At 40.7% G+C, this 125,166-nt stretch overlaps 1 protein-coding gene across 1 annotated transcript; it reads right to left on the bottom strand.

Annotated features, from left to right (window-relative positions):
• Positions 1-16,332: 16,332 nt before the first annotated feature.
• CWF19L2 (CWF19 like cell cycle control factor 2) lies at positions 16,333-103,830 on the bottom strand. Its single transcript, XM_063127097.1, has 18 exons — positions 103,740-103,830; positions 89,222-89,332; positions 87,777-87,893; positions 86,972-87,085; positions 82,591-82,710; positions 80,489-80,576; positions 76,941-77,056; positions 75,029-75,705; positions 70,584-70,680; positions 70,103-70,195; positions 54,810-54,935; positions 54,143-54,280; positions 38,648-38,860; positions 32,345-32,461; positions 24,071-24,226; positions 21,983-22,063; positions 19,236-19,337; positions 16,333-16,841 (listed from the first exon to the last, which is right to left on the bottom strand). Exons 1-18 carry the CDS (start codon positions 103,821-103,823, stop codon positions 16,701-16,703), a joined length of 2,691 nt encoding a protein of 896 aa, XP_062983167.1. The 5' UTR covers positions 103,824-103,830; the 3' UTR covers positions 16,333-16,700.
• Positions 103,831-125,166: the final 21,336 nt, after the last annotated feature.

Here is a 125,166-nt window from a genome sequence, read left to right as displayed (position 1 = left end):
GCTGTACAATTTAAAACATAATACAAATATACAAATAAAATCCCAATGAAACAATCAACAATATAAAATTTTAAAAAATGCTAACATAAGATAAAATGTAATATGAATACAAAAATTAAAAGCAACTATCAGGTACAAAAGTTAAAAACACATTGCAGGGGGTAAAATAATAAATCTTAAACATTAACACTTCTGTAATGAGGACTGTCTTAAGAGGGGTGAACTTGCAGGGGCTTTAACAATTACTTCGACTTCAGCTTTCTGAAAGGAGGGCATTGGAAACTTGTGTTTCTTTTATATACCGTCTGAAAGAGGCAGTAGTGAGACCACTCCTGAAGAAATCTTCCCTGGACCTAGAAAATTTTAACAACTATAGACCAGTGGCAAGTGTTGCATTCCTGGGTAAGGTCCTTGAGCAGGTGGTTGCAGGCCAGCTCCAGACACTCTTGGATGAGACCCATTATCTGGATCAATTTCAGTCAGGTTTCAGGCCTAATTTTGGCACAGAAACAGCCTTGGTTGCCCTGTATGATGACCTATGTTGGGAGAAGAACAGGGGGATTCTCCTTGACCTCTCAGTGGCTTTCGATACCATCGACCATGGTATCCTTCTGGAACGACTGGCTGAGTTGGGAGTGGGAGGTACTGCATTGCAGTGGTTCTACTCCTACTTGGTTGGTCGGCTCCAGAAGGTGGTGCTTGGGGAACATTGCTTGGCTCTGTGGATTCTCCAGTATGGTGTTCCGCAGGGGTCAGTCTTCTCCCCCATGCTGTTTAACATGTACATGAAACTGTTGGGTGCGGTCATTCAGAGCTTTGCAGTGTGCTGTCATCAGTATGCTGACGACACACAGCTCTATTTCTCCTTTTCATCTTCAGCAGGAGAGGCTGTGGATGTGTTGAACCAGTGCCTGGCTGCGACAATGGACTGGATGAGGGCTAATAAATTGAAACTCAATCCAGACAAGACTGAGATGCTGTTAGTGGGTGGTTCCTCTGATTGGATAGTGAGTATTCAACCCGTTCTGGATGGGGTTGCACTCCCAGCTATGGGGTGGTATGTATATACTGTGTGTGTGTGTGTGTGTGTGTGTGTGTTTATTTACACTCTGCTCAGGATGAAGGCCTACAACATCACAACCCTGCAGCCTAGGGATCTTCTGCAAAACAAAAGCCGTTCTCCTTTTGTCTTACTCTCTCCCTTTCCCCCAGATTCATTTCCTCCTACCCCCTCAGGCCTTGCAGAACAGAGGTTACCAATTCAAGATAACTAAGATGACCAGATGACCCAGAAAATCCTGGAGACCCCCAGAAAAATGAGGTTCTCTGGGGCTGGCCCTCAATTTACCTGTGAAAAGGCCCAGAGGATGTGTTTCTGGACTTCTGGGAATGCGTCTTCCAGCACCCCAGCATGATCTGGCCTTCTCCTTGGCTGGCACGAGCACTCCAGCCAAGGAGAAGGCCAGGATCAGCGGGGGGGGGGAGGGCCTAGAACAACGCGTTCCCGTGCCTCCCCTCCTATCGCCTCTCCCAAAGAATATTTCTGCATTTAATTTCTGTAAATATTTAATTTCTGTAAACCGCCCAGAGAGCCCTGGCTATGGGAGCGGTATATAAGTGTAATAAATAAATAAATAAATAAATAAAATTTCTCTTTTCTTGCTCATGGTGGTTTTTCTAGATGAACATAATGGGCTTTGCAAAGTCATGCTGTCTTTTACTGATTCAGAAATTTCCTGTCTATTGAACATGTTTTAAGTATGCTGCTTTCTGCATGTTGGCATGCATGTAGTTTGGTAGGCCTAATTTCTGATGGTTTTCTATAAAAAAAAGATGTGATGCTGGTGACTGATGTGACTAACGGGAATAATTGTAACTTTTCCCTATTGCCCTAGTTCTTTAACTTCAATAGCCAGTGGTGTATATTTTTCCTCTCTATTCCTCTTCCTTTTCTGCAACATTTTTGTCATTAGGTATTGCTATGTCAATGAGGTAGGTATGTTTTCTTTGTTGTTTTTGACTGTTATGTCTAGTTGAAGTTGAAACAAGGTAAGAGGTGCTAGCCTTTAGTTTGTTTTGTTCCATGGCTAATGTTTTCAGGGTAATAGTATTTTATACTCTTTCTGAATGCTTGTTTGCTTGTTTGTTGTACCAGATTTTTCTGTACTTGTCAACTGCTTCATTTGTTCAGTGGTAGCAGTATGCTGAGTCTGTGAGTATGGATACGAGAAAGGTGATGGGGAAAGAGTGTTAAATGTTAGGAAAGGTTAGACTATGGTCATCCAGTGAAGGATTTGCACTCAGAAAAGATATTTGAGGGAAGGGGAAACTGTATCACACAGAGTATAGCAAAAGCTTCAAAGTACAGGCAAAGCAATGGTTTGGGCGGGGGAGGATTTTGAAGTATTAGCCCATAAAATTGCAGAGTTCAAACCAAAAAACAAGCTCTATGAAAAAGCAATACAGAGGTCAAATCTAAAGGGAAACCATAGGACAGAAATGTGCAGTTCTCTCTTTATTTTATTTTTCTATGGGTCAACTTTGGTTTTCACCTCCAAAGCCATAATTAAGCCCTGGGGTGTGGGTGGAGGCAGGACATACAGCACTGCAAACCATAGTCAAGCCATATGGTGCCTGGCACTCAAGAGCACAGTTAATCCACAGAATAAAATGTATAGCTGTCAAAACCATAGCTCAGAAACAAAAGCCAGAATGCAACTACAAATCAAGTCATTAAGAAAGTGAAAGAAAAGCAACCACAAATCAAGACATTTTTAAAAAGCTTAAGTGCCCAATTCCATTGCCAGCAAGCAATGGCAAAGAGAACAACCCCCAGCAGATCTTTCTTTAAAAAAGCGAGCAACAGATTGTTGCCAACCCAGCAAGTTTTTACAAAAAGCAAAATAAGAATTGCCAACCCAACAAACAGGTTTTTAAAAATGGAAACAAAAAATTGCCCAAGCAACCATGATAACAAAATAGCAGCAGCAGCAGTAAGGGGATAAAGAATACAATCCTACACAGACACACACCTCTACCTGGGAGTCAGTCCTACAGAACTCACTAGGGCTTACATCTGAGTAGACATGTGTAGGATTGCACTATAAGATAGAAGAAAAAGCAGGGGGGAAATAGCAGCACCCCCCAAAATCGGGAGGTGTTTCTTGCCTTTTAGAGTTCAACTCCTGGGGCTTGTCTACACTGGCACTTTCCCCTGCGGTAGGTTCGGAGTGGTGGCAGGTGATCTACATGATGCAGCCGCCACTCCGAAGCGATCCAGGGACAAAGCTCCTCTCCATGAAAGGTGGGGTGGCCATGCCTGGCTGTTGCACTTCCATACGTCATTGGGTTTTTTATTTTGGTTTTTAAACACTCACTCCAGCCTGTTAGTCCTAAAAAGAGGGGAATAACAACAATAACAACAACAACAACTGTGTTGTGCAGCTGCTGTGCTAAGCTCACAAAATGTGCTCTTCCTGGACTGGTCACTCTCCTTGGTCAGGAAATGGCCACCATTTGTTTGCTAAACATCTGCACAAGATCAGGAGGAAATCTATTCAATTTTTCCAAGCATGAAAATCAGCTGGGGGCATCTGCCTTCCTCCCTGTTCTCCTTTCTCGACTTCCACGGTGCGGTTATGCCTGAAGGCCCCCCAATTTCAATCATATATGGCATCCAGCAAGTTCAACAGTCCCCAGCGCCCTCGCTGCCTGATGCCTCAGCCCTGCAATGTGTGCTGAGAAGGGAAACAGAGCATGCACAAAGCTCTACAGATGTGCAGATCTGTGACCCACCTGAGCAGATCGCTAGTAAGGACTGCAACTCTGTCTTGCTGCAACTCTACTAGGAGGAACGAATAAAACGGCTTATTTTCTTTGGCTTTTTTATGCTTGAAGAGGGATGCAAGCAAGGTCCTACCGTCCCTGCCTGAAAATACAAACCATCCCTGTACTCAACCCCTGTCATTCTTCAGGGACCCAGGGGAGGCTTGGTTAAGCTAACTGAAAATGTGATATTTCAATGAGCTTAAATGAAGCTCACTTGATTCTGACCAACAGAGCTTAAGTCAAGCTGTTTTGCAATCATACTTAAAGAAGCCCTTGTTAAAACAAACTGGATTTGGATAATTATAGGCCAGCCTCCAATATATCATTCTGGGGCAAGGTGTTCCAGAAAGTGAACTTAACTCCAGCCATTTCTGGACTATACTGGTTAATTATCTGGGTCCATTTCAATCTGGTTTCCAGCCTAGCTTTGGAAATGAAATGGCCTTGATGGGTGAATTGCACTGAGATCTGGAGAGAGGACAGTGTACATCCCTGCTGCTTCTGTTGAATCACTCAGTGAACTTCAATGCTGTTGATGTATTTGACTGTTATGTACTTTTTTAAAGAAGGGAAGGAAGAAAGGAGAATGGTGGTCAAAGGAACATTGGGCAAGGATGAGGAAAAGGAATGAGCAGTAAACCGTTCTTTGAAGAAAGGAGTAAAGCAAACGACTAAATGATTCATTATGAAATACCAAATACATTGGAAAAATAGGCTTAGCTTGGGCTGATAACTTTTGGCATCTTCTCAGTTGTCAACTAAATTCTTCCCTGTATGCAAAGCCATAAATGAGATAAGAGAAAGTTTATATGATCCTGTTAATCCAGATAGTCTCTCAGCAGAGAATAAAGTTTCCTTTCTGTAGAAAAGCAATATGTGCATTAAAATTCAGGTTTCTATCTTTTGCATAAACTTTCTCTATGAGATGATCCATTGAAATCGAAGGGATTTAAATTAGTCATGACTAACTTAGGTCCAATCATTTAAAAGAACTTACTCTAAGTATGAGTAAGTCTGGATCCAACCCATTACCTTTATAATAAATAATAATAATAATAATAATAATAATAATAATAATAATAATAATAATAATAATTTCTTTCTTACCCACCTCTTCCTCTGGATCGAGGCAGGGAACAACATTTAACTTTAACCTGAATGCCGCAATTTTTCCTTATATAAGGGAGCTTCATGTGTGTATGTACACACACACACACACACACACGAGACATGGCTTGCTGCATGAGACCAAAGCCTAGATTGGCCTCTCATGTCTACTGCAGGCATTGGGAAACTGTGCCCCCAGATGTTGGACTCCAATTTCCATAAGCCCCAGCCAGTGTTTCAAGGAGGCATAATGTAGTAGTAATGGGGGACTTCAATCACCCCAATATCTGTGGAGAAGCAAATTCTGCCAAATGTGGTTCCTCCAAGAAATTCCTTACATGTGTTGCTGATAACTTTCTCTAACTGGCAATCCTTGACTTATGCGGCAGAGTCTTGCTATTTACTGTTTTACTCTGTACAGCACCATGTACATTGATGGTGCTATATAAATTAATAATAATAATAATAATAATAATAATAATAATAATAATTCTGGCCAACAGAGATGATTTAGTGAATAAAGTGGCAATTATGGGAACTCTGGGGGAAAGTGACCACTTCATTCTTGGAGTTCTTGATTTTAAAGACAGCAAAAGCTGAGAGTAGCCATAAGTGTACTCTGGATTATAGGAAATCCAATTTTAATAAACTCAGAGCACTGATAAGTAAGGTCCCATACCAGGTGACCCTAATGAGAAAAAGAGTCCGAGATGGGTGGGAGTTTCTAAAAAAGGGAATTTTAAAGGCATGAATGCAAACAATTCCAACAAGGAAAAAAGGTAGAAGACAACAGAAGAAGCCAATGTGGCTTCACAAAAAGCTTAGCGATGACCTGAAAACAAAAAAGGACACATAAGAAGTGGAAGGAAAGCCAGGCTACAAAAGAAGAGTACAGACAGGTAGCACAGAAGTGCAGGAATGCCATCAAGAAAACTAAAGCTGGGAATGAGCTGAGGTTAGCGAGGGATGCTAGAAGCAATAAACCTGAAGAAAGCTGCCGGTTTTAAATAAATACATTTCTGCGAGTGGAAATACTCTCAGGGACTTATCACATTACCCAAGCGGTGTGGGTAGATCCATACTCCATGATTCCCGTAGCACAAACGTAACATGAGAAGGGACCTGTGCTATCCTAGGCTTTCTGCCCTGTCCACCAATGCTAACTCAGAATGACCAGCTCTATCAATTTCCTGGCACAAATTATGAAACTGGCACCAAATGATATCAGCACTGCAATTAAATGTCATATTTAACACTCACTGTGCTATGGCATTAGGAATGTAAATGGTAATGACATTAGCAGCTCGTGTATCATATTCAAGCACCAGCTGCCAGCTGTTTTGTGAACACCTGCTTCTTCCGCTGTCTTCTACTGTTGAGAGGGTTGTGGAAAAGCTCTTATCCTGCCTCTCATCACATCCCACCAGAAGAGAAATTGGACATTTCTTCCCTGTTGACATCAACTCAGTTTGTTCTTTGGCCCAGAAACTGGGAGAAACTGCTTATCGCGTGGAGGCTGCGTGACCCATCTCTCTTAGGAAAAGTTAAATAGGAGACTCTGATCTGATTTACTCCATTTATGATTGATTTAAAAGCATTTATATCCCACTCTTTTTCCTTGAGGAGATCAGAGTGGTGTACGCTAAAAAATAAAATAAAAAAGCAGTAGAAGAATATAAACAAGCAATAACAACCAACAAAATTCACAGCAGCCAAAATATCTGGGAGGTCTCCAAAGCATGATTTAAAAAGACCATCTTATCTCTCTCTTAAATGTGAACAGTCATAGGGTTCTTCTGGAGAAGGTTCCAGTGGTGGGATGCCATCCCAGAAAAGGCCCTCTCACCCACTGTTATCGTATTAATACCTGGAGGGAAAGCATAAAGGGCTTTTGTGGAAGATTTTCTTCTGAAGCAGGATTCTTTGGAGGAAGGCGGTAGTCCCAATCCATAAAGTTTAACCCTCAATCAACACTTGTGCAGGTTTGGAAGACACAACAAACCATGGTAACTCCCTGCCAGGGGCTGAATATTTAAAATGGCCACCAGCATGTGCCATAAACGACTATGGCTTTAATAAACCACTGTAGGTTGCAGTGATCATGCGAACCCTGTCAAAGCCTTGTTAGATACTTAAGATATAAAGATATTGGCTAGGTTCGAATGAACAGCAGAGGAAACAATGCAACATCGCTTATTTCCCCTGCCCTATGCATGCTGGTCATGCAACCGGGATTACCCTAATTACACAACCATGTCACGAGTTGCCATGTTGTCTGAACACAGTGCAGGTGTAGTGACTTTTCATCCACTATGGGTTCATGGCTTGCAAGTAAGAGTTGTAGGGTGGGTGAAAAGTCACCATGTCCACACCGTGTCTGGATGGGATGGCAACCCACAACATGGCACGAATAATTAGTAGGATGACCATATGGAAAGGAGGACAGGGCTCCTATATCTTTAACAGTTGCATAGAAATGGGAATTTCAGCAGGTGTCATTTGTATGCATGCAGCACCTGGTGAAATTCCCTCTTCATCACAACAATTAAAGCTGCAGGAGCTAAACCAGAGTGACCAGATACAAAAGAGGGCAGGGCTCCTGCAGCTTTAAGTGTTAAAGATACAGGAGCCCTGACCTCCTTTTCATATGCCCCCCTTATAATTAGGGTCATCCCAGTTGTGTGGCCACTATCTTGCCCCTTCCCCATAGGATGCTAATACAGAATATACAAAGAACAAGAAAAGAAAATTAAAACGACATGACATTACAGCAACTAATAACGTTTTCACCTTTTCAAATCAGAATGATTTTAACACCAGAAATAACCACAGCTTAAAGTCTGATACATTTAATATTAGTGATTTCTATTTGAATCATCCCAGAAAAAAGATGCCATTAAACCCCAACTGATAAACGTGCCAAAGTAATGAAAAAGAAAATCGCTTGGGCTTGGAGCATCTAATCTTGTCCATCTCTTTAGCACAGCATGGCTAGATCTGGATTATGCAAAGCTATTTTTAAAGGGGAGATTTCAGAAATTCATAGGGGGGAAAACGTAATTGCAAAATGGCAGGGTTTTCTTCCTCATACTGATCTGTAGCAGAAACTTACTGGAGGCTGATACTATTCAGGGCAGTTCACCAATGCTTAGCATACATATTTGCTCAAATGTAAGCATAATAGTAAATGTCAGTGTTAATATTCAACTTCAAGGCAATCTAGATGGAAATGTGGCCAATTCTAGTCTGAGTGACAGCAATATGAAAATGTGGGGATAAATGACTTTCACATTAAAGGTTGACAGTGCTATGCATATTTAGTACATGCAAATTGAATCCATTATTATTATTATTATTACTGTTATTATTGAGCATGTTGACTTGTGCTGTGGCGATGATCTCATAACCTTTTGCAAAAGAGCAATTACTGCAGAACACAAAATATCTAGGTGCATTTTTACCTGTTTGCCATGTATGGCTGCTGTCTTTTCCTCCAATTAGGGTTGCTATCCCTTTAACATAAGTAGAAATTCAACAGGTACAATGATTCCACATTATTGCTTGCGATGGCTGTTCTGATGTCACGCAGCTGCTATAAAGGCATAGGAACATAGCTTCGGCTATGGGGCGGTATATAAATGTAACAAATTATTAAATAAATACAAGGTGGAAACCCATATCACCATGGGTGGTCTTCACGCACAGGCAACCCATCTGAAAAGGCGATCGCTATAGAACAGGGGTTAGCAACTCATGGTTCTCCAGATGTTTTGGCCTACAATTCCCATCAACTCTAACTACCCTAGCCAATGGTAAGGGAAGGTGGGAGTTGCAATCCAACATCATCTGGGCAGCCACAAGTTGCCTATCCCTGCTATAGGTTTGGTTTTTAAAAATCTATAGGCCTCACTCTCTAACATTTAAAGCTCATTATGTAAGTATTTATGCCCCGCTCCCAATTCTTCATGAAGGCTTGTCAAAAAAAAGCCCACCCACCCCTCAAGAACGCCTGTCTAGATGTCTGACTCCCTGACTTTTCTAAATGTTGCTTGTCTGTTTTGTACAGATTTGCCTAAATGCAGCTCTGTCATCTGTAATAAGGTAATAGGCCTTAGAATTACCTGTGTGTCATCTTATTGCTTCTACAGAGGTACATCTGATCCTTTACCTAAATTGATGCCATTATCACAGCGTTCTCTCTTTTACAGCCTTTTCCTTGTAGAAATCACTTTCCCAGAATATTTACAAGGCAATTCCTGAAATGACTGGTGAGGAGAGAAGTTTACAATGAGATTGTGAGGCTTCTGATGTTTTCTTTCAACTTCTGGAAAGTTCTAGAAAACTGAAATCGCTGAGAAAAGCAATATTCGTAACACTGATGAAGTCCAGAACTGGACTACAATGGACCATTCAGGAAATACTGATTTGTGCTTTTCATTCCCCAAACAGCAGGTGGTACTAGTCCATTTTCTATTGGAAAAGACCAGGGCCGGCCCTACCAGAGACAGAGTGAAGTGGCACCTTCAGACATCAATTTAGCATGAAAGGGCAGCAAATTGTTTGCTTTTCCATTTATTATTATTGAATTTCTACTGCCGGGGAGAAGAACTTTTGGGACTTTTAGTCACATATGTATTTTCTATTGCCAGAGGAGGAGCGAGGACCATTCTATGTCTTCGTCTGGCCATGAAAGAGCCTGCATTAGAAGCTTACATCGTCCTACTAATAATTTGTCCATTTAGAAATGCACAAGTTGAGCAGGCATTGTGTGGCCTTGTGAGAAACACAACAGCAAAGTGTTTATTAACATCAAACACCCAAAACAGCTTCATTGGACAAAGGCTGCCTCATCTCTCTAGCATGCAACCCCCCGTTCGTTTCTGTTCTAGGCCTCATCTCTTATCCGTAAGGGCTACCTTCTCTTAAAGTGTCAGGCACACTTCACAACGTATCTCTTATATAGGACATTGTAGGGATAAACAATCATACAGGAAGCCAACATGAGTTCACCATCCTAAAGTGCTAAATTGGCTGGCATCCAAGCTACCGCTTCACACCTGTACAAATCAGGACCAATGTCAATATCCAGCATCCTTGGGCAGTCCCGGGACCTTAGCAGGGCCCACCACTGACTGCTCTGTTTTGTCCCATTAAAAAGGACTGTTTCTGGCCCAATGTTCTGAACAGTGCTGGGTGACTGGTTCTAGTCATCACCTTAATTTCCCAAAATTCTCTGGAGCAACACTATGTCACAGGCATTGCAGTAAATCAAAATGGTGCCACCAGATAAGTCTGCCAGGGCCCACCAAAGGAGAAGTGGGGCATTAGAACCCATGACCCCCTCAAATCTAGAGCCAACACCGCTAGAAAGACACACGCATGCAAAACCAGTTTCAGCGCCTAAGGGTGAATGTGAATGGCCTGCCACTTACTAATCACCAATACATCACCTCAGGTCCAAAATTGCTGGAGACTGCTGAGTTTGAGTCTAGTAACATTATCATGCTCGCATGACATTAGTATGACCTTTTGAGACATTTCCTCTTACCTGGTACATTGCAGAGGCTGTAAAAAAAAAGTGAATGTTTCATCTTTATCTCGGAAGTAGGAAATGCCTGTAGCTCAGTGACAGAGCACCAGTTTTGCATACAAAAGGCCCCAGATTCAACCTCAGGTATGTCCAGGTAGGATTGGTTCAGCATCCCTTGGGCTTGTGCATGCTTCTTACCCTGTCCTCTCTGATGCAGTCACAAGGAGATCAGACCTTTGACTACTTCCGATTTCAATTAACCAGAATTTAACTTTGTATCCAAATCATAACCTGTAGTTAATCTTAGCTATGGTGTGTTGGAACAAGCCAGCTTCATAACCCATGGTTTGAAGTTGGCTTGTTTCAAACAAACTGCAGGTTAGATGACACAATTTATCTTAAATCCAGACCAATCCATTGTGAACGTTTTAGAAACATGACAGGACAGACCTGTTTCCGGGGGGAGGGGGGTACATTAAATTATGAGTATTCATTTTTTGTTGATAGATCTCTGCAACCTAATGTTTGTGGGTGGGTGGGTGGACTATTCCATTTATTGTGACTCCACTTTCCCCTATTACCTGCTAGTCCTAAAATCCTAGTGAAAATTCTCAACTGCTAGAAAATGTTCACAGAAAGTCTGGACAAGAGGTTATTCTTGAAGCTGTGCAAACTCTTTTAATTTGGACTAGCTTTATAGAATTAGTTCTTGCTGCCAGTGGACTGAAAATGTCACCATTCATTATGTCATAGTTACTTTAACTTGGTATTTTATATTCATCTTTATACATCTTTCTTGATTTACTGTTACCCACTCAGAAACTTTGGGATGGATTGCCTTTATAAATTTAGAATACTGATTTTTAAATCTATGTGATTAACAGTAATGGAAATTTTCTCCATCCAGACAGAATGCCCAAATGTGACTCTGCAAGACCAGTAATTGGCCAATTCCATGGCTACACTTTTGGGTACCATTTGGGCATTTTTTTCTTTTAGCATTGCTAAAAAGTTACTATACTAGAAATAGGAGAATTAGAACAAGGTTATCAGACCTCTGGCTTCAAAAGTCCCCATTTTCTGTGGGCGAAACAAATGGGAGCTCTGTGTCAACAGAATAATGTGTTACCTTTTCAGAGGAGTTGATGAACAGCGTAGTGTCTAACTACATCTAGGTCATGCGGCCAAAACAACTGCATTGCAGTTGCTTTTCCTTTGTAACCAAAATGGCACTGACAGCCATCACAGCAGGTAAGAATGCAAGATTACCAGAGGCAAAGTATCCCACACAAGGCGAAGGAAGGCCTTCTTCCATTAAGAGCTTTGCTAGAACTGTATAATCAAGAATAGATAACGTTAATGCAACAATGAATAGAACTGGAGAGACCCAGCTGCAGCCAAGAACACTTTCCGGGTCTTACCAGCCAAACGTCTACAGAACAGGACTGGTGTCATGGTTTTGCATTCACTGGCAGATGCCAAGGTCACAGCTTCCTAAAAGGGCCCACTGTTCCCAGGAGACTCCTGCAGCTGCTCCTTGATGGCACTGCCAGGAGCTTGCTTGACCAGCCACCTGCTCAGCTGGCAAGTGACAACTGTGACAAGGAACAGTGGCTTGCACTTTCCCCAATAGGATGGCCATGTATGCAAAGCCAAAGACAATGCATCAGCAGTGGGGGACACTGAGATACGTAACATTTGCATATACTAATCTATAGATATGCTTGATGTTGAGCTACTCAATCCCCTTAGCAATGACAATGCAGGATGTTTCCGATCATAAGATCTGAGATATTGTGTTTGGTGAAGATGCCAAAAGAGATTCTGAATACATATAAAAAAACCTGTAAATTTGCTACTTGGTATACCAAAATCAAAACAGATCATAAAAAGGCTACTTATTTGCGAGAATTAACCTTTTTCCCTGTCAGGCATGCTTTTACCCAGCTCAGATTTCAACTGATGCCCACTGAGTATCGGGCTGGAAGATTTTCTGATAGACCTGTAAAAGAGCGCTTTTGCATATGCGAAGCAGGACATATTGAAGATCTCATACTTTATATCCTGTACTGTCCATTATATAATTCAAGCAGAGCTAAATTTATTCTCCCTTTCCAGACCACTTTAGAAGGCCAATCAGACGATTTTAAAATTAGATGGCTGTTGGCTGATGTGGACAAATTCATCAGCTATAGGATAGCTTTAATGACGCTAGCTGCAAGAAAAACAAGAGTAGTCTTTCTAAACCATACCACTGTCAAATCCTAAGGGGGTTAAACAGAAGGAAAGTTTTAAATCCTGATCATTCTATTGTATTCTTGTTTTATTGTATCAAATGTTTTTCTGTTTTATACTTATGTGCTTTGTGTTTGTACTGTGATGGCCATTGGCTATAAACAATAAAATCTTGAGAGAGAGATAGGTGAAAATTTAAAAATAATAACTATAATTTAAATATAAATACCTCTCACCATAGTAGATAAGGCTGACTAGGTGACCTTGGTGCCTGCTTAGTCTGCTGCCCAGGTGCTAACTGTTGATAGACGTCAGGGCCCCTGCGGCCCTCACTTTCTTATTGTCCTTGGACTTTAAACCATACTTGGACTGGACAGCCCATCAAATAGAGGACACCTTCAAATAGAAGGCTGTGCTACATATCCTCTCCAAAACAGAGAACTATCCTTTGTAAAAGAGGACACTTGGATAGCCTATGACGACCCCAGAGTTAGCAGTGGCTGCTCTGCCTTCTCATTGCTGCCTACTCACTTACTCACATGCACAATGGTTCTCTAGATAGGTAAGATCCACTGTGGAGGCCCTGTTGATAATGCCATCATCTAACCAAGTCTGGACTTCTGGAATTAGTAATAGGGTTTCCGGGTGGGAGGTGTGGATTGGTCTCTTTTTGAAGGTTGGGTTGGCACCAACATTGGTTAGCTTTCAATGCCAGGTGAAGACAATCCTTATCCAACACATCTTTTGATTAGATGGATGAGGACTATGTATTAGAGCAAGATCATATATATATATATATATATATATATATATATATATATATATATATATGGAATTTGAGATACTTACTGTCTAGTCGTTGTGCATTTTTATTGGTCTTAATGATATATTGGGTATTGTGACCAACCCTGGGATCACTTTGTGATGAGGGGCAAGATACAATGTTATAATAAAAAAATAAGAGGCTTGCTGGAGCAGAACAAATGTCCATCTAGACCACCATCTTATTCTCACAGTGGCCAACCAGATGCCTACAAGCAGGATATGAATGCAATAGCACCCTCCTGTTCATGCTTCCCAGCAGCTAGTTTTCAGAGACATGTGGTCTCTGATCCTGTCATCATGACTAGTAGCCACTGATAGCCTCATCCTCCATGAACTTGGATTATCCTCTTTGAAAGCTGTCCACATTAGTGACCGTTAGTACATTTTGTGGTAGCTAATTCCATAGGTTAACTACTGTATGTGCTGTGTAAATAAATACTTCCTTTTCTCTTTCCTGTCCTGAATTTCCCACAATTCAGCTTCATTGGATGACCATGAAGTATTATGAGCGAAGAAGAAACATTCCTCCCTTTCCACTTTCTTCACATAGAATTAAGTCCAGGATTGCCTCCCCTCTGGACGGTTCCATGGTCAGCTGTTCTAGAGCACGGTTGTTTAAGGATCTACTACGTCTTTATCATGACTAAACCATGCATTTATCCAGTCTATGTGTAGTTAATTGAAGTCACCTATTCCTACAACACTTTTTCCTTTAGATGCCACCCATATTTCATTCTCCATCTCAAGATCACCCTCAGCATTCTGGACAGGCAGCAATAGCACATCCCCAGTACTAAATGATCTTTGGGATCTGGTATTGTCAACCACAATGATTATTTGAAGTTCGCCCCTTTTGTGATTTCCAATGTGTTAAATGCTATACCTCTTTTGCATAGTAGAGTGGCCACTCACAATATACCCTTCCCTATCTTTGCCATAGAGATTGTATCCAAAGCTTACTGTATTGATCTGCATCTCTCCATACTACCAGTTTTCTATTATGCCCACTATTTATATATCCTCCAAAATCTTAAGAAATAAAATAAAGATTAGGAGGGACAGGGAACCTAGCAGATATCAAGATAGGTATCTGTGGGCACCACATAGGAGAGCCTACTGTTAGAGCATAGCCTAAATGAGTTGCTTGAATGTTATTGTCGATGTCCAGAATATACACTATAGAGATCTACACTCACAGCTGCCAAGTTTTAAGTGGACATAATAGGAGATCAATTTTTACAGGTTTATATTGTCATGGGAGGAAGCAACTAGCATTCAGCTTACTGAAAACACAGTCATAAGAATATAAGAAGAGCCATGCAGGATCAGACCAAGGTCCATTTAGTTCACCATTCTGTTCCTACAAAGGCCAACTAGATGCTTATGGGAAGCCCAGAGCTGGACACAAGCGCAACAGCACCTTCCCACTAAAGTTCCCCAGAAACTGATCCTCAGAGACATACTGCCTCCAATACTGGAGGTAAAATATAACCACCATGACTAACAGTCATTTACAGCTGCTTAGATGTTACCGTTTAGACAAAAATGGATGTGGCCGCTGAAGGACTGACCCAAGGTCAACAACAGCAAAGCATATTCAGCATTTTAATACTTGCAAAAATACTGCTGATTCAAGTGCACCCACTCATTTACAAACACCCACCTCCCCACACCCGGCATTAAAACCTACTTTTAGCTTTTAATTTTTTTTAATGGGAACAGAGAGCATTTGCTTTTCACATACAACTTTGCAGCCCATTGCAGAGAGGGTCAAGGGCTATTTATTCGTACAGGTGTCGGGTGACAACCTTATGATATGTTTCTTCAATACTGTACAAAATATGGCTCCCCTGAGTAATAACAGATCCAAGGAAAAGGCTAAAGATCAGAAAGCTCTTGAAAACAACTGAGAAAATGGGAAACTTGCTTCCAAAAAAAGATTGCAATCCATATCCCATTACTTCATCCTGACAAGCCTCCTCTCGAACTTGAGCAAATGAAAAAGAAAAAAGAGCCAAGGAGGCCACGCAACTACTCAAAGAAATAAAATTAGATTACATTTTGACAAATTCCAGATATATTGGCATTGCAATCCCACAATTATAAGTAAGCCCCACATAATTCCATTACTCTCAGGCCTGTGTGTACAGATTGCAATGTAAGAGAACATAATTTTTGCAGAAAAGGGGATTCTCAAATTGTAGGAACTGAATTTGTTCTCCCAAGTAACTCCTAATGGCTTCAGGAATTTGGCTGTAGCCAGGGCTGTATGTATTGTAGTCAATGGTGCAGCTAGGGCTAGCCTCAGAGCCAAAGCCCAGGGCACCCTGAAATGACCATTGAGAGAGCGGCAGGTGATGGCTGGCAAGTCCAATTCTCTCTCTACTTGTGTCTAAAAAGGTCGGGCTCAAGATGGCTGGCAAATCCAATTCTCTCTCTACTTTCTCACACTCTTTTCAAAGTGGTATCAAATTTTCACAAGGCTGCTTAGAAAGACATTTGTCTAATAATCTTCTTTAAAAATGCAATTTTAAGCCAGTTATGGAATATTTTCTTCTTTTTATATTGAAAGGCAAATCCTGCCAAATTCAATGCAGCTTATTCCTAGGTAACATGGTACAAAATTCCACCCTTGACCAATTCTCTTTTTAACTGCCATGCTGTACGCCTTTGACAGAATCTCTCTTAAAATAGTCATAACTTCAAACAGAAAAGAGTTTTAAAAAGAAATTACAACTTGAGCAGCAAATTTAACTCATTAAGAAAGAAATGACACTGTCTTAAATGAAAAACCAACTGCACTGTAATCTATGGAAATGGAATAGCATTTTATAGAATGTAAACAGGCGAATATTGAAGGATGGAGGGCAGAAAGAATAGCTTAAGATAATATATATATATATCTCATCCATCAAATTAAGGACTTAAATTTTCACCAAGCATTTCTGTCCATATTGTACTACTGAAATTCATTTGACTTGTAGATAACTCAAGTATCTCAATCTTAAATCCATGAACTGCCTTCCCTTAAAATATAATTTTGCATCTAACATGTTCACTCAGAATGCAGAAAACATCCATATTGTCTTTTGCATGAACTCCTCTATAAGAAGGATGAACTTCTTGGATCTTGGGTAATCCAGCTGTTGCGTATGTCCAGGTATGCTCTACATCTTCACTCTTTGCTTTTGGTGAAGTCATACAGTTTCCACCCCTGAGCAAAATGCAACACCTTCTTCCTCTGATCCTCAAAGTTTTCTCGCAGTCTTTTTCTCCAAAGTCTGGGCTCCAGATCCAACATGCCACCAATTATTTCCTTTCAAAATAGAACAAATGGAGAAGAATATTATTTAACCTGGAAACCCCACACCTGATCAAAACAAGGACTGCAAAGCAGGAGAGGGAGAAAAAAATCATTCTAGCTTTGCATTTTAAGAACAGGTGATTCACCCACTTCGGTAGTACGAAAATGTACTATTCAAACAGCTTCCCTCAAAAGACAGGGACCCAGTTCGCACGTAATGGTGGCAAATTATGGGTTAAAATTGTGAGTTGGTATGTCAGCTATACCATTTCCTGGATAGGGATAGCCTGGCCACTGTAATACATGCATTGGTAACCTCACCATGTGATTAAGGCCACCCTTGTATTTGGCCTAGAACAGTGGTTCCCAATTGGTGGTCTGCAGACTCCAGGGGGTCCGTGGCACCATTCATCTATTAGCTCTGCAAGGTCTGCATTTTAATAAAAGAAAATATGCCATCTCCCACGCTCTGTTTGCTTCGACGGTGACGTCATGCGCGAAAGAACCTGAGTGATTTAGCGAGTAGCTTCAGAGATTACTTCCCTGCACCAAATCCTGAAAACTCATGGATAAGGAATCCTTTTGAATGTGGTGATGTACAACTAACAACTCTGTCTGCGGAAGAGCAAGATGCGCTTGTTGACGTGACTTGTGATGGTTCATTGAAATCATTTTTCAAAGAATATAGACTGGACCAATTCTGGGTGATGGTTTTTCCTGATTATAAGTTAGGTGTAAAAGCTTTGAAACATCTAGTTCCCTTTTGTTCCACATATCTTTGTGAACAAACATTTTTGACATTTTGTTATATGAAGAACAAGCATAGAAATCGGCTCGATGTTGATTCAGATTCGAGATTAAAAGTAGGAAATATTGAACTGGATGTGGAAGGGATGGTTCAGGACAAAAAGAGGCATGATTTCTCCCATCACATTTAGGTTTAGTAGCTGCTAGAGAAGTCATAATTTGTTCAATTGTAAACTAGACATTAGTACAATTAAATTCGTCTTTATATTCCTAACTAAATCATTGTCATTTTTGCGTGGTAATATCACAAATATCAAAAAATTTATGGTCTGTTTTTTTTAGTGTACCTAAAATCCTTTGCTTATTAGAGGCTACCCGTTATTTTCTCCAAAAAAAATTGCTTTGCACAGGTAACTACCATAGAGATAACCAAATTTTCAAAAGTAGGGGGACCATGGCTTGGCATTTGAAAAACAAGGGGTCCGCAGTACTTAGCTAATTGGGAACCACTGGTCTAGAAGCTGCAGCTGGTACAGAATGCAGCAGCTGGGTTGCTAGCCATGCACATATTACACCGGTGTTGAAGCAACTGTACTGACTACCTATTAGCTATTGAGCCAAGTACAAGATCTTGCTGTTGGTATATGAAGTCCTGAACAGCTTGGGACCAGGTTACCTGATCACCTTCCATAATACAGACCTGCAATATCGTTAGGATCCTCGGAGGAGGTCTTGCTGGTTGTACCACAACCTCCAGACTGCCATCTTGCAGCAACCTGGAAGTGGGCTTTCTCAGTGGTGGTGGCCACCTTATGGAATGGCTTCCCTCCTGGTATTCATGAGGCACCCAACTGTAGAATGCTTAAAGACTCATCTGTTCATCCAGGCCTTCCCTGAGTGAGTGTGCTGCCCAATTTGTTAATTATGGTGTTGTATTGGTTTTTAATGTTTTATATAAATGTTTATCGATCATTATATATTTTAATTGTATTTTAATTTATATGACACTGTATTTTAATATATTTAAATTCTTTTGTAAACTGCTTAGAAATATTTTAGTTAACTGTGGGTTATTTAACTCACAATAAACCTATTGCATCTGAGTTCGGAAGTCACCTCAAAATGCCTAACTGGTCCAATCGGGGGACAAATATTCAAAAAGGCTGTGGAACATGTTGAATCGTGGGTTACTTAAACCAAGATTTGCTGCTGTTACATGCAAACAGCCCTATGTGGGTCAAATGGGAACATGAGTTTGAACAAAGGCACCCCCTATTTCCTGCAAGTTTACCCATGAGTTCTTGACTGTATTTGGAAGGGTGGGAGAGAAGATTAAGTTATTCCCAAAATCTATTACTGAGTATCTTTTAGACTCACAATATTGATTTTGCTAATAAAAAAGTTAGCCCTTTACCTTCAAGCAAACCTTTATTGCAACTTTCACTTTGCATGGTGAGATATTAACATCAAAAACAAATAGCTTAACTACACAGCTCAGTCCCTGATATAACAAACATTACTCATGTTCTTGGGATGTTCTAAGTGCACAGTAATAATACTGCTGTGTCTAACTTTGCTAATATATACAGTGAGCTTCTCAGCATAACGCATGAGGAACATCTCTTGTGCCAGACTCATAGAACAGACACTTTTCAATACCTTTCCAAAATAAAAAGGGAACTTGTGTTGATCTTCAACGACATGAGCAAAACCTCCTTGGAGGCCAAAGTCTACAGAGAAGTAGGGCAAACCTTTTGGAACCTAAACACAAAACAAGACAGTGCATTAATTATTTCAGCCGAGGAATCACATTTTAAAATGTTCAACATTGACAGCTAGCTTTTTTAAATTGAGATGTAAAGCCTGTAGGGCAGAAATCTAGAAACACAACATGGCTTTGCTCCCACTAGTTGAAGTTGAGGAGGCAACTGTGGCCAACTCCCTCTTCTCCAAAAATCTGCTCTAGAGGGTAGTATGTGTGGGGGGGCACTGTAGGCTGCAGTAGGAAGGGGGAAGTTGTCAAAGATCCCTTCACCTATTTCACCAGTAGGATCTCTCCACTGAATCAAAACGAAGGGCAAAGTTTGGATCGAGCTCAGCACGTTTAGGCACACATCATACAAAACAAAAAACAGGTGTGTGTATGTGTGTTTTCTTTTTGCAGATTCACCTTAACAGAAGTCTGAACTTGCCTTACATGTTTTAGAGGACGCAGCAAAGAAAGTAGCTCCAGAATAGTATACCTTTTCCATGGCTTGGACATAAAAGTTACTTCACACTCTATTGAAAACAGAGTTTGCTGCATTTATTTTCCACTGCAAACATAACAACTAAACTGTGAAGGACAAATATATGTCCTTTAAATCCTCGAGGCCAGGAGTTGGAGATCCCTAAGGTGTAAACGGTGATTTGCACCTACCATTTACACAGTGCATGTTTAGAAAGGAAGCTTTGCCCACAGAAAATGTAAAGTTTGTAAATGTAAAGTACCAGTGAAGCGCAGGTATTTCCCTCTGCAATCACTCAGATGTAAAATGCTGGGCTTTTTGTGAATAGTTATCATATAAATGTTCATGGATCCCGTTAAGGAAACCGAAGTTAAGAGCAAACCGCCCAGAGAGCTTTGGCTATTGGGCGCTATAAAAATGCAATAAATAAATAAATAAGCATAAAAAGTTTGCCCAGTTCATGGTTTATGTTACCAAAACTTCTGTCTCCAGAAATACAGGAAGCCTTGCTCCAAAGGCATTCTATGCCCTCAAGTGGTGCAAATATCACAACTGCATTTAATCCATTATGCCTCAGAGATGCTCAAAAATAATTCAGCAATATTTCTAAGTACATCTCCACTACTGATGTGCAAAACCAGAACATGTGTTTATATTTCAGAACTTTAACGGTTTAGGAATACGCCTACATGGATAGGTTAGTTAGGCACGTCAATACTGATTCCTGACTTTATTTTTTAAACCTTGATTTTAAATTTGCTTTGCAAAATTCATTTTGGCGCCATATCCAGATTAGTGCTGCAGACTCATGAGAAGGGAATAATCAGAGAGGAAATGGGAATATCAAGTTGGGGTGGTGTGTGGTGGTGTGGAGGGGGGACACACATTATTTTATGTTAGAAGAACTTAGCCCAGAAATTTAGTTTTGCAGCTATAAAATCAAATGATGCTTTGTAACGGTGGTTGATTGTTTTGAAACACAGAGAAATAATGCTCCTTACTAACATTTCCTCATGCTGGTGGGAACACGGAAGAGGGCCTTCTCAGTGGCTGCTCCAGTGCTCTAGAACTCTCTTCCAGGGAAGCTAGACTGGCTCCCTCCTTGATGTGCTTTCGGAGGAAGGCAAAAACTTTTTTGTTCCAGCAAACCTTTGGCGATGAATCTGAGCCTCCGTCTGTGCTAAACACTTTTAAAATTGTCATGTATTTTAAATGTTTAAATATTGGAATATATTTAATATATTGTTACCTTTGTGTATTTCTGTTCATAGGTTTTAAAATGTATATGTTCTTAAATTTTGTAAGGCTGCCTTGAGGCCCAGTATTGGGCAAAAGTCAGGTAACAAATAAATAGAAGGAGGAGGAGGAGGAGGAGGAGGAGGAGGAGGAGGAGGAGGAGGAGAAGAAGAAGAAGAAGAAGAAGAAGAAGAAGAAGAAGAAGAAGAAGAAGAAGAAGAAGAAGAAGAAGTAGTAGTAGTAGTAGTAGTAGTCATCCCATGTAAGCGCACGCCATGCAGTGTAATCCTAAATAGGTTTACTGACCTCTTCCCAGTAAACATGTTTAGGATTCTAGCCTTAGATATTTGGATAAATGACCTAAAACAGGAAGAGATGCCAAAAAAGCCAAAGGGGTAGAACAAAGGATGTTATTTATTAAGATGAAATAAATCCAACGCGTCTCACTGTATGTCACAAAAATCTCACCAGTGTAAGATGAGCTTCGGCTATTGGGCGGTATAAAAATGAAATAAATAAATAAATGAATATAAACATATAAAATTATATTTTATCTTATTAAATAACATCCTTTGTTCGACTCCTTTGCCTTTGCCTTTTGTAGCATCTCTGTTGGGGTTTCCTTTTTTTTGTTGTTGGTTTAGTTTGGCTAAAACAGGATTTCTTTTGCTACAATGGCTTGTGCCTTTGAAAGCCCACAGTGCAGTTTAAAAGGGCTGTGTCACCAGCATCAATTAACTAAGTTTATCTTCCAGAACTCCAAGCAGGAGACCTTTGAAACAACATCTGCATGTTTGGCCCTGAAATTCAAATCTCATATTTTCCAACAACTGTATTTTTACTTTTCACAGTTGGTTCTTTTAAAACATAGCTCACACTCAAAGAACTGGTCACATGCAGAAGACCTGCTTTGCATTACACGTGACAAACTTCAATACATACCGACTTGCGAACATCTTTTGAAGATAGATCAATCAGCTTTTTGTTCATGGACCATTCTTCATCAGATTCCATTATAGCTTTCTGAAAAAATTTCAAAAAAATGAATGAAACACTCTTGGAATGGCGCTATATGCTATAACGTAGAACTTAATTTGTAATTTAAAAAAAAAACACACACACACAAAGAGAAGGAAGACTGTGGAACTTCAATAATGCATATTCATTTTATAAAGTAAGAAATTAACTTGGAGACATTTCTGCGATTTGTAGAATTCAATTTATATAGATTAATGCATAATGAAGTGATTTCATACTAATTTTATTCACTACCTTTCCCCTTTTATTTTTTATAATTTCAGAACTGCCGTCTAACTTTAGCCTGACACAAATTACCTTGAAATGAGAACTTTCAGTTTACAGAATTAAAAAGGCCACAGGCCTTTTAATGGCTCTGAGAATTAATTAGATTCCATTAGCCTTTTTTGTACATAAGGGGGGGGGGGGGAAATCTCAGGAAAGACTCATAATGCCATGTTTCTGTTGTGATTAAATTCTACAATAAGTATATTTCAGTCACTGCTGCCTCTAAATGCTGTGTTAATGGCTCTAAACTAGATTCCTATAATGAGTCAAATATTCATAAGATCTGGAGAGGAGCCAGCAAGGGAATCCATTTTAACTTTAACGTCTACGAAGAAACTTACAAGACTGAGAAAATCAGGCTATTCACACAATAGAGCTCCGGCTATTGGGCGGTATAGAAATGCAATACATAAATAAATGATAACCCAACAGTTTTTTTAAAACCATGGGTTTTAAAAACCATGGGGTGCCTCTCCTCCTTCATCAGTTGTGCAGCTGGACTGTTTAGGGACTAAACATCTCAGCTGTTAACCCAACAACGAACCACAGGTTAACTTCTAGTTGTTTACCCCCTAAACAATGCAGCAGTCCAGATTTGCATGTCACGCTGTACAACCTAAGAACAACCAATTATGGGTTGTGCTGTAAAACAGAAGAGGCAGGCATACTACAGGCAGCACACCTGCATTTCCCCCAACAACCTATCAGTTTTTAAACTGATGGGTTGTCGTTACGTAAGAACCAGGTCACAGCCTCAATGACCGGGTTCAAATGAAACGCTACCGTGTGGTATGGGTTGCTGAATTCTAGATTGTTATTTTATGTGAACCCAGCCATGTTAACAACCCACGGTTTATTAATCACAAACCATCCTGAAAGACAACACATAGTTTCTTGTTGGATTGCAAACTGGGTAGTTTAAACCGTGCTTTGTTGTCACATGTGAACCCAGAATCGTGGGCTGTTCATGGGTCGTTTTGCCAGGCTACAGATGCAGTAGGCAAGAAACACAGCCAGTCTACTTGTCAGTGCTACAGCACCACAAATGCATTTGAGATACAGGGAGGAAACAGGTAGAGGAGGAGGGATTGAGAAAACAAGCCTCATATTGTTCAATAGTCTCCTAGGCAAACTCTGGGTAGGGCAACAAACCATGGGTTAAATAATCCATGGCTTATTGTTATGTGCAAACCAGGTCACTGTAACCATATACCGAGAAAGGGGAGTGTAGAGATGTTCCAAAACAGTCCTGTTAAAAACAATGTACTTGCTCTCAATGTACTGGCTCTCAATTGTCAGACAAAGGACACACCAGCTTAGCCTTTAAGACAGCCCCACATTCCCCTTAGGCAGGCAGCTCCCACCCACGCCAATCCTTGTTTTTCTCTGCCTGTCCACACTGTAAACTGGGAGAGGGAAGCTGTGGGATGACAGTGGGCTATGCAGTCTGCACAGCAGCATTCACGTGATTGAGGGGGCTTTTCCCAAGTACCGTTTCAGCCCCTTGTTGTACTTCAAACTTTGCCTGAACAAATTCTTTAGGAAGCTGCACCTTAGTAGTTTCACTTAGGAGAAGGGAAATAAATTAATATGAGATATCTCATTTTATTAATATGAGATTTTGCATTTTATATGACTTCATTTTAGTTGGGGTGGTGTGTTTTTTTAAGTAAAGTGAACAAAACAGAAAATGGAGAGAACTAGAGAATGTCAAAACATAATTACCTTGAAGTAGATGGGAGCCATATCCCCCACTTCCTTTGGGAGAGGGATACATTCATATACCATGTGATACCGCTTCTTTATGCTTAGGTTTGTCTCGAGAAAGACACAATCCAGCTCTTGTGCTTCAAACATCTTTACCAAGGTTTTTCTGAATAACTGCAAAAGGGATGGGTCAGGGGAGAGAAGCATCAAGAAAACTATAGTTTCCAATAATAAAATAATTAGGTAACACATTTATATAAGTACCTGGTATTAACTGAGAAATCTTAAACTTGCATAGGCTAATGTCATGTTGCATTCAAAATAAGTTATAATGAGCTCAGCACTGGAACATGATGAGTAATTTTAAATATTTATAATATGTGCATAATGCCAAAGCCAGGTGTCGTCTTATCTGTCAAATGAAAGGCATACTAAAGTTCAGAAAATCTGAAGGGACCATAAATGGAAGCAGAAACAACAGGAGGTCTCAGAGTTTCATTTCCCCCAAAAGTTAATACCTTGTCTAGTATTGACTCCAAATGCCACCATTCCTCCACTCTGCCTTCCAATTACACAATTTATCAAAAAGTGACATTTTCATCAGGCATGATTGACCTTTAAGTCAGATACTAATATTCCTTTAAAGAAAAGCAATCTTAGCCCTTTCATCTCCATTGTGCAGGAGTTTACCCAACCTGTTACTGTAACAGACTTGACCTGCATTCACACTCACTCCTTCTCCTCTATAGGATGGAATGTCACAACCAATTATAGAGTGGATCAGTTTGCATTTGGAGTGGTGCCTGGAAGCCGGCATTTTTTTAAAAAACAAACAGATAAGGTGGAAATCATAGTCTAGATTTCCAATGAATGAGAAATGATTTTGGTTCCCAAACTTGAAATGTCGTGATGGCATCCAACAGAGAGGAGGCAGGTGGTAAGAACTTCCTTCAAATTGAGCTCCTTTAAAATTATAGTATGTTGGAAACCACAAGTTTAAGGCACCTTACGTCACTGACCATTTCGAAAGTGCTAGACCCATATATTATAGAATTCACAGTTCATTTTACAGCCCATTAACCTAGTAAAGCTAGCACATTTGTTACACTAGGAATAAAAACCCATATTACATCTTGAAACTGGATATTTGTTTTTAACATGGGAACAATGATTTGTTTTGTCATTCAGAACAAGCATTGCAAAGCAAATAAAGAGACTGGCATTCATTTCTCTGGACAAAACAACAAACACACTCCTATATTGCAAAGCAATACATTAGTTCCCAAACAAACCAAATGACTTACCTAATTCACACATCTGACAATGGCTACCTAACTGCAGAAGGTTGCATTGTCCTCTCCCTAGCAATTTTAAGGAACATAGGATGGTGGCTTACTCTTGAGTCAGACTTTTGGTCCATCCAGCCCAGTGTTTTCTACTCTGATTGGTAGAAATAACAAAAAAATGGTGGCATCTTAAAGACTAACCGTTTTATTATGGCATATGCATTTCATGGGCTGAAGTTCACCTGTGGTTCTCAAAGGTCTCTGGCTACCTTTTCCATTAACTGCAGATATCAGAGATAGACTCCAAGTCTTAAAAGCCCTAATGAGTTAGTTATAGAAAGATTTTCTAAACCAGAAAGGTATTTTCCAACTATATTGTAAGCTACCACTCCATTTTCTTGTGCAGTAGTATATGCAAAGTTTATAGCTCTTGTGATGTCAAGGCAAGTCTGCAACAATTATTTGGAGACTATTTGAGGGCATGCCACCTGAAACTTTCATCTCTGATTTTGCTTTACAGTTCATGCTTCTCCCTGAAAAAGCACAGCTGCATCAAGATTACTATGAAGCCAAGCAGAGACTGTGAAGGCAGGTTAAGGACTGTCAAGCTAAAATACTGGCACCAGGATGTCCGAGTAGCAATGACATTTAAATGCAAATTAAAATGGAAACAACCCCCTGGCCGGCATCTTCAAGAATCATACATCAGTAAGCAGAACTATTCATTATTCTGTTCTAGTTATAGACACTAAGAATTAATTCAGCAGCTGAGACATTACTGCCTGTCACTTCCATTGGCAGCCTATTTTGGAGACTTGCAAGTTCAATTCCACAGAGGGCTGTACTTTTGCCACAACTACTGCAGCTACTAGGACAATTTTAAGGCTGTACGCTCAGTGGTAGAGCACATCCAGGTAGGGGTGGAAAAGACTCTCGCCTGAGATCTGGCAGAGCTACTGCCAGTCAGTGTAGACAAGACTGAGTAGATGGTCCAGGCAGCTTCCTGTTGTTGTTGTTCCTAATTTTCTGAGAATTTGAACATTCCACAATCTACACCTGCTTTTCAAACATCTCCCAGTCATTTCACAATAAATAATTAACTTGCTACACTTAATTCCCTGCCTCGGGGGGTCAGGCAGGCACCAACTTTGTATTCCTTCTGGTGCCTCTTGAAAACGCTGTTGTTCCAGGAAGGCTTCCCTTAGCAACCAGCCGCGGTTTATTTTGCAGCTTGTGCTTTTTTTAATGTACTTTTAATGTGTTTTTATTCTGTTTGTATTCTATTTTATTTTGTCCGCCACACGGAAATTCTGAATGGGGAGGGCGGTATATAAATATTGTAAATAATAATAATAATAATAATAATAATAATAATAATAATAATAATTTGTTACCCGCCTCTCCCTCTGGTACGAGGCAGGGTACAACACAAATACAAACACCATAAAATACATATAACTAATTAAAATGTTTAAAACTAATACATTATTAAATACAGCACATTATTAAAAGGGCATCTTAAAATTCAACTGGGTAGGCCTGCCGGAAGAGATCAGTCTTTATGGCTTTCTTAAATTCCGGAAGACTGTTAAGTTGACGAATCTCTCCCAGCAGGTCATTCCACAAACTGGGAACGGCAGAAGAAAAGGTCCTCTGGGTAATAGTTGTCAGCCTTGTTTTTGTTGGCTGGAGTAAATTCTTCCAAGAGGACCCGAGTGTGCAGGGCGGATTGTACGGGAGAAGGCGATCCTGCAGGTAGCTTGGACCCAAACCATGAAGGGCTTTAAAGGTGATAACCAACACTTTTATACTTCGCCCGGAAACTAATGGGCAGCCAGTGAAGAGATTTTAAAACTGGTGTAATGTGGTCACCCCTAGGTGTACCGGTGAGCAGCCTGGCTGCCATATTTTGAACTAGCTGAAGTTTCTGGACTAGGCACAAAGGTAGCCCTATGTAGAGTGCATTGCAGAAGTCGAGCCTCGAAGTTACCACTACCATCTTTAGGTCTTCCAATACACGGTTTTGTAATAGAAGTACCCTAATCCTGACTGAATTTTGTAACTGAGACACCCCCACCCCCATCCCTACCCTGTGCATCTTCACAACTATGTGAAGAGGCTCTCAGTAGGACTCTTCACAACTATGTGAAGAGGCTCTCAGTAGGACTGGTGCTATGAGCTTTAGTTTTCATAAACACATCTTGGGCCAACCATGAAGTGTCCAGATAAATTGAAATGTTCTTATCAAACTTATTCTCCTGCTTTAAGATCATAAAATGCATCATTTACTACTGAGCATACAAAATGGTACTATTTTGGCCTATTTATGACATCTCCAGAGCAATCCTATGTATGTCTACTCAGAGGTCCAATTAGATGTAGTACTAGTAGTCCACTTGCTTCTTCGGTTTTTGCTTACAACTCGGTTCTCACCCAAACTTTCAGACATTTCCTCTGAGGCTTTGGTATCCACAACAAGTCTTTCCCCATTTCTTCCTCAACTTCCTGACCTTGTTATTCTCCAGCAAGGTAGAGCAGCAAGCTATTTGTTTGCCTGTGCCAGGATATCTGTGTCAGTCATTTGAAGGGCACAATCCTATGCATGTTTAGACAGAAAAAAGTTCTACAACTCTTCAGCATTCCCAAGACAATCATGCTGGCTGGGGCATGCTGGGAGTTGTAGGACTTTTTTTCTGCCTAAGCATGTATAGGATTGTGCCCTAAGTGCATTTTTAAAAACCTGACAACAGCAGAGTGTAAATTGTGATCTTACAACAGCGGTTTGACTGTGAAGTAAGGGCCTTCACTTGTGTTTCACTCGGTGGCAAATTTCAGTTTAACCTTATCCATAGTTTTTAATTCAACAGTTGTGACCAGAGAGCGATAAAAGATGGTCAAGTCATACATTTTCACATCTTTCAGCCGGAAATCAATAAGGGCAATGTTCCAATGGATGTGGCCAACAACCACTTTTTCATATTGACTTTTCTATTTGTTTGTCTCTAAGGTACTAGAATTTATTGTGCTGGCAAAGTACAAAACGGTACTTTAAAATGTATTTTAATTTGTTCTGTAAAAGATAGAACTTCCTCATAAGTTTTGAAACTACTCTGCCACCTCTAAACTAAAGTAGAAAACTGCATTGGTCAAATGAGCCCTGCTTTTAGAGGGGAAATCCTTAAGGGAAACTTCTTAGATAGTTTTGTAAAAAGGCATTTGCCTGATCTCTTCTAGTATATAAAAATAACCCCAAGCCAACTAAAGAAAGTTTTATAGAAGTTCACCTTTTTTTGTGCATGCAGGCAGTGTAGTAGTAACCATTTTTGTGAATTAGTAACATCTGTGAGCTTATTTGTGTATTATTTTTTTACTTCTAAATTTACCCTCTTCCCAACCCCAGGGCACTTTCCTTGACCAAGGAAATAAGGAGAGCTAGACAGGGAGATATGCACAGACATCTCTTCCCCTCTAATGAAAAGCCCAAATGACTTCTGTAGCATGAAGCACGTTTTACCAACTTCCTGAGCAGGGATAGCTTAACCACTGTGTTCCATGCAGTGGTAACCTCGAGAATACAATGCTGTATTGCTCTCTATCTGGGGCTGCTTCTGAGGCTGATTTGGAAGGTCAGTTAATACAGAATGCTGCAGCAAGGCTGTTGAATGTAGTGCCTTGCCATGCACATACCATAACTGTGCTGAAAGAGCTACCCTGCCTACCAGCTTGTAACTCAGCCAGGTTCAAGGTATTATGTTGAGATATACAGCCCTAAAACCAAAATCTAATCTCTCCTTATATAGATCTGTAGACCTCTAACATCTTCCGAGGAGGTCTAACGTTCTATAAAAAGCGACAATTTGCACATACTCTCCAATGTCTCCAGGCTAATTAAAATTCAGTAGGAAATATAATGGAGTCCTATATTTCCTTAGGAATGCAAATAGTATGCATGCAGAAATAAAAGAAAACTAATATGTCATTTTAGTTGTAAGGTCTCTGCCTGAGTTAAGGCAGAGGGAGGAGCTATATAGCTCAGTGGTAGAGAACCTGCTTTGCATGCAGAAGGTCCCAGGTTCGATCCCCAGCATCTGCAAGTAGGGTTGGAAAAACCCTGCCTGAAATCACGGGAAGCCACTGCCAGTCAGTGCCGGCAACACTGAGCTAGATGGACCAGTGGTCTGACTCAGAATATGCAGCTTCCTACATTCCTATGGGCACCCAGGCTAGGCTTTCTATCAACACTACTACCGTTAGGATTTACAGGATATTACTGAAATATTGCGGGAGTTCTACATTTCGTAGATAATTAGGGACTACTTGCTTTTCAAGAGCAACTAAGAGTATTATGGCACCTTAAGACTAACCAATTTATGATGGCATAAGTTTTTGTGGACTATAGTCCACTTAATCAGATGAAGTGGGCTATAATCCACAAAAGCTGATACAATAATACATTTGTTAGTCCTTACAGTGCCATAATACTCTTTGCTGTTTTTGCTGCAATAGACTAGCACATCTGCCACTCTGGAAATTGTTTTTCAAGCTTATGTCTGCATTCTCTTGCTGAAACTGGGATAATGAAGCAATGCACAACCAGGCTTTTGAATCCATGGTGATTGTGGATGACAGTGGAAATAATCCTATGTGACAAGTGTCTACACATGATACAAGGAAAAGGTATCTCCGCAGGACTTTAATTAGGCATGCAAGAAAATAAGTTCACAAAAACACATTTAAAAGAGCTCGGAATCTTCTCAGCGGTTATAAAGGATCTATTTGACTTGTATTGATTCAGCAGGCCACAACTGGCCAAACTGCTCTGGAGATATGCTCTTAGCAGAATGGATGAATTTTCTAAATATTTTTGCAGAACTTCCCAGGCATATTTAATTACATTTTCCCATTATAAAAAGTGTTCCCCCCCACCACAATTTCCCAGAGTTTATATTTAGCTCTTAGCTGAACTTCAGTTGCCTCTACATGAGACCATATCCTAGAAGGCTCTTGGCTTGAATGACTCAATTAATCCTCCTGAATAAACATTACTCTCAAATGTAAACCATCCATGTGGTCTAAAGTCAATAAAAATAATATGCCTAGTTAGACAAGCAAACCTACCACAAATAATTATTAATATCATTATCACTGTTCTGGATTGTTTTGCCAAGGCCTAAACCCAAAGGATTTAAGTTTTGACGTGTTTGAAATCCAGTGATGCCAACATGACATGCAAACAGCTCATATATTTTGTTAGGGATTTGATTTTGCCAGGAAGTCTAAAAAGCTCCAATCAATGCTCTATTTTTTTTAAAAAAATAATTAAAGCATTTTAGCTTTGGGTCAGTGAATAAAATAGGATGGAAGGATGTACAGTATCTTGAGCTCCTTGGAAGAAAGACAGAATATAAATGTAATAAACTGTGTTCAGTTTTTATTTATTGCATTTGCATGTGCTCTTCCACTGAGAAGTTCAGTGTACTTTACATATGGCTCCCGGGTACTCTCCCATCTGCTGCTGAAGCTTAAAACTGCATCAGAGAGAGAGAGACAGACAGACAGACATCAGGGGGTGGGAAACACACACAGGCAGGTGAAGACCTCAGGGCCTGCTGCAGCTGGCTTACCCCTCCCACCCACAACCCCATTGCCCCATGGGAAGGATTCCAGGAGAAACAAGACAGCAGGCAGGCTGGTGGAAGCTGCCTCAGAGGGCCTTCTACCATCAACTGCCCTATTCTTATATTGTTCATAGTAATTTTATGAATGTATCTTTATCTTACTTGGAAGCCACCTTGGAAGGATTTCTATCCCGAAAGGCAGGGTTATTAATAATTGTAATAATAAACATTCTTTCAGATCACTCTTCAATCCTACATAACTACTGACTCAGTTTTTCTTATAAGATACTCGCCTTTAGAACCAAACAACTTTGCAGCCCCTAGGTCATTGCACTGGGACATCCTAGGCACTTGTGGGGCATCAGGAGATAGCCCAACAGCTATACAAGTGAATCACATGACTACAACTTGCATGCTATCGCAACAGTACCCAATCAAGAGACACATGCCTGTTAATACCCAGTTTCTAGAGATGTCTGATCTAGCCACAGTTTGACATGCCTTAGCTACATCCCATATATAAAACACTCTTTAAGGGCTGCCTTCGAAAACTGTTCAGAAAGTTCAGCTCATCCAGACTGCCAACATCAGGGCAAACATGACTTGCAAGTTAAAACAGCTTCACTGCCTACCGGTCTGTTTCTGGGCAGAGTTCCAAGTGCTGGTTATTACCTATAAAGGTTTATACAGCTTTGAACCAGACTATCTGAAAGACTGCCTTCCCCCATCCAAGCCTGCCTGAGTCTTAAAACCTTCAGGGGAGGCCTTCATTTGACACCTCAACCTTCAGAGGTGCGTTTGGTGGCAACCTGAAAAGACAGCATTCTCAGTGCATGCATGTAGATTTAGTAGCCATTTCATGTGCTCTGCACTTGGAATAAACGTGCAAGTGCTATGCGAATTTAAACGAATTCTCTTAAAGTGTCTCCATTTTCAAACCAGGTTATTAGGTGTAGATAAACTGGCATATTAGATGCTACAAGCACTTGGGAGTTACTTTAATACTTCAGAACATTTATTCAAAGTGTTGAATTGTACTACATTAATGATGCCAATTTTATTTTCTAAGTTTTTATCTCCTGAATACATAAAAAAAAGTATAATAATTGTTCATTCAGATGTCACTTTGTGCATAATTCTAATTACGGGGTGGGAGAGGTAGGGGAGAAGAGATGGCTCATCTCTGAACATACTTGGGAAGCAAGCAGCCTGCTAAATAAAATGGTTCCCTCCCCGTCACTCACAGGGCAATCTGTTTGTCTTCCACTGAAATCAATCAAAAAAAGTGCTTAACTTTGGCTGGGTTGAGCCCAATGCATTTAGACATTATAAAAGCAGGTAAGGTTCAAGAAAACTACATAACAAACCACATCAAAGGCTTTACCCACCTGGATTTCCTCCCAGATGTCTTCATCTAGAAGAGTGGCTGCAGTGTAGTGCTGCATAGGAGCTATCAGACAATGACCTTCAGTAAGGGACTGATAGTTTGGCAATGATAAGTATACCTAGAGAAGGGGGGAAATACAAGAATGTTTAAGCTTCTAGTTAGTGTGTATTTCACATTCCCAAAGTTGTAATAAATGAAAGCAGTTTTGCTCAGTTCCTATATCCATCCTAAAAAGAAAGTGATGGCCAAACTAGACATAGTGGCAGCAGATCCAGTGGAATTTTAGGATGCTTTTAGGATTTTTTTAAGGAAGTTTTAACAATGTATACTATGGTTTTAATCAGTATTTTATGTATTTTATACTTACTGTTGTTTCCCGCCTCGATCAAAATAGAGAGGTGGGTAAGAAATAAAATTATTATTATTATTAGATACATCTCTTTGAATATGGATCAGGCCCAATCATATAATAAAAGCTAAAGGGACACGTGCGTGTTTAGCTTCCACACCATTATCTACCCATACCATGACTTCCCTTGGCTGGACTCCAAAGAGGAAGTGGATCTGAATAAGCAAAAAAAACAAAAACCCACAACCAATGGAAGAAGCAGAGAGAGTAGGGAATATTTTAAGCCCTTCTTACTTGTGCTCCCCTTTTGCTCTTGAAGTTGGACATCCCCATCTCTACTTTATGCATATAGATGAGGCAGACCTACATTTAAAGAGACTGGCATACCACCATCATTTCTAGTTTGGGCCACAGTTAGAGGGTTCTTGCCATTAGGAAGAATTTCCATTTATTAAATGGAGGAGAAAGAACGTTTCTATTGGCTGGATTTTTGAACAACTATACCACCACAAACATCGCATATTCTCTTTAGAAAGAATGGCAGCTCAGAACCATATTTCTGAAGCTTATTTCTTTCACAGCGTTTGAAAACAAAACAATGAGCTTCTTCACATGTAATGGCAATGTTTGGTGGCAATTTATGGGTTAATTAACCTACAAAATGTGGCGATGCATGCCACTTCCAGTTTCCACTTATGAATGCTGTATTTGCAAGTTGTTATTGTGACATCCCACCCCAGCCACATGGGGTTGTTCAAGGGTTAAACAACCACAAATTAACCCATGGGTTTGCACATCCCCACAATTCATGGGTTAATTAACCTATGAATTCCCAACCGAACATCACCGTTATGTGTGAACAGCCCCAGTATATATACCAGTACAAAAATGTCAAAAACTTCTCTAGTCCCCAAGCCTCCCTGTCCTAATATCTGAGTTCATAACTCTTCCATAATTTCATCCAGACAACATAACAAATACATACTCTCACATCTGTCTGGTTTCTCCAGTCATTTGTCCATATCCACAAATTTTAAAAAGCGTGTCAGACAGACAGTCTATGGACAGTATCCAACTGTGCCCCAGCACCAGCGCTAATGATGCTGCAATAGTGTGAAACAAAGCTTATGCAATGTAACTAGTGCTTGCTAGCGCAACGGAAAAAAGAGGTGATTTGCTGCCAAAATTTGGCAACACCACCAAACTTTAGCAGCAAATCACTGCTTTTCCCCACTGCCTTAGCAATCAGAAGTTACACTGTGGAAATGGCAGTTTACACCAGCACAGTATCATTACCACTAGCCCTGGAGCAGTTGGATACAACTCAAGGTTCTAGGAAATCATGTTTTTCCAAATCATTTATAATCTGGTGCCTTTTCAGATGTGTTAGACTATAACTCCCATACTTCCCAATGGACATGCTAGCTGGGTATGGCAATCCAACATAACTGGAGAATACTAGCTTGGGGAAGGATGATTTATACTCTGACCCACTATCTCACACAGTGAACCTTGTGCCTTTTTCATGGGAATTGTTAAAGGTTTCGTCTGCTCAGTGAGCTGCAGATGACAGAGATACAAGATGGGAGCTTTTTCTTCAGCAGCAGCTAGATTATTTATTTATTTATTAATTATATTTCTGTATTAGATTATAGAACCCATCGCTCTGGGAGATTCAACACTACTCATCCCTGAGTGTGTTCAAATTACTGGTGAGAACTGTTATTGCTTGAACACACTTCTATGTTATTGCTCGATGCTTCTGTGTTGCTCTGCTGTTTTTCTAGTTGTTGTCTTCACCCTGTTGGATTTGTTTTATTGCTCAAGCGAATAGTTTTTTTCTATTTCATTACATTTTAGATCATTTGTAAGCTGCTCTGAGAAAACCATTCAGGTGTTAGATACAGGGTAGAAATGCTTGTTTTATACCCATTTTGGTAGAAAGAATAAAATCTCTTGTTTTATACCCATTTTGGTAGAAAGAACTAAAAAAATCTCTCTGGTGATGCAGTTCATTCTTATCTCAGTGGATGATACAGGCATACCCCATTTAACCCAGGTTGTTGTTGGAATTATGTATTTCCTTCTCACATCAGCATTGGCTTGTACTCAGGGAGAAAGACTGTGACATTCTTCCTGATCACTCACCAAAGATAATTTACAGACTAGGGCCGTTTCTACAACTGCCTTTTGTCCCGGGATCGTCCCTGTGCATCCAGGCCTGGGATAATCCTTAGGTGTCAAAAGGGCCTAGGTCTTGGGGAAATGGGTTCCATCCCATTGAAGTCATGTCTAGTGTTAATATTATTTATTGTATTTGTATACCACCCCATATCCGAAGCTATGCATTTGTATACCACCCCATAATGGTAATCTAGTGTGATATGCAGGGAAAAAGTCCTTCTCACATGGGTTTATATTTGAGGCCATGTCACAGGAAGGAAAGAAATTTGTCTAGGACCAGTGCTGGCAACAGGAACAAATAATACTATTACTAATTTCCAACTAAGATTGTAGTGCCTGAATTTGCTTTCCTTTTCCCCCTCCTCCTCCTCCCTCCCAATCCCCTTTCCTTTTGTGTCATGTCTTTTAGATTGTAAGCCTGTGGGCAGGGACTGTCAAGAAATACTTTTGTAAGCCGCCATGAGAGCCTTTTTTGGCTGAATGGCGGCATAAAAATACTTAAATAAATAAAAAAATAAAATAAAAATAAATAATTTGCAAGTGTTGGTGTATTATGAAAATTCGGAAGAGCTACATAACTCACTTTTATTACTGTCTCCAAGTCAAATTAAATTTGGAAATAAAAGAATATCTTGTCCTTTTCAACCCCCTATACTGCCCTTCCTTTATTTTATGTAACTTCTCTTTTCATGCTTCCATTAGATACTTTTTATTTATTTCAAACACTTATATTCTGCACAACAGGCTCTCCTTTGTCACATTATTCCTTCTTTTTTCATGTTTATCTGCCTCTTTTCTTTTGCTCCAATAAATCACTTGCTCTCATTTTCTTCCTGTATCATTACCACTTGGTTCATCAGTCACTAATCCCCCTTTCTCCCCACTATTCTTTCTCCTGTTTCCCTACCCTAATGAGATGGGCCCCTATCCTGCCACTGAGCAGGTAAGATTGTGAGTAAGTGTATTTTTTCTCTCCCCACCACCACCTTTGGGTTTATGAAGTAGGCATGGGGTACATATGTCAAGCTCTGTATGAAATCACCACCATCCCAATTTTTAACACATTTTTGGGGAGTCCATTCCAATAGAATTCAATGAAAATGTACCCTCAAGTAAATTTGAGAAGTTGTGCATAGTATGGCAATATTATATTGCCATACTAATGGCAAAACCAAGGCTGGCAAAGCGGGCCTCAGATGATTCAGCAGACTTGGCTGTTAGAAGAAAATAACAGCTCCAAGCTATTTTTCAGAGACAAAGCCTTTCAGTTAATGCTGAGTCACAGTGATCATTTAGACACGGGGGGATGCCGGAGTAGCTTTGCTGAACAGAGAGAGAAAAAGCCATGAAGACCAACCTCTTTCTGACATGTGCTGTACAGAGCAATGTAGTAGCACTCTAATTACTAAGGTAAGAATATGGTCATGTTTTAATTCCTCTTTTCAGAGTATCATCCTGCTAATCAAATATTATTATCCTTCTGGATCATTCAATGCACGGGCAAGCTCAAAGGCTCAGTTGGAAACTAACTGCTCAACTCCAACATTGGACGTGGATTGTTATTTGTTATATTTCCTAGATACCTCATATCCTAAGTATAATGAACGTTAAAATAAAAGAATAAAAATCCATACAATAGCTTTTCTACAAATGCACGATGTTCTTGGAGAAATATGTGACGTCTCCCAGTGTGCAGTTAAAACACCTGCCCATGGGGTGGGCCAAAATGTGTACTTTATCTGTACATCGCCCTGAGATCCTAGTGATATAGGACGGGATACAATTGTTTTAATAAATAAATAAAACACCTCCCAAAATGCCATTGTTGTCATGGACCTCAAACAGTGCTTGTTTCTCTGTCAACCTCTCTCAATTGGTGGAGCAGGAAGCTCATTCGCACAGACACTTAGGGCCTCCTATACCAAACTGTTGCCAAGCTTCAGGAACAAGAAAACTATAACTGAACGAATTCCCCACAACCACTGAGTTTCCAAAGTGCTCCCCCACCTGCCCCTCAGACACGGACCACAGATTCAGAAAACAGCTTCCACCATTTTACAGCCTCAGATTAGTTTCCCCTGAATTTTCTCCCTTTAAGAACTCAAGCCTAAAATAGGGTATGATTACAAGAGCCAGTACACATCAAACAAGGAAACGGCTTCCATGCGACAAGTGTCTTCGCCTGTATATTCCCTCTTAGGGTTTGAGATCCTCAAGGCTCTGCTCCAGATTCCTGAATGCTCAAAGTGAAGCTTATAGCATTGAATAGCAAGGCCTTTCCTGCTGAATAGAGACCCACTCACTAATCCTTCACCTAGAGAAGATTATGGCTATTTAAGGAGTCATTTGGCTATTTTAAAAAAAAAAGAATTATGATTTTGCAACATTTTGAAGAAAAAACTGGGGAGGGGGATAGGAAGGAATGCGGGGGAGGAATCTCTGTATGGGGAGGGTGTTGCATGGTAAAGGATGTGGGGGTGAAAATAATGGATGGAAGCAAAGAAACCAAGCTCTTGTTCTTTTGCTGTATGCTTTGGTCCTGTCAAAGATTATTGGGATTTGAGTTTAGCATGTGGTCTGGTGGTGGGCTTTTTTAAATCTGTTTTAAATATATTTTGTTGAATTTTAAGGGCCTGTTCAGGCAACACGCTAAGCCATGGTTAGGCTGCTAAGCCTTTTGAACAAATGTGTGAATGTGGTTATATAGCCACCATGGCTAGGAATGGTTCACACAACAAGCTAAGTCATGGTTTATATGATACACTAAGCTATAACATTTAGCTCAAACGCTTAACCATTATGGTTTAGCGTGTTGTCTGAACAGAGCCTAAATGCATATTAGGATAGTTTTGGCCACCTCAAGAGTCTTACTTCTCTGAAAGGCAGGTTAATTTGTCTGTAATAAAATAGGTCACAAAGTGCAGTATCCAATGTTAGTCCTATGTAGAGTAGACCTATTGAAATTAATGGGATAAACAGAGTAGACTTATTGAAATGAATGGGATATGCCTGAGTCATTTCAATGGGCCTACTCTACTAACATTGGATACTACCCAAAGAATCTTATTTCCTCTCTAAATATATTGTTGTTGCAATTAACATGTCGATCACTTGGGGTGGGTGGGGCACACTGAAAGGTCTGAAGAAGCAGTGGGCAACTTGTGAGCCTCCAAAAGTTTTGGCCTACAACTCCCATCAGCCCTAGCTGCAGAACCAATGGTGAAGGAAAATGGAAGTGGTAGGCCAAAACATCTGGAGAGCCACAAGTTGCTTACTCCTGGTATAAAGTATAACATTTCCATATGTTCTTTTTCAACTAACCTAAAGTTTGCTTTAAAAAGAGGAGGCTACTGTCCATATTAATGCTTATATCTGAACGACTTTGCTTTGTCTTTGCGGGTCTTATTTTCTTTTACAGTTTCTAATTTCAACATGACCCTTTTCTTCTTACTCCTGAACTCAGCTTTGGCCCCTCAATTATGGAACCTAAATATTCAGCTCTTGTTTATCATTGCTGCAAAGTCATCGGCACAAATCTGAAGTACTGAAGAATATTAACGTGATCATTCAAGACAGAGTCATATCATTTTTGCTGCATCCTTGAGGAAGTGGCTCGCTTCTCTTAATTGAAAGGGCCAGAAACGTTCATTGACAATAACTCATGTCACAAGAAGCAATCTTACTTTAATCTCATAAAACCATGGCGCAGAAAACAGCCCTCTTCTGCTTCTTCCCATGTGCATATCAAAACAAGCCAAGTTGGTTTCTTACCTTGTTACCAATTGCAATAATCAGATGCTTTGGAAGTTCAGGGCTACCAAAGCAGTGAGGGCACTTCTCCATGCGAGCAGCAAGTTGCTGGTGCTCATGGATTGCTTGTTTCCTCTGCCTTCCCTCCTCTTCTCCACTTTGTTCACCCTTTGCTGCTTTGGAAACAAACATGTCGTCCAGAGTGTAATAATCTCTATCAGTTTTTTCTGAAAACTGAAGCAAAAGGAAGGTTTATCAGTGAAGACAGAAAGCTTGATCATGAAGGCCAGAGTTCAAATTCCTGCTCAATTATATTTACTAGGTGACTCTGAACAAGTCATGAACTCTAAACCTAACCTTTCAGGGTGGCTGCGATGATAAAATGGGATAGTCCCACCTACATTGCCTTGAGGTCCTTGAAGGAAGAGAGGGAGACAAATGTATAAAAATCAAGTTGCACTTCATTTCTATTAAAATATCCTGCTACACATTCATTTAGCAACTTATATGCAGGAGGTGGTTCACAACAGAGGGCAGGGTCCATACCAAGTCTGTGTTCTTACAGTCTGCATTAGATGGACACATCAGGGATACAGGCTAAGAAATTGACTAGAGAACAGCATGTATGAGGTAACAGATAATCAGATGGCAGTGGAGGTTCAGAAAAAAGGGAGGGAATCATGCTATGAGAAAATGAAGGAAAAGGGTAGGGGAGGGAGGAAGGGAGGGAGGGGGAGAGAGAGAGAGAGAGAGAGAGAGAGAGAGAGAGAGAGAGAGAGAGAGAGAGAGAGAGAGAGAGCATTCCAGGCATAGAGTGTAACATGCAGGCAACAATAAAATGGCATTCAGAATGGAGGAAAGAAGAAGAGGGATAAAGGAAGAGAAAGCAGAATAACTACCTTTGGAAGAGAGAAATCCCCAAAAGTAAACTAGCACCTATGGCAGAATTCAGGCATTCAAAACCTTCTCTAGGCAATATGCCCCAGCTGTACCAAGGCGGTATCTGTGTGGAGAACATGACCATCCATGGATGCAGGTGCAAGTTCATGGCTGCAATTAAGTTGTCACATTTTTCAGCTACCACAACTGTGAGAATCAGTTTTAATATATATATATATATATATATATATATATATATATATATATATATATGGAAAGCAACTGCGGACAGGACAGGCTCATGTGTTATTCTCTCCATGAAAATGTACCCAGGTGTCACAGCAGATGGTATAAAGTAGGAGTGCAGAACTATTTTTGCATGGGGGCAAAACTGCACCACAATGGGTTCTCCACATGCTGGATGACATTGATGGACATGGTTCCAATCAACAGACTTTGTCCTGCCCATTTTGCCTTTCTCCATGCTGAGACAGACGCAGAGTTCAGTGCCTCTCACAGCATGGAGAAAAGGACTCAGCCAGTGCTAGGAGGGCCCAGCTTTGCCCCTGAAGGAACCCAAAGAGGCTCCGTAGGCTGAATACAGAACCTCTGCAGGTTGGATTGGGCCCAAAAGTCAGAGGTTCCACATCCCTGGCATAAAGAATTGAATGCCTAAATCAGCCTTAAGGGAGATGGAACGAAGCCCAAAAAACAGTCATGAAACCATACCGAAGCAAAAAGAACGCAGGTTAGGAAGCACTAAGTGGTACTGGGCAGGAAAGAACAATTAAGACTGCAAAACTTTCCCAAGTTCTTCCTCCAGGAAAAATGAGCAGAACAAAACAAAAAACCAGGGAGAAAGGGATGTGACATGTAACCGAGGATCGTCTTAACGGCACTGTCTTGCTCTAACCAGGTATGCCCAAAAAGTTAAGTATTAACACTCTTTCACCGAGTTCTTCAACAGATACTACATTGAACTTGGGGGGGGGGTGTTTGTCAGTTTTGTATTGAAGAAGAGGGATGTGATGCAACCTGCAATATAATTCAGGATCTTTAACACATTTTCTTGAGGTTTCTATAGAAACCACATAGCTGCTCCCTTAGAAAGCTTTTAAAAATGTGCAATACAAATCCTCTCAAAGTGTGGGAATTCACAAAACCTTTGTTGCATCCCTTATGAAACTAAGTCTCCTACGTAAGACTATATAACCATAGCAAGAGACTTGTAAATTTTGGGAACAGTATAAAGAAAAGGTTGATGCAATCATCCTCTGCTTTAGAAATCTACAAGCAAAAGGGGAGGGGAGATTCACCAGATAACTGACAGCGCAATATTCAATTTTAGAATTTATATACAACGCAAGAACGACATCAGGAACTATTTTAGAAATACAGTTTTAAAATCCTGACTTACAGAAATGGTATCAGAATATGCCTCACAACTTAGTATCACTTCCTCCAGCTGATTAATTTATTAATAAATCTGCTCTTTTATTCTAATTTAAGTCAGGTTAATATAAAATCTGAAAGTAAAGGACAGCATTTGCCCCTTTGCCAGCTCAGTATTCCCTTGCTGTATAACACTACAGGGCAGCTCATCTAGCTTCATTTTTTAAAAAAGAAAAGGTAACCAAGAAAGTGAGCATAAGCAAAGTATTCAGCTCTAGCAATGCTCCATTATCTAGTGTCTCCCCCTCCCCACGTTGTCTCATATATTCTCCCACTCATGATGCCACGCAGAGGCTGCTGCACTCCCTCCTCCTCTCTCCCTGCACTGGGAAGTAGGTTTTTCAACTTCACTTTGCAATCTAGAGAAACCTTGTCAATTTCAGTTGCCTGCTTTAAAAGTTATAGTGAAACTAGACAAATTAATCAACAGAGGGGAGTTGCTTCAGCCCAATTAAAATGTAATCGCCAAAGGCAAAGAACATATCTGTATAAGTTATGTTTACTAGCGTATGACCAGCTGCTGGAGAACACAAGTGGGAGGTGTTGTGGAACTCGAATCCTGCTCGTGGGCTCACCATGGGCATCTGAGAGGCCACTTTGGGAAACAGTGGCCTATCACTGTACTAGATAGGCCTTTGGCCTGATCCAAAAGAGCTCTTTCGATGTTCTTTTTTAACTGAACATTGGCTTGCACCCCTTAGTAGAAACAAAAAAGTTCCAACAACAAGCTGGATTCTCTCTAGCATGTACCTGTCATGTCTAGCCCTGCTCCCCCTGGGTTGGAAGAAGGTGTTTCAGGTGATCAATCAGAATCAGACTCTGAAGTAGAGGAGTCGGTGCCAGAAACAGGCCAGCCTGTACCAGTGGGGGAGAAAGCTCTCACAGGCTCTTCACAAGCTGGGAGTGAACCCTCTCCAGAGCTTATCTTGTCAAGGGCAAATAATACACAGTCAGTGAGAAGCCAACATTCTTTCGAGGGAGAGACTGCGGAGAAGTTAGCTGATCCTAGAGTACGCCGCAGACTAAAACAGGTGGAGCTAAAAGGCAAGAGAAAGTCGGCTCGGCTCGCATCATGTCAGAAGCTGCCTCGGAACTAGTCTCTCTGAAGTTAACACGTCTTGAGAAAAGGCTTTCCATTCTTCTTGAAAGGACAATTGTCTCACTTAGTTTGCATAGAACTGCCTAGAGGAAAGTTCCTAGAGGTTAGACTCTCTTCAGGTGGGAAGAGATGTTTATTGCTTGAATAAAGCTTTGTAGATTACTTAGCAGGCTTCATTATTGTCTCCCAAGGCAGGAGGTTTTGAAAAACATGACAGTACCGATCACCTTCTTAGGGTTGCAGTATAGAAACACTGGAAAATAAGGACAAAGGAAGTGCTAAAGAAAAAAATTACTATGACAGTAAAATATTTAATTTGATCACTAATTAAGGTCACAATCTGGTCGATTACATCCTCAGAGATCAGAAGTCCATGAACTTGGAGGTGTCCGATCATCCAACGCAGAGTGGGAGGAGTGGTGGAGGTGGTTTTCTCCTCCCGGTGCTCCCGCCCTGCAGATTTCAGTAGATGGGCTTTTCAGCCTGTCTAGTGAGGGTGCTCATATCGGCCTCTCTGGTCTCCTCCCCTTTCACTCACCAGAATGACCTCTTTCTTCCTCAGAGGTTGCCTTTCTGAGTCGGAGGGCAGCCAACATGCTTCTTCCCTCACTGACCTTGGCAGAAGGAACCTGAACAATGCTACGGTCTCTAGGATGTTCCCCCAGGGACCATAGGATTGCTCTCTAAGTAACAAATCATGTGGCCAGGTATATCCTAAAGTTGGAAGGGTATGTAAGACACCTAATTTTAATTCCCAGCTGTAGGCAAGACGATCCTCCACTTACCACCCTCCCACAGAATCATCTCTGACCTCTTATTTCCAGAGCACTTATAAGACCTAGGTGCCACATGCAAAATAAAAAGATTGCATTGGCCCTGCTATCAGATCTGCAATTGAAACAAGGCACAGGGGAAGGTTAGCAGAGGGGGAAGGAAGACATATGAAATGACTTACGCATCAGAGTGAAGAGGCAAGTTTTTATCAGTCATTTAAAAGTGTATTAATGGAAGGTGATAGGTCAATAATGGGGGGACATGTTAGTTTGTTGGCAACAAAAATAACAAAGTCTTGTAGCACCTTAAAGACACTGGTAGGTGAAGGGAATTGGCAGTAAAGAGGTAGAAGAAAGAGAGGCGAGCTCTGGTGCTGTGTGTAAATAAACAATGAACGTTTTATTTTTGTAATGATATAAAAACGCTCGATGTTTGGGATTCAGAAGAATCCTTCCTCAGGAGCTAATTAATATAAAAGAAAAAGAACTAGAAGAACACCCATACAAATATAATTGAAAATTTGTATATCTATAATAATAATAGTTTTTCGTTCTGGCAGCTACAATACTGTACATACAGTATCGCTCTGTCTTGGCTCCTACTGAGCAAATTCTTAACTAAAGAACTTAATTAAAACATGGTTATCTACTGTCATTTATCTAAAAACTACATGTAGTATATTTAAGAAACAAGTAATACACAACAAATTGAAAATCATAAACTGCTCTTTTTCAAACATGCAATACATTTTAGTTTAAAAGTTTTAATTAAGTTCTTTAGTTAAGCATTTGCTCAGTAGGAGCCAAGACAGAGAGATACTGTATGTACAGTATTGTAGCTGCCAGAATGAAAAACTATATTATTATAGATATACAAATTTTCAGTTATATTTGTATGGGTGTTGTTCTAGTTCTTTTTCTTTTATATTAAATAATGCTTTTGTAATCTATTTGTTTTAGCTTCTGAGGAAGGATTCTTCTGAATCCGAAACGTCGAGCGTTTTTATATCATTACAAAAATAAAACGTTCATTGTTTAATTACACACAGCACCAGAGCTCTCCTCACTTTCTTTTAGCACCTTAAAGACAACCAAATTTATTATGACATAGGCCAGCCTTTCCAGATGTGCTGGACTAAAGCACGCATCAACCCTGATCATTAGCCATGCTAGCTTGTGTTGATGGGAGGGGTTTTTCGAAATATCTGGCAGATGCCAGGTTGGAAAGGCACCTGGCCCTGAAAAGTTACGCATTGGATGACAAGCAAAGAAGAAGCAAAGAAGCCTTTCTGTATAGGAAACTGAGGCATTAAACTTACTGCAAGTTTTATTTCCTCCTTCTGTTTTCATAGTTATTGATTATGGCTTTTAGGACAATGGCAACAGAATACTTATGTAACTGCTACAATTAATCCCCTTACAAAAATTATGGTCTTAGAGGGGATCATCAATATACAAAGATGAGGAAAGGAAAACCAATACTAAAATGTCTACTTTGGGTAAGAATGCTATCTCAAAAGACAGTGAAGAAAAGCCAAAAAAAGCCTATTACATAAAATCCTGTAGCAACATGTGCTTGCGTATTTGACTCTATTTATTACTACAGTTTTATAACTAGCTTTCCATTCATCATCTTTTGTCAGCTGATGCATTTCTTCCTTGCACTCACCCACTGAACCTTCAGATTTTTCCCAGTAATAACCCTAACGCAATCGTAATTCAAGTTAGACCCTACATGGAAATGCAAGAAGAGTTACTGCTGCTCTGAAAATCTGCCAGAAAAGGGGGGGGAGAGTGTATAGATTGTGTAAACTGGATCAGGGCAATTTTAAATTGCCATGGCAACACTGACATCATCCATTTTAATTCATAGCATTTTTATTTCAGAAATGTTATACTCCAAATATATTACAGGAAACTGACAAAACAGTACACCGTTGGTATTTGCGAACACAAAAGGTTTCAGCCAAATGGACTGTGAATTCTTAAAATACTGTACATGAACTAAATGTTCCACTACCCTTAAATGCAAAACTAATAAAGAGATTAGAGCCTTTAATCAGATCCTAATTAAATATTGCAGCGATAGGGATTCATTATGCAAATTTCCTTATTACTAGCTTAAATCCTACTATGACTGCTGGCACCTGAGTTTGCCAACTAATTCATATATTTATACAATGTCTGCCAAGAGTTGTTTCCTATTGCTATATAGTTACTTTATTATTAAATAATTATACTGCACTATTGGTGGTATATGGCATGGGACCAAGTTCCAATAGTGGAAGGAAAATGGATGCTAGCACTCTCCCGAAAGTGTCTGGGCAAGAGTTCACACAGTACTGTATCAGATATTAGGTTCTAATCTGTAGCAGCTCTCATGTTTCCTCTCTCACAAACAGAAGAAGATCAATTTACTTGCACTTTTCTCTCACAACACAAACAGAAGACACCTTCTGCATGTAGAAGGGCACCTTTAGATCCAACTGTGGCATCACCAGCCTCTGTAACGTCTAATTAAACCTCTCCTTCGCTGTAACCACCCTAGTCTTTATCTTCTAAAAAGAATGAGGGAACAATAGACCTTCTTTTAAATAATTATGTATGTGAGAGTGTGCTTGCGTATTGTCTAATTGAAGTAACGCATATGACTGAGAAGAAGTGGTTGATATAACAAAATAAGAATGAAGTTTATTCCTAAGTAAACGATTTTAAAAGACACTTTAAGTTTGTTCTAAATTTTATACATAAATCTACCTCCTTCCACCTCCCAGGGAATACTAATCACCTCTAAATCCTATAACCTCACTTTCCTAATCCTATCTTGATGCAAGCCTCTACTAAGCCCAACTCACTCCAACCCTCACTAATTCCTAACCTTGACTAACTCTCCAACTAACTACCAAACTGCCATTTCACACTCCCTCTTACTTTCTCTCTCTCCATTTCAAATCAACCATCCAATCAGACGACACCATTCACACTGCTTGCCATTCTAACTCTTTCCTCCCACTTACTTACCATTTCCTGAAAAGAAAAGAATTGGCCACAACAAATCCAACCCTAAACCAAACACTTAAACATACACATATAAACAATAACATATTTGTCACACCAACCCATAGTAGAACTAATTTTAAAATATGAACCTCAACAAGAGCAGATAGGATAATTACACATATACATCAAAACAATCCACTTTACTTCCTGCACATATTACAGAAATGTAACATTTTATTGCTATTTTATTGTTTTACTCTGTACAGCACCATGTACATTGATGGCGCTATATAAATAAATAAATAAATAAATGACACAACCATTAATTTTGAATTTTTTAAAAAAAGACTATATATTTAAGACCGACTCATTTCAGTGCAGTTTAAGTGTCCATGATTCGGTAATGGATTTCTCCTGACATTTCTAAAGCTAATAAGAATGAAACAGGGCCATTACAGATGCTCGGAAAAGGTTAATTTTAACCATGACATGCAAATAGGATTAACAGCCATCTGTGTATGTCTGCGGTGAAATATTCCTTCCCCACATAACGTAGTGGAAAAGAGTTAACCTGGCTGCTGGGGAGGTATCACCTAAGAACTGTTTATTTGTCTTTTAAACACACCAAGGAATAGATGTACTCAGGTAATATGTAGAAGGCAGTACACCACCTTGGCAGTATTCCCAAGGTGGTGGTTCAAGAGGCCGCTGGACAGCCATCTGTGAGGGATGCTTTAAGGTAGATTCCTGCAATGAGCAGGGGGTTGGACCCAATGGCCTTATAGGCCCCTTCCAACTCTACTATTCTATGATTCTATGAACTGCAAAATAAGAAAAAGAGAAACAACCATGCAATGGAAGAAAATTGCTCTTGTACCGCAATGGCAAGAAATCAGGGGGATGGCTATAATACCAGGGTTTCATAACTTTTTAAAATATTCTTTTTCCTTTTTTTTCCTTTAAAATACCCTTGGAGGGAGCTGCTATACAGAAGGCTCATGCATCCAACAAAAACGTATGAGAAGTCCCCACGAGAAGATCAGTAACGACAGACAACATTTCTTGAGACAGCCTGCCCATCACCACCAATCTTCAACAGCAATATTCAGCAAAGTACTCTTTAATCAGATGGATAGGCAGTGAGGCCCAATAGACATGCCCAATTCCCCTTAATGAACTAAGCCTCTCAAAAAGTTCCATGGCAAAGTTTCTGGAAAGGTAAGTAAATGCAGAAAGTCCCCCCACCCCAGAAAAGAGAAATGTTGAAATAACCATCCCAGAGCAGGCATCTCTGGTAGCATCATCCCTGGAAGAAAGGGATGCTCTCTAGCCAATGACTCTAGATTGTCCTTGACTGCAAAAGAAGTCCAGTTTTCCCAAGGTAAGGAGTGGTCTGGATGAAAGAAGTATCACCTGAAGTTGGGCAGGGAAGGGGAAAAGCTGGTGGGTGGAGGGAGGCAGAAAAAAGTGTAGAGTCCTGCTTCTTACAAGACATGCATCTATTCCACTGCCCAGCTTGTGAAATTGATGGTCCTTCTGCTAGTTCTTATATTTGGAGTATAGAACATAGTAAGCTGTCTTATACCAGATCAGACTATTTGTCAATCTAGCCCATTAAATTGTCTGTTTTGATTGGCAGCAGGTCTCTATGGTCTCAGGTATGCAGAATTCATTTTCATCACCTGACACCTGACCCTTTTAACTGAATATGCCAGAGATTGGCACCTGGGACCTTCAGCATGCAAAGCATGTGCTCGATCACTCAGCTATTTGCAAACAATTCTAAACTTGCCCAACTCCTTCCCCTCCTGATCCCGTTTAATTCCTCTTCCAAATAGTACACGGTTTCTCATTTCCAAGTGTGTCAAAACCTGCCTTTCTAAAATCCAACACCTTTTGTTTTGTGATTCCTACATCTCCCTGTTCTTGGAATTAATTATTTCAAGATTGCTTTATTCCAAGGTGCCTTCTGCCTCCACCATCTCTTATTTCTATTTGTAATTTCTACAGAGCATAATGCTGATTGAAAATCATCTGTTTGGACAGCTTTACATACCAGTGAAATCTAGCTGACTTTCATGTTGAAAGCAAAGACATTGAGATTGGCCTCAGTGTGGTTTTATTACTGAGTTTCCAAGTTTGGGGAAGAACAGAAAACTTTGTAAAATAAATGTTTTCATATATCCCACATTTAAAAACAGAAGATAATCTTACTGTTGTTTCCCTTACAATGTGCATAATATTCAATGCACATTAGAAATCATATTTCATTCTTTTCCTACTTGCAACAAGGCTTATTTCTTGGGAAAAGCCATTGATTTAAAATAATACAGACACACCAAAGCCAGCATTTCAGTCAAAAAGATTAATGAAAGCCGTCTACAGTACTGAAGGGCCACTTTTCTCACATACTAGGCAGAATATCATTTTTAGACCTTCATCAATTCCAAGAAGATGACATTCATTTCAAATGATATATTTTTCATTTCTCTCCCAAATGAAAGCATCAAAGACAGAGTCATTATTTGGGTATCAGTTCTGTGCATTTCATTAATAAAAAATGACAAAATGGCTTCTGATGATGCTCTTACAGGAAAAAATTATGTTAAATTTCTCCCTTTCAATATTAAAGTTTGCCTAAAAAGTTCATACATTTTAAAAAGATTATATAACAATATATACACACAATGAAAGCCAGTATGGTATACTATATGGTATGCTGGAATAGTCTGGCAAACCTGGGTTCAAATCCCCATTCAGCTATGAAGCATATTGCAGGCCTCTGGGCCAGTTGCCTTTTCTCACTGGGCTACTGTTAAGGATAAAATGGGGTTCTTTTAAGGGCGTTTTCAGGGGCCAAAATGTCAAGACAGCTTTCAAATAGCAAGTACTAGAAAGTCAAGTATAAAACTCTATGGGGCTGTCGAGACAACACACTAAGCCATGGTTAGGCCGCTAAGCCTTTTGCAGCAAATGCTTCCTGATACTGGTCTTGGCCAGGCCAGTTCTGGCTGATCCCGTCCTGCGCATGTCTTACTTCCCTGCCTACTTGCTATCTCTCTCCCCATTTCTTCTCCTAATTCCTTTCTCACCATATCTGTTCCCCATGGCTCGCTCCAAGCTCATCTCTCCCAACCTAATTCCTATTCGGTGTCTCCCCCCCTCACAGCTGCCTTTCTCGTGCTCCTTATGGAACTGTCGCTCTATTGCTTCCAAGGCCCCTGTCATCCAGGACTTGTTCTTCTCTAGATCTCTCCACCTCCTTGCTCTTACTGAAACCTGGCTCCCTGCCCATGATACCGCCATCTCTGCTGCCCTCTCTCTTGGAGGACTCTCTTTCTCTCACTCGAGTCGCCCAGAGGGTCGAGGTGGTGGTGTGGGTCTTTTATTATCGAGTTTGTGCCAGTTCCAGCCTCTTCCCATTCCACCTTCACACTGCTTCTCCTCCTTTGAGGCACATGTGGTGAGACTCTTCGCTCCGCTGCGACTGCGGGTTGCAGTTCTCTACCGCCCCCCTGGCTCATCCTCTAAATTTCTCTCTGATCTCGACTCGTGGCTGTCCTTTCTCCTCTCTGACAACTCTCCTACTCTGATTTTAGGTGACTTCAATATCCATGTAGATGACCCTCACGATGCTGCAGCTCTACGACTTCGCTCCTTATCTTCCTCTTACGATCTTAAGCTCTGGTCTGAAGCACCCACACATTCCCTTGGACACTGTCTGGATCTTGTCCTCACTCGGAACTGCTCTGTCCTGGACTTTTCTATCGCTGACTTTCCCCTGTCCGATCATCATCTAGTCTCTTTCAATATTACTCACAATCCCCCTCCTTCACGTCCCGCTTCTCGCCCTTGTCGTGACCTGCATTCTATCAACTACGAGGCTTTTTCTCAGTCTTTAGCCTCCTCTCTTCCTTCTGTCTACACAGCCGTCTCCTTGGACTCAGCCGTCTCCTCCTTTAACTCCTCCTTATCTTCAACTCTTGATAATCTTGCTCCATCTACAACTCGGATAGTTCGCCCCTCTCAACCCCAACCGTGGCTCACCTCTTTCCTCCGCTCTTGTTCCCGGGCAGCCGAACGCCTGTGGCGTAAGACCAAGGACTGGGCGGACTTTGTCCACTACAAATTTGTTCTCTCCTCTTTCTCTTCTGCCATTTCACTGGCCAAACAGCAGCACTACTCAATGTTGATCCAGTCAAATGCTAAGCACCCTCAGCGGCTCTTCGCGTTCTTCAATTCTCTTCTGAAGCCTAATCCGCCATCTCTCCCCGCCTCCCTGTCTGCCAACGACTTTGCCTCTTTCTTCAATGCTAAAATCCAAACTATACGCTCCGATCTAGCCAACTCTGCTCCGCTTCCAGCTCCTGTCCCTCACCTGTCAGTTCCTCCTTCAACTCTCTCGGCATTCCCTTCGGTCTCAGCTGATGAACTGTCTAAAATACTGCGCTCATCGAAGCCTTCCACTTGTTCCCGTGATCCGATTCCCTCTCGCGTCTTTATTAATCTTATCCCTGCTATCCTCCCGTCCTTGCTTCACATCATTAATTTTTCTCTGTCCTCTGGTTCATTTCCTTCTGCTTTTAAACATGCTACAGTCTCTCCCATTCTCAAAAAACCCACTCTTGATCGACTATCCCTGTCTAACTACCGACCTGTCTCCCTCTTGCCCTTTGTCTCAAAGATCCTGGAACGTCTGGTCTACTCTCGTTGTCTTGACTTTCTCTCTAATAACTCTGCTCTGGATCCCTTTCAATCTGGCTTCCGTCCTTTGCATTCCACTGAAACAGCCCTTACCAAGATCACCAATGATCTTCTTACTGCCAAGTCTAAAGGCCATTATTCTGTTCTTATTCTCCTTGATCTAACCGCAGCCTTTGACACGGTTGATCACGATCTTCTCTTAGATTCCCTCCACGACCTTGGACTCTGTGGCTCTGTCTATAACTGGTTCGCCTCCTATCTAGAGGGTCGCTCTTTCAGCGTGTCGGCTAACGGCAGCTCGTCCTCCTCTTTTCCCCTTTCAGTTGGGGTTCCGCAAGGCTCGGTGCTTGGCCCGTTGTTGTTCTCTCTATACATGCTGCCCTTGGGCAAGCTCATTCAATCTCACGGCCTCCAATATCACCTGTATGCCGATGATACACAATTATATCTTTCATCTCCGGAACTTTCTCCAGATGTTCACGATCGTATCTCGGCATGTCTTTCAGATATCTCAGCCTGGCTGCTTCATCGTCGTTTGAAACTTAACATGGCAAAGACTGAATTGCTAGTTTTTCCTCCTAAACCTTCACCTCACCTCTCATTCTCCCTTACTGTCAACGATGTCACGCTTACTCCGGTCAAGGAAGCTCGTAGTCTTGGCTTTATATTTGACTCCTCGCTTTCCTTTACTCCTCACATCGAGGCAGTAGCTAAATCCTGTCGTTTCTTCCTGTATAATATTGCCAGGATTCGACCATTTTTGTCTGTCTCTTCTGCCAAGACTCTCGTTCACGCACTGGTTATCTCTCGGTTGGACTACTGCAACCTTCTTCTCTCTGGCCTTCCTTCGTCTCACATCAGTCCGCTGGTCTCTGTCCACCACTCGGCCGCTAAGATCATCTTCTTGGCCCGCCGCTCTGACCATGTCACTCCACTTCTGAAATCTCTTCATTGGCTTCCAATTCACTTCAGAATCCAATATAAACTTCTCCTACTGACCTTCAAAGCTCTTCACTGCCTAGCTCCTGCCTATCTCTCCTCTCTCATCTCACACTATCGCCCCGCTCGGGCTCTCCGCTCCTCTGATGCCATGCTTCTCGCCTGCCCAAGGACCTCTACTTCCCTTACTCGGCTTCGTCCTTTTTCTTCTGCTGCCCCTTACGCCTGGAACGCCCTTCCAGAACACTTGAGAACTACAAACTCAATCACTGCTTTTAAGACTCAGCTCAAAACTTTTCTTTTCCCTATAGCCTTCAAATATTGAGTTTGCTCTGACTTTACACTGTTGGTTTTGCCCTACCCTGTGCCTGTTTACACTTCCCTGTGCCTGTTTGCATTCTCCTTCCCTCTTTATTGTTTACTACAACTTATTAGATTGTAAGCCTACGCGGCAGGGTCTTGCTATGTACTGTGTTATCTGTACAGCACCATGTACATTGATGGTGCTATATAAATAAATAATAATAATAATAATAAACTGTGGTTATGTAGCCACCATGGTTAGCAATGGTTCATACGACATGTCAGTGTACTTACAGGTTGTGGCTTAGCATTCGTCTCAACAAGGTCCATCTGTTCCTAAATCTTGACACCCACATTCCATATCTCTCTCTCTCTCACTCACACTCACACAGAAAGGGAGGGTGGAAGGGAGGGAGGGGAAAAGAGAGGCAGAGGCAGAAACACCTGCCATCTTATTATCCTGTTTCATATTGATCTAAGGGCAAAGGCTTAGTTTTCTTTATCTTGTCCAGGCTCTTATACACAAGTATCTAAAGGGGGCAATCTGGTGGCGAGGAGGAAGGAATGGGAGTCAACACTCCCCTGCCACTTGCTTCTCTGTACCTTATGACTCCCTCAAGCTGCTCTCTCCCTCCCATACGGGGTTGCATATTGGCCTTCATATCATTTGCTTAGAATTTTTTTTTTTTTATTTATTTATTACATTTTTATACCGCCCAATAGCCGAAGCTCTCTGGGCGGTTCACAAAAATTAAAATCATCATAAAACAACCAACAAGTTAAAAATACAAATACAAAATACAATATAAAAAGAATCACACAAAAGCAAGCAAAAAGTAGCCTGGGGTGATTAAAAGTGGAGAAGCATTGGGTCAAGAATGGGTTAAGCATCCACCGCTTCTCTGCTTCATATCACTTCCTCCTGAAGCTGCTTTTTTCAGGGGGGGGAAGGGGGTGACATTAAGGGTGAGTTCCATGCATTTGTGTGTAATGTCTAACTCAGCCCTTTTTCTGAATCCTTATTTTAGAACAATAAGGTCTCTATATTCCTACTTCCATTTTGTTTAGATTGACTATTCTTTTGATGGGCTTCCAGGCAACGTGAGCCATTAGAGGACACCATTTACCAGTTGCATATAAGAGCTCTAAAAGAATAAGTTAAGCTTTTTCTACATGTTATAAGTTTCCACTGATCTATACTTTAAGTTCAAAGGTTAAGTGTAGCACAAACATAGACTAACTGCTTGTTCAGATAGTTTAATACATTAGCATGAGTTTTCATGGGTTACAACCCACTACATAAGATGCTGTAAGTGGAGTCTGAAAAGGCAGTTAAACAGGTAGATCCAGAAAAGCCAAACAGAAGCCAAACAGAAAGCCATACAGAAGGCTAACATGGCTATACTATCATTCTAATGAGTGCATTTTATAATAACATCAAGATCAAGTTTCCATGGAACAAACTTGAAAAACTACCACTATGGGCAAATTTAGAGCACAATTCTATAGGATGCACCCTCACGGGATGGAAACCTCCAAACTCGGAGACTTCTGTGTATCCAATGAACTGCCGGGCTGAAATCAGCAGGTAGTAGCAGAGGTAATCTTTGCCTTCCCATCTTCCTCCGATAGCTGAGTTTTCACTAGATGGGCTTCTTTGGTCATCCAGTGATGGTGCATCAGAGGAGAGAGGGAAGGAGGCTGGAAGAGGCTTAGGATAGCTCATATTCTGGGCTCTCCGGTCTCCTCCCCTCCCTGCCTACTGGAATACCCCTTTTTCCTCTTTCCAAGGTCAATTTTCTGACCCTGAAGGGCAGCCAGCATGGTTCTTTCCACGCCAGCTCCAAGGGACAGGGAGAGAAACCAGATCTCCAAGTCACCCTTCCAAGGTCAAAGCACTGTCTCTGACCTCAGAGGGGGGATCCCCACTATCCTATGGCCCCTCAGGCAATGTCTAAGGACCATCAGTTTGATCCCTGTCTGTAATTCTATACACATTTAACATGGAGTTAGCTCCATTAAACATAGTAAGACTTATTTCCAAATGAACATGCACAGGATTGCGCTGTAAGGTCATTAAGGACCATGGTCAGAAGAGCATGCTGAATCACAAATACTTACAGGACAAAGGAAGTGATTCATATGCCTGTCCATTCATATTTGTTAAATGAAAACCTATATTTGAACAAGTCACATTTCTTATCTAGATTTGTTCAACTTTTCACTACTTTTCACTAGGTCCTTGGAACATTTTATGCCAAATAGCCTTTTCTTTACTTTTTTGGGAAATTGAAAGTAAGGTGCGTGTTTTAAATATTAGAAATGTTCTCTCCATTTTTATATAAATTCAGACACATCAGGCCTTACCTTTGATGCCATTCTCATGAAAAGCTTATTTTGATCTTCGGCTGTTCTCATTTTTTCATTCCTGACCAAATCCTTCAAGCTAAGATTATCATCATCCTGAAAGTACCGGACCCTCTCCTTATCCACGTGAGTAGTGATCTGAATATGAATGAATATTAATTTGGTGTGATTGCCAACTATTTTAAACAAATCCTATCTAAAAAAATTATAAAATTCAGGTACCCCAAATCAGCCCTTAAATTTTATAAAATGCCCTGATTTCAGCAAAGTAATATATAACAGAATTCATGGAAATGATCTGATTTCAAATTTAACATCATTAACACAATGGGCTTTTGCAAAAGGTTACCTGGGAGCAAAGCCGTGATTATTAGTTTTACAAAATAGACTGCACAAATATAAATCTCATCATGTCAGATGAGAGAAAAAACAGATACCATCTTCATTCCTGCTGTTCGATTAGATGGCATGGATCCTTCCCTTCCACAGTGGCCATCAGAGAAGGATAGCCTTCCGTCTATTTCACAGCATTCTAGCAATAGCGTAGAACTTTCTTACATGGTATTTGAGGTTCAAGGTCAATTTTGCTCTGTCCTCATCACACATGCAGCACATTTAGGGAATACATTCTAATAAGAAGTGAAAGAAGACTTGTGTTTACCCATACCGTTTGCTTCTTCCTTCTTCTGCCTGTGGTCTCCTGCAGTTCTCCTTGAGTATTAACAGGCCATGCTCTGCCAGACTTATCAGTTCTTACCAGGATCACTTCATGGTCTTCTTGGAAGCCTGGTGTCTGTATTCAAGGTTAAAAAAAAAGAAGAAGGCAGAGTACATAAGTAAACAGTTAATAATTGATATTTCTAAATACAGCAGTTAAAACAGAACAAATGAAAATAAGTTTTCCAATGTGCTATTTTCCAGGGAAAACATCTTAGAATTAAAGTTTTTCGTTGCAGATAGCCCCTTTAACAGAGAGCGGATAAAGCTCACCTGCTATGATCGCCTTCACTAAGGACTGGGTACCCTAGGTAGTTAACAGCCCTGAAAACGTTTTAATTGAAGTGAGATATGAAAACCTATTACATAAAAACAACACACATATAATTCTACATACTCTTTAAAGGATAAGCAAGAACAAGACTTGTGGTCCCTTAAAGAAAAATAATTTCATTATTGCATAAACATCTCCACTTCATTGAGATGCACGAAGTATTATCCTGAGCGGCAGGTCTCATACACAAAATTGGAGGATGGGGGAGAGTAAACAGCACAGTAAGAGGGAAAACGAAATGCATAAATGACAGGGACAATTATATTGTTAACAGTGGCCATATTTTGGTGAGGACACAATATCCTGGAATTGGGTAAGCTAATTAACACATGCACTGTGATTAAAATCAACCATTAATCCTGATTCGAGCTGCGGGAAATAGGATTGAATTTCTTTGATAACTCGTAACTCAGCACTTTCCTACTCTAGTCTTCCTTTGAAGTTCCTTTCCTCAAGAATAGCCACTTTAAGGTCAGTTACAGAGTGCTTTGAGAGATTAGAATATTCCCCCACAGGTTTAAGGGGTGTAAAGCATACATCCTATAGGTATATCTGCCCTAGCCTCGCTCGAAAGTACTAAGGGAAGCAGAATAATAGTCACCACGCCCCCCACAGAATTTGAAACCATGGTTTCAAGTGGTTTGCAAACATTGTTAAAATGGAACTCAGTTTGTGTACATGTGTGTTCTAAACCATTGGCAAGTGAAAAGGAGAGGGAATTTGCTCTAGAGAAGGGAGATTCCTGAGGCGGCTTCTCAATTTACAATCCTTGGTTTGCAGGGACCCAGGGTTATATGTCATCACACCTGAGTAGTAGGATATCAAATATTGGGGAAGCCATTTTCAATTTTTTAGGGGCGGGCAGAAAGATGCTAAAAAATTAAGAGGACAGAGTATGAGCTTCTCACTCAGTAATTAGAAAACAGCAGCTTATTGTATGTTAATTGATTAAATTAGCTCCAATAAGAGGAATGTCATCAAAATTGGGCACATTAAAACTGACTTTGTCAGGTTTGATCAATGACAATATAAATCTCTATCCAAGCCATTTTCAGACAAATAAACAATGTGTCTAGCTCACATCTGCTCTACCAATAATGACAGCTTATCCCTGAAAGCTCTGAGAGGGTAAGAAAGTTCTGCGGCTATGAAAGCATCAGGGCTCTAAGGGCTCAATTATATTCTTCAGGAAAAGCTACACAGAAATAATAGATAACAGAGTGGAGACCTCCCCCTGATCTACACAATTCCCTCCCTATTACATTTTTATCAGCAAATAATCTTACTTTTTAAACAGAAGTTTAAGCACAGATTTTTCTTTGACAAACCTTATACAACATATTTTTTCTATATATATTATATTTTCCTTCTGCTCACAAGTGTCCTAAGTAATCCTTTGGGCAATTACCAGCTATTTGACAACTTCCTATTATTAAATACTTCATACAGTAATTCTGCATACTATGGAGTCCAGAAGACATCATCATCACTTTTATTCACATTTAACAGAACTCCCTGGAACATTTGAAAAATGTCATACAACAGGCCTTCTTCTTCTTATTATTATTATTATTATTATTATTATTATTATTATTATTTATTACATTTGTATACCGCCCCATAACCAAAGCCCTCTAGATGTTCCCTGCTGGTGTAAATCAACCACCAAACTCATCTAAACAAAAGCTCTGTGTTGCAATTCGACAGCAATTCTGAAAGTATGCTCTATATAGCCCTGTTTAAAAAAAATTCTCTGTGAAAACTCACTTTAAGTCACCTGTGCAGTCCCATACATGCTGACTCAGATGAAAGACCCACTGTGTTCAATGAGACTTACGCCCAGGTTAGTGTGCACAAGGCTGCACCCTAAGAGTCATAGGTGTGAACTGGGAAGTCCTGGTTCCTTGTTCACTTTTGCTGTGAACTCTTGGGAGGCCTTACACAAGCCACTCTGAGCCTTTTAACTGCAATGACCCAGTTCAGACAACATGCTAAACCATGCTGCTTAACCACAAAACTGACTTATCTGACAGGGTTGCCGGAATTATTATTTAAGTTATATATACAAAGTGGACTGATATAAATCAAAGCTATTTAGATCACATTAAAATATAGGTTTAAATTGTTTTAAATCTAGTTTCCCATTTTGAAATGCACGTATTTCCTAAACAATCATGCCTACTAAACAGCTAACATAACAATGAAAGCATTTAGTTTCCAATAAAACCTAAGAACATAGCCCAAAACCACTGGTCATGCTCCACACACAAATTGAAAAATTGTATCTCTCTAGATCAGCCATACCCAACCTGCTCCACTTGGCTGCTCCCAGTATGGCCCGTGAAGCCAACAGCACCCCCTGCAGCCCAGCTAAACCACCCACCAGCTTTTCCCCCCGGCCTTGCCTCCTCTCCCCAGCAGAGAAACCTTCTTATCTCTAATCAGTAGCTCATGAGAGATAAGAGCTTTTCCCTGCTGAGAACTGCAAAAGACTGTCTTTCTCGGGGCTTAGTAAGAAAAAGCTCTTATCTCCAATCCCATGATCAACAAAGATAAGAGATTTTTTCCTACCTGAAAAAGGAGACAAAGCCTAGGGAGGAAGCAACTGAGTGATTCAGTCCTGCTTACTTCTGAGTTGACATGCAGAGACGTGGTATTTTGAATGCTATTTGAAAGTGCTGCTGAGTAGTGCTGCTTACTTGTGAGTAGAATAAGCTTTCCCAACCAATTAGTGGTGGCTAGTAGTCACATGTGTGTGTAGGCCCCAGCAGACACTAGTACACAGTCTCACTTTGGAATGATGATTGTGTGTGTGTTCTTTCAATGAAATGAACAAACATTTGACTACTTTAGTAATAGTCCTTAGCAGTGCCCCTTCTTAGAAGGATAAAATATCAAACTTCAAATCTTATCACATTAGATGGACTTTTTAATACAGCTTTACACTTCACTAGAGATTTAAAAAAATTAACTTGGAAATGAAAGTGAGACTAAACACAGTGCCTGGGAAGGAAATGAATCCCTGCAAACTGGCAAATCTTTTGTCAAATAGGCTCTGCACAGATTTAGGTTTTGCTTAAGTATATATATTAGCTGCATATGGCTAAACTACAAATGTAAAACCTGGTCCTCGTATCTATACACAAATCTATATGTGAGGGTATAAAGTATCAGAAAGATTGCTGCTTTTAAAGTCACACAAATGAAGGAAATCTATTCCATTAACTTGATGAAGAGCTGGTCCATTTTGCTGAGAAAACAGTCTAAATATTTTTGGGGGGAAAACCATTGCAAGATATTGCTAATTCAAATTAGTACTATATGTTACTACCTTCTCTACTATCAGCCCAGTGGTCAGAAAACCACCCACACCTGATCAGGGCAGATCGAGGTAAGACTTCTCCTTCAATAGTGATAGTTTGTTAACACAGGTACAAAATAATCCTTAAAGAAGCCACAAGGTAAAGTAACTGTGAAGCATATGAAGTACAATAGGCTCTATATGCCAATAATATGAAACTGAATAAAGTACCCTGCAAACAACCTGGGTTGGTGCATATGCAATACTTGAAAATCATCTAAACTGGTTACCAGCTACAGGGATGTGCACTCCTTTCCCCCAACCAATTTTCTTCCTCCCTTCCAAATTTTAGCCAGTGTTTCATACATGTGCATCAGTGCAAACCAGAGACTGAAACCATGGTTACTATGAATCTTGGTTTGGATTTCACCATAGTTTGTAGTGGTATACACATAACATGAAACCATTGTTAATACTAGGGAGGGAAAAAGGCATGGTAAAAGTTCCATTGGAGAGAAGAGCTCACCCACTCCGCCCCCGCCAGGGCAGATCCCAATTTGCAAAAGCATGGTTTACAAGGATCCATTATTATGTCTGAACCTGCTGAAAGTGTACAAGAGCCAGTGTGGTGTAGCGGCTAGAGTGTCGGACTGGGAGTTGGGAGATCCGGGTTCAAGTCCCTACTCAGCCATGGAAACCCACTGGGTGACTTTGGGCCAGTCACAGGCTCTCAGCCCAACCTACCTCACAGGGTTGTTGTTGTAAGGATAACATGGAGAGGAGGAGTGCCTTGGGTTCCTTGGAGGAAAAAAGGCGGAATATAAATGTAATAAATAAATAAATTTTGTAATATACAATTTAAAATTAGTTTAAGTGGGATTTCAGTTCAAAGTAAATAACTTCTAATCCAGTCTTGTCTCAAGCACTGGAATAGATTATCCAAGTGTAGATCATCTACATTCATTGTGTTGCCCACATCAATGAAAACTTATGCAAATAGAGTATTTGATTACCCAAATAGTGTTGTGTATTTCCCACAGGTCAATTGAATTACTGAGATTGTATGGTAGACTCTCTTCCTCTCACCAATTAATGCATTACAATTCAGGAAGACCAAAACTAGAATCTCAAAGGATGGCGTGTTAAGTAAAATACAATCTTAGGGAGTTATTTGCGCAGCCTCAAGAGAGGTAGGCTGTTCCATAATTTAACAGCAGAAAATGAAAGGGCCCCACAATGCACACAGTTTAATTTGAGAAGCATCCAGTTGACTCTGAACAGCAGAGCAAAGGGAGTTGACAGAAGACTGATAACTTGAGGTCACCAACTATTAAACTGGAACTTCTCCTCAATATTTAATGGCTAAAGTAAATTATAAAAATCGCAAGATTCCCTATATCACAGGGATGGGAGGGGGCAATATTGGTGCTCAAAAAGACATTCATTTTTTAAAAAGCTGAGTTAATGAGCAGATGCATATTGCATGAGCTCAATATGATGCAAGGGTAACTCTAGTCCTCCACCAACAGCTAAACAAAATTAATCCAGGCATGATATCATGAAGCCATTACAAATGATAATATCAATGTTTAGATAAAGAAACTTTGCTCCTCTTAACAGCAAGATCATCCCAAATACAACATACAATTCCAATTCAAAGATTTAGCTACATCACCCCCCCCCACCCCTGAATACTGAACCTGGGCGATCCTGTGCCTATTAGACAGGAAGCATAACAGGACAGCCAAAATTAAGGCAACATTTTCTGCATATGCAGAGTGTTCCCTCGGTATGCTGAAGTACGCCTGCTCATGACTTCCAAGACATATAGAATGATGTCTTCACTGGGGGGGAAAGGGGGGGGATGTGTCTGCTTTGAGACTCTAGCAACTAATTGTACCCTGGAGGTGGAGATTAGGTTTGGGGAAATACATGCCATGAGGTTAAAACAAAAACTCCCTTTAACTGAACTATAATGGTAGGTTTTCGAGGGAGAAAGCACACCTTTTCCCTTTCCAACTCTGCAGAACACTCCCTCTCCAAGATAGAAAGCATTCAGATTCTTGAGCCCTGCAGCACTACATGGCAGGGGGTGGGAAAGGGGCTTACTTTTTACCTTTCCTCCCTCCCAACTATGAGTTCCACAAAGGATTCTCTTTCAGGCTAGCTCTGAACTGGAGCACTCCTGTTGATTAAAGACCGCTTCATGACTATAATACAGGTAAAAGCAGGCATGAGGGCAAATGAAATGTGTAGATTGTCAGTTCATTTGTGGCCCGGTGATCTATGCAAATCTGAACAGGATCTCGATACTAGCTTTGGTACTGCAGCTATAGCAACTCTGTTACCACAAGTGAGTAGAATGAAGATTTCCCTATGGATACATTGGGCCGGTTCAGACAACACGCTAAGTCATGGTTAGGCCGCTAACCCTTTTGCTTCAAATGGTTAGTGACCGTGTTTAAACCCTGGTTATGTAGCCACCATGGTTGGGAATGGTTCACATGACATGCTAAGCTATAATGTTTAGCTCAGAATGCTTAACCAACGTCTTACTGCCTTGTCTGCTCAAGCCAATAGATGCCATATACAATAACCTTCCCCAACCTGGCACCTTCTAGATGCGCTTGACTACAACTCTGATTATCCCCAGACAGTACTGGTAATGATGGGAACTGTGACCCAAAACATAAGCAGAGGGAACCGGATTGAAGAAGGTTGACTTATGGTGCTTGAGCTGCTTAGCCAGCAAAGGCCTATACTCTGAAAGGGATGGCACCTATTTCAGACTGACCCAGTTTGCACAATCACTAAAGCTTAAAGCAGCCACCATGGCTGAAACAAGCCATTGACCAGGTTCGCACGATCACCACAACCCACCCTGACTTACTTAAGCCAGGGTGGGCTGCGGTGCGTGCCCGCATCCCCTTTGAATAACTAAGCCACGTGGAGTGGTTATTGCATTGTGCGAACCCGGCAAGGGAGGCTTATGTGAGGGTTGCATGGTAGTCTGCAGCAATCATGCGAACCAACCCATAGTCTTTAAAATATGTTTGCAAACAGCTATTGATTTAGTTGCATTTGGTGAGTACAAATTACCTCTAGGCAAGGAAACTTTTCAAAAAGCTGGTTATTGTTCCTTTCATGCAGCTTACAGAATCCACAAAGGTAATTTTCAAAAAATAGCACAATCCGCTATCTAGCCAGCTAGTAAGAGCAGAAAAAGTCAATAGTAATTGACCATAAGATGGTATAGAAACAAGACATCTATGGACTAAAATGAAAACCAACCAGTTGAACTGTAGTAACACAAAAACTAATCGAATCAAGGGCCATTATGCAGGGAAATGGGAACAGTTTCTGCCCATACAGAGAATTTCAGTGTCCTCAGCTGTCAGACTGCCATCAGCTCAATATACTTAAATATGCACATATTACAAACTGTGCAGTCAATTGAAAGATCATACACACACACACAGATGCATTGGCAGAAAGCCAAACATCTTCATAGGGAACATAACTTAATTACTCATCTTAAACTAAGTAATTACTTTCATAAAAATGTTTTCCTTACATTCTGGAGACCATTGACTAATGAACCTTAGAACACCAATTACACATACTGTTATAGTGATGAGCTTCTTTTATAACGACTTTTCAAAATTTAAGCATTCCTAATTATATCACACTGAATCAGGGGCGTAACAATTCATATTTAATTAATGTATAGTTTAGATTTTGAAACAGGCCACAAATGTTAATTTTATAGCCTACTCCATCTTCACATAGGGTGTGTGCCTCCTGAGATACTAGTAGAGAACAAAAACACAGTACATTTTTGCCCAGAGCGTCCATACAAAGACTGCTTGCAAACCATCTGCTTTAGTAATTTTTAAGACTTTGTAATGGTTTCCAGTGTAGTCTGATATTCTTGGCTGGCTTAAACTCTGGGGGGGGGGGGGGGGATGATGACCCTATTTCAGTGTTACAGAGGTAGTGGCATATATTATCAAAGGTCTCAGAATCACACTGTTGCACTAGCCATTGCCAGTGGTTCATAAGATGGAATACTCCTGGTGATTCCACATAGACCCATCCTCCGATTGGAGTCCACCAGGGGAAGAGCCTTCAGCATGGTAGGCCCCCTCCTATGAAATTCCCTGCCTCTGGAGGTCAGGCAGGCGCCAACTTTGTATTCCTTTCGGCACCTCCTGAAAACGTTGTTGTTCCAGGAAGCCTTCCCTTGATGACCAGCCATGGTTCACTTTGCATTTTGCCTCTTTTAAAAAATCTATTTTTATGTGTTCTCGATTTGTTATTATTTTATATTTTCTTGTGCACTGCTCCAAAATTTGAATGGAGAGCGTTATATAAATATTGGAAATAAATAAATACATGCATACATACTATCCTGCAGGATTCTGCTGCAACACCACCAACCACGCAAAACGATTTGTCATCAAATTCATTATATAAGTCTCCTGTGAGCCCAAAGAGACAAAAGAGATTGCTTGTTGTATCTCGACATAACTCACTGTTCTGGCCTTGCCTCCTTCCCATCAGCCTCCACTTGGATCAGGGAGCTTAGCAGTGGCTTGAATGATATCACATCAGTTGCAGACATGAAGAAAAGATACCAACCTTCAGGTGAGGCTGCCCTTTGCATCTCTACATGAATCTCTGCTCACCTGTGTTTTGCGGATGGACAGATATCCTTTGTTCCATCATCCACTCATTCATGGAATAAACTTTTTAAGGAAATGTATGAGAATTTTGTTCCAGTTGTGTTAATGCACACTTGTGCTAATTCACATATTAGAGCAAGTGCAAATTTGCACAAATCCCCCCAAAAGTAATAAAAAAAATGGTCTGCAAGGCCGCGGAATCCAAACAACTTGGAAAAAGCCAGTCCACTGCAGAATGCGCAGGTCGAATTCATAGACAACTGAACTCATCTGAATCCATTGCAGATTTCTAAGACATCCCTACTCAGAGCAGACTCATGCAGTAATTCGGGTGAGGAGTGTCCTTTGAGGGATCGGATGGGCAATGAGGATTGGAACAGACATCAGGTGGGATGCCAGCCTTTTCCATCTAATCTGGTGCTTACTCTTTCCAGCAAAACCAGTAAGTTTTTACTATTACATCAATTTGCAGCCTGCCCTCCTTCCACCCCCACCCCCCAAAATACAAGATTTATAATCTAACTGTTCAGTCCTATGCATATTTTCTCAGAGGTAAATCGTACTGAATTCAATGGGCTTATTTTCAGGTAAGTTTGCAGAGGCTTTCAATAAATGGGTGTTCTGGCCTCGGTAAATGCTTGGTAAATTGACTTACCTCTAGATAAAATAGAACCCCCAGAGTAAAGATAACCTCCAGAGTAAGCAAAATGCCTTTATCAGAATCCAAGCATTAAAAGATGCCTGTTTCTAACAGCAGGAGAAGGAGCCGAAAACTAAAATGCACATACTGTCTGCTTCCCTCCCCTATTTCTAAAGATCAATGTTCCTGTAATCTTGACTTTTCTTTTCTTTTTTTAAAAAGGGAATTACATTAATTAAATATTAGTATATGTTCATACACATACACTATTGTGTCCATGTCCATGTTGGAGAATTTCTAACTCACAAATTGTAGAGAAACATCTTAAAAGTACAATACAAGTAACCATAAAAGATTAACTAAAACAGGAGAGAGATTAATAATATCAGCAGAATAGGAGCATAGCAGGCACATCAACCCTCTAGAGTGCGCAACATGTAGGCCAAAACATCTGGAGGGCCACAACTCCCATCAGCTCTAGCCAGCATAGCCAATGGTGAGGGATCATGGGAGTTATAGGCTAAAACATATGGAGGGTCACAAATTGCCAACCCCAGCTCTAAAGTGTACAGCACCATGTACATTGATGGTGCTATATAAATAAATAAATAAATAATAATAATAATAATAAAGTCTACCCTATCCAAAATTCCCCTGAACCAAAAGTAAAGGGGGCATTGGAAGGGCAGAAGTCAGAGGACTAAAGAAACTTTACAGGAGAGGGCGCTCCAGAACCAGGGTGTAATGGCCTGGCTCTACTCAACTAACTTCTGAAGGCTCTTTGGATCCCAGCCAAAGTTTTAGAAGGGAAGTTACACTCACAGCCCTGTAGCTTCCATGACTATGTTTAGACAAATATGGTATTGTGCTCATCTCACCTTTCAACCATACTACCTAAGTGAAGTGTTTATATCCTGCCTCTCAACCACAAAGGTCATCAAGGTGGCTAAACAACATAAAGACCAGCAACAGAAAATTGCAACATATCAAACAACAAATTCAGTTCAGCAGCTGCAACAAGCATCAACCCTTATTTTAAAAAGTGCAGCATTGTCAGTGGCCTTCTAAAAATGAAAGACAGAACCTGATGTTGCATAAAGCGAAGGGAATTTAAGACTTAAAGTACAAATTCGAAAAAGGCCCTGTCTTATCACTGCCCACCACACCCCAGAACATGGTGGGATTCTGAAGACGGCCCCTGAAGACGGTCTTACAAGCCAGAAAGACTCACACAGGAACAGGAAGTCCCTGCGACACAAAGGCCTGCAGTTGCGTTCCCCACCACAGAATTCTTCAATGAATACTACAGACTGATGAAAACCAAAGGCAACGTAAGACGTAATCAGGGCAGCAGCCAGTTCTCCCGTACAATCCACCCCACACACTCAGGTCCTCTGGGAAGAATTTACTCCAGTCAACAAAAACAAAGCTGACAACTATTAACCAGAGGACCTTTTCTTCTGCCACTCCCAGATTATGGAATGACCTGCCGGGACAGATTCGTCAATTTAACAGTCTTCCAGATTTTAAGAAAGCTATAAAGACTGATCTCTTCTGGCAGGCCTACCCAGTTGAATTTTAAGATGCCTTTTCATAATGTGCTGCTTTTAATAATGTATTACTTTTAAAAGTTTTCATCAGTTATATGTATTTTATGGCATTTGCGTTGTACCCCGCCTCGATTCAGAGGGAGAGGCTGGTAACAAATAAATAAATATATTATTATTATTATTATTATTATTATTATTATTATTATTATAAGTAGCGACTGAACGAATGGATAATCTAAAAGAAGCTCAAAAATTAGAGACAAGGAGGAAACAAAATTAACTTTTGACTACACCATTAATGATTTAACAATGCTATGGACAAACTGTTCTCAATAGTATTTCTTGTGTGTATATAGCTCAATCTATGAAAGTGATTCAAGATTTATCATTTGCAATAAAAATTCCCGCATAATCTCCTTGCAGGATACAAATAAATATAATAATAATAATAATAATAATAATAATAATAATAACAACAACAACAACAACAACAACAACAACATCTTCTGCAATAAAAACAGCACAGAACCTGAACAACTTTCTTAGCTATCATGCTAGTTACCTGCTGAATCCCTTTCAGTTCAGGACTTCTGCTCCACAAAACAGTCCACTCATTGACCCTTATGCCTGAAACCTTTGTGCAGCCAGCTCTCTTAATTTCTTACTTCTTTCCTCTAAACATACCTTTTCCAGGAACCTTTGGATCATTCCCCTAGTCCTTATACCTTATTATAACTAAGAGTAGTACGACAGTGGAATCAGTTACCGAGGGAGGTTGTGGGCTCTCCCACACTAGAGGCCTTCAAGAGGCAGCTGGACAGCCATCTGTCAGGGATGCTTTAAGGTGGATTTCTGCATTGAGCAGGGGGTTGGACTCGATGGCCTTATAGGACCCTCCCAACTCTACTATTCCATGATTCTATGTGTAATTAACATACAAGTATTCTTCACCTGCTTTCCCATGCTTCCATTTTCCCTTCTTCTGTTGTTTCCTGTGTCTATTTTTGACTGTAAGCCCCTTGAGGGTAGGGGCCATTTATACCTGTTCATTGTAGTGTGCTACGGACCTAGCTTGTGAACAACAACATTTTTCTCAAAATGATTTAGCCCCAGAAACTCTTTGGCAGGCACCCAGCTTCATAAAATAATTTCTATTCTTATCTGTATATCTTTGACAAGTTACTTGTCAAATTTCATAGTTTGCTTACCCAATTATGCATTTTGTTGCCCTAGCAAACATAGAGCTCATATGCTATTGCATCCTTCATTTAAATAGTGCTTTCTTCCCCTATGCCTCTGCTTTACCGCTTACCCTTTTCAACTTGTAGTATATATTTAACTTGAGTCCCTGTTATGGTGCTTAAATAAACTTTGAGCACCTTGTAGGATGTCTAACTTCACAACTGCTCCTGTCATTTCCTTCCAAAAAGAAGAGGTTACTGAACATAAACCACAGTAATTGCTGCATTATTTGAATCAGAACTTGTGTCCCACTTAGCTGGAATAATTGCCTGTCCTACTGTTGGTTCCTGTCGTAGCTCCAAGGAAGTCGTTTATTGTGTCTTGAAATTAAATGTCCACATAATGGTACAAGGTGACATTGTCCTAGTCAACATGAACATAAATGAAAAAGAAAACCTTACCCGTTATTATGTTTGCTGCAGTTGTAGCTTCTAAAAGTAGAAGAGGCAGACGTTTAACTGCTCAGGGTGGCACAGAGGACACAGAGGAGGGCTGGTTCAGATCCATTAGGCCTGATCTTTTAAGAATGTTTAAGAGATTGGGAGTGGGTAGCAAATACCTTCCTCCCACTTTATCCACATGAACTACAGTTGTTCACCACAGTTAAATCTAACCAAGTTCCTTGATTAACCAGGTTTTGAAGCTGGTTATCCAATCAGTCTAATGTATATTTTCAAAGCCCAACTGAGTTCAATGGAATTTACTGTCTTGAAAGTGTGCATAGGATTGCATTTTAAGTAACCTATTTAGCCTTAAACACAATTAAGATTAGTGGAGACTTATTCCTTAACTCAGCCTTCCCCAACCTGGTGCCTTCCAGGTGAGTTGGGACTACAACTCCTACCATCCCCAGGCATCATGACATAGGCACCAGGTTTGTGAAGGTTGCCTTAACTTCCATGGGAGGATGAGAAGGATTCATTCCAGACAGACAATGCAAAACCCCATGGCTAATATATTGGCCCCATTATTTCCATGATGACTCCTACTCTACAGCTTCATTTGGAGAGGGAAAGCTAGCAGAAGTTGTTCTGAAACTACCCTTCAGGCCTGTGGCAAGCATTCTCTGTGTTCATTTGATTTTGTAATTCCTATCAGACAAATTCTGTACCAAGCCGAAGCAACACAAGACAAGTTGTTGCAGTGAAAGGAAAATTTCTGATGCCATTGCACATGCTAGAATCCAGAAAGGAAAGAGGAGGATGCCCTTTTCTTCAAGTCTTTTGATATATAACCATAATATTACCAAAATACTGCCAGTGAAACAATAAGGATCCCAGAGTGAATATGTTCTGAAATGACTGTTAAGTGCATTGAGTATTCTTCTTTCCAAATATGCACCGCTCTATTTTAAACAAATATGCATGCATAAAGACATAAAAATATAAGTATTCTCTTCCAAATATAACTTTTCCCACAAAGAGTTATTGTTCTGTGGTTTTCCATTCAGTGTATTTCCATCTTACAGCTTATATCAGTCCTTCCCAAAATGCCTGGGGCACGCTGGAGGTTGCAGCCCAAAATATCAGGAGGGCACCAGGTTGGGGAAATCTGGCTCATACATACACAGCATTATTACTATTATTTAACTGTCTGGGACAATCACACTGGAGTCAGGAGATCTGTTTTCGTTACTTGCATACTGAGATAGAAATAAAAGATGGGACTGCTTAAAACTACAGCTCACGGAATTCAACCATCCATCTCAAAAAACCACTAGAGAATTGTGAATTAACTAGTAGTTCATCATTGGAATTTCAGCATTAAAATTATGGCGTTTCTTGGGAGATCAAAAGCTTCTTTTGGAATTAATGTATTTAACTGATCTGATTCCCTTCTTTCCTTAAGATTATATATAAAGAATCAGAACTTCTGCATAATGAATGTGGAATGAAAGAATGTGGAATTAAAGAGCACGATTTTGTAATATTGAGAGCCACTGCGGTGTAGCAGTTAGTGTGTTGGACTGGGAGTCGGGAGATCCGGTTCTAGTCCCCACTCAGCCACAGAAGCTCACTAGGTGACTTTGGGAAAGTCACAGATTCTCAGCCCAACCTGCCTCACAGGCTTGTTGTTGTGAGGATAAAATGGAGAGGAGGAGGATTATATAAACTACCCTAGGTTCCTTAAAGAGGGGGGGAAAGGGGATATAAATGTAATACATAAATAAATACATCCCTAGGAACTAGAAGGTTGGGTTCCATTAATAAGGAGATGTATTACTTTAATTGGCAGATATATGTCTGTCTTGTTAGTGCTGTCCACATATTTACATAACTTGACCCCCACCCACCCAATGTTCTATGATCCCCAAAAGTTCTTTCTTTATATTGGAAAGGAGATAAGGAAGCATTTGCCCAGAATAGCTTAACAATTGCGTATATAATACCTTCTATTTCAGAGCCCTTCCCAGACTAAGTTACAGTAAGTATCTTAATGCCAGCCTCAAGTGATCCAGCACCATTGAGAGCAAAATGAATCTTTTCTTACATTAAAGCTCAGAGTTAACAATACTGCAATTAGGATGATTTATAGTTACTTGTCTACACAAAGTTTAAGTGTGATAGAAACACAATAGATATAGATATAATTAGAGGTGTGAATACAGAAAAAATAATACGCATGTCCTAGACTACCAATTATTTTGGTTTCCAAAGCATCTCGTTACTGACTTCCTGTTTACTCACACCCATATCTGTAGTTCACTTGTCTCACATTCTTTATGCATATTCAAAGATCCAGGAGTTTTATAATGTTTAGATTTTACAGCAAACATACTAACAAAGAAGGCTGAAAAATATCACATTCTTAAGCACCTTATCAATAAAGTGAAACATTTAAATGTATAGGTAACGGTCCACCGTAAAACTGCCTGAAAATGTGAAATGCAATTGGGGTTCAAAGATTTCAGGCCAGCTTAACACAACCCAAAAGTCTACACTTTGAAAACGCAGATTGGTGGCAAAGAAAAAGATGCAACCTATTAAATACAGTGGACCAAAAATCACAAAATATTATTTTCTGCAAAGCTTCCTATGCACAGAAGGTATAATACGAACATCATGAACACCCAAACAAAACAGATATTCAACCACACGTTTCAACTTCATTTCATTTATTTAATTTTTCATACCGTCCCATAGCTAAAGTACTCTGGGCAGTTTACAAAAAAAGAAAAAGAAAAAAGTAACAAACAAACAAACATTCCAATCGTTTAAGTAGATATGATGCAACCACTCATGCCAATCGTATAAAGTTATCCAAACATGCTATAATTCTAAGTGAACTGTGTCTTTAAAAAGTTTTCACAGCTTCTCTTCACAGGATAATATCCCAGCATGCAGTGCAAGTCCTAATTGTTTTGTAGGTACTCTCTGCCAACGCTAACAACTATATTTAACAGCGTCACAGCTCTAGGTGCGACACACCTGTCACTGCTGCTTTTTGTCTCAGCATCCAAAACAAAATACAAGGTAATGTTGTTTCCTTACCTCCCTCTCAGACTCTCTAGCTTGAATCTGTGCTCCGCTGTCTTTTAGCCTACGTGCATTGTCAAGCTGAGCCTGAAGTTTTGCAGCTAAATCCTTTGAAGAGAACAAAATATTGCTGAAAGTAGTTGTACTAAGTCCTTCTAAACATCAAATGCATCTCCCGTTACAACATTTTCTCTGTGTATTTTACAACTCAACAATCACCATGCAAACCTATGAAGTCAGTACCATGTTTATTCTATGCATCCAAAGCTCTTGAATTCTGCTGCTGTGTGTGGCAGAGTCCAACCAGTTTTAAGTCAGAAAGACAATTCTAGAGTGGCTTCTAAAGGAAGTAAAGGTACCTTCTGGTAAATGGATTTAATTATCTGAAGGCTTCGGGGCTAGCAGATCATTTGAACAATGATTTCTCTTTGGATTAAAGCACTGAGTTAAATTACAACGCAATAAAATAAATGAATTCAATACTCATTTCACATACCTTATTTCCCATCAATTCCGCTTTTACGATTTTGGCTCCCAGTCTGTTCATTTCCTCATCACTAAGAATACAAGGGTTCTCATCCTTGGCAATAGATCTGGTTGAACACACACAAAGCAATCAGTATGCAAAACAAGAGGAAATGCCATTTATTATCCCCATTTTTCAAGATGGAAGGGGTGGTGACTATGGCCGGGAAAGACTGGCACATGACATCCCCACACTGAATAGAATGCTCAAGTTCTGAATGGTTTACAACAGCCCTGCAGTGTTGTCCATAGGTATTAGATTAAGTAAATTTATTAGGCAGATTTATTTATTCAGGTATTAGCCTAAATAAATCTATTAATCAAGTTTATTTATTTATTTATTCATGCATGCATGCATGCATTTCATAAGGTATGGGGTGGGAGCTGTGCTGAGAGAGAGAGAGAAGACTAGAACAGCTCTGCAATACAGTCCACTCTTAATAGGGCAGATCAGAGATAGGTTTGAGGCTAGTTTAGATTCCAGTCAAAATTCCCCATAGCTCTCAGGTCACAGCAAAGATCAATCTATTCAAATTGTCCCCTCAGACCTCCTCCCAGGCCAAGTTCACCACTCAATCGCCTTACGTTCCATTGACTTGCATGCAGACCAGATATGCAATTAAACACTCCAAAAAAAAAAAAGTTAACAGTGAAGTTGCAAATTAGACTCAAGATTCTTGTCTTTGATGTTACTTTTTCCTTTCTCAACCCACTCACCCACAGTCTCAAATAATACTGCAGGGCACCTCTTGTACTTCCTTAGATCCAAAGTATGTTATTTAGCAAATGTGGAGTACCTGTGACCCTCCAGAGGTTTTTGGACTCCCATCCCATCAAACCCCATCCAGATGTTGTAGCCTAATAACATCTGGAAAGCTACAGCTTCCCCACCCCTGTTATATAGTCATGTAATCTTTCAGTAAATTGGTTTATCTACATTTTGATAGGCGAGATTAATGCATTCAAGGTTCGCATGCATCTGTGATCAAAAATGAAACTTAAGTCCTACTGAATCTAAGTACTGTGCACATAAAAAGAAAAATGAAGATTGCTCCTAAACCCTCTTGCCTTAAGTGCTCCAATCAGCAGATCTCATAGGACAATCTGATGTGGCATCATCATCCATTAAATTAAGGAAAGGGTAATACTTGAAGTGACATCGGTATTTAAAAATACAGGCCATCTTCTCCTGAAAAGCTACTATTACTTTTTAAGATATGTATCTTTATGAGGATTTTATAAACCTTTAACGTAAGAAATAGTCTTGCAATGATTTATATATTAATTAATTATGGAATTTATTATTGCATCAGATTTCTTATATTTACATAGTGTTACAACTATGCATGTATAGTTGATAACTGCCCGTGTAACATCTCATGAGGGTGTGTTGTTGTTGTTGATTTTGTGCTACAGCACTACATAAAGATGAAAAAAGGAAATAAAATAAATACTGGGCTAATAAAGGTCTGAAGCAAGCGTTTTCACTTGTTTTCAGGGTTGCTTTAGGAAGCATTAGTTCTTGTGATAGCAGTGGGGCCCAAGGGTGTAATGGAAGTAGCGGAGGTGCAGCGACAGTATTGGATACTGCCCAATGTAGCAACATCTTTAGTTATTTTCTTCCAAACTTTATTTTTATTTATAATTCTTTTTAGGTTGCCTTTAAAGATGGAGTCCTCCAATCATAGTCAACAGTAAAAATTCAGTTGAGGGAGGGAGGGAGGGAGAGAAAAGAAACTAATTTAATTTGTTTTAAAGTTACCTCAAAGGCCTAGGACTGGCCTACCTTGAAGGGTTGTCGTGAGGGTAAGAGAGGGTTGGAAAATGAATTTGTTTAAAGGTTAACTCACAGGCCTAGCACCGGCCTGCTACTTTAAGATGGTTGCCTCACAGACATATATAGCTTAGGGGACCCAAGCAACACTGGGAAGAAATTTACTAACTCAACCAAACTTAAAAAACCAACCAACTTAAAGATGAATAAGTTGCAAAGAAATTTGTTATTTATCAAATAAATGTTAGAAACATTATTCATGGACCTGAGCAATGCCGGGCATATCAGCTAGTAGTAAATAAATAAATAAGAATCTAGAGAAAATCTCCTGTTGGATGAAGCAGATGGCTCTACTGAAGTATGAAGCAAATAAAAAACCCATACAGTGGCTTGCACTTTTAACCATGCCATATTAGAATCATGTCCCTGTACTAGCCTCAGAATGTATCTCTGCATACAAAAGAGTCTGCTTGACAGTATTTCGAAATGAGCTGTGCAAGATTAAGGAACTTAAAGCAAATTCACACCATTTTTTAAAGCTCCTCAAGGCCAAATCCAAGCTTTCCATCCAAGCACTTATAGTAGGTGTACCTAATACATTTTAAGTCCTCTTCTCAACATTTCCTTATGGACCACACCACAAGGAGAATGCAAATGTTACTTCATGATGGGGTTGGAAAGCGGTTGACTGAATGCCCCATCAATATCGCTTTGTCAAGATGTGCATCGTAAAAGCAGCACAAAAAGCGTTTCAGCCTTCCAAGTAAAGTGGTATCATCAACTTTGCATCTATGTAATGGCATTCACTCAGAAGAATCAGAAACACTTCACTCCACATCCCCTTCTCTTGGGCAGATTTTTTAAAAATATCTATTTAGCAGGATGCAGCCACACACTCTGGCCATTCAGGTTGAAAAGCAAAGCATGTTGTGAGCATACAAATGAAGCAAAATGAAAGGACATGCTACCAAGATGTAACATTTATATCAAAGTTAATAGCTTTTTTAATGGATTTTTTTCCCAAAAGAAGAGGAAGAGCAAAGCTCAGAGTTGGACAGGACCCACTGCCATCATCCTGCACACATTTGTTTTGCGCTGAATTAATCAGCTCCCTAGAACTTTTACAAGTTACTGGCTTGGCTTGCACATCAATGCCAATTCATGGAAAGTTTAACACATGAATTGGCAGGGCTGCACAAGAGCAAGGGACTGCAGTGCCTCCTGTGCATTCGCCACTTCAGCACTGCATCAGCTCTCATAAACAATGCCAGAGTGCTTGCCCCATTCCTGGGTTGTTTGATGAGATGTGTTGAGGAACAAGCAACCCAGAATTTTAACTCAACAACAAACCATGGGTTAAAATTCTAGGTTGTTTGTCTGTCCACAACAAACCTAAGACTGGATTCAGATGAGCCACATGCATACCCTAAAACAGACCATGGGTTATGCAAGGGTTGTTTAACCCTCACGTAGCCCATGCTCACTGGGTTCACATGACAAGACAACCCAAGCAGGGACTGCATATTCAAAACGATGGCCGCGCACACCACAGCCTCATCATGGGTTAAATAATCTACAGTGAGCTTTCATGTTATGCAAGCAGCCCTATAATTAGTCATTACATGTAAACCAGGACATTATTACTCGTGTTCTATCCAAGGAGTAGTGGGGGGAGGGGAGAAAGAAGGCACCCCAATAGTGCACTGTAAAGGATTAATTTAGCATAGTTCACTTCAATTTATTTATTTATTTATTTATTACATTTCTATACCGCCCAATAGCCGGAGCTCTCTGGGCGGTTCAAGTCATGCTACTCTTCTTCAGGGGCAATTGGTTTAATCTATTCAAACTAAAATAATTGTCCTTGAACAAGAGTCATAAGACAAAACAATTTAGACAAAATAAATAACTTCCAGTCTATCTTTGATGTCTCCTCTTTTGCTTTGTTTCTATCCATGAAGTAAATATGCACCTTTACACAGGTAGGTCCAAAAGAAATGTATGGGAACCGGGTACACCAGAAGCAGGGCAAACATGTCTAACTCCACTATGGGAAAAATAAACTGTGCACAGAGCACCCGTATGTTTAGCTTCAATGTGCTTTCAATGCCAGCTCTCAGCTCTTGAAATAAAGAGTAAGAATATGGCCCCATTCAGAAGACACCTTAAACCATGGCTTTAACCATGGTGAATAAAGCATAAAGTGGTTAAAGCCATGGTTTAAGGTGTCTTCTGAACACGGCCCAGCTTTCTGGCTTAACCACTGTGGTAAAAGCTGTGGTTTAAGGAGTCTTCTGAGCGGGGCCAATATGAAAGTTGCTTTGAGCCAATGCAGTCCCTACGCATTAGGGGTTAGAGGAAAGAACTTCAGTGGGAATTTGTTTCCAGGCTGACTTAAGCTCCAGCATATTTTGTGTGTGCGTGTGTGTTAAGAAATTTGTGCATGTGTTAAGAAATTAGGCACTATTTAGCTTACCCATAATTTGTACAACTCTTAGAACACGCAAATAATCCTGGGTGCAGGCTAATAAGTGATTATAAATAAAATAAGTTCACAATCTTAAAAAGCAGATTTCAGGTTTATCCTTCACGCAAATATAACCAAGACCTTCCCAACATCAAAACATTAAATTTCTAAATACCCCAAATATGATGATTTACTGTCCAATGGCTCCTTTATTTCCAAGGCGCCTTCTGGCATCTCTTTCTGTTTCTCTCGTGTATCTTCCTCTCTAACAGGAAGAGCCACTTCAGTCTTGAATGGTTTTTCATCTAGGATTGCTTTTTGGTTTTCTTCCATTGGTTGTGCTTTGCGCCATCTTGGGATAACATCCGGATCACCAGGCTTTCTGAAACCACAACTCAAAGAACTAGGAGTATGTAATCGGGATGAAGTACTCTGCAGCCTGACTTCTTGGTCCCCATCGTCCTTAGGTTTCAAAAATGTAGCTTTCAAAGGGCTCAAAAAAGGTTTCTCATAACTTCTTATTTGGTAAGATCCTTTTGCCGTTCTATAAGAAAAGTCTTTCATTGCAGATTCTTTATTATCATGCCTTGGTTCTTTATCTTCTGTTGGTCTGTCTCTCTTGTAACTTCTCTGTTCTTCGGAATACTCTTTATTATACCTCTCCTTAGATCGCTCTTTATATGCATCCCTTTCTACACTACTGTCATCTTGCTTCTCCTTTTCCTCCCTCTGTCTCATACTACGTTCATTTCCTGAATATTTACATTTTTGCCAACCTCTTCGGTAATCATGTTCTTTTTGGACTGCAGCTTTCTCAGCTTCTTCTAACCTTGATTGAAATAGCTCCACTGACTGCAAGAAAAAAGGAAAAGCACACAGCATTTTACTATTAATCTGCTGTTGGGGACATAAGAACATGAGAGAAAATTTGCAATGCCAGGTTTTAAATGAGCTACATTCGAAATGGTCATGATTTATACAAGTCTGATAACATCTCATGCAAAAGTTGTTAATTACATTGTTTCCTAGCTTTCCTCTAAGGAACTCATGGTTCCCCTCTCCTTCCCCCACCCCTCGGACTCTTTATCTTCAAAACAGTCCTGTTCAGGCACATAGATAGTAATTGACCCTGCATCACTTAGTGCGCAATCCTATGCAAGCTTAGACAAAAACATGCATGGCTGGTTGTGGAATGCTGGGAGTTGTAGGATTTTTCTCTCTCTCTAATCATGCATAGAATTGCGCCTTTCATGAGATTCACAGCTGAGCAGAGATCTGAACCCAAGTCTCCCCCGTCAAAGCTAACATTATATTCATTCACATTGCATACTGCCTGCAAAACCCTTTTTCTCTTTTGTCTGGTGTATATGTTTTCCAGTCCAAAGTGTATTTACTCAGAAGTCCTACCAACTTTAATAGGAGAAACTCAAAAGTGAACTCCCAGAAGATTGCAGCTTTGATCTCACATCTCTCGAGGATACTCGATTAATCTTAGCCAAATGTGTTTTCAATGAAACTAACTAAGCATTCGTTTCCATAGCAATGAACTGATCCATGTAGGAAGCAATTTAGTGATACTACTTGAAATGTATGGCCTGATTACATAGCTTCTCCCACTATCCAGCTGTCTGGGGTTCACATGCATAGCCTCTGTTGGAAAAGTCAGCAATTATCTCATTTAGCTCTTCGAGAAGAGAAGTGTTGCGGAGGGCAGATTGAGTTGCCCTGTATTTTACTCACACCGAACAGCTGATGGTGTAATTGGCAATTTTCTGTTAGGACTAAGTTTGCACAAAGTTGGGTTGTAATCATGAAGTAAACCGTCCCCAATGTAAGCTGTATACTCTAAAAAAAGAGGTGCATGCTCACTTTTAAATCATTGAACTCACACCCATAAGTACCGTTATGAATAGTCTTATATCTACAGCTATACCTATTAGAACTATTATATCAATAAAGTTTTGATTGCATTATTCTTTCCTCTACCTTTTCTTTTGTGTGTGTGCTGATGGTGCTTTGTTGGGAAGCAACATTTTTTCCATCGCACAAGTATTTTCACTAGGGAAATATATTCTTTCAGTGCTTACCCCATATCTTTGAGCTATAATTTCTTCCACATCCCGTTTCTCTCTCTCAGATTGCTCCTTCATCCTTTGGTAGGATTTCTTCAGCCAACTTAACCCACCATCTTCTACTGCTGTCACTGCAAAACAAAATTATTATTATTATTATTATTATTATTATTATTATTATTATTATTATTATTTATATCCCGCCTTTTTCCCAATACTGGGACTCAAGCCAGCTTTACAAATCAAAACATGTACAATTAAAACAGCTAGAGATATACACACAAAATAGACTACAATATTAAAATATTAAAAACATTTGAAATAAACATATACTTTTTTTAAAAATACAATATATAAACCACACATGAACAGAGGTCTAGATTACCCACCAAAGGCCAGCCGAAACAGAAAGGTTTTAGCCTGCCTCCAGAAACACACCATGGAGGGAGCCAGTCTAGCTTTCCTGGGAAGGGAGTTCAAGAGCCCCGGAGCAGCCACCAAGAAGGCCCTCTCCTGCATTCCCACCAGGCGTGCCTGTAATGGTGGTAGGACTGAGAGAAGGGGCTACCCTGAAGATCTCAGAGGACAGGCAGGCTCGTAAGGGAGAATACGGTCTTTCAGATAACCTGGACCCAAGCTGCATAGGGCTTTATAGGTCATAACCAGCACTTGAATTGTACCCAGAAACAGACTTGAAGCCAGTGGAGCTGTTTTAATAAGGGCGTAGTATGCTCCCTGTAACCAGCCCTGGTCAACAATCTGGCTGCAGCTCTTTGAACCAGCTGAAGTTTCCGAACATTCTTCAAAGGCAGCCCCACGTAGAGCACATTACAGTAATCCAAACGGGATGTAACTAAGTAATTAAATGTGTTATTTGCATACTATAAGTTAATAACACAGCCATATTGCTAAGTGCATATGTTGTGCGTCATGCACATAACATATGCTAGCACAGCCAGAAATATACTTAGCACTGGCACAATTCTCCAATTTGAGCTCATGTTCTTACACTTATTTGGAAACACTGCCCACCTCTCTTTTCCTAAAGAGAACACTGGTCCTGAAAGTGTCAAATAGCGATCAGAATTAACAGATTTCACACCAATTATTATTCTAACATATTCAGTGAACCGGCTTAAAAAGAAAATTGTTATGAAGAATTCACTTGACAAACTGCAAACATGCAAAGGGAATATGTAGGAAGACTAATGATCACCATGGAAGGCCGTAAGTCTGAGGGTCATTCCACGCCCTACAGTTTTTTATGTGAACATCTACAAATTGAACTCTCAGATGCAACTATTTCCTTCCTCATACCTCTCCATATCCAGAGCTTGCAGCCGAACATGTTTGGCAATTATAAGACTCTATTCTAACTTATTCCCCTGAATATTATCTTCACAGGCATCCAGGGGAGTTACTGAGCTAGCATTGAGCTAGACGTGATGCCCAACAGAGAGCTGAAAACATCAACCTTATGTTGAGTTCTCCTTTCCCCAGCCCCTTATTATTTAACCATATTTACCACCACCAGCAGCCAATGGGAAAAAGGTGGGGAAAGACATGTGTTGTCACAAAACAAAGCAAGTCTGCCTAAATCTTATTGGGAGAGAGGTGAATGGAAAGTCGGGTCCCTACCATGAAGTTCCATTACAATTTAGTGTGCAGGAGATATACACCATGGGTTAACTCACCCACTGCCCAGGACAGGCAAGGAACATGTGACTAGGCTTTTTACCTTGGCCCTGTGGCTCCTCCCAGCCACCTCTTTTCTAGCCAAGCTTTAGACACAGTGGTGATGGAAGAGCCAGAAACAAAGGAGGAAGAAAATGTAGAGACAACTGAAGAGACAGAACAAAAAGACCCATCTCTTAAGGATCAGCAAACTTCCTTCAGAAAATATAATTAAAGAGAGTGCTCAGTTTGCCATATGGTGTGGTACAGATGTCTCCTGTGCACCAAATTGGGATGGAACTTTATGGTAAGCACCAACTTTCCATTCCAATCCAGCGCAAGGAGACATGTATCATGGAACGGACAGAAGGTACTATTCCCATAGAATGGCCCCCAAAGCAGGCTGAACCTAAGTTTGAGGGAGAACCTGCTTTAATACTCTTATGTCCGAAGACTACTTCAGCTGAAACATATTTGTTCAGTTTATAATGCCTAATGAATGTGTGATGTGAGGATTAACTAGCTGCCCTGTAAATCTCCTCTAAATGAGAGAACAAATGCTGAGGCAGCTGAGGCACTAGTAGAGTTTGCTGTAATGTGTGGGGGTTTAGGAAGGGGTGGGGTTTTTTTTTACCTCATAGGCCCCAGATATACAAGCTTTGAGCCCCCTAATGAAGGTGGTATGGGAGGGCTTCTTTCCCAATACAGTAGGATGGAAAGAAACAAACGGGGAATCAGAAAGTCAAAGTTCCTCAGTTCTTTTAAGGTAGATTTTGATGGCCCTCCTAACATCTAGGGTGTGCCAGACCCGCTCAGAGGGGTGAGGGGGATTAGAGTAGAAAGAAGGGAGAACCAGCACTTGTGTTCTGTGAAAAACAGGGTGAAGTTTGGAAACAAAGGAAGGGTCCAGCCGAAGAGTGACAGAGCCCTTGCTGAATGAACGGAGGTGATACCTGTGACTCCTGATGACGTGGATAAGCTGGTCAGAAGGACAACTCGTCCTTTTGATCCTTGCCCATCCTGGTTTGTAGTCCAGGGAGTGGAGACAGTAAGCGATTCCTACTGAATATTATTAATGCCTCCCTAAGAGAATGTACATTCCCATCATGTTTGAAAGAAGCAATTGTCAGCTCTTGTCTGTCCTAGGCAGTGGGAAGAATTAACCCATGATGCCTCCATGATGGGAAGTCAACACGGAGTAACTATTTTTGGAAGCTTCCCTCTATTGAGCATAACATCTTGCTCTAGCATTAGAGGCTCTCGTTGTTTGTTCTGTTGGAAAATTGGGATTTGCACTTCCTACTCTTTCTAAAGGAGCAGACGGGAGATCCTATAAACTTATGGCAACCTCCACAATTCAACACACAATGAAGTTTGTAAAATTTTATAAATCGGATGCAACATGCTGAAAAATACTTTTTCATTTGCTCTTGCCACAAACAGAAAAAATAACCCTACAGTAGGGAGAAGTGAAGTGAAAAAGGTTACATAAATAATATTCTCTACCAACTGCATCCTTAATGCACTTCATTTAAAATGGGATTCACAGAGTTCAGCAGCTGAATATTTTAAAGCTGTAATTTGTGTAATGGAATGAAAGAGACCAAATGGGATGACAACAATTCATCATGTCCTGGTACAATCAGGTTCTTTTTTTAATTAGTTCACAATGAAGAATTCCGTTGTAGAAACTGAAGGTCAAGCCATGGCAGATTAAAAAAAGGGAAAAGTTAAAAATATTCTGCAAAGCTATGTGCTATGATTTTAATCTACAGAGATCGTATCAGAACTTGCATGCAAATATTAATTTAGTTTTCCTTTAGCATTAATGAGGAGTTACAGGGAAGAGAGACAGTCACGCAGTAACATTTATAGAACGATGATCTTACCTTTTGTTGATGGCGTTACCTCTTGTGGTGGTAAGCCTGTGCCACCATCTTTCCAGTAGGGGTTGAGTTCTCTTTCAGAAATCAGCAACTATTTAAGAGATGGGAAGCAAAGTCAACTGCAACTCCATGAATCCCTCAACAAATTCAGGTTGATATTAATTACATCTTTAATCATTCTAGAGAGTATCAAAGCATTTATTGTGTCCTTTATAAACCTTGTGCTTCAACTTGTAAAAACGCATGGTTGAAGAAAACATCATATTTTAAAGTATAAAATTCCCTAACTTAACTGAAAAAGATGTTTTTCACCCTGTAAATCTATAGTGCTTTAAATAATTAAATAAATAAAAAACACTCCATGGCTTCTTCTCAGTAGCAAGGATTCTGAACCTTTGGCTTCTTTCAAAAGTTCATAATACAGACAACTTTATTAATAGTTCTATCACTCTATTAAATGAATGCTATGTTTTAGGACAAACAATGGAAAGTCAATATTAATGGAACAGGCAAATAATCAATGCTGTGCAACTAACTCGTTTGACGAACAATTTCTTTAAAAATGTAGGGAGTCAAAGGTTGCCTGTGAAAGTTTCCTAACGAAAGTTCAAAATACCAAGCATTTCCTTTGCAGAATGATGTCTGACAGTAAACTGTATAGTCTGTCCCAAGTTTCATGGGTGGTATGTGTGTGTTAAATACATAGATACACATTCATGCCAGGTCCCAAAGAGATGCTTTTAGGAGAATCGAGGAGGGGGGTAATAGTTATCTTGGAACAGCAAGATGTTATTACAACAAATAACTTTTGAAGCCCAGATTATGATGAAGGGGCAGACCTGCAAGGATGAGCAGCCCAAACCCATAATGAACCACCTCACCCTAACCTGAGGCTACAAGAACAGCAAAAGACCAGTGCACGTCTCTTTTAAGGGGCTTTATCATGTACTCCTCTATGCTTCCCCTAGTTCTGTTGTGCTAGCAGAATGGACTGCTAGTACAACAGGAACTAGTATTCGCTGAACTAAGCAGGGAAATGAGCGGAAACACTCATTTCCAGAATAGGGCGGAGCCAAAAGAGCTCCCTTCTGAGAGCTCCATTGATCTGCCCCATACCAGAAACATGTTGGATCCTGGAATGGATTCTGGTTATGTTTCCATGGATTTACTAATTGCTGAGGAGCTGGAGGAATCAGAAGACTCAGCAGAAAACTTAAAGGTCAACGTTGCACCTGGACATTGATGTCATGATTGAATAATTGGTAACTTGATTGTTTCAATTAAGGGATTGCAAGCAGTTGCATCACTGTACAGTTAGCCTATAAAAAGGAATGTATTCCCATGTACATGTATCAGAAATGATCACTCAGTAATGATCACTCTATCAGAGCTGTATTGACTGACCGTATGTAAGTATTTGTGATTGCCATAACTAAATTATATATTTTTATATGCCAGTAAAGGTTTGTTTAAACCAATTGAAAATCTCAGTCTTAATCTGTGTCTGTGCTGACTTTGCTGGAAACCGTTGCAAATACTCTGCTATAAGGTTATTGGCCAGAAGCCCAGTCTGGAAATAACTAAATAAGGTTGTATATAAACCACCATATCGCAATAAAACAAGCATTGCTGCTCATTTTAGGTTGTTTCAGGAACGACTAGTTCCGGTTGCACTAGCAGTCCATACCCCTAGCACAGGGGCAATGTAAGGTACTGTCCAAGAGATCTACTTTTCATCAAGAGGAAGGGCCTGAATCAATCTTCAGGGCCTCTGGTGCAATACAGAGCCCAGTTCTGCTGTGGTACTCTTATGGAAAAACTTGCCTGATATCTGGAAAGTATCCAGAGCCCTGCAGTTCCTGTATCTGGGTGATTTCCTTTGCCTGCTCCCCATTTTCTACTTGTGGCTCCCCACAGGCATTGTTCACCCAAGACAGGACACTCATTAGCAATCAAATTGTGTCTCTTAGGAGTGACCTGGTCCCAAAATGGAAGGCTGCTAATTGAAGAAATTGAAACTTTGGCATAGGCAACTAAGAAACACAGTGCACTTACAACAACTGTTAGCTTCTTTGAGTGATGTGTTCATTAATAACCAAACACACCTGTTCCTTTTCTTGGGCTTTCTGTTGCTCCAGTAATTTTTCCTTCTGCTTTTCAGCCTTCAGTGATGCTGAAGACAGTGTTTTCACAGACATAAAATCTAAGGTCATCCACTCCTCCCTCTGTAAATAAAAACAAATAGGTTTCCCCCCACATCAAAACAAACACACATTCAGACGTAATATATTTTAAGACAAACATTTGGTTGCACAAGTCAAAAGGGCTATTTTAGATACCAAAATAGTAATTTCATTAAAAGCTTTTATGACAATTCATAGACCAAGTTTGTCCATCATTCTTTATATTTTTATACATACATTTTAAACGAAGTGTTCAGAAGTCAGCATGGTGGTACATTTGGTGGTGGTGGTGAGGAATGAGAATGTATGCAAATTCATATCAAGGTTAAGAATATGAATTTTTCATTTTTCTATTAAGGTCTCAAATTTTGTAAGTCATTTCCTTCAGGAGAATTGACATACCCCTCAACCCAAGAGTACTGAAAAATAGATGGTTCTCTTTGCATACAGCTTCAGGATCTGTTGTGTCCAATTTGGCAGGAGTATCATCCATCATGGGTCACAGGTGCACTGCATAGCTCTTATAACATCTAGCCACTTAATCTGTGCCCAGACATCAGATGGACTGTTAAGTGGGTCCAATTAGTGTACATATTTATTTGTGCCTGCATTTAGAAGCTCCAAATTGCATCTACAGTGTCAAGGGCCAGGTTGAAGGCCTTTCAAGAAAAACAATTTCGGAAGCCTAGGACAAATAGAAAATGGATGGAAGGGTGCTGCCCAGCACCTGCTACACATGATAAACAAAATAACACATTCCTGACACAAAGGAAGACAGTATGTAGGCAAGCTTGGGTGTGATGCATAGAGGAGGGCCAGCAAGAACAAATTCTGTTGAAGCTCCAGCATCTGCACTGCCCCCCTATTTATTCCACTTTTCCAAAAGCATAAAGAGGTTGGCAAGAACAATCCACAATGTGTATAAAAGCATTATAACCCAAACAATCCAAAATTAATATAATAGAATTAAATAACATAATATAAGAAGAACCATCTAATCCAGCATTCTGCTCACACAGTGGCCAACCAGCTGATGGGAAACTCACAAGCTGGATATGAGTACATCGCACCTTCCCGCCCCTGTTCCTCAGCAATCGGTGTATATAGCCTTACTACTTCTGATACTGGAGGTAGCACATTGACATCAGGGCTAGTAGCCATTGATAGCCATCTCCTAAAGAAATTTATCTAACCCCCTTTTAAAGCCATCCAAACTGGTGTCCATCACTACATCTTGTGGCAGCGAAATCCACAGTTTAACTATGTCCTGTGTGAAGAAGTACTTCCTTTTATCTGTCCTGAATCACCAACCGATAAGCTTCATGGAATCTAGGATTATGAAAGAGGGAGAAAATCTCTCCCTTTCCACATTCTCCATACCATGCAAAATTACACCTCTGCATAACTAACCTCTAACACATACTAACCTTAACCTGCATAAGTACTTGCCTAAACAAACATTTAAACTTGCCTGCAAGGGCACAGAAGCATGTAGAGAGGTGATCTCAGTAGCTACCCCACAGACCCCTGTAGATTCAAATTCTCAGCCTTAGGACGTTTCCCAAAAACATGGTTAGAATTTCCTCTGGTAGCCAGATTTTAATGGACTGAACTAACAAAATAAAATAATTTTCATTTGGTGTGCAATATATTTTAATGTATGGCATAACCCAGAAATGGTCAACCTCTGGCCTTCCAGATGTTTGTCCTACAACTCCCATCATCCCTCATCATTGACTATGCTGGCTGGGGCTGATGGGAGTTGTAGGACAAAACATTTGGAGGGCTACCAAGTGCCAACCTCCTAGTATAAGTCATTGATTATTTTATAATGCCGATTTCACGAAGGTAATGTTTTGATGGTTGCTAACCCCAAGTCATTCCAGGGAAGGAGTTCGAAATGAAAAACTAAAAATCTCTTTAGGCATTGAGAGAAACGTTGGAGGCCATCCTCCAGCTTCCCTTGCCACCTGGAGGCGAGGTAGGTGACTAGAGAGAGAGATGGCCTTCTCAGGTGCAGCACACAGTTCAGGAATTTTCTCCCCAGAGAAGCTTGCCTCTTGTCTATGTTAATGTCTTTCTGGCATTGGGTGAAGGACTTGTCATTTTCCATTTAAAATCTGAAGAGGTGGGGTGGTTATACTGCTATTTTAATCTGCTGGTTTATCAATTGCAATTGTTTTATTGTGTATTTTCCTGATTTTATTGTTTTACTCTGTTTATGTCAACCACCCTGAAAGTATGTATTGAGAATATATATAAATGTATTAAACAAATAAAATTAAAGGCTAGAAAACATTCAAAATCCATATTTCAAAAGCCTGTCAGATTCATCTTGATTGCTAGCAGGAAGCTCCATGTTTATTATATTTATGCTCTAGAAAAAAAGATAAATGATCATGAATTATCATTAAGTCAGCAGAAAAATTATTTGTTTCCTCTTACCAGGGTTGCATAAGAACAACTGCAGCCCAAACACAGAAAACTTGGCCTACATAGGAAAAGCAGGCGCAGCACAATCTTTCCTGGAGAAAGTTATTTCTAATTAATTGTATATATAACCTTCTCATTTCCAAATGGCTAAGCATTGTGTAGAGAAATAGAAGAAAACGGTCACGCAAACTTCTGATGTACTGCGAAAATTAATTAAAGGAGTACCAACTTGTGAATTTGAAATTCAACAAGTTTTGGGGCAAAGTAGCAAGCAATGCTGTGCTATGTCTGAAGTTATTTGCATAGACCTCATCACATCCTTTACAGCCTGCCTGTATCAGTAAAGTGAATAAGTGTAACTGAAGTCACGGACAGGGAATGCCCAACAGCCAGAGTAATGAAAGTTCCCCTAAAATAGCAAACTTTTCCAGGACACTTCATATGATGAAAAAGGAGAGAAACCTGGAATGCAATGATGCCAAAAACGTCCCTAGGGCAAGAATGAGCAGCAGCTAGTTAGGAGTTTGCAGTGACATGTGACATGAAAGAAAACCAAGACAGCATGACGGCACTTAATGGCAGTGCAGTCACAGTCTACATCACTAGAGAAATACTGCCACATTCATGTTGAAGCAACGTGAATTAAAATGTTTGAAAGCGAAACCCCCTGTTTCCACACGTTGGTGAAGCGCCTGCCTTATAGAGAAGTGTTGTGGTTGATTTTACCACAGGCAAGACTATGTTGCCAGTGGATAAGTAAGTAAGATACATTTATTTCTCTTCCACATTTTTTCTTCCAGTCATAAAGCAATCAGTTAAACAAATATTGCAATATTATAGTAAGGACAAATATGTAGATGAAAATGCAAACTAATAAAACTATAATATAAGTTTTGGAAGACAAAGAATTCAGTTCTTAAAACAATTTTTTTCATAAACAACTGCCATTCCAGAAATATGTAACAGTATTCCATTTGCTTTGTAAAGAAACCAAATTCCATTTTAAATTAGACCAATTTATGGAATTTGCCAACTCTTACCTTCCTGTCTCCACTGGCTTAACATCACTCATATTCCAATTTTCAAGGGTAAGTCAGCAAATGATACAATAGCTAATTTACATTGGAATTAGAAGAACTAGAACAGGAGACAGTATAGTTAAGAGAACCATACTGACATCAAATAACAATGTACCAAAGCCCTTTGTCCCATACTATAGATGCAGTCTAGCAAAAGGGAAATCACTTTAATATACATGTCCCAATACTTTCAAAGTAAGAAAGTTAAGCACATGCTTACTTCTCTCTCACTGACACCAGCAAGACTTTATAAAGTGCTGGACCACAACCTATGCTTCTTTAAAAATGGGACTCTTCTCAAGACTACCAGAATAGTCACTCCTCTGTCTCAAAGGGGATCTTCCTTGAAAATGGCCATTTGCAGAAACCCTCCAGAAATACAAGTAAAGTCTGAGAAAGAGCATAACCAAAATAACTATGAATTCTTTGTGCAACTAAAATTAATTACCGCTAATTGGTTTGATATAGATTTACGGCTTCCTTCCTAGGACACAATTTTTTGCTACAGAAAAATTAGGTTTATTACAGCAACTCAGGTTAGGCTACTAGATACTTTCATGTCATAGAAACAAAAGTGGAAAATATATTTTGTCAAAAAGCAGAAAATCCCCGCACTCTAAAAGAATGAATAGTAAATCAGATTGGTTCAAATCTTGCCACCGCCATGAACTAGTTTGGCCCTATGCATTCCACAAATTCAGAACAAATTACAACCATGGGTAGGAGTGGATTTCCTGCACCAGCAGGGGTTGTGATTAGATGACCTTCTACTTATGATTACAGGTGCTTACTTGAACTGGCACGGGACTTTCGACAGTGTCTGATTGTTCCTTCTTCACCTTCCAAGCCTTTTCTGTGCTAGAAGACTGTGAATCAGAAGCTTCCACCCACTCCTCCGAAGAATCCTATGAACAAGAGTTTGTCTAATCATAAATTTTGTTTCAGAGAACTAAAAAGGCCTTTAAAGTCCAGCTAAACAACTGAAGTGTCATCTAAAAAATAACTCATAACAGTCAGTATTGTCATGCAGGAAAGGAAAAAATAAAGGGGACACTTTAGAAATTTCAAAAGAATAGTATTGGGAGTTGCAACTCTTTACATGTATTTATAGGAACAAGACATTCAGATTAAAAAAGTATCTGAGTTAGGCAAGGCTGCCTCTGAGCTTTTACCCGCAGGAAACAAGGGGAACAATGTTTGTTTGGAAATGTCATTATCAACATCTGATAAAATTGGGAATCGCACTTTAAAAGTAAGAAGAAAGTCACACACACATACTTATCTTGTATCAAAATGACCACTTAAATCGTTACAACGTCTTCTCACAGCTAGAAATATCACATGATTCAGGTCTTGTTATTGGGTTTATAAAACTTCAGCACGGGAATGATGAGAGGGGAAGCAACCATAAAAATGCCTCCAACCTCTCTCTTTTTATTGGGGGTTGGAGAAAAATTAACAAGACATTCAGAAGAGAAACCTAATCCAACTGCAGGCAAATGTATTGTCAAAATCAACCCTTGTTTTGCTATGGAAATATACAATGAAACAAGACAGGCAGAAGTAAGTCCACAGACTAGAGGAAACCGTTCTTACTGAAGTACTATCAGCTGAATCATCCTTTCTTTCAACTTTAGGCTTCTTCTGCTTCTTTTCTTTTTTATGTTTTTTTGAATGCTTCTCCTTTTTCTTCTTTTTCGTAACAGAATGTTCCTGCATAAAGAAACATTTATATCATTGTGTCAGGATGCAAGGCAGGAAGGTACACCTTATTTTGTCATTTTAAACTGCAGAACATCACTTTTGTTGACTGAGCTATTTGATCCCGCAATTGCTGCTAGTATTGCAACAGTCTAGATTAATTTTGTATTCAGGATATTTGTTTTAATGGTTCACTTTATTGTACATCACATTCAGAGTTCCTGGCCCACAAGGCAATAAGTATGTTTTCCAAAGATATGAAACAGAATGATGTTTGTGTTCTAAATCAACAAAAACATGCGCTAGTGGATTTTTTAAAAGTATGAGTCGTATTATGCTTAACCAATTAAAAGATTTTAGTCAATTAATGGGAAACAGCCCTTTCTCGCTAATTCACATCATCAGATTTCTCCTTAAGTGCTGAAAGCACACACAACTTGAGATCAGAGATAGCGAGCTGTATGCTGTGGGGCTTGATTACGTGCATTCTGTTCTCCCTGTTTGTTTCCCTTTTGGGAGGTGTACTGCATCTGGGTGCTGATTTGCACCATATTCTGTGCTCCATGATGATGACGATGTAGACAAAGTGACAGGAAGTGGTGGGACGTTGGGGTTTTTTCTTTCCCCCCCTCCATTGAATTGAATGGAGGAATTTTCCATACACCAAGTTGTTGGTTAGTACAAAGTTTTCAGTGTCTGAAGGGTATAAGATTTGGCAATATTTTTCTGCTGCACTTCTGCTTAAAGAAACGTCTGCCCTCTTCCATATGAACCTGACCGAGTCTTAAAATCTTCTTCAGAGGGCTTTCTCCAGCTGCTTTCAGAGAGTATATCCAGGTGATGACTGGAGTCCCTTTTCACTGATGGAGTCAACATTTGGGACATTTCGGTACAAGATAAGACCTATTTAAGGCAAAATCCTATGCATGTTCAGACAAAAAAAAAAAGCCTACACTTCCCAGCATTGCCCAGCCAGACATGGACCCTCAACCTGTTTTAAATATTAGTTTATATTTTTGATGCTTTAATTCCGGTATTGAAATTGTATTATCTTTTATCTTTAAGCAGCTGTGTATATTCTAGTAAGCACATGTTATATTCTAGATTTGTTGATTAACTATTTGGAATCAAATAGTTAAGCAGAGGTTTGATATTTGTTCTTAAGCTTCTGTTACCTGACCAACCATCTTTGAGTGGAAATAAACTAAAGAGCATTTTACAAAATTCAAAATTAAACATAATTGCAACACCGGCATCTGTATGTTTTACAATGTTGCACGGCCATAGCCATGAATGCAATTCCATCACAAGAATTCATGAGCTGGTGGTAGACGTGTTACCTTTCCCAATTCTTCTAAACGTTCATTCACATCAGAGAGCATCCAGGTATCTTCCCCTCGGAGTCGTTTCAGTTCTTTGCGTCGCTCTCCTTCTTCATAATCAGCTTTTGCCTAAAATGGAGAAAGGAAGACGGATTTTAAAAAATCCACAAAGTGCAAGCATATGACAAATTAATACTTCCTACTTCAGTGAGATGCTCCGGTTTGGGTAAGTATGTAATGCTCTATTATTTTAAGAGTTACTTTATATTGACAGATCAATGATGCACTGGAACAGCAAGGACAGTATAAACAAATAATAAAAAGAAGCGCAATGAGCTTAATTTCTTCACTTCTAGAAAGAACGGAGATTGATCACAAGGATGAAATAGGTGCAGATTTCCTTATTTTTTCTTGCAACATAAGCAAAGTGTTAGACAGTGTTTCCCAAACTGTGTTCTATCGAACCCTAGCATTCCACACAATGTGAATAGGTGTTCCAAGAGAAAAAATTTGATGCTAGCAAAAATTTCCACTCTAAAATATTAAATACGTAATCAGTTATGTATCAGAAATACTTAGCTGAATAGTACGGAGAAGGCAGAGCAACCCCTGCCATTATCGGCCACCTTGAGAATCCACGGCCTTGTCAGAACACAGCACCTGCATCATATGTCTGGTGCATGCAGCCAGAACCAGGATTAAGACTCACAGAGAGCAGCGCCTCAGTCTGTCTCTTCTGTAGGTACCAACAAGTGGCTGGGGTGGTGGTGGTGGTAACTGTTTTATTTTTTGTTCCTGAATTCTGTGTGGGTCTAAGAGAGGAGATAGGGCAGCCTGCAAGACCGGCAACCAACTTGAATCCTCCCAGACCCTAAGCAGTCAGCAACATGTGCCAGAAGGCAAGGAACTTTTATTTAGTATTTGTTTTCTTTCTTTCTTTTTACAACTTGGGTTCTAGGCTTTGTAAATTAATTGTAGTGGTCTTTGTTCTGAAAATTGATTTCTATGGCTTGGGTGCAGCTCTAAATCAATTTTAGGGCTCTGGACTCCACAAATTAATTTGTAGGGCCTGGGTGCAGGTTCTCTAAATTAATCCTTTGTGCTCTAGCCTCGCTAAATGTGGCAAACAGGCAGTTCAGGCCCTCCTTTCTTTTGTTATAACTTACTTACGTGAAACTGGCATTTCATATTACAGTGCAAAAGAAACGAAAGACAGAAATGCAGCTCTCCAGTGTCTTTCCTACTTTTAAGCATCTTTGTGAACAAAAGATGCAAAAACACTCACCGCCTTTTAAAAAATGGTCAAAATATGTATTTTCCATAAAATAACTGACTGAATTTTGTACCTATTTTTATTTTCCACTAGTTTTCTGTAATAAGAACAAATTTATAAAAACATAATAAAAAAAAAATCAGACACACTTTTGAGCATTACATGTGGCATTTTTTCCTGCTATGAAGGTAAGCTTAATTTCCTTTGTTGTTAAGCAACGCTGGAAGTGAGCTCTCTGCTCTAGAGCACATGACAATATATACCTTCCTGCCATTTGACTCCATCAGGTCTTTTCCTAGAATCAATGGTTCTTCCTGACAAGAATTCACACCCAAAATAAACTTTTCTTTGAAACCCCACCAGGTAACCTCCATTTCTGCTATTGGGATCTCAAAAGTAGGCCCTCTCACAGTTATAAATGTGTTTTTTTCTCTAGAAGTTGCTTCTAAGCTCATCTGCCAAAACTCCTTACAAAGGTCAAGGGTGGAAATGACATGGGCAGAGCTTAGTTAGTCCAATAAAGCATCCATTTGAGGCATCGAATATGGATCTATTTCTGTGATTTTATTTATCTTTCTAAAGTTCACACAGAACCTAATAGATCCATCCTGTTTGATGGTACCATTGAACTTTTCCACAAGCCCATTGGTTTGAGGATCAAGGATCAACTGGTTTTTCAAATCCCTCAGGTTATTTTGCTCCAAATTTTCCACCGCCCCAGCCTCCACTTTATTCCCAGGGGTATTCCATACCCCCTAGATCCCCAGACCACCAGCTATACATTCCATCAACATATTCCAAGCCCAAATGTGTCCTATGCCTAAATTAATTTGGAAAATGTTATGTTGGAGAGTAGATGTGGTGGAACAAGCTGGGCACCTCCTGGTTTATGAGCCAAAGCATAATGATGGATTGGATCTTCGCTTCACTCAATCCAGGAATGATAAAATAACACTATCTTACAGAATTACCTCCTCACTCATTTTAGAAAACCTTTCATGAAAGTTAGCTCTCTAGTCCAATGACCCACCGCATTGGAAAATAAATGCACAGGATCACATACAAAGACTGGTACACAGTGCAACATCACAACCTGTAGTGTTGCAGAAGCACAGTGAGCTGATCCAGGTCTTTCTATTTAGCACCCAGTACCAAAACAGCAAATACCATTACCAGGTGTGTAACAGTGATGAAACACATCTTCATTATGAAACACAAGGAATGATTATGAAGTAGATGGTGAGATAAAGGCTAGAAGGAAACCAGACAACACATGTGCCATCCTTTAAACCACCAGCCAATCTTCCAACTGAACTCATGCTCTCCCCATCATAGATATACACATTGTTAAGACTGATGGTTGGAAAGCAATAACAACAGCATGCATTTTATATTACTAAAAGTAGTCACACAGAAGGAAATGTGGGGCTGCTTTTCTCAGTGTTAGCCAAGCATTCTCTGTGATGTCTTTTTTAATTTTATTTATTTATTTATTTTATCGCATTTTTATACTGCCCATCAAGTGAAGCTTTCTGGTCAGGCTGTCTTGTTGCAGCCTTAGTCGCTAAAGAGAAATTAAGAATGTTTCATCAAAACCAACATCAGGCCAAATGGTAGTTCAGCTATTAACCATAGAATTGTATTTCCCCATGTAAATGAAATAGAAATAGTCAGTATAATTCCCGGAGGTAGATTTTCACTGTTGCAACTAAAAATAATTTTTCAGAAATGCAAATATATGAACTGCAGGAACTAAGTGAAATAATTAAATGGAAAAAGAAGAAAGTATTATTGTCTGGTAGCTGGCTACAAAACTCCAAGTAACTGGATGGAGAAATTAAACAATTAGCTTTAATTGAACTGCAACACCCTAAGCCTATTCCTTCTCTCCAGGTCCCCAGTATCATTTATCCACAAGTAACTGAGGCCCAATGCACCAACTTTAAAATCACTTCACTGGCTGCCAATTAGTTTCCAGGCGAAGTATAAAGTGTTGGTTATTACCTTTAAAGCCCTACATAGTTTGGGTCCAAGTTACCTGCAGGATTGCCTTCTCCCGCACAATCCAACCTGCACATTCAGGTCCTCTGGGAAGAATTTACTCCAGTCAGCCAAAACTAGGCTGACAACCATTACCCAGAAGACCTTCTCTTCTGCCTCTCCCAGACTATGGAATGGCCTGCCTGGAGAGATTCACCAACTTAGCAGTCTTTCTGAATTTAAAAAAGCTGTAAAGACTGATTTCTTCCAGCAGGCCTACCCAGTCAAATTTTAAGATGCCTGGCTGTTATTTTAATAATGTATTAGTTTTTGTATGTTTTAATCAGTTTTACGTATTTTACTGTATAGTATTTTTGTATTTAATGTTGTTCCCCGCCTCGATCCAAAGGGAGAAGCGGGTAAGAAATAAATATATTATATTATTATGATTGTTGTTGTTGTTGTTATTAATGTTAATAATAATAATAATAATAATACAGCATGCCAGTGATAGTTCTGTCTCCAAGAACACACAGTCTCCCCATCCCTACACGTTCCATTATTCCCAACTTAGGCCTGTCTCTCTCATTTCAACCGTCCCAATTAATTTTTGTTGTTGTTGCTCAGACTGAAGTAGAAATGAAAACCAGACAGTGACCTCTTGTGCCATTTGCCTAATACAATCACACATAGCTTATTGTCATCAATCTTTTTCTTCTCTCCTGCATTTTATAATTAAATCCCCCGCTAGTTTTGGGTTTCTTTCCTGTGCTATAAAAGCCAAGCCTAATTGTTTCACATTTCTCAACTCTCACCCAGTGCAAGCATTTTATTCTGAGCCAGAGCTCATTAGCGCTCTCCATTGCCACAGAAATACCCGCCAATTTTCCTTTAGCCCTTACAGATTAATTTCTACCTTCCAGTAATTTCACCTCATGTCATGAGCAGAGACTGCATTTAACTTCTATTGTTCCAAGCACATTAGGAAGTTTAATGCTTTAATACACCTAACAGATGTTCACACACAAACCTGCGCATGCACCAACGCAAACCTCTAGGACTCTGCTTTGCTTCTATGTATATGTATGGCCCTTAGAGATTCCTAAAGACTTTCTAAGACAACATCGTAACTCAATCAAAGGCCATCTCAGAAACTGTCAATAGATTCTAGCACAACATAATCTTCAATGTTCATGACAGCACAATATCATACAGCAGTGTGCACAAGGTTTGCTACCAAAATCACATCAGTCTATTCTTTTTTACTTAAACCAGCCATATTCCATATCGTGTAGCTATGTGTCTATATATTTCAGTACCTAAGGTCATATATGCCCCTCAAAAAACAGCTTCTAAATAATTATATATCTACATAGATAAATTAACACTCTTTTCCGGCATTTGAACAAACCCACGTGGGCTTGAAGCATGGAGGAGAAGGAACACATACAACCCCCCACCTTCAATTTCCCTGTGTGCTCCCAAGTGGAGCCAGCAGATGCAGAGACATTGCGGGTGGGGCTTTGTGTGTACATCCCCTCTTCCCTCCCAAGTTTAAGCCCTCACCCATTTGCTCAAAAGCTTGAATAGGACTATAGAGATAATGCCAGCTTTGGAATAATATTTGTTCATGGTGCCCTGTCAATGAGTGGGAGGGGCAGGGCCGCACTGGTGTCCTCAGGTGCCATATTGCCTATCCAAGCTCTAGGTGGTGCATGCAACACAGAACAATAAAATGACAAGTCTATCGCAGCCAATGCTATTCCTCAATGCATGATGGCATTTGAAATAGAGGGAATCTTTGCCCAAGTAGACCATGGTGCAAGCAATGGGTTGGTCTAGTTTAACAGAACAAACAACGGTGACACTGACCCAATTAACTGCAATGGCCTGGCTTAAACCTTCCCACCTTATTCACCTGACACAGAACTTCAAAGTGAAGGGTCTTTTGCTCATCTGAAATGTTTTACATAGCCCAGCAATGCTTAAAGGAGAACCACAGTATTAATTTCAGAGCATAATGTCAGAAGCATAGTACTTAATACAGAGAGAGAGAGAGAGAGAGAGAGAGAGAGAGAGAGAGAGAAGGTAAGTCTTCAAACTGGAACTCCCCAAAAAAATTATTATAGTGCATTGTATGCCAAAACAGCTATGGCAGTTCACTCAAAGCATGCTCTATCATTTGAGCATCACTGATAGAACTTGCTCAAAATGAACTTTTGTAGCTGTCGTTATTGTAGCAAGATAGTGCAAGATTCTTTCTTTTGCCTCTGAAGTTGACTAAGGCTGCAGTTCTATGCAAACTTACTTGAGAGTAAATTTCACTGAACTCACTGGAGCTCCTGAGAAAACATGCAGAGAATCAAGATGTAGATTTCAGAACACACTGGGACATCAAACACTCCATAATAAATTTGCATTACTAGTATTTCTTTGAACACCAGTTTGAATCTGTGCCTCGTTTTTCATTTCTTTTACTCTTTCGTGCTGCCCATGTTTTCTTCCTTCACATTCTTAATATGCAATATTTCCTGACACTGTTGATAAATACATATCTATACTGTAACTAACAAGATGAATGTAGTTGAAGTCGAGAAGGAAAAACAGAGCCCCCTGTAACACAACACATTTCTATGAACTCAATATATAACAAGACACTGCACACATTTGTGGGTTCCCTCTTGTGGAATTTAGGTTGCCCAGTATCAGGGTGCAGTTTGGCTTTTGCTCTCAACACAATTACATCCCCAAATGCAACACTTTCTTTAAATTTTCCAGGGAATGAATGACAGTCTTTTACTGATATAGGAAAAACTAGCACAGGAAAACCATTTGGGATAACCAACACAGTGACCAACTAGCAACCCTGGATTTTATTTATTTTGGGGAGGGACATGGAAGCACCTTTTGTTGATCCTCCAACTGTCTTGCAGATTGCAAGAAGTTCATAAGAGCCTTTGAGAATAGAATTCACTTCGGATTCTGTTTCATGGTCCCATTAGAGCAGACTTCCCCAATCTAGTGTCCTCCAAACGTGTTGGACTTCAACTCTAATCCCAGCAAGCATGTTAGGTGCTCTAGAGGATGAGAACAGCATGTGTGCACTTCCTCTGATATGTTACTTTAAGTAGGAACCAGTTCTAAAAGCCTCATGAATACATGTACCGGACATGCGCCCAGAGAGCTTCAGCTACTAGATGGTACAGAAATGCAATAAATAAATAAATAAATTAAATAAATAAATGCGAGGAAATGTTTTGGGCCTTTTAAACCACCAAATTTATTTTTAAATGTTTTGCACCAAGTTCTAAGAGATAACCTGCACCAAGTTCCATGAAACCTGGTTAGTATATTATTTTTTAAAATTCTAGAGAAGTTTACCTTCCATTATTTGTATGCCAACATTCTAACTATTCAAGCACATCTAACTTGGGGAAAAGGAAAGAAGCCCCTCTAGCACGTTCTTGTGTGAAGATAAGAAAAATACCAGAGAAGGAGACAACAGAATTCTTTTTGTTTTAAAAAAAAAACTCCATTCAAAAACCTGGTCTGTATGAGATTAGTACTAGTTCCCAGTCTTTGACAGAGGAATATCACAGTCCATTTCATCCTGCACAATAGCTTCAATATCTTTATGAAGAAACATTTTTTCATAAAAATTATAGGTCTGCACATTTTTCACAAGCAAGAATAGGGCATAGAACTCATGCTACAATTTCTGTTAGCATACATTAATATTGGCTGGGATACAACAGCCTTCAGCATGACCAGTAACATTTTTAATATAGCATAACATAACAGTGTACCATAAAGTCCATACACTTCCAGAAATGGTCTCATAGCAGTGTTTAAGAAACAGAAGCCAAAAGCGTTTTTTGGGCACACACAACAAATTAAACAGCTCTTCAAATCCAAGGTATTGCCTAATCACATTTCCCAAATTTAGTGCTTATTTTATCATTTTTGATGTACAACATCACTGAAAATTAAGTACAAAGTCTTCACAGACATTCACCTTCAAAATCCTGTGCAATTTCACCCAGGGTAGAAAAAAAATCCCAGGTGCATCAAATAGGGGGTGGCACAAATAAACCTTTGGAAATAAGCAAAATTAAAACGGCAAAAAATGTGCATTCCCTTCACAGCATAAAGTGCGCAATTGTACAGATACGAATTTTTGCAAATGTGAATTTGCACAAAAGTACAATTGCGTGAATTTGCATTATGCAAATTCATATGCGATTGTGCACTTTAAGCTAAGGAGGAAATGCGCATTTTCAACTGTTCTTTGTTTTCGCTTATTTTCCAAAGGTTTATTTGTGCCACCCCCTATTTGGCTCACCGGGGATTCTCTCTCCCCAGGGTAAAATTGCACAGGATTTTGAAAGTGGATTGGATGCCTCCCCACTAGAGGAGGCTGCCTATGATGTGTGGTTGTGATCCTGCAAACCTTCAAGACTCCATAGAGTGCAGCAGCTATATGGTCCATCTTGCTGCAGCTATATGGTCCATCTTGTTGTAGGCCAGCAAATTAACCCACTGGGCCTGGCATAAAGCACAATAACCCTCAGTGAGCTAAATAAACACTACTGCAGACTATAAATGATCAGAGTGGGTTATTTCAGGCAAATAACTCACCTTGGGTTACAAAATTGCCAGCAGACAACCCGATAACCCACAATGGATTAAATAATCCATGATGGGCAATTTAACCCATTGTGAGTTATCGTGTCATCTGAACCCAGTCACTGAAAAGCTTGACAACATAAAAAGAATGAAAAGGGGGAAATACAATGTTTGGGACTGTCAAACAGAAATCTTTTGTAGTATTGGCTAACAGGAATTTAATTCAAATAAATAAATCCCAAATGCATTCAGACTAATGTATTGCTTGTATCTTTAATGCTAATAAATTGTCAAATACTTTAAGGCTGCAGTCCTATGCACATTACTTGGGAATAAGTCCAACTGACCTCCAAGGAGATTACAAACCGACACACACATAAGATCAACAGTAAATTAAATCTTGTGCTTTCTCATCCTATAGGCTAAAGCACACCCCATATAATGAAACATCAATTCAAAATGAAAACTGGTTTTAGTATCTGTTTCCAAAGTAATCTGATAGTGACAGAACAAGTATTTGCTCAGCTCAACTTCCTATAAAGTAAAAAAGAAAAATGAAATACTAGTTCTGGCACTGAAAGGGGCTGACAGCTCCAACAGATGCACCCCTGACATCCCCTCAGGCACCACAACTGTTTTCAAAACATATTCTGGAATCTGCAAGTCTACTAAATTCGTCTGTATTTTGATAACCTGTCACAAACCAGTGAGCAAAACACAACTTAGCCTTGTCACACTCCTTTTCTCACATTCCAGTGTTCTCAATCTAGGGGTAGAGGCTCTGTTCTAAGAAGCCTTTCTGCATGAGAAAAAGCCTGCCAGCACGGAGAGAATTGACAAACCACCAAATATTTTGCAGTGTCTACCTCAATATTTGGCCCAATACCATCTTGCATTTATCAGGCATGACGAAGCTTACCAGTTTAAAAATCTAAGAAGCTTTGGTTTTACATACTTCTGTCCTATTAACAAGCAAAAACAAAGTACTGAACTCTGAGCACAAATATTCGTTACAGGATAAAATACAGAGACCAGAGGTGGGCAACCTCCAGCCTGCAGGGCTCTCTATAATCCAGCCTGAGAAGCCTTTGCCTGTGGACACACCTCTTCTGAAATCCCCATTCAGCTCTTACCTTTCACCTGCTCTCCCACCCATTTTCCCTGGTGTTTTCATGGCAGGGGAGGGGGACATTGAGAATGGAAAAAGTGCTCAACAGGAAACTGTTCTTCTCTGCAATCAGCTGCTCTGATTGGCTGCTCTCCCTGCAGGGGAGAAGGGGTGGGGCCTGGTGAGGAAGCAGCTGACTGATTCAGTCCTACTTACTTCTGAGTTTTGTCCTGCAGAAGCTTCTCCAGCTTACTTCCAAATAGACACACAGAAGCTTATTTGGCTTATTTGTGAGTAGACATGCAGAGGCATGTCCAGCTTATTTTCAAGTAGGATTAAAATCAGTAAAAGTTAAATTTTGGTCCCACCCAATTTGCCTGTAGCCCCGCCCACAGATGAAATGCCCCTTCTTACCTCCACTACCCGGCCATTCCCAGATAGAACTTGAGCCCTTGAACTGAAAAAGGCTTCCTACCACTGGCATAGACAACTACTTACTTATGACGTTCATGTGTATTTTCCTATCTATTATCACGTTTTTCTTGATAACTGGCTCTCTCTACATCCCCAGTGAAAATGGCATGCACCTTTGGTGCTTTTCTGCTGCCACATTCTTTGGAAATACTAATCAGCTATCCAGCCACATTTCCTCACCATACAGCTCTTTTTAATAAATGACCTATACCATCCGCAACTCCTAGTCCATAATCCTTTTCTATGAATGTGAGGCTGATGGAAAGAAAAACTCCACTGCTTATACAGCGATGCCGCTACATCATTTTTCAGCACTGGAATGGCACCACAGTTTAGACAGAGATTCCTTTTACAACTGTCTTACAATCACCTGATTTCTATGTACTCTAAGCTCTGGAGATAGCAACTAGGCATATCAAGTCATCCACCAAAATGTTATAATCTCTTGTGGGCTCCTCCATGCTAGGACCTCTTAATATTTCTTCTCATCATATTCAGAATTATTTTACTCATCCCATTACATTCAATCATCCCTGCTTACACAGAATAATGACTTTCTTAACACTACATTAATACACATTTACATTTCCAGAGGCATTTAGAAATACAAAGCTATTATGCCACATGAATAATTATAAAGTATATTTACAAGTAAGCCTACCGTATCTCAATGCAGAATACTGACTATGGTTGTGTGATTGATGGTCAAATATGGGAGACGGACCACTTTCTGTTGGACTGTGCATGGACCAAGCTCAGAAGAAGCTTATTCCATTACTGAAGCTGCTTTGATTTCATTGTCATATAAAAATGATTTATTTCACTGCCCTGAATTTGGAGAAGATTTTAAAAATAATAAATACAAGTATTACGGCAAGTCAGATCATGAAAACTGTCTTTCTGTACAATGACTTGGAGTATTCTTTGCACTGGTTACATACAGTAACATGAGTTAAATCCAGCTGCTTTCGAAGGGTTCATTACAACCACTCTATTTCTGTTCTAGAGAAGAGGTGAGATTTTTCTCCCAGTTGACTAAAAGAGGGAAATTAATTCCTTTTCCAAGAAATAGTTACATGCTCTTGTTCCAGCAAATAAAGTGTTTCTGCATAAAACTAGAAAATCACATGTAAAACTCTCATTCTCGCATTCTATTAGGCCATATGTGGCGATGCACTGATCATATCTATTTAAATGTGGGTGCAATCTCACAATGAAAGAGATGCAAATTCTCAATTCCTTTATAACAAAACACCATCATATATAGTATAAAGAGCTATCCAGGTCATGACCTACCTTACACAGAAAAAAATAGTCAACAAACCCACCTTATCCTTTCCTCAAAGTCAGAAAAAAACATATACTGCAGTTAAGCACTAGATAAGACATTGTACCTGTGAGTGAAAAAGCTCCTCAGTACCCAAGAGCAGTGAGGAATCTGTGCACCTCTAAATAGGGATTAAGAGTTCAGTGGATTGCCTGACTACCTTCTCTATCAACTGTTTTAGCAGGACTACAACTGGCAGATGAGGAAGACCACAGAATGTAACATATAGACAGACACCATGGCTGTATTTGGATGACACAATAATCAATGGGGGCGGGGAGGCAACAGTTGGTTGAATTGATTGTGTCGTGTGGGGTGGGACACACAACGCACACACATTTTTTTTAATTAAGCTACACAGAAAAACAATGGGCTGTTCCATTGTTTATCCATTAATCAATCAATTAAAATGTAGTGTGGAGAGCTCTCCCCGTCCTTCAAGTGGATTATTCCATTGGCCATAGAGTTCTCTGGCAGGAGTGGATGAAAACACCCCAGCTGCTCCTGTACAGCTGGCAGAACTCACAATGGCTGATGGGATGTGGCTGGGAGGACTGAGGGAGGGTGGAGCACCAGCAGCCCAGAAGGACGCTGCGACTCTCAGCTTCACAACAAGGGAAGGGGCAACATGTCATGTGAGGAGTACAGGAAAATTAATGAACTGTGAGTGCGTTATTACCCCCTCTGTTGCCTAATATGTTGTCCAAACTCAGCCCATGAGTGTGACAAAAAAATTACAACTCCTGAATACTGTATTTTTTAAGGACTCCCACTAGCTAAGTTTGCTCCTACTTCCTCTCACTGTGAGAACTGCTAACAGATATCTGCATCTTATAAAAGGATTAATCTTTCAGCCTCGCAGCATTCACATAACATAATACCCTACAACATCCATAGATTCTGGGTGGCTTGGTACCCACAGCAACAAGCCACCCTGGCCAGGTTCGCATGACACAACAAGCTGCACTGCCAAGGGTAATTATACAAATCCCCCTGATATGTGACCAACTCACACCATGTAGTTAACAAGCCACTGTGGTTTGTTAACTGCCTGCCAATTGTGCGAACCCGGTCAAAGAAGCAAAGTTACTTGTGACCTCAATTAATTTATTCTCAGCTAATCAAGCATAATTCCAAGTTTATCCCATGCAGAATAGCTACACATATTAACATGCAAGTAAGAAACTATTTCCTCAGGGACATTCAACTTTTGCTAGAGACTGCCAATAACAATTATCATTAGTTCCAAGGAACAGTATCCAATGTGACACAAGCACTAATGTAAATTAAACTGCACTAGCATGAGGGACCTGTTGCACATTGCCAATAGCGTTAGCTAGCACAACAGGATTTCCCAAAGAACCTGTTCCACCAACTGATACTATTGGTGTTGCACTTTAGATCCCTTACACTAGTGCATGGCTGGGCAATACACAGGCAGAGGGCGGCATGTGACACACACACACCCGGTGCAGCCCCCACTACTGCAACACATTCAGCAGTGCTGGTGGTGGAAAAAAATTACATAAAAAATGACAGATTTTAAACTTATTTGTAAGCTAAATTTAGCACTCCAAAGCCACTAAAAGGGGTTACATTTAGCTTACAAACTAGTGAAATATAACCCTTTTAGCACTCCATTGCAGTTTGCCACTGAATACCACTGATAAAAAATAAAATAAACAGAATGCAGTCTGTAGCAGAGAGGGTCTCACTAGTGCAATGTCATTTACATTACTGGTTGTCTCACACTGGATACTGTCCAAGCTTGCCACATTAAGAAGGTAAAGCAAAAAAATAAAGGTGTGATGGAGACAGATTGATTTTGCTGTGTCTGGAGACATGACACAGTTATTATGGCAACCTACCATAAAGGAGTGCTATATTGGATCAGTTTTCTACTACTTGGAGAGCACAAGCTTTCATATAAATATTCAAAATACTGCCCCTTCTGCAAAAATCAAATTCACAGGGAAAAGAACCACCTCGCCTTTCATTCACGGAGACTGAGAAGGCAGGAGATTGGTTCTCACACATTGGGCTTTTTCAATTAAATGACAGCAGTACCTTGCTGATGATACTGCCACCTCCTCCTGCAAAATTCCCAAATGACGGGAAAGCTTCTTTCCTCCATGAAGACATGGAGGAAGAAGGGAAGTGTGGCTTATCGCTCTTCCAATTAGGTGATTGCAGGAATCAGCCAAGTTTGGTGTTGAGTTTTTGTGTCTGGAGTCCAAAAGCACTATACCTGCTAGGGTCCTTTTTTGCATTTGTGAAAGGAGATATAACTAAATAGCTTCCCTTTAAAACAGCTTCCCTTTTTACTCCCCTTTGTACACCTTGCCCTTGAAACCAAGGAGCCTGCATCCTCTATACTGTATTCTGAGCAACCAACACAGCCATTAAAGACATATACATTAGATCACTTAACATGGATTACTTTGCCCTTAAAAGTAACATCTTTGAATCACATCTTTTCCACCTGTTCAAATGATACTTATAGGTGAAGTTCAGAACACAAAAAGGAGTTAGTTCTTTAGGATTAATCCTATGCACCTACATGAGATTTTGTAAAAAAGGCTAAAGGTCATTTCACACAAGATGAATTTCCTCCATTTCCATATTGGAAATCATAATATTGACACTTCATGTAGTTGTAGCTTGTCATAAATGTACTCGTACCATATTTTATCAGATGTACATCCCTCAAGACAACATGGATGGTGGCAGCTTCCACTACATCTACATGTAGTAAAATAAGCATGTGTGTATTCATCACATGTGTCAAAAATAGAGGAGAGGGTATGAGCAACTTTCGTCCCATAACGTGATTTCTGTGTAGGAAATCCACTGTATACAAGCAACACTCAGAAGTTGCTAGATGCTGTGGGTGGAAATGTATACACAGACACTACAGAGATTGAGCAATAAAAAATATGGCCAGACTATTAAAAAAAAGTATAGGGATAAAGATTCACAGGTGCAAACAAATACCTGAAAATAATATGAAAAACAGACTTATCTATACTAAAACAGTTAACTCTTAACCCCCAACCTGATGCTCCAGACTGCTTTAGACTTCAGGGGAAGGACCATAATTCAGTGGTAGAGCTCATGCTTTTCACACTTTTGCGTGACCCAGGTTCAATCCCCAGTGGATTCTCCAGGCACAGCTGGAAAAATTCCTGCTTGAAACCTTGAAGAGCAGCTGCCAGTCAGTGCCACCAATACTGGGCTAGATGGACCAAATGGTCTGACTCAGTATAAGACAGCTTCCTATGTTCCCATGACTTCATCTCCCATCAATTCCAACCAGCATGGCCAATAGTCAGAAATGCTGTCATCCCAAACATCTAGAAGGCACCAGGCTGGGGAAAGCTGATGAAGAGGGTGCTGAGACTCTCTTCATGGAGATCCACAGCCCCATCCTCAGAACTACATTTCCCAGAGTTCTCGGGAATATCTCCAACGAGTAGAGGAATTTAAACAGACCCTATAATTACAGAGAACGGCTACTCTGACATGAGAGACACTCCTTCAGAATTAGGGATGACCCTTGGCGATTTTAGCAACCGAGATTCCTGACGAATGCTGAGGGGACTAAGCGGGGGCTCGTACTATAACATACACAGAGGGAATGGCGGGGATGAACGACGCCCCGCCGACTCTGAGGAGAGAGAAGAAGCAGGAGACTCCCTGGAGGGGAAAAGGGGACCCAGAAATGGGACAAGTCGGGCCAGTCCGTCACCTGCTGCAGCAGCGCCTCGCGCTGGCGGCGCCTCTCTTCCTTACGCGCCGCCAAACTCCGCTCGCTTTCAAACCCGGACGCCATGATTGTTAGGGGATGAGGTCGGATGCTGCCGTAAAGCACGCAGGGAGGGAGGACCCTGCTGTAGTGCGCATGCGCGGCACGCAGAGGGGGGTGGGAATTAAGGACTGACGTAAAGCAAATGAGACTGAGAGGCGGAACTTCACTCTCATAGCCTCCACCCCCGCTTCCTCGCGGCTGTGCGCGTGCGCTCTGTGGCTTTTCAACTGCCTCAGAGCGGTCGCGCGCTGTGTTCGAACGGCTCTAAAGCTGAATACGTAAAGCCTTGTTCGAGGAGGGCATCAGCCGTTGCCGCTTGAGGGAGGTTGTCTTGCAGTGCAGGCGGTCGGCTCTTATAGCAGAGGGACAGTAAATCCGCTCTGAGTTTCAGTCAGAACTCCCAATGAGCACCTTGGATAGCTCCTTTAGGGCCTGAGCAGTGGAAGCTGGTGGCTCAATTTTGGTGGAGCTGCGAATACATTCTGGGTTTCAGTCAGAACCAGCCAGAACTTTAAAGGAGCTATCCAAGGTGCCGAACCTATTTTGGAGACAGGGTTCAGCACTTTGGATAGCCCCTTTAGAGCTCTGGCTGATACTGACTGAACCCCAGAATAAATGCACAGCCCCACCGAAATTGGAGCTACCAGCCTACACTGGTTCTGACTGAAACCCACAGCAAACTGTCATCTTGGCCCTGTGAGGAAGAAGAAGGACCAAGGGGACAGGAGCAGGCAGAAGAAACATCATGGCCTGCTTCAGTTGGACTCCCCTCCTTTGGGAGCAGGACAATCCCATCAGCCCTGATCCCAGTCCACTTAATCTCTCTCTCTCTCTCTCTCTCTCTCCCTCTTCCCTCCTGGACTCCTGTTCCTTGTGTGTCATGTCTTTATTAGACTGTAAGCCTGAGGTCAGGGACTGTCTTTTTTGCTAAGTGTAAGCCGCTCCGAGAGCCTTTTTTGGCTGAGAAGCGGGTTATAAATATGATAAATAAAATAAATAAATAAAATACTGTGGCCTCGGCTGGGGCATTGTAGGAGTTAAAGTCCAACACATCTGGAGGAGACCAGGTTAAGGAAAACAGGCATAGCTGCATTGAATTGAGAAGAGAAATTTGGTTTTTTGAAAAAGAAAGAAATGTCAATAGTTAGAATCTATGGACCTGTTCAGACAACACGCTAAACCATGGTTAGGCCACTAGCCCTTTTGCAGCAAATGGTTATGGCTATGTAGCCATCATGTTTAGGAATGGTTTACTCAACATGCTAAGTGATGCCTCAGATGACAAGCTAAGCCATAATGTTTAGCTCAAAATGCTTAAACACTGGATTAGCGTGTCATCTGAATGAGGTCATTATTAAAATCAGTGGCGTGATATTGCTCCACTCACTTAAATAAAACTGGAGGGAACAGTGCCCCACTGAAAATTAGGGAATGTGTTTCCTGGCTGTGGCTGGGAGGTGCAGAGAAAAAGACTTTTCTGTGAAATGGGTTTCTGTTGGCACTAAACACTGTGAATTCAAAGGAGTTGTTTGGTGTGTTGGGTCTCAGACACCACCACCACACACACACATTTTGTACTCAGTCTTCTGGGCAGATTACTTGTTCTTTGTGACTAGCCATGCCTTGCATGACAGATATTTTATGGTGGACACTTTCCCAAATTGCCCAATGTGCCCACAGGCCCAACAAAGTTGCCTATGCCTGGAATAGGCTAACCAGGATTAATCACATTTTCTTTTTAGTGCTGGCATCAAAACCAGTATTATGAAAATCATGAACCCTTTCTTGCCTGCCCCCTCCTCAATCCCTCTCACCATCCTTGTATTTATTTATTACATATCCCTGCTTAAGGTGCTGGCTCCAAGTTTTGAAGGCCCCTTGGGCAAGACACCCTCAATATAAGCTTCTCTTTCACAATTATTTTCAGCCACAGTGTCTTAAATTAGCCACCATGGACGTCAGCATGTGATGGTTGCCTGTTCCACAACTTAGGAGCAGAGGTTAAGTTATGGAACAGGCAACCATCACATGCTGACGTCCATGGTGGCTAATTTAAGACACTGTGGCTGAAAATAATTGTGAAAGAGAAGCTTATATTGAGGGTGTCTTGCCCAAGGGGCCTTCAAAACTTGGAGCCAGCACCTTAAGCAGGGATATGTTATAAATAAATACAAGGATGGTGAGAGGGATTGAGGAGGGGGCAGGCAAGAAAGGGCTTTGAGGGAAAGGGCACGGTGATGGACGAGGGAGCAAACAGTAAGCTTGTTTAGAGGGATGAGAGAAGTGAATGACGTCTGATGGCAGATTTTTTGAAAGTAGTAAGAAGGCCAAGTTGTGACAGTTGAAGATCAGAGAGTATAAAGCAGGAGATGACTAGAGAGTGTGAACCAAGATTTTTGACATACTCCCATCACTCATGAAAGAAGCTACTCACCATTGCATAAAAAACGTCTTGTTCACATAATGAAAAACCAGTGCCATCTATTTGCTCCATCAAACTTTAGAGGACAATTGAGTTTTTCCAGAGGCCAAAAGAAGAATCTCATGCTAATCTTGCAGGTGAAAGTTCAGAACAAAAGTTTTGAAAGCAGTAGGATATCATCTCTGAGGATGGCTTTTTCTCTTAATAGATTTTCACTCTGCCCCATCCATCTGTCATCATAAACACAGAGAAGGCTAGAGTTCTGTTTCTTACTCTGGCAGCACAAGGGAACATTAATCCCACTGAAGTATAAGCAAATATTATGGTGGGAGGTTGATGGCAGTAAACATCATGAAAGCATTCTTGAGGCAAAAATACATTCACTTTGACATATTCAGCTTTTGGTGGGGCTTTTTTTTCCTTTTCCTTTTTTTGGCACCATATTGTAATCCCTCTTTAATAGATTGCCTATGCAATAACAACTTCATTATTTTCTCCTCCAAAATGTGCATATATAAAATACATCTTCCTTTGCATCTCAGTTTGCCCAGCTGCAAGATGAGATACAGGAAATTTGCCTTCCCTATTCTTGGACTTATTTGTTTGTGAAAGGGCAGCAGTTTATATTGCATGTCTCCTTGAAGGCTAATTTTCAAAATATTTAAGCTAGATTTTCCCCTTTGCTATCTTCCTGATATTTGTCTTTTCTTCAAAACAACTTCACATGTGTAGCAATACACATTCAACATGTTGTTTTAACCATTTTGTGTTTTTTCATTATATATTTTCATAAACACCTATGCCCAAAAAGGAGCCATGGAAAATTTATTTATTTATTTATTTATTTTATTTAAGGATTTTTATGCCGCCATTCAGCCAAAAAAGGCTCTCACGGCAGCTTACAAAAGTATTTGACAGTCCCTGTCCACAGGCTTACAATCTAAAAGACATGACACAAAAGGAAAGGGGATTGGGAGGGAGGAGGAGGAGGGGGGAAAGGAAAGCAAATTCAGGCACTACAATCTTAGTTGGAAAGTTCAGCAGTTAAATGAGCTACACAACTGAGTCCCAGAAAGATAAAGTGACAGGGCTAGTTTATATCATCTCACCACATCCACCCATACTTTGAAGCCCAAGTGCCCCCCAAAAGGTGTGGTTCCAAGTCAATGTGCTAAGTGTCATTGTAGGATTGGGAGTTTGGGCAGCAGAGAGTTAATAGAAGCAGAAGTACTGCTGAAGTCTCCCTTAATATTCCTGGCACAGTTGTACCAGTTGCTGCTACTGCTGCTGCTGTTGTTGGAGAGGTTGCTGGCTAAATGGCTAGGACATAACTGAAAGAGGCCACACATTTCTCTCCGTACTCCTAGCTGAAGATTTAATCAAGGTGCTTGGGTCAGACTGTAGCTCTATGAAGTCTGCTGACATTAAGTGAGCAGGGGATGTGGGCATGCAGACAAGCAGAGATGCAGCTAGGACTGGATGTTTGGGCCAAAGTCTAGGGCCTCACATCCAGGCAGTGTGTGTTCCAAATGTTAGAAAGTCTGGTGTGACTTACAGAAGAGTCGTCTTATACAGAGAAAGCGTGGCAACACAGCATTTACTATTAGAGGCAATAAACACAGGCTAGAGCCAATTTAGAAGAAGTTCAAATCAACTTACTTTATTAGTGCTTTTATACACATCATCAGAGAAGATGGTCTGTTTAAGTACAAGCCCCCCGCCCCGCCCCCCCCCCCTGCAAAAAAAACCTGGGTCCATAAGTGTAAATAAATGAAGATGTGAGATACAGTTACGGTCATGTTTAGCCCTGCTCCCCCTGGGTTGGAAGAATCAGAATCAGATCAAGTAGAGGAGTCGGCACCAGAAACAGGCCAGCCTGTACTAGTGGGGGAGAAAGCTCTCATGGGCTCTTCACCAGCTGGTGGTGAACTCTCTCCAGAGTTTATCTCGTCAAGGGCAAATAATACACAGTCAGTGGGAAGCCAACATTCTTCCAAAGGAGAGAGAGCGGACAGGTTAGCCGATCCTAGAGTACGCCGCAGACTAAAATGGGCAGAGCGAAAGGAAGGCCAGAGAAAGTCGGTCTGACGCAGCACATCAGAAGCCACCTCAGAACTAGCCTCTCTGAAGTTAACATGTCTTGGGGAAAGGCTTTCCATTCTTCTTGAAAGGACAATTGTCTCGCTTAATTTGCATAGTTTTGCCTGGGGGAAAGTTCCAAGAGATTAGACTCTCTTCAGGTGGGAAGAGATGTTTATTGCTTAAATAAAGCTTTGTGGATAGCAAGCCTTGTTATTGTCTGTTATTGTCTCCCAAGAAGACAGGAGATTTTTGAGAAACACGACAGCTACTTGCTTCCTTGATGCAAGACATTCTCTTACGCCCACATAGAAACATGTGGAGTTCTTATTATCCAACACCAAATGACCATCCAGAGAGCAGAAGCCAGTGTTGTTTTATTCCTGAAGTCATGATGGCACTATGGTTTCCGTGAGTTTAAAATCCAAAACTACACACGCGTATAGTTGTTGTTTTTAAAGTAGGGAAGGCAAACAGTTTTTGCTGCTGTAACGTTAATGTAGAAGTAGTTGTGAAGCATGGAATGGAAAGTTGGGAGGGAATGAGAAATGGTAGTTGTGTCCTTCACAACTGAAGTAATACACATGACCGACTATGTCTGGACCTCCTGTAAAATTCTGTGAATGAGACAGATTCACCCGGCAGCACCTAGAGATGCAGAGCTGAATTTGGGCCCTACAAGCCTACAGCATTTTTATGGTTCTCTGTCTGTCTGTCTTTGTCTAGAGATCTGATGTGGACACAGTCTCTGTCTGCTGGAATGTTTAAGCTGTACCCTCACCTATACATACATACATACATACATACATGGTTTATACACACACACACACACACTTGTTAACCACCCTGAACAACCCAACAACAAACCATGGGTTCTCAAGGTGGCTTGGTCAAGAAAAATAAGCCATGTTGCTTGGTTAAGAAGCCACCCTGGGGAAAATTTCCTGGGTTCAGACAACACACTAACCTACAGTTCAACAAACATGGTTCAACAACAAATTCAGTGCAGAAGAAACAACAGAGGAAAGGGAGGGAAGGGAAAACAGGGAAGAAGATTCATTTATTTCAGATAGAGTCATAAGTTTGGTATGAGCATTAGGCATCAAAAGCTTCATGGAAGAGATGGAATTTGAGGATTGATGAGGCAGAGGAACCTCAAGGTTGGTTTAAGACTGCACACACAATGCTTGGAAGCCTGTGATTAATCCAAGGATATATTGAGAGTCTGTCTTCGCATGCATCCACATTATGATCCAAAATTCTCCTCCTGCAAAATGGAGACATCCTATACTAACAGCAAACTCTGAGTGTGGATCTTTATGTAGCTAAAATTGCACTATTCACACAGAAGTGGAAAGTATCACCAGGCTTGGGGAAACCCAAAGGTTTCCAGAAGTTCATGGGGCAAAAAAGGAGGAGGAGGTAGTATTCTAGAGGAAGGCTGGTCAGAACTGGAAATTGCAACATTTTATAGCAGGGTCCACTTGTAATCCTAAATAGTTAAATCGAACATCAGTAGACAGCAAAAGAAACACAATGAAGTTTTAAGAGAAACCGACCCAGTCTAATAATAGGAAGAACATCTCTCCAAAACATATCCATTCATGGCATTCCTAAAACAATATAAAGTTCATTGTCAAGGGGTGAGAAAGTTAATCCTGTTTATTTCATTTTAGCTGAAAAATGTCTTGCAGACCCTCCCAGTTGTTCTCTAATAACCTTAGAGAAAGCCATCTTTTTAAAATATAAAATAGACAAACAAAGGGAAGAGGGGAGCATTCCACTTGTCTGTTTTAAAAATCTTGTCTAAATTTAGTGTCATGTTTACGAGAGGGTGATGTTCTGCTCACCTTTGCTCTATAATCCTCCCCACTGGGGGAAACAATCATGTTAATAAAAGACAATGGTCTCAGATGACATTGGTCCCCATAACTGAATTCCAACAGGGAGGCATTAACCTTTGCAGAGTGAGTCACTGTTTCCCATTTTGCAGAGTGTTTTACGTGCTCTCTAACAGGAACAGCATGAACCACTGGCGATTTCCACAAGGCACAGGCCGCCAACACTGCCTTTGCTCAATGCCATGCATGATTCCCCCCCACCCCACAAATAAGACAATCATTGAAAAAGGCTGGTGGGGGGGAAGAAAGGGGAATATTATTCAGTGTCTGGGAAGAAGAAGAAAACTTCCTGGAGAAAGCAAGATTTCACCAGGGCATCAAAGGTGGGGAAATGATGCTTTTTGCTTTGGGAGCACAGGGTTTGTTTAAGACAATGACAGGAAATGCTGGGATTTATTGGGTATGTCCTGGTATGAGCTCTCAATCTGAATTTTATCACTGTACTCTAGAGACTATTCAGAGAACACAAATGAGGTGAGGGGGAGGAGGTGAACATTATGGAGAACGGAAATCCTGGAGGCTAAAATTGACTCCATCAAATCCAGGTCTTATTTATTTCTCTTTGCTTTTGTTTTGTTTTTAACACAGTCCATTTGTCAGTTCAGCACCTTTGCTCCTGAAAATGATTGCCAAGATTGAAGTGGGAATAGTTTGTGACTTGACAAAGAAAACAGGCAGGCCCATGAGAAATCGTACACGCAAACAAAAAGAATAAAGAGGAGGGATATATAAACCACAAAGCAGATTGGCACAGTGTAGGCCTCTATGAAAGGGTTGTTGGAATTATGTTCTTCCTGGATTTTTCAGGAAGGACTTTTACCTCATTTCGGTGGGTGGGTGGCTGGGTGAAAAATTCTTGCTTCCTTGGTTTTCAAAACTGCATGCACACATCTGCTTGGGGCGGAGGGCATGAAACCCCTGCAGGAGTTGCTTGTCTGGTGGGTCTCTGGAAGTGATCTGCAAGCATGCCTACTAGGGACAGGGAGCCTGTCTTGATGAGGGGTTTGACCCCGGAGTGGATTCAGAGTGGTGGCAGGTCATCTATATGACACAGACACCATCCCAAAGCCATCCAGGGGCAAACCCCCTAAAAGCCGCTTAAAAAAAAGTTGGACAGTTACCCCCCTTTTTTTTTAAGCAGAGGCATGCAACAGCCAATGGCACCTCCTGATTAGTCGCTGTCAGTTGGAGGAGGGTCAGTTTGGGCACCTCGTGTCCCTCTCTTCTTCCCCCTCTGGCTGCCCCATTCCCACTGGTGAGAGCCAGAGTGGTATAGTGGCTAAGGTGTTGGACTGGGAGTTGGGAGTTCAGGGTTCTAGTCCCCACTTGGCCATGGAAGCCCATTGGTAGGTGACTTTGGGACAGTCACAGACTCTCAGCCCAACCTACCTCACAGGGTTGTTGTTGTGAGGATAACATGGAGAGGAGGAGGATTATGTACACCACCTTGGCTTCCTTGGAGGAAAAAAGGCGGGATATATGTAATAAATAAATTCCTCTCCCCCCCCCCATTTTTTTAAATTTGTAGGTGCAATGGTTTGCATCTACAGATTATTTTTTAAAAAAAATGGGGGAGAGGAATGGGGCAGACAGAGGGAGGTCAGAGGCAGGAGAACCAGCTGCGCCATTTCCCCCCCTCCTCGGTGCTCAGCCCAGTGGCAGTGGCAACTCCACATTGGCACTCCTTCCCGTGCAGATGCCAGGAAAGAGCACCAATGTGGGAGCCTGAGACCCCGTGCCTCTGCCACGCCACCGTGAAGATGGGGCCTGGGGCACAGCTTAGTGGCAGAGCACCCTTTTTGCATGCAAACATCCCAGGATCAATCCTCAGCATCTCCAGGTACAGATCAGTATGACCCCTGTCAGAGGGTCTGGGGAATCACTGTCAGTCATCGTAAACCAGAGGTGGACAAACTGACACCTCCAGATTTTTTAAACTACAACCCATCAGCTCCATCCAGCAGGGTGAATGCTCAAGGGATAATGGGATTTATAGTTCAAAACATCAGAAGATCACCGGGATTCCTACCCCTGGTGTAGATAACACTGAGCGAGGTGAGCTATTGGTCAGACATAGTGTAAGTTAGTTTCCTATGTTTATATATCAAATGAGCATGAACTAGGAATCGCTGTTCTTGGGAGGTTTCTCTCTCTCTCCTTCCTTCAAACAACTTTACCCAACTACTCTTCTTTCAGGGAAAGCATATTTCCACAACAATAAACTGAAATAATTTGTTGGTGAGATAATGAAATGCCATTACACACACACATACACACACTGCAATGTATTCCAGCATATATTGCAGTATATTCTTGTGTGGATTGGATTTCAGCCTAACATTTCACAGATCTTATCCTTTTTTTTAAAAAAAAAACCTCCAGTTTGAAAGCTGTGTTCTCTCTCTCCAACTGCAGTATCCTTCTCCCTGGTTTTTTTTTTTTTTTTAACCAACCTCTCCCTTGTAGATTTCATCTCTCTGGCTGTTGAAATTGACAACATTCTGCTTCAAAGCATTTTCTCAAAGAAAGTCTTGTCAATGTCACATGGAGAAATTGGCAAAAGCCCTGCAGCAAAGAATTTCCTCTATCTAAATCCTTCCTACAGGGACTACGTTCATATTGGCACATCCAAAAACCCTTTTTGCTACTTTAAGCATCATTTTAGCTTCATGTCTACAAATGTAGACCTAGGCCAGCAGGATCTAAACTGAGGCCATAGCTAGACGTTTATCCCTGGATTGTCCAGGGATCAAACCTGTTCATCTAGGTGACACACAGGGGATCCAGTGCTCAGGCAGGGGCGAACCCTGGATGATCCCAGGATAAACCTTAGGTCTAGCTGTGGCCTGAGTTCCAAACACATTCAAGACAAAACTTTATTGTTCTAGAGCCATTGGCTTAAACAAAATCCAAGCCTATCATGACACTAATCCATTTGGTTAGAATAATGCCCAGCACTGTGATGGGAAAAGCAGGTGAAATGTTCATTTCTGTACAACTTTTAAAGATAGTGACCTGGTTCGCATGTAACAGCAACTCAGAGTGTGGGTCGAGTATTGGTTGTCATTTAATCGTGGGTTGTGGATCACAACATCATCTAAAGAGCCCATAAACAACCATGAGTAAGGAATCATGAGCACACAATAAATGCATCATGTAGAAAAGCTCCCAGAATTCCCAACCCAGCAACAAATCATAGGTGGTTCTATTATTGTTATTCTTTTATTTATTTGTTTGTTTGTTTGTATCTCGCCTTTTGCCCAATACTGGGCCTCAAGATGGCCTTACAAAATTTAGAACATATACATTTTAAAAACTAGGAAAAGAAATGTACAAAAAATTAAATAAAATAAAATACAATATTAAAACATTAAATGCTCCAGCTTGTCTGCGTCCTTCTTGAATTGTGGAGCCCAGAACTGGACGCAATACTCTAGATGAGGCCTAACCAGGGCCGAATAGAGAGGAACCAGTACCTCATGTGATTTGGAAGCTACACTTCTATTAATGCAGCCCAAAATAGCATTTGCCTTTCTTGCAGCCATATCACACTGTTGGCTCATTTTCAGCTTGTGATCTACAATTCCAAGATCCTTCTCACTTGTAGTATTGCTGAGACAAGTATCTCCCATCTTGTAACTGTGCATTTGGTTTCTATTTCCTAAATGTTGAACTTGGCATTTATCCCTATTAAATTTCATTCTGTTGTTTTCAGCCCAGCACTCCAGCCTATCAAGATCACTTTGAAGTTTGTTTCTGTCTTCCAGGGTATTAGCTATCCCACCCAATTTTGTGTCATCTGCAAATCTGATAAGCGTTCCCTGCACCTCCTCGTCCAAATCATTAATAAAAATGTTGAAGAGCACGGGGCCCAGGACTGAGCCCTGCGGTAGCCCACTCATTGCCTCTTCCCAGTTTGAGAAGGTTCCATTGATAAGTACTCTTTGAGTACAATTCTGTAGCCAACTGGGAATCCACCTAATAGTTGTTCCATCTAGCCCACTTCTAGCTAGTTTGTTAATCAGAATATCATGGGGCACTTTGTCAAAAGCTTTGCTGAAGACAAGATATATGACGTCCACAGCATTCCCACAGTCCACAAGGGAGGTTACCTGATCAAAAAATGAGATCAAATTAGTCTGACAGGATTTGTTCCTGACAAATCCATGTTGGCTTCTAGTAATCGCTGCATTGATTTCAAGATGTTTACAGATTGACTTCTTTATATTCTGCTCCAGAATTTTCCCAGGGATGGATTACTACTGACTGGTCTGTAGTTCCCAGGTTCCTCCTTTTTGACGATAGGGACAACGTTAGCCCTCCTCCAGTCGTCTGGCACCTCACCCATCTTCCATGATTTTGCAAAGATAATAGACAAAGGTTCTGAGAATTCCTCCGCTAGCTCCTTCATTACTCTAGGATGCAGTTCATCGGGCCCTGGAGATTTGAACTCATTCAAGGAAATTAGGTGTTCTTTGACCATTTGTTTATCAATCTCAAACTGCAATCCTGCCCCCTCAACTTCTGCTTCACTTTTTCCAGAGGGGTCATAGACCCGCTTTTGGGAGAAGACTGAGGCAAAGTAGGAATTGAGCACTTCAGCCTTTTCTTTGTCATCTGTTATCAATTTGCCATCCTCATTTAGCAGTTGAACCACCATTTCTTTCCTCTGTCTTTTACTACTCACGTATCTGAAGAAAGCCTTTTTATTGCTTTTAGCATCCCTCGCTAATCTCAGCTCATTCACAGCTTTAGCCTTCCTGATGCCATTTTGGCACTTCTGTGCCACCTGTCTGTACTCTTCTTTTGTAGCCTGGCCTTCCTTCCACTACCTACATGTATCTTTTTTTGTTTTCAGGTCATCTCTAAGCTTTTTGTGGAGCCACATTGGTTTCTTCTGTTGTCTTCTATCTTTTCTCCTTGTTGGAATTGTTTGTAATTGTGCCTTTAAAATTTCCTTTTTAAAATACTCCCACCCATTCTGCACTCCTTTTGTCATTAGGCTCACTTGCCACGGGACCTTACTTATCAAAGTACTAGTTTCAGTTCTTGGCTTTTGGTATGCAAGATATGAGAGTATGAGGAATTAATATTTTTTGCAATGCTTATTAGATACCAGTCCTCGAAGAGGTTTGGAACTCAATCTAAAACAATGCTAGGCACTTAAAAGAAACTTACCTGTGTAGGCTTATCTTGTGTTTAACTGGGTGCCACTTCTGAATTTCTATGCATTGGCTTCCAGTGTGCTGATGCTGTATGCACTGGCACCAGTAGACCAATTTAAGCTGGTATCTATCTTAGGATGACCATATGAAAAGCAGGACAGGGCTCCTGTATCTAACTGTTGCATAAAAAAGGGAATTTCAGCAGGTGTCATTTGTATATATGGAGAACCTGGTGAAATTCCCTCTTCATCACAACAGTGAAAGCTGCAGGAGCTATACTAAAGTGACCAGATTTAAAAGAGGGCAGGGCACCTGCAGCTTTCACTGCTGTGATGAAGAGGAAATTTCCCCAGGATCCCCATATATACAAATGACACCTGCAGAAATTCCCTTTTCAATACAACTGTTAAAGATACAGGAGCCCTGTCCTCCTTTTCATATGGTCACCCTAATCTACCTGAATTTTTTTGTTCTTGGAGTGTAAGATCTGTATGTTTGCTGTAAAGGATGAATCCTGCACATAGAAACCAAAGGTGAGTCCTACACACACACACACACACACACACACACAGAGAGAGAGAGAGAGAGGGGGGGAGGGAGAGAGAGAGAGAAAGAGAGAGAGGGAGGGAGGGAGGAAGAGAGAGAGGGAGAGAGAGGGAGGGGGAGGGAGAGAGAGGGAGGGAGAGAGAGGGAGAAAGAGAGGGACGGGGAGGGAGGGAGAGAGGGAGAGAGAGAGGGGGAGAGAGAGAGATAGGGAGAGAGAGAGAGATAGGGAGAGAGATGAGTGAACTGCTGCCTCCCTAGAGAGAGCCTGATTGGAAGTTTGGGGGAGGGAGGGGGTTGTAATACACAGGTATGTGGTTGAGCAGGGGCATAACAAGGCAGAGAGGAAGCCAAACAAGAGTGTGAGGGTGCTATTGCACTCGTGTCCTACTTGTGGGCTTCCCTTAGACAGGTGGTTGGTGCTGTGCGAACAGAATGCTGGACTAAACAGGCCTTTGCTCTGATCCAGCACGGCTCCTCCTGTGTTATTGGGGCCCTCTGCATCGTTCAGAGGACTTAGATTTGAGGAGTATGGGGGAGGGGGTTGAGCTACTTCTTCTGGACCCAGGAACAGAGTTCTCACTGTCTGCTAGGGCTCCACCTCCATGGAAGGTCCCACTTTGGAAACAGCCTCTTGGGGAGCTTCAGGGACCCATAAGTCTGTTTTGCACATAACGCTAAGCCATGCTGTGGTTTATTGAAATCTGGCTTCTTGTCGTGTCAAATCCATCCCTGCAAACAAACCATGGTTTGTTAACCAGCTTTAAATCACAAATAGGGTCTGTGGTTTGTTGTTGGGTTATGAAGTCTGGCTTATTTAAAACATGGCTTGGCACGTCCGTTCCCAGAACCCTAACCCACACCTGGCTTGTTGGTGCGGATGTCTGCCAAATAACCTGGAACATGTTGGTGGGGGGTTCTATGGCCAGCTATGATAAATGCTGTTCTAGATCTTCAGGTAATTATTTTCCCCTCTGAAAGACTGCAACGGGAGGACTTGCTGGTGGTATATGCCTATGATAACAGATTAACGTGTGAGTGTGTGTGTGGGTTTTACAAAAATGCAACAAATGAGAAGCTGTATGTGTAGATCTAGACCCAGAAGCTGTACATTAATTAGCTGTGTGACTTGATTATCAGTGCAGTAAAATGAAATTATTGCTCTTGTTAATGAAATAATGCTCTTGTTAATGGCATAATTCCAGATAAGTGAATCAGTATGCTCATCAAATTATCGCAGTGATGAACGACACATCTTTCCCCTCAGCAGGTTATGAAATGTTGCACTGGCCTATAAACAAAACGGCTAGGATAAGAATGAACAAAACATTGTCTTAAAAACATTGTGCGCATAAGTAGGGGAGAGCAGCTTTCCAGAAGGGGTCTTTCTCATTGCTTCCGACCTCAGCAGGATCTACACCACTGCTTTAAAACGGTTTGTAACAGTAGCGACCACTGTTGGGGCCCAGGACACGCTCCATGTACAGTTTTCAAACTGTCACATCCTGCTTGGTGTAGATCTGGCCTTCTTTCTTCTGACTGGCCTTCCTTCTTCTCACATCAGTTTGTTGGTTTCTGTTCACCACTCTGCTGCTAAGGTCATCTTCTTGGCTCGCCGCTCTGACCATGTTACTCCACTTCCGAAATCTCTTCATTGGCTTCCAGTTAACTTCAGAGTCCAATATAAACTTCTCCTGATGACCTACAAAGCTTTTCACATTCTAGCTCCTTCCTATCTTTCCTCTCTCATCTCACACTATTGCCCCGCTCGTGCTCTTCGCTCCTCAGATGCCATGTTTCTCCCCTGCCCAAGGGTCTCTACTTCTCTTGCTCGGCTTCGTCCATTTTCTTCCGCTGCCCCTTATGCCTGGAACGTTCTTCCAGAACATTTGAGAACTACAAGTTCAATCAGTTTTTAAAGCTCAGCTAAAAACTTTTCTTTTTTCTAAAGCTCTTAGAACTTGATTTTGATCTGACTTTTATACTGTTAGTTTTACTCTACCCTGTGCCTCTTTGGTGCATTCTCTTCCCCTTCTTATTGTTTTATTATGATTCTATTAGAATGTAAGCTTATGCGGCAGGGTTTTGCTATTTTATTGTTTTACTCTGTACAGCACCACGTACACTGATAGTGCTAAATAAATAGATAAATAAATAAATAAATAATCTGGCCCTGATCTATCCTAACTGGAGATACCAGGGACTGAAGCTGCGAATCCAGGCTCATCCCCTGAAATTGAATGGTGGGACAGTCAGTACAGACAAAAGGAAGGATTTCTTCACAGCACATAGTTAAGCTATGGAACTTGCTACTACAAGATGTATTGTAGTATGCTGAAGCTCTTCAAGCCTTTGCAAATCCACACCAAGTACAGTTGCCTATATATACTTTTCTGACTAATACACACAAATAATAACATACGCTCTTACATGCTCCTTTTATAGGCAGTATAAATTGTATTTTTACTCTTTCATTAGGTATGGAGCTCCTACTTAGGCCAATTTACTGTAGATGTTCCATAAGCAAATCGGTTATAGACTAAGAGTTATAGGGGTTCATCAAGATGAGCGTTTTAGCACACACACTCACTACTGCCCACTCACAGTTTTTCATGCATCCTTTAAATGACGCCATCCACGTGCCTCCCACTCCTTCTTGCCTTTTTCCCGACACAAAATGGATCCCTTTTAATCCGACTTTATTTTTAGGAAACAGAATGTGTCGCCATTTCCTGCAGTGTGCAGGAATAGCGGTGCGATAAAAATCCCCCCTTGAATTGGGCATGTGGTCTTTGTTTACTTCCAGGAGTGGGGGGCAGAGAAGCAATGGTAGGGAACCATGACCCACCCACCCCTGATGACCCTCATAATTAGTGAATTCCTTTGTTTCTTTAGTGGTCTTGATTTACTATTATGTATGTTCTTCTTTGTTACCTTTATTTTGTTAACTTACTTTCAACATAAAATAAAATTCCTTGTCAAAAAGTGCAACAGCCGGTCAGGTCATCTTTTTTAAGGCCAGTTGGCAACCCTAGACTGGAAAGTGCTGGTCCATGCCATCTAAAGGTAGCTTACAGCCCACATATGGAGCTTAAATGATAATAATAATAATAATAATAATAATAATAATAATAATAATAATTTTATTTGTTACCCGCCTCTCCCTCCGGATCGAGGTGGGGTACAACATAAATGCAAATGCCATAAAATGCACATAATTAAAACATTTAAAACTAATACATTATTAAAAGCAGCACATTATTAAAAGGCATCTTAAAATTCAACTGTTGCTAACTCCTGGAGTATTTCACATCCTTTCACAGACAAGAACATATTAAATCCCCCGCTTTTCAGACCTGTCCCAGGTTGTTTACAATTGCGTGTAAGTTTCCCCTTCAGAATTAGTGCTCAGGGCGCCTCTGCCACCCCCAGCTAGAGCTTTTATACACATTTGCAACTGTCGGCTTCCAACCTACTTGAGCAATATCTTGTTTGCCCGCTGCCATGCAGAGTGATGGCTGTGCTTCCGCGCTATATTTAATATCTACCGTGGTCATTTATTTTAATTGCTCTCTTCTCAGCTCCCATTCCACTGGGCTGACTCCATTTAATTGGCTGCCATTTGTCTCAGCTTCCCACTGTCATGCTCATTTATCCGGCGCCATTAAAGCGAGGCTGTTGCTGCATTAACCCAGTTCTCCTGTTTTGCGCCTTGTCCTGGCCTTCCAGCTCTTCTGCTGGTTAGTACGTCGCCTCATTACATGCAGATCTCTTGCTGACCTTCACCAAAGACATCTTCCTAGCCCACCCTTTCCCCCCTTCTCAGCCCGCTTGTGAATTTCTCCTACTTCATGGCCAACTTGTTCTGATCACGAACTTATACACACAGATACCACTCTTAACTAAAAGGGCAGCACTGGGCCCTAGGTAGTGAAGCTATGACTTCTCTCCCCCACCCAAAAGAGGGAAATATTGGAGGGAAGTTTCTATTTATTAATTCATTTATTATAGCACACTCCATCCCAACAGCTCAGAACAAGCAGACAATAGAGTATTAATGATCTTATCTTATCCCTGGCCGCCAAACAGCAGTTTTGCCCCTATTAAAACCACTAAGGATGACTCATTACTTACTAGAATTTGACCCCATTCCTTCTCAGCTGGGTCAAGGAGTTAGTTAGCCTACAGACATTTTGGGGAGTGGGATTAGGAATCCAGCATAGTACTCAGATCAGTGGGACTACCCAAGTAAACATGTTTTGAATTGGGGTTTACGAGTTTCATTTTCGGCTGAGTGAAAAATGTTGAGAAGATTCATGGATAAGAATGCACAACTTCTGAACCTGAACTCTTCAGGTTCTCTTTGAGCGCTTCAGAAAAACTGAGGATAATGAAACAAGTGGTTCTTTTCCTAAACATTAGCCCATTATTTGATATCGGAACGTTTCCAATGTAAACGGAGACCTATATTTAGATAACTGATATTATATAGCACAATAGAAAAAAAGTAAAACAAAAAGTGGATCTTACAAAGCACAGAAAAGATGATAAAGCAACTATATTATGTTTTAAAAAAATACTAAAAAAGATTTTATTCGCAATTTTAAAGGAGTATTTTTCATGCAATACTTTCCATTTTTGTAGAAAAAATAATAATCACAAGAAGAACATAAGAGCCATGCTGGATCATATTTCTACTCTGCTTTTGTTTAAAAAACACATAGTTTTTTTAAAAAAAGTTAAACTCCAACATGTTGGTATGTGTGGTAATTTGCCTCACCCACACACCCCTACAGCATAAGCACTACAAATACTATAAGCAATAGAAGTATTTTTTTTTAAAGGAAAGAAAAGAAAGCAAGAAGCTGATGGGAGGGTGCTGAAGATGCCCTTTGCCCAGAGTGATATTTATCCAAATGCCAGCCTCCACACTGCATGCAAAGCAGGCCACATGCTCTATCACTGGGCTCTAGTCTCACCCGGACTGCCCCCTCCCAACCGCTGTAAGTATACTGTAAGTAGATGCTCTCCTTGTAAGTTTATAAACAAAATACCTCATCATTTCTAGACAATGTTTTGTTCCTTGGCTTGTTTTGAACTATTCTGCATAAATCAGATTAGGAGACACATGACAGAGGTCTATAAAATTCCGTGTGGTGTGGAGAAAGTGGATTGAGAGATATTTTTCTCCCTCTCTCATAATACTAGAATCCGGGGTCATCCCAGGAAGCTGATTTAGTGAAAGATTCAGGACAGATAAAAGGAAGGACGTCTTCACACAGCACATAGTTAAACTGTGGAATTCGCTGCCACAAGTAGTGATGGCCACCAATTTGAATGACTTTAAGAGGGGTTTAGGCAAATTCCTGGAGGAGAAGGCTATCAATGACCCTGTTCAGACAAGATGCTAAGCCATGGTGGTTAAGCATTTTGAGCTAAACGTTATGTGAACCATGACTTAGCGTGTCGTGTGAACCATTCCTAACCATGGTGGCTACATAACCACAGTTTAACATGCTCACTAACCATTCGTCGCAAAAGGGTTAGTGGCCTAACCATGGCTTAGCATGTTGTCTGAACAGACCCAATTGCTACTAGTCCTGAGGCAGTATCAGCGGCAGTATGCCTTTGTATGCCAGTTGTTGGGGAACATGGACGGGAGGGTGCTTTTGCACTCATGTTCTGCTTGTGGATTTCCTGTGGGCAGCTGGTTGGCCACTGTGTGAACAGAATGCTTGACTAGATGGACCTTTGGTCTGATCTATCGTGGCTCTACTTACGGTCTTACTAAACTCTAAAATCCACAGTTGTAACCCCCAACTAAAATGTCACAAATGTGACTTCACAATCAGAAAGAACTTAATGTAAGTGATTTATTTTGGTTGAGATGCTTGTTGGTGCATTCAGGATCAAGTGGGAGGAATGAAAGGGAATCTTGGACCATCACCAGATGTTTCAGAAATATGTATCACCTGCTAGAATTCCTATAATCCTTCTTGTTCTTTTTATAATTATCTACCCATTATACTAACATGTTTTGTCTTTCTGAGATAACAGAAATAAATTAGGGTTCTATTGCTAGCATCATATTGTCACTGAGAAACCTCATTAAAAGTGTGCCTGTGTAGTCAGCGTAAGGGAAAAAAGAAACAAGGAATTTTATATTTGGAACTATGGTAATTATAGATTTCAGTGGGTTTCTTTGTTTCATTGTGGTCTCACTGTTGTGGGGGGACATGTTTGCCTCTGCCACATTTTATCAAAGATGGGTAATACAATTTTCTATTGAGCTTCTCAGTATTATGAAACTTTCTGTCTCATCTTATGTTCCGCTGAGAATAAAAGGTGCAGGGAGGCACAATAATTAGGTCAGTATAATGCACATGGATGGGAATGGGACATAGGTTTTGAACAATTCACTTGCCATTTATCAATTCAAGAAGCTGCATCTTTTATATTGGCTTATAAAATATATTATTCCTTTTATATTGGCTTATAAAATTTAATATTACTAGATTTATTACTTTGATATTTGTGCTCAACAAAATAAAGTTTCTTTGGCAGGGTTGGGGACCATGCAGTGCTCTAGTTGCTGTTGGACTACAAATCCCATCAGCCCTAGCCAGCATAGCCAATGGTGAGGAGATTTTCAGTCCAACATCATCTGGAGTATCACACTTTGCCTGCATCTGTTCTATGGAGTTGAACAGAGCAATCCTATACTTGAGTTACTCTGACTGAGGAACACAAGAGACACCACTGTGAGTTCAGAGTAGAACACTTTATACATGCTGGCAGAATGGCTAAAATGGAGTGGAGTCATGGGCAGGACAGGGAAAGAGCCTTATTGATGGTGCAAACTTTACATCAGCCCCAGATCTGCCTTTTGGGGATTTTCAGGGTGTGTATATTGCACCTTCACTCCTCAGCTGAACTAAGATATAGAGCTCTATCACACCACACTCCCACCCCCCTCCGGTTTGTCCCTGCACTTTCCGCCTCTGTTTCGACAGCGCATCAAGCACTGATCACTTTCATGTGTGTGTTGTTGCACAATTTCAGCGTGTGCATCCTTTCCCCTGGGCAGGCTCGCATCGCTAACATACCGCCCTGTCTCCTCCCTTCTCGGATGTGGGTTCCTTCCCCCACCCTAATTCTTATTTTCCCATGTTTTTTATTATTATTATTTCTGCACAAATGCAATTGAATGCAATTCTGGTAGGCTGAAATGGTGTAATGATGCAATGGTGTACTTAAGAGATTAGGGAAAGTCAACCCCTTGCATGTCCATGGACTGGTCTACCTATCCTCGTTTCACCCAAGTATTGTTGCACTGTAAAATTTAGGAGAAAGGCAGGGGGAGAAGAAGAACACACACTGCTTTCCCTACGATCCTTATAAACCGAGTTGGAGGACCGAAAATAAAATGGACCGACTCAGCGAACTCTGTACCAACAGTCCAGCAGGTGTTCCCAAGGAGAATGATGAGGAAAGGAAATTGAAAAGGCATGCTGCAGGAGAACCACCCTGCCCTCTGCTTTTGTCAGTGACACTGCCCTACACACACGCCCTTCCACAGACACACCCACAGCAGAAAAATTGGGATGTTCCAAAATAGCATCAAAAGGAAATTACGCAGGAACGGAACAGCGATGTTATTGCACATGGAGAAAAGAACTGGACTTTCCCCATACAAAAATAAAACGTAAAAGGAGGGCGGAACGGCACGGTCACAGCGAGATCACAGCAGGATGGGTACGACGTCATGTGAGTGTCACGTTGCAAAACCAGACACCAGGCATGTCGAGAGTGCATTAAAAAGCTGGTGTTATGGAGGTCACAATATCTCCCACCTCCCAATCCCGCCATAAAAATGGAATACAGGATTGCTCTGCCCCTGTGTTTCATTGTATTGTGTTTTAAAGCTTTATATAATGTCACTCTGTCAGGGCTGTCTGACCGGGCCTTGTGACTGCATTTGCAATAATGGAAGCTAATGCAAAGAAAAGTAATTGGTTATTGATTTACTCTTAGGATTCAACTGACAGAGCTAGGAATATACAAGCTAAGGAGAATCCTGAACCCCAACCCATTGCCTCAAGGCTAAGAGGAAATAAGTACTTTTCTCGTCCCTCCCCCCAGGCCATGTAAAATGCATTGAAGAGGCAATTTTGGAAGGCTGGAGGTACACTTCTAACTCATGCCTGCCAGGCCCTGGAGCAGTCATAGCCTATCTGATACGCAGATGTACTTTTCCTTCGTATTCTCCTCCCTCTTTGTATAACATCCATTTCTTTTACTTTTGCACACTCACGCCTACAACTGTAAACCGCCCAGAAAGCTTCAACTATTGGGGGTATAGAAATGAAATTAAGAATAAGAATGAGAATACTTTCAAGCGCTAGTAGCCTATACCTACTAGCAGTAAAATTTCAGTATCCGTATTAAGGGAATGTCTTTATTAGGCCAACTCAAAGTCCCAGAAAATATGCAAGGTTTCTAGATCTCTTCATCAGGCGGGTTGGAGAGGGCATGGGAGAAGAGTAGGGAAACTGACCGGTTTCTTCCTATTTCTGTTTTCCACCTACCAAGGAACCTTCACATTTTACCTACGAATGGAGACAGGTTTGCGTCACCTGGAAGCCATCTTTCACCTCAGTCCAGCTGGGGGGCCCAAGCAGATCCCTAGCTGGCTGAGGAGCCAGGCAGCTCCGTCCTTCTTTGTTCCTACTGTCAGGCCTTCGTGCAAAGAGCTTTGTTACAAACCAGACACTGCTGGCTTGAAGAAACAAACAAACAAACAGAGGTTGATCTTCCATTTTGGAATATATAAAGGTACTGCTTAGGAAACATGCCGCTAAGGGAGAAGCAAGGCCATTCCACCAGCCCTGCTTAAGGAATTAATTTTGTTTCCCTCTTCCCTCTGCATTCCTTTATCCTTATTCATGTCTTTTTAGATTGCAGACAGGGGCTTTCTTGTTTAATTGATTACACGGAAGCCGCTGTGGGAGCCTTTTTGGCTGAGAAGCAGCATACAGATATGCCAAATAAATAAGTACTGGGGCATAACAGATGATTAAAACTTCTGTTTACTGATTTTAATCATTGGCTGTTTAGTTATACGATGCAGGCGTCATGACCATCATGGGAGGGGATGAGTTCCCTGTCTCCCCCATTGAATTCTCAGGACCTGGTCCGACTACTTTCCATGCGTTGGAAGGTGTGGGTCTGCAGTGGGAGACTTGCTGGGAATGCAG

Source organism: Elgaria multicarinata, chromosome 5 (assembly GCF_023053635.1).
Source record: "Elgaria multicarinata webbii isolate HBS135686 ecotype San Diego chromosome 5, rElgMul1.1.pri, whole genome shotgun sequence".
Taxonomy (NCBI): Eukaryota; Metazoa; Chordata; class Lepidosauria; order Squamata; family Anguidae; genus Elgaria; species Elgaria multicarinata.
This window is presented reverse-complemented; position numbering and strand designations above follow the sequence as displayed.

Bases quoted from the DNA above. Each gene is read 5' to 3' on its own strand.
- CWF19L2 (XM_063127097.1), bottom strand. From the start codon at position 103,823: ATGGCGTCCGGGTTTGAAAGCGAGCGGAGTTTGGCGGCGCGTAAGGAA. The intron at 70,196-70,583 runs GTATGTGAAATG...TTCTCTTCAAAG, and splicing joins CGGAATTGATGGGAAATAAG to GATTTAGCTGCAAAACTTCA. The intron at 54,936-70,102 runs GTAAGGAAACAA...CCTTGAATACAG, and splicing joins CTAGAGAGTCTGAGAGGGAG to ACACCAGGCTTCCAAGAAGA.